We start from the raw sequence: 121,896 nt of genomic DNA, 5'->3' as shown, positions 1-121,896 counted from the left end.
TGGTTTCAGGGATGACAGGACAATCTCCACTCCCCACCCTTACCTCCAACCCCATCTCCAAATACCTTCTCTCTCAAATTCTGCTCAGTAATGCCTAACATTTCTCAATTAGAGGTTCATGCCTTTGACTTAAGAACTCCATCCTGTTAAAAAGCAAGACTCTTTGGAAGTGTTGACTTCATTAAACATTGCGTTATTAATCATTTACAAATAAGGGTCAGTTCATCAGATCCTTTCCTGAGAGGGAGACACAGAAAAAGGAGCATACGGCCAAAAAGCTGGGAAAACGGAGGGGAAACCTGAAGGGGCAGAGACTTGACCTATTTTACAATTTTACCTAGTACAGTTTTACTAGCCAGGGCTGGTGTCTAAGAGAGTCTCCCCTTCCTCAATCCCATCTTTTACTACATGACAGTTTAATCTTTCAATAAGAGGAGAAAAGAATTTCTTATAAAATAATATCTCAGTATAAGGGGGACAATATTTAAAGTAAAAAAAGTAAGAATCTAAAATGATAAAGACACAGATAAGCCAGTAATAGATAATGGAGAATACATTTTAATAGTATGTGGATGAAAATAAAGCCAAAGTGACATTCTATTATACTGAACTTTTATTTCAATGTTATGACAATAATATCTAGAAATTTTTGTTTTGTATATTTTACAAATCCCATAAAAATACAAACCTATCTCTGAGGACAACCTTATATAAAAATAATGGAGCTATCTGGACTAAATAGACTTGTTAATATAATCACTATTAAGTACTTCTTCAGCTCTTCCCAACTGTTGAGGTAGTTCAGTAAAGAATACTTCACTGTCTCTTTACTCTGTCTCTTAATGGATGCTCTCTGTGAATTTTAACCCAATAAATCACAAATAAAATAGAATAATTGTTGTGCTTGCTATTCCCTGTTGGTGGTATCACTCAGAAAATAACTTTCCACCTGGAGGGAAACGGACTCTAGCATACATATGAATAGCAAAGAGAAAGAATTCATTCAAACTCCTACATGTCACTGGATATTTAAACTGTATCCTAAACCTAGCCCCTGAAAGCATAAACCCCTTAAGTTTTTGGATTTGAAAAAAAATAAATTCATTCATTCATTTATTTTTAAATATAAAAATTTAAAGATAAGTGTATTCCAGTCACCAGAGGTCTCTTTTCTGCTGTGAGACAGGGATAGTTCATGAGATCAAACCAAGGACTGAAAAAGTATTCTTCAAGAATAACTATCACTTTTTACTCTAACTCCACTTTCTTTCTCTACAGTATAGGATGTGCATTCTATCCCATTAAGAAATAAAATAAGGTACACTAACTTTTGGGGAAGAAGTGTTCAACCTTTGTATTTGATAAACTATTTGAGGCTCAATATCCGTTTACAACATTTGTTTGATTACATGTGTGTGTTTGGGGCTTGAGTTCAGCAACTAAGATTAATTGTAGAGTAGATCTGCATTTATTCACGTTAGCAGGAAAGAGTAAGATTGGAGAAGAGAAGAGCAGACGAATCAAGGATGTGGGCTTTGGAGCTAGACTCCTTGGCTTTGCTATTTACTAGTTGTGCAACCTTGGGCAAGTCACTTTCATGTTTGGTTCTGCATCTTCCCCACCTATAAAATGGAGATGGTTACAAGGAATAAAAGATGTTAGTTATATAATGTACCTAGATCAGAGTTTGGCTCATTGTAAGCACTCAATAAACATTATTCATTTTTATTGGGTATGCCACAGAATGGATTCAAAAGTGGAGAGCAGAGTTGGCTGCACGTAATGAGACCAAGGAGAATACAGCAAGGGATGCATATAGCTCAAGTGTGCGCTTTGTGTTGAAAGTTACCATCTAATGAATGCTCTCAAGGTGTACTCTTAGCTCTGCTTGAGAGTGAAGATTTAATCCATCAAGCAACTGGGGGCTGCTTTTTAGCTCAAAACTCCTGCTGGCCCCAGATATGAAGAACTCTCTTGGGCAGTGATTACCTTGAAGCCACATTTGGCACGTGGCATATATCAAAACAAATCCAATTCACTATAAATCATGAAGAAATTTATTCCTAAAAATGTCTTGGCAGGGGGATGAGGTGAAAGGTGTGGCATAGGGTGAATAAGGGTTCATATTGCTCACTGTACAACAAAAACTTAATGCAGTTCACCATTGGATATCTCTATTCTTCATCTGCCAGTTGTCCCATTTCCTTTCTCCTTTCCTGTACCACCGCCAAGAGCCTCTCCATTGCCCCAGATAGTTCAGCTCTGATTCTCTGCTTATGTTCCTCAACCAAACAAGAGCCTGAGAATTAAACTGACAGTGACCATTTCTAATTAGTCCAGTGTGCCTTGGGGGCTTCCCCACCCCCCTGCTTCCTTCCACATGCAGTGTATTGAAGTCTTCCCCAACACAAACCGATCTGTCTTCAGGAAAATTTCTGCTTGTAAGAAAATTTTCTCTATCTATCCTTAAAGCAGATAGTGGGTACTCAACAAATAATAATTCCTATCCTGGAGCCATTTGAGGATCTGAAAACAGTTGTAGGAGAGATAATCAGGGAAACAGAAAAAGAAGGGGAGGGGAAGAAAATTGCATATGTTGGGAGAGACTTAGCATTATACCATTTCAGAAATTTTTTCTTGCTTGAAGGTTTATTTTATTTTTTATTATTTATTTATTTTTTGCTCAAAGGTTTAAAAACCTTTAAGGGAAAGAGAAAAGAAGAAAGGCCATAACGGATTTCGTAAAAATACATCATTAAATATAAAAGTATAAGAATGGATTGTTATTTTATTCTTAAGATTATTGACAATTAAAGAGACTGGGAATTGGTAAAAGAGCCACTAATACTAACACTATAACATTAACATTTATTTAGATTCTCTTTTGAAGCTGTCCTAGAATTGTTTATCAAGACTGGAACTTTATGGATCTTCTGGTATGCCTAAAACACTCAGTACATTTTTCACTATATCTGGAAATTTAAACTAAGGGCTGCCCTCCCCCTATTACATTCTAACTACTTAAAGGTTTTGACAACACAAAACATGTTGGAAGTAATGAAATAGGTGGAAGTATCGTCATGCTGGCATTGTTTTAAGTCTGAAAAAAAAATGGATCATTAGTTACTTCTGTGGTTTCTAAAATGGTTAGCTTTTACCTGACTTGCTTACGTTGCATTTCTAGGTAGGGAGACAGCCCATGAGCCTCCTCAACCAGCAAACCGTCTGCTCAGGTTCTGGCTCAGTCCTCACCTTCTGGACTCGGTACAGAGCCTGGAACGCGATGACGCGCAGAGAGGGCTCCGGGTCTTGCAGCAGACCTCTCAGATCTAGTGGCAGGAAAACCAGGTTGGAGGAGAAAGCTCCTGAGGTCTATGGAAATGAACACTGGTCTAGACACCAAAAAGCCCACAAGCCTGTAGCAGCTGAGACAAAGGGCCAACTTTGTCTAAATCTCTGTCTAAAAGTTTGTTTATCAGTGAATTGATTCCAGTTTTGACCTACAAAATTTACTGGTTTCTGAGGTGCCAAATATTTCACTCCTTTGCAATAATCACATTCCAAGAAATCTACTTAAAGTCAAATTATCTGGACCTGCCAAGCCATGTCTAATGTTAATCTCTAAGTTCCTCTGTTGGTCCTAGATATAACTCTTAAATCACCGTTCCCTTTTAATTTTTTAAAAACTTTTAGTTTTTGTGTTTTCTTATTGCCAAAGAAATACATGTTCATGTGTAGAAAATTTAGACAATACACGCAAGCATGAGAAGACAATCAAAGTTACCCATAATCCTACTATCTAGAAATAACTACTGTTATTTTGAGTGTATATCTTTCTGATCTTTTTTCCATGCATTTCTTTACCTATGTAAGCTTTTATTTTTTTTGTCCAAATGGAACCATATGACATAATAATTGCTGGTTTTATTTAATGATATCACATCGTCATTTATATGAGTCATTTAAAAATTCTTCTAAAATATTTTTCATGGCTGTTCAGATTGAGTATCCCTAATCCAAAATGCTTGAGACCAGAAGTGTTTTGGATTTTTTCAGATTCTGTAATATCTGCGTATATATAATGAGATATCTTGAGTAGGGGACCCAAGTCCAAACACAAAATTCACTTCTGTTTCACATACATCTTATGCACATAACATGAAGGTAATTTTACACACTATTTTAAATAATTTTGTGCATGAAATAAAATTTTGACTTTGTTTTGACTTTTGACTGTGACTTGTCACATGAGGTCAGGTACCAAATTTTCTCCTTGTGGTATCATGCCAGTGCTCAAAAAGTTTCTGATTTTAGAGCATTTCATATTTTGGATTTTTGGATTGGGGATGCTCAACCTGTATATGATTCTGCAATATGCTATAATTTAACTAATTCTCTACCCCTTCCAATCAAGAATATTACCCATTTTCGCTATTCTAAATATTAATAACACAAAAATGAACATTGCTGTAACTATTTCTACTTATTTGCATAGGTTAAATTCCTAAAGAGTCAAAGCATATTGTTATATTAAAGGATTTTGAAACATACTGGCACACTTCCCTATTAAAAAGTATCAATTTATGAGCCAGGCACTGTGGCTTACGCCTGTAATTCCAGTGACTTGGAAGGCTGAGCTGGGAGGATTGCTTGAGGCCAGCAGTTTGAAAGTAGTTTGGGCAACATAGTGAAACTCTAAAAAATTTTGTAAAACTTTAAAAATTAGCTGGGAATGGTGGTGTGCAACCGTAGTCCCAGCTACTTGAGAGGCTGAGGCAGGAGGCTGAGGCAGGAGGATGGTTTAAGCCCAGGAGTTGAAGGCTGCAGTGAGCTATGACTGCACCATTGTACTCTAGCCTGGATGACAGAGCAAGACTTTGTCTTTAAACGAAAAAAAAAAAAAAAAAAAAAAAAGACATATCACTTTATGTTCATTCAAGCAGAGTGAATAATGTCAGTTTTCCCTCAACACATCAATATTGAGGTAAATTTGGTAATCTTTGTGACACAAATAAATTGAAAAACATCCCATGCTCATGGGTCAGAAGATTTATATTGTTAAATGACTATACTGCCTAAAGCAATTTACAGGTTCAATGCAATCCTTATCAAAATACCAAAGTCACTTTTCACAGAATTAGAAAAAACAACACTGAAGTTCATATGGAACCAAAAAGGGGCCCAAATAGCCAAAGCAATCTTGAGCAAAAAGAACAACACTGGAGGCATCACATTGCCTGACTTCAAATTAGACTATAAGATAATAGTAACCAAAACGACATGGTACTTGTGTAAAAATGCCAGATGTGGTGGCTCATACCTTAATCCCAGCACTTTGGGAGGCCAAGCCAGAGGATTGCTTGAGGTCAGGAGTTCGAGATCAGCCTGGGCAATATAGCAAGACTGTGTCTCTACCAAAAAATTTTAAAAATTATCAGGGCATGGTGGCATGTGCCTGTAGCAGGATGGTTTGAGTCCAGGAGATCGAGGCTGCAGTGAGCTATGATCAGGCCACTGCACTCCAGCCTGGGTGACAGAGTGAGACCCTGTCTCGAAAAAAAAAAAAAAAAAAAGTCATAAAAGACATATAGATCAATAGAACAGACTAGAGAACCCAGAAATAAAGCCACATACTTATAAGAAACTGATCTTCAACAAAGTTGACAAGAACATACACTGGGCATACCCTTTTCGATAAATTGTGCTGGGAAAACTGGATTGCTATAAACAGAAGAATGAAACTGGATCCCTATCTCTCACTGTATACAAAAATCAACTCAAGATGGACTAAAAACTTGAATGTAAGACTGGAAACTGTAAAAATACTAGAAGAAAACCTAGGAAAAACTCTTCTGGACATTAGTCTAGGCAAGGGATTTATGACTAAGACATCAAAAGCACATATAACAAAAACAAAAATAAACAAATGGGACTTAATTAAACTACAAAGCTTCTGCACAGTAAAAGAATCAACAGAGTGAACAGACAACTTGCAGAATGGGAGAATATATTTGCAAACTATACATCAGACAGGGGACTAATATCCAGAATTTATAAGAAAAACAACTCAACAACAATAGAGAACCCAATTAACCCCATTAAAAAATGGGCTAAGGACATGAATAGACTTTTTTCAAAAGAAGACAAATAGCCAACAAACATATGAAAAAATGTTCAACATCTCTAATCATCAGAGAAATGCAAATTAAAACTATGATGAGATCATCTTACATCAATCAGAAGAGCTATTTTTAGAAAGACAAAAAATAACAGATGTTGAAGATGTAGAGAAAAGGGAACTCTTATGCACACTGTTGGTGGGAATGTAAATTATTGCAACCTCTGTGGAAAACAATACGGAGATTTCTCAAAGAACTAAAAATAGAACTACTATATGATCTAGCAATCTCACTTCTGGGTATCTACCCAAAGGAAAAAAATCAATGTATAAAAAAGATACCTGCACTTGTATGCTTACTGCATCACTATTCACAATAGTAAAGATACGGAATCAACCTAAGTGTCCATCTGTGGAGGACTGAATAAAGAAAATGTATATATACACAATAGAATACTATTTGGCTATAAAAAAGAGTGAAATCATGTCTTTTACAGCAATATGGATGGAACTGGAGGCCATTATCTTGAGTGAAATAACTCAGACACAGAAAGACAAACACCGCATGTGCTCACTTATAAGCGGAAGCTAAATAATGTGTATACATGGAAGCAGAGTGGGGAATGATGGACAATGGAGACTTGTCCATGATGGACAGAGGAGGGTGGATGACAGGAGGTTGCTTGGTGGGTGCAATGTGCATTACTTCAGTGATGTATGCACTGAAGGCCCTGTCTTCACCACAAGGCAATCTACTAATATGGCAAAATTGCACTTGTACCCCATGAATATATACAAATAAAAAATAAATGGGAAAAAATTGGTAATCTTTACCATTTTGACAGAAAAACACATACTGGTATCTCATCATTGTTTTATGTTATTTTAATTATTTAATTATTTTATTTTCATTGTTTTATTTAATATTACTAGTAATATTGAATATTTTTAATTTATTGGCTATTTGTAATTATTCAATGAACTACTTATATTGTTTGCTGCTTTTCTTTTATGAATTTACTAATTTGTTTTAAGGATATTAACACTTTATCATGTTGCAAATATTCCCCCCACATATTATTGTTTGCTTTTCAATTCTGTCTGTTTTTCTTTTTTTCAAAGTTGATTTTTAAAATTTTTATGTAGACAAATCTATCATTCATTTATTTTATGGATCTGTCTTTGGTTCATACTTAGAAAGTCTCTCTTTTTTATTTGTAATTCTCCAAAGTCTCAAAAATGCTCAAGACCTCTTCACAGTTTGGAGCTTTTTGTTTCTTAAGTAGCACTTTGTCTTTAAATTCATCATGTTTATTTCCAAAATGTAATACTTCACTAGTTTCCAGTTTCTTTCACTTGCATTGAGATCTGTCTACATGTTCCATAGAACACATGGAAGAACAGACATCAATTCTGGAATCCAAAGGAATTGAAACTTATTTTGTCATGAAATTGGTTTTAATTGATATTTAAATTTCTGTTATTTTTTTTTTGTTTAAATTTAGCTTAAAAATTACTTGTGGTAAATGACATAAATTTGTTCAAAAAGAGTATTAGAACACTTTATTTGTAAGACAGAGAAGCCACTCCTAGGGAAGGAAGGGGATGGGATTATTCTATTAAGCTAAACCACATGAAATTACTGATATTCGACTGTTTTTGATTTACAAAATGGCAGTTTCATATGGTTTATCCTAATATACATGTACATAATTTTATACGTGTATATTCTAGATCTTCCGTATAGACAACTTTTGAAAGGAAAAGAAACTTTGGTTCCCCAATGTTTTAGATTAGAAAATAATTTCCTTTTAACTGAACAGAATCAGCCACGTAGAATCCTATCCCACAGAATAATCTACGTGGCTTTTTCTTTCTTTTTGCTTCGGATATCTGTGAGGAAGTGGGAAATTGTAGAGAAAAGTGGCGTGATCTTCCTTAAATAAACGTTAGTGCCTAGCTGTTTTACCAGTTATATGTTTGTATTTTAGAAGTAATGAATTGTTTGGGATTTTTTTTTTTAAACAGGGTCTTGTTCTGTTGCCTAGGCTGGAGTGCAGTGGCATGATCACAGCTCACCACAGTCTTGAACTCCTGGGGTCAAGTGATCCTGTTGATTCAGCCTCCCTAGTAGCTAGGATTATAGGTGCATGCCACCATGTCCAGCTGATATATATACATATATTTTTTAATTTTGTAGAGACAGAGTCTCACTATGTTGCCCACGCTGGTCTTAAACTCATGGCCTCAAGCGATCCTCCTTCCTCAGCCTCCCAAAGTGCTGGGATTACAGGCATAAGCCACTGAGTCCAACCTGTACAGGATTTTGATTTGGTTCTCAAAGTAATAATTTTAGATTGTGAGACCTAGCATTTCATGTCATTTTCTAATTGTAGGACTATTTCTTAAGTGAGAATAAATAATTCTTTGAGCACTAAATTGTATAGCAGAGCTATACAATAATAGAAAAATTTCACTCACTGACAATTCAGAAAACCATTTGCATGATGGTAGCCTTATATGACTTAAAACATCTGTTACCAAGTCCTGCCACCTCACAAATAACCACTTATAGAAAATAGTGTTGCAGTTATCTCTGTGGTACTTGTGGGCATCATAATAATTTACTAAGATGTTTAGGTTATTAAGTATGAAATGTCTGATTTCCTTAAGTGCTAAGTTTGACAGTTGATATCTCTGACATACCACTTTGACACTTCTTGTCTTATTTTTATTGTGAAGGTACATCCTCAGTCTTTCAAATGCACATTTTGGCTTGTGATTATCTTTCAAATTTTTTTCTAGAGCAATTTTTGTAAAACCATGGATAAGTCAAAAATTCGTGTTATTTTTGAATATGAGTTCCTTTGTGGAACCAATGCAGTGCAGACAGCTCAAAATATCAACGAAGCATTTGGGAAGGATGTGACTAATGAATGTATAGTATGTCAATGGTGTAAGATGTTCCGTTTTGCTGATTTTAATCTTGAAAATGAGCCAAGTGGGCGACCTGAGACTAAGGTGGATAATGATGAGCTTAAAGCTGTAGTGGAAGAGAATCCATCTCAACCTATGCATGAATTAGCAGCAAGGTGTGACGTTACTATTCCAACAATATTGGACCATTTGAAATAAATCGTCAAGGTAAAGAAGCTGGATATGTGGATTCTGCATGAATTAAACAAGCATCAAAAGAGAAATCATCTCAAAGCTTACCTTTCTTTGCTGTCATGACATAAAGATGAACCATTTCTACACTGTATTGTTATGTGTGATGAAAAATGGATTCTTTTTGATAATTGCAAGTGTTCGGCACAATGGTTGGATAAAGATGAAGTGCTGAAATACAGTCTAAAACCGAATATTCACCAAAAAAAGCTAATGGTATCTGTTTGATGTTCCAGCACTGGTATTATCCACTACAGCTTCATGAAACCTGGTCAACCGATGACAGCAGATGTCTACTGCAACCATCTGGATGAAATGATGAGGATGCTTGCAATTAAGCAGCCAAGATTGGCCAATAGAGACAGGCCAATCCTCTTGCAAGATAAACCTTGATCTCATGTCACACAAACAATGCTGCTCAAACTACAGCAGCTGGACTTGGAAACTCTCTGTCATATATTGTATTCACCAGATCTTGCACCAATGGACTACCACTCCTTCCAGGCTTTGGACCATTTGTTGCAAGGAAAAATAGTCAATTCTCAACAAGCTGTGGAAAACACCTTTTGCGATTTCATCGCCATCACTCTCCAGGCTTCTTTGTTGCTGGCATAAACAAACTACTGTTAAGATGGCAAAACTGTGTCGATAGTTTAGGTGCATATTTTGATTAATTGCACTACTTCTTGTTTGAGATATAATAAAGTACATTTTTGTTTAGAAATTGGACTTTTCATATTTAATAACCTACTATTATTTGTAGGTACTGTCTCATTTCCTGGCAGACAAGGTTCAGGAACTGTCCCTGAGATGCTCATCAAAGCTGGTTTCCAGACAAATAGGGCCATGTCCTTTCCTAGAGGAGGAACTGGACTGAGATGAGACTGTCATTCAGCTGAAGTCTCTAAGGGCTTTATTGTTGCAAAAGTCAGGCACTGTGGATCTCAAGAGTTTCAGCTCTGCTACAGAGCCTGCCCACAGTCACTGCCTCAGATACATTCCAAAATATGGATTTACCCCAAATTCAAGGACTGTTACCACTTACCATCCTCTATCCAGTCAGTACCCTTCATCCTGAGCTCACTGCGATCTGCGTACTTTGATAAGAGCCCTAAATGGAGGATAAAATCAGTGAGTCTGTGATCTGGCTTTTGCTCTTGGAAATTAATACCTAAGAGTTTTTATCACTGAAAAATCTATGCAGCTGGTAGAATTGGCCTTTTGATAATTAGGCAGATTCCAAAACTGGACTTCCAAGTGCCTGGTAGTTACCTATAGGTACCATAGCCCCTTTCTCCTAGAAATATTTTCAAGGTCATCTTCATAAAGAATGGGGATACTCGAGAACGCAATTTAGGAAAGTAGAGGACAAAAGTGACAGTGGAAATGAAAGGATTTTCTTTGTACCTACAAACATGACTGCTGATCTTCGGATGGGAAGTTTTGCATTCTTGGAGTACATCAATGTTTGGGCTAGGATGTTAATTTTCCCCTTGCATTTTTTTCCCTAAGCGGGGAAAAAAGTAAGAGTACAAAGCAGTGAAGTAGCAACACTATTTTCATCAGCCTCACCATAGTTTCTGGGGTGAGAGACTGTGTCAGATAGAGAGTAGAGCTGTACTTGAAATAACTGCAGTTGCTGAATATGATATCACAATGACAAGCCCCTGGGCCAAGTTAAATCCTCTGAATACCCCTTGTTTGCACCCACTCATGCCACATGTTGTGCCTATGATGCTTCTTTTTTTTTTTTTGGGTGAGGTTCTCAGGTCCCGGGGGAGAGGGGCCTGAGAAGTCGCCCCTATAATGCTTCTAAAGCCACCCTGGCTCCTCTATATCTAAGCCTTTGTTCTCTAAGCTCCATCTTGAGCCCTGCTGCCCTATGAGCTCTTCCCTGACCACCTGCCTGCCTGAGCTAACCATGCTCCGAGCATTTTGCAGGTAGTCCTCTCTTGGCACATATTATTTTCCACATTGAGTTTTTATTTAATTTTCCATGGAGGTTTTATCTCCCTTACTAGTTTGCAAGCTCCCCTCAGGAAGTTTTACTCCTTGGGTTCTCCATGGCCTATTGCACACTGGATTTGTTGTGCCTATTGGGTGAACGAATGTACCTCTCAGTGGATCTCACATAAGGACAGGCACCTCAGGAACAGGAGGGGGGGAAACAAGAATTTGTTCTTGTAGAACTTATTTAATTAACATGGACAACTTGTAGTTTTATCCACTGATAGCACTAAATTTCCTGCTGTAAATACAGGCATTTCTGCATCAGCTATAGGTTTGGCTGCAGGTCAGAGAGATAACCCTGGTGAAAAGATAACCCTAGTGGAAAGCCTGACACGAGGGAACTGCAAGTCTGATCAGAGGAACCTACTCTGGGTCCTAAACAGGCGATACGTATGGAAGATTTCCCGGGAACAGTCAGTCCTAGGGTCTTCATAGTAGAAGCCAAGTGGTTTTAGGGTCATTTTCTAGAAAACCATGGATGGGCATCCTGAGGTTATTCTGGCTCATGCTTGCCCCTGAGATCAGCCACAGTAGCCTTTGTCGAGTTTGTGAGGAGAAAGGATGCGATCTGGGTCTTGGTAGAGCCAGTGGCATGCCGCCATCATGCTGCGTGGCCACAGTACATGACAGCCCTTGCTTGGGACTCCCTGAACATGCCCTGATAGAATAAATCAATCCACTATATTCAAGGAAAGGATTAGAGATAGCTGTATAGGCAACACATAACTCCATTTCGATTCAGTCCAATAATTATTTTTTGAGCATGTACTATCAGCCTGACCTTATAGCCTTGGACCCAGGTTAGTAGGGCTCCCAAGAACTCACCAGTCTTTTTTGTGAGTAAGCATGGTAATAGAAAGTAAATTTGTGTAGCTTTTGATTTAAAGTGAGAAGAAAAAAAAAAGAAAGTAAGTTTGTGACTCAAGTGGGAGGCAGCCATAGAAAAATCGGTCCACAATACACAACAGTTCCTAGGTATCAACTGCTGATGTTGATAGGGATGGGACATGTTTCCCGTATGCCACGTTCTTTCATTAAAAACTATGTCAGAAAAAAATAAGTACGTCAGCATGTTAAAGAGTTAACAAAGCCATTATTGCACATACAAAGAATTTGCAGACTGTTCCAGCTTCAGTAGGTTTGATGTACCAGGGCTCTTTGCAGTATACTTCCTGGGGCAGCCTCCACTTCAGGAACTGGGCACATATAGTTAGGACTTGCCTGCTCTCCTGTGAAAAAGATTATCATAGATCAGCATTTTCAAACATTTTCTAGCTGAGGTAATCTTTCTTCAATAAGATTGATACTAAAGTCCAATATGGAAAGCTGATAAACTCAGAATTATCCTGGCTGAAGTGGGTGGAGGGGTGGAAAGGAACCAGAATCCTGCCCTCCTCCTCCCACTTCCCCAGACAGTCCCTAAACGGGATGCATAAAACCCCCAGCGTTCTGGGGAGGATGTAGAAACCACTGGCCCTGTGCAAAAGTGACAGCTGTCAGATGGAATCCCCAGATGAAAGGTCTGCGCAGGGATTCCCACTACCTCATGCTCTGGAGACAAGGCTCTCACCCCTGCTTGCTGCTCCCATGTCATTTTTCTGTCACTGTACACAGGAAAGTACAGCTCCTGACTTCTCACCTTTGTGGCATCTCTGGGTTGGAAGGAACTATAGAGAGTATTGACCCCTTCCTGATCCAGATACTTAAGCAAGATTTAGCCAAGTGGGCTTTTTCTTTAGTTCACTGTTCTCAGAATGCCTCCCACGCCTCCCAGAACGCCTAACACTTTTGACAAGTCTCCAAGCCAGTATTTCATCTCAAGTTCACTAAATATTTGGACCATAAAAATTCCTTTGGGGACTGATGGGAATACAAATTAGTTCAGCTGCTTGGTTTAGTAATTTATAAATATCTAGTAAAGTTAAAATACCCAGATATTCTACTTCTGGGTTTATGCCCTCAAGAAATTCTCATATATATACACAAGGAAATACATACAAAAATGCCCATTGCAGCATTGTAATCATGAAAAATGGAAAACTATCTAAATGTTCAGGAATAGGATAATGGGATAAGTTATAGATTATTCATATGATAGAATTCTACATAGCAGTGAAAATAAATAAACTAGAGCTACACAACATAAATAAATCTCATAAATATAATGTTAAACAAATAAAAAAACAAGATGCTGAACAATTTGTAGAATGATGCAACATATAAAGTTTTAAAACATGAAAAAATATTACCACAGGAATGATGAGAATAAAATTCAGGATGATAGTTCCTGGGGAAATTTAATTGGAGATGGGTATATGATTTATTGCTGTTTTATTTCTTAGAGTAGGTGGTGGATATATGGGTGTGTATTATGTTCTCTGTGCCAGTGACTCCTAACTCATCTTATGTCAGACCCCCTCCTCTCTGCTTAGACTACTTTCTGAGGAGCCTGGAAGGAGGCTAGAGGTTGTTTAAGGCTTGAAGGAAAATAAGCCCAGAGCCTCTCCTGACTGCTGAGGGCTGGCCAGGTAGGGGAGGGGTGTCAATATCTCTGTATATTTGTAACCCCTGCAAGGTATACTTCCCCATCACCTAATTGGGAAGCTATGCCCTTTAGTTTATTGGAGTCTAAAATATTTCATATTTATAGCTATAGAGCCATACAACTTTCCTCATAACAAGGTGCCAGGGCCCACCTTAATTTTAAATCCTGTTTCTACCTGAAACCTTGAGCTTTCATTTATGTATGGTGGGGGACAGGGAGGTGAGAGCTCTGGCATTTACCGAGAATCCTTGAGGTCTAAACCTTCCTGGGTTGCTGCAACTGGTGGTCATAGTTAGCACCTTGGAATGGACATGCTTCTGAGGTGGGGGACATTACTAACGAATGACAACATTCCAACCAACCTCCCACCCACCACTTAGTTAAGATTTGGGTGGCTTAAATGGAAAACCACAGCTCTTATGGCAAAAAACCTGGGCAGATCAAGGAGAGGTAAAGTCCTCTTTAGATTGTCAGAGAGGCTACTGCTCTGACTTAGCCCCAACACAAATCTCATGGTCTCAAGGCCATGAGGCAGTTCTTGAAGTAAAATAGAAATATAATAGAATATTATCATTGTCATCAAGAAAAAAGCTTGTTTAGTTGGGTGCTGTATGTAGGGCTCTGTGACAGGCTGAATATCAGGAAACGGGCTACAAAGAAGGATAATACATCATTCTTATCCACAAAGGACTATAATTTGCTATATAGAAATATGAAGTAAGATTTTCCGCACAATTCAGTTAGGCAAAACAATTGAAAGGTAGCTCTGGGCCAGAGGGAATGGGGAATAAAGATGGTACTACAAAGTCCCTGCCCGCAAAGATATGAATGCTTATGTGCAGAGTTGGCTGGGGATTTGAAGTTATTCAGGACTAAAAGAAGTTAATAGTAAGCGTCACCTCAGCGACTGCATCATTTTCATCCTGGGAGTACAAAAGTAGCGGGACCAAGCTGTCCAGGACTTGCTTTTCTATATTCTTCTTATCTGAGTATTTCACAGACTTTATGGAAGCTCCAAAGAGAACCATGGAGAAACGATGAACACCAGGTCTCACCTATAAAAGGAGTATCCAAAGCAAAGCAACCCACTGAACATCTCCATGCTTAGCTTATAAGAATTCTGGGCAGGTTGAAAAGCCAGTCCTAACATTAGGCTACTTAGCTGTATGTAGCTGACGGCAAGAAATCAAATTTATGTGAAGATAGTAAGACTTGCTACTTTGGCACTACTTGTTCTCTCACTCTATAAATGAGAAACGGGCACAGTCCCACTTGTAGTCCACAAAGCTTGCACCTGATACTGGTATTAACCATTCACACAGGCTGTTTTGCTGAAATTCAAAATCCCAGCCTATCCCAGCCTTGGCATGTTTTACTCTTCCAAGGATGCTGGTCATTGTATTCCATGTATTTCCTTTTGAAAAATATATGAGATTTTGAACAAGAACATAAGTACACTACACCATCTTTTTTTTTTTTTTTTTTGAGACAGAGTCTCACTCTGTCACCCAGGCTGCAGCATCATCACAGCTTACTGCAAACTCAAACTCCTGGGCTCAAGGGATCCTCCTGCCTCAACCTCCCGAGTAGCTGGGACTACAGGCACTCACCACCATGTCCGCCTAATTTTTCTATTTTTAGTAGAATAGGTTCTGGCTATTTTGCTCAGGCTGGTCTCAAACTTCTGGCCTTAAGTGATCCTCCTGCCTTGGTCCCCCAAAGTGTTAGGATTACAGGTGTGAGCCACCACTCCCAATCACTCCACCATCTTGACCCAGTTCTGATCCTTGAAAAGAAATACAATGTTTTCTCCTTCCCCATCCCACAAAGTAGTATAGTACCTTAACAAGTTTCTATGTCTCAGTTTTTTATCTGAAAAGAAAAACACAATAACATCAGCCCTACCAATATAGCAGGTTACCTGGAAGGGTCATAAGAGAGGAGATTTGAAAATGCTCTGAAAGTAAAAGTCCTATATAAAATAGAGTGTACTCGCTACCATACCAACTTCTGCTCCCTCATATGCAAATTACCACCTTCCCCTCAAAAGTCTCTCCTCTCCCATTGTCTTACATCACCAAATAAGGAGAATAGAGTCCTCATCATGGCAGCCAGGGTAGTGAAATCCATTGTCCTGACAAGCTGCAGGAGTGTCTGGATGGTCAACAAAACAATCTCCTCATCGGCTTCACATAAGCTGTCTAAGATGCATGGCAACAGGCTCTTGATGTCTTCCCTCTGTGTATCCAAAGGGAAAGCATCACCTCCTTTCCTGACAGCATGTCACCTGGTACCAATGGGAGGGCTCCCCACCTTTACTCGGTACCTAGTGCTTACTGAATTTTTGGTAGGGCTGGCTAGTCCAGAATGGAGAAAAAGAGGACATAACTGTCCTCTCTCAGTATTGGCAGGCCTGATATGTAGGGGAGGGCAGAGCTGTTGTGAGCTGCCTCACAGGGCAGAAGTAGGATCAGGCAGGGAAGGTCTAGGGATACGGACCTGGGCTCACTGTGAGGAAGAGTTCTCCTAACGATGAAAGTGGAACAGCTATCTCAGGTCACAGTGAGTTCCCAAACATGGAAGGTATCCAAACAGAGCCTCAAAGATCCCTTGGCAGAAATTCAAGCAGACATTGACTGAGGACCCTTAGGGGTCCTTCACATTCTGAATTGGGATTCTGCTCTTCTAAACTCATAAAAGGAGGCAGTCTCAGGGTTGTAAAATTTAAAACATTCTTGTAAAAAAGTAAGTAGAATAAAGCAACAGATATTAATTGGATAATCAACCAGAATTTATATATATTAACATTTGTCATTTTTGCGTCAGATATACCCAAGGCATAAGGGGATAGCTGAATGTTATCCAGGTTGTGATGATGATGAGCATACTTCTCACACAAATTTCAGGTGCCAAATATTATGAATATATGTAACTTGTAATTTTTATTTATTTATTTTAATATCATTAATTTTTTAATAGTCAGTACTTGCATATTTCATAGGTACAAATTCAAATGGTTCAAAAGGATATGCGGCAAAAAAGACCTTCTCCCACCCAGTCCTGTCCCCAGGCTACCCGATTTTCCTCCTCAGCTGTATCAGTTTCTTTGGTATCTTTTGGGGGTGTTTTATTTGTGACTTAAGAATCAGGGGTCTGGGGGCCCCTCCTACCATTTCCTGGTGTCTGGCAAGATTGTACAGTCCCCTCAGGGCAACAATCCTAAAAAGATTATTTCCATGATGTAGCCAGTCTTTCAAGCGGGCAATGGAGTATATGCCAGGCAGTCTTCTAGCCACCGGACTCTGGAGAAGCTGAAAGAACCCAGAAATCCGCCAAGGCAATTACCTTCAAGCCTTTTTTCACGAGGGGAGCTACCTTCCCGCTAACTTAAAAATCCATATTATCCTTTGAAATTTCTACAGTACAGCACATATACTGCAGGGTACACAAAAGAATACCGAATAATGAATGTGTAGAAAGAAGAATTTCAATAGGCTTGAATCTGAAAAATATTTCTATCCCACACCTGAAATGGATCCCAGCCTTCTATTCAGTTGGATGTAGCCTAGGAAGGCAGAGATTGCTGCTTTATAGGCTTCCTGAATCCAGCTTCTAAGGAATGAGTCTTACCTCCACAAAAAAGCCTGCAGATGTGAGCTTATGTTCATCATTCCCTCGGTTAAGAAGTGGGACTAACAAGTACAAGACCTTACATGCAAGGTGGTGACTCCTTTCCCGCAATGCACTGCAAAACAGAACACCAACAGAATGACTCTCAGAAATGCTTCCATACAGAGAGCATTTTCTCAGGGCTGGGGACCCTCTGACGTTTTTGCCCAGCTTTGGTTTACAGGAAGGTATGGCAGGGCCAGGGCCTCTGAAAAATTTGCCAGGCATTATGGATATTTGACCACTCTATTATGAAAAAGTTATTCAACCTTAGTTGCTGTGATAACTAAAATGGAAATAAATACCCCAAAGAATGCCAGTTTAGAGCAGGTGGGTATATGCATGACAAGGAAGCCTTACTTGGCAAGGAGAAATACTCCCTGAAGATGGCAATCTTTTCTTTCTAGAAGAGCCCATCCTTTATTCTTTTCCATGATGTTGAATTCCTGCCAGCAAAATGTTCTGAGGAGGAGAGTCTTTATTGCCTGCATGGCAAAGCTGAATCAAACAAAACAGTATGGGTGAATTTAATAGGTCCCTCCAACTTCCAAGCACACAGTCACCCTGCTCTCACTGAGGAAGGGCATGCATTGACAGCTGGATGGTAATTCTCTCCTTTCTAGATTTCCTAAAAGACTTAATACTCTAATAACTTGGAAGGCTCTTTATACAAGTTCTCAGCATAAAGAAATCTAACTATTAATAGAATCCTATTTCCCCAGGAGTTTGGAAAGAAATCTATAATAAAACAAATGATCTGGGATGCTAAACAGACACCTACTGCTATTTTTGTAAAGCTTTATTAAGATACCATTTGTACACCATAAAATCTATCTCCACTGCTTTTAAATTTTTTTTCATAGAGGATGGATCTTACTGTGTTGCCCAGGCTGGTGTCAAACTCCTGGCCTCAAGCGTTCCTCCCACCTCAGACTCCCAAAGTGTTAGCATTACAGGCATGAGCTACCACACCCGGCCTCTCCACTGCTTTTTTTTTTTTGAGACAGAGTCTCACTCTGTTGCCCATACTAGAGTGCTGTGGTGTCGGCCTAGCTCACAGCAACCGCAGACTCCTGGGCTCAAGCAATCCTCCTGCCTCAGCCTCCCGAGTAGCTGGGACTACAGGCATGTGCCACCATGCCTGGCTAATTTTTTTTTATATATATATTTTTAGCTGTCCAAATCATTTCTTTCTATTTTTAATAGAGACGGGGTCTTGCTATTGCTCAGGCTGGTCTTGAATTCCTGACCTCGAGCGATCCTCCCACCTCGGCCTCCCAGAGTGCTAGGATTACAGGCGTGAGCCACTGTGCCCGGTCCTCTCTACTATTTTTAAAACTACTTATTGAACTGTCATCCTGGACATTGCATCAGAGAAAAGAAAAAGTCCTTAGAGATTACCTTGCCTGACTTCCTCATTTACAGATAAGAAAACTGAGGCACAGAACAATAGATTTGCCCAGGGTACACAGCTTAGTTGAAAGGATGAATGAGAACTAGAACTAAAATCAGGTCTACTGACCCTTGGTCTGGTGTTCTTACATATGCCACATTATCGTACTATAGTACTTCCTCTGAAAGAAATCCATGTACTACAGCAATACTAAGAAACTTCTACTGAGACCCTACTGGGGACTTAAAAATCTCTCTCCATGCAACAAAGCAGGAACGAAGAATCATTCCACAGTGGATAAGTACAGTTTTGGAGGTGAGTGTGGGCTATTTTGCTTGTTTCTGTCTCTTCTTGATTTATTAGGAAAGGGTTGGCATGATATCACACATTATTTTGCAGGGCATCTGGATCCAAATGGACAAATTCACCTTGGTATCAATAAAACCAAAGACAATCAATGAAAAGCCCAGGACGGTTCCTGTTTATATTGATGTAGTACCTCAAAGGGGTGGCCTCTGAAGGCACTTCCTGTTGTGGGTACAGACCAACTGGGACGGCAACGTCAGACATGGTGAGGCCGATGCTGTGGTGAATCTGGATGAGCAGCGTCATGAGAAGCTGAGGGAAGAGTCGGAACGTAGCTGCCAGGAGACGGTTTCCCACAAACACCTCATAGAGGGCGTCTGTTGCCTGGGGCAGAAAAGACAGAGCAGAACTGAGCACTAGCCCGAATCCCACTTTGGCTTCGCTGCTGTTTGTGCCAGAACGTGCTTTCTGGCTCTCCTGCCCCATAGGCAGAACAGCAGCGGTAGTCAGTACAGGGACATGAAGGCCAAGGGGAAAAGTAACAGGAGTGCAGTGGTCATTACAAGTTACCAAAGAGCGAGGGGAGACTTGAAATCCAGAAGACATGAAGGGAACTATTACTATGAACGTATCTGACTACATACAAACATAAAACCAAGGCAAAATTTATCATAAAGTTAGTTGACAAATAACAACCCAGAGAAGTATTTGCATCAATGTGTTATTCTTAATATATACAATGCTCTTAGGTATTAATAAGAAAAAATGTAAAAGGCTTGCTACTCAAAGTGTGGGCCAGACACTAGTAGCACTGGTATCACCTGAGAGCTGGTTAGAAATGAAGTCTCAAGCCTCACCCCAGATCTTCTGTATCAGAATCTACATTTTATTTCATTTATTTATTCATGTGTTCATTTTTTTAGAGACAGGGTCTTGCTCTGCCTCCCAGGCTGGAGTGCAGTGGCATCACCATAGCTCACAGCAACCTCAAACTCCTGGGCTCAAGTGATGCTCCCACCTCAGCCTCCCGAGTAGCTGGGACTACAGGCATGTGCCACCATGCCCGGCTAATTTTTGTATATATATATTTTTTAGTTGTCCAGCTAATTTCTTTCTATTTTTTTTTTTAGTAGAGACGGGGTCTCACTCTTGCTCAGGCTGGTCTCGAATTCCTAAGCTCAAATGATCTGCCCGCCTCGGCCTTCCAGAGAGCTAGGATTACAGGTGTGAGCCACCACACCCGGCCAAGACCTATTTTTAAAAAGGTAATTACAAATAAACTACTATGCAAGTGAGGCATGGTGGCTCATGCCTGTAATCCTGGCACTTTGGGAGGCTGAGGCAGGAGGATCCCTTGAGCTCAGGAGTTTGAAGGTGCAGTGAGCAAAGATGATACCACTGTACTCTAGCTCAGGCAAGGGTCTCAAAAACAAACAAACAAATAAAACCCTGCTATGCAGCCATGAAAAGGATAACAGAGAGCACTTATATTGACATGGAAAGTAATTCATATATTGTTAAATTTTAAAAAGAAAGCCATTAAACAGTATATGCAGTATGAGCCTATGAATATATATGCAATTTTATAGGCTAACATAATTGGATATATACCTTTATCTGCCCCAGCTCCTAAAACTGCACTAAAATGCCATTATAGGGCTTTAAAAAAAAAGGCATAAGCCCACAAAAACAGAGAGAAAAGGAGAGGAGACAATAGCAAATTAGAGAAATTGAAATAATTTTGGAAGCTTAAAAAAAAAAAAAAGGCATGACAATAATTTAGACTGGAGAAAACTAACCATAAAACTGGTAGGGGAGAAAATGAAGTAAAAAGTGTATGTTGACAGTGGGAGAGGTTGTGTGTGTGGAGGCAGGGGGTTTATGAGAACTCTTTTTACATCCTGCCCAATTTTGCTGTGAACATAAAACTGCTCTAAAAAAGTATTTGAAAGGAAAAAAAAAAGGGAAAAAAGAATACCAAATATATACAAAAAGTTTACATATATATAAATACTTCTAGGAAGTTCATTTTTAGGACAATGGTGCAGACATCAGCTATGAATGACTTTTACAGTTTTAAAAGGATTGTTTAAAAAAAAAAATCCAAAGAATATGTGAAAGAGACTGTATGTGGCCTGCAAAGCCTAAAATATTTACCCTCCGGTCTGTGGCAAAAATTTGCCAACCGCTGCTCAAGGGGACCTTTACTTTCTATTTTATATACTTTTTTAAAAATTATTTTTAGAGACAGGGTCTTGCTCCATCACCAGGTTGGAGAATAGTGGCCTGATCATAGTTCATTGTAACCCTGAACTCCTGGGCTCAAGTGATCCTCCCTCCTTAGCCTCTTGAGTAGTTGGGACTACAGGTGTGTGCCACCACGCCCAGCTAATTAAAAAAAAATTTTTTTTTTAGAGACAGGGTCTCACTATGTTGCCCAGGCTGATCTTGAACTACCGGTCTCAAGTAATCCTCCCACCCTGGCCTACCAAAGCATTGGGATGACAGGTGTGAGCCACTGTGCCCAGCCTATTTTATACATTTCTGTATTATATGAAAATTTTTTATCACAAGTTTGTATTACTCTTTATGATGATAATTTTTTTTAAAAGGATGAAAGAATGAATGTTTAAAACATATTAAACCATACTGATTCCTGTACTCTTCCTAGCTCCCTCCGTGTCAGTCTCCTGGTAGAGACCCTGTGGATTTACAAATGGGTGACAGAGCACACTTTGAGAGGACCAAAAGGAAAGCTCTGCCAGCGGAGTGTGTGACCCTAAGGAGGGGCACCGTGGGCAGAGCTCAAGCGCTTACAGCCACGGCCTCGTAGGCCATCTTCTCCTGGGTGGGCACATTATGGTACTTCTGCAGCTTCCTCAGGAGCCTCCACAGAATCCAGGTCGTGCTGGGCAGCTCTACCTCCAGGGATCTCCACAACTCAGCTAGATGCCTAGAAATCCCAAAAAGTGAGAAGGTTCAGGAGATTCTGGCTTCTCCCAGGCCTACCATAACCACAAGCCTCCTAGAGTCTGTTTGGAATCCAATCTATAAAAGGTTTTCCTCTCTGCTCAGTGCCTTCAGGGTATCAAAAGACTCCCTATCTGATTTCATAACTAACTCCCCAGGTTTTGTCGAGTCAAGTTCCCATGGTCTCAGCACGCGCTTCAAGGCCATTCATAAACTGGTCCTAACGGCCCCACCACTTCCCTGTCACGTGCTCTGTGCTTGAGCCACCCAGACCATCCACCTTAACCAAACAAACCATGGACTTTGAAAACCCTATGCTTTTGCTTATGTCTCTTTCTTAAACCGGAAGGCCCGTTCCAAAACTCTTCTCTGCCTGTCAAAATCCTTTAAGGTCTAGCTCCAGTGTCACCTCTTCTGTGAAGCCTCTGCTGCTTCACCGTGTCTCTCACACGAGTTCCCATAACACTTTTAAAATTTCTTCTTCTTACAGGCTGCCTCAACCTTACATGTGCTATTGTCAGTTCTCTGCGTGTGCACCTCTGTTCCCTCTGAAGAAAGGGATGATGATTTCTGGCTCTTCTCTGAATTCCTCAGGGCCTAGCACAATGCCAGGTTCACAGAAGGCATTCAAAGACACACTTATTCAATACAGTCTATGGTCCTCAAATTTCGGCTAAGTCCCGACCCTGAAATAAAACTTTGATCCTGCTTAGAAGAGATCTCTTAAAGAAAAATCATATAACTTCTCTTTCTGTCATTGATTCAAATGTAGGGCCTGAGAGCTATATAGACATTGTGGAAGAGCATTATGGTAAGGGGAAGATGGAGAGTTACTTTTAATCTATTCTCTTATTTTCGGAATCTACCTAGCGTATCTTTGTATGCTACAGCCAGGGTTTTTTTTATCTTTTAAAATTTTTTAAAATTATTATGGGTACATAATAGCTACATGTATTTACAGGGCACATGTGATGTTTTGATATGGGCATACAATGTGAATTGATGGCATCAGGCGAACTAGGGTATCCATCACCTCAGGCATTTATCATTTCTTTGTATTAGGAATATTCCTATTTCACTCTTTTAGTTATTTTAAAGTATATCCTAACTTTTTTTTTTTTTTTGAGACAGAGTCTCTCTCTGTTGCCTGAGCTAGAGTGCCGTGGTGTCACCCTAGCTCACAGCAATCTCAAACTCTTGGGCTCAAGTGATCCTCCTGTCTCAGCCTCCTCAGTAGCTGGGACTACAGGCATGTACCACCATGCCCAGCTAATTTTTTATTTTCTATTTTTAGTTGTCTGGCTAATTTATTTCTATTTTTAGTAGAGATGGGGTCTCACTCTTGCTCAGGCTGGTCTTGAACTCCTGACCTCAAGCAACTCTCCCACCTTGGCCTCCCAGAGTGCTAGGATTACAGGCATGAGCCACCGAGCCCAGCCTGCTGCATGTTTTAAGTATGCTGAATTAAGAAAGCATCTGAATTAAGGAAGCACACAGCCTTTAAACCAATGGTTGACAAATACAAGTGTAAAAAACATCTGGAAGGTTTGTTAAAAATATGGAAAAAATCTTCCCACCTCCAGTGATACTGATTGTTTAGAAGGGATGTGATTTTTGCTTGCCCATCATTCCTTTGGGAAACTGCCATTTCAAGATCCTTAACAATTCTATTAATATTTGGTCCATGTAGTTTGGTGGAAGCTGACTCCACGCCAGGCTAATCAAAGTCCTGCCCAGGATGTTTGTCAGAGCTAAAAAGGAAAAGATACTCCCTTTCCAGTGCAGTTGTGAGCTGATGGTGACCATCTCTGCCACCCTTAGTGCAAGCCCACCTAAGAGACGGAGAGAGGTGGATGGAGCCCTGATACAATAAACTGAGTCCCTGGATTCAATTCCTGAAGACAGACCCTTGGACGTCCTGCAGTATAAGCCTATACAATTTATTAAGCTACCGTGAGCTCAGTTTCTGCTACTTCCAATTAAGAGTCCCGACTAATATAGTAGGTCTGAGGTAGGGTCTTGGAAGATACATTTTTCACAAGCGCCATAGGTGATTCTCACGCAGTGTTCCTCAGACAACACTTCAACAAACACTGCACCAGGAGACTGGAGATTGGAGAAGGCTACATCTTTGAGGACAAATCCTGTGCTGTAGCCTCCGTATAGAATAGAAAGAGAAACAGCCTCTGGGCTGCTCAGGTGGTCTACTGAGACAGAGCACTGCACCAGGGTAGTATGAGGGATGCATGTCACATATGTGCTCCAAGACTGCTTTATCTGGACCTGCATTAGTGAACTGAGTTTCCCAAAGTATTTCATGTCTCACAGAGACATAGTGAGAGGTGAAAATGTAGGGTAATTTCTATTTCAGCAAATGGTATCACAGTCAACTTGGCCTCCAATGCAAAAAAACCTGGGAGTTAGCCTGAATGCCTTCTTCCCTGCCATTCCTTTCTGACTCAATCAAGGCCTGCCCAAGGACGCTCCTATTTCTTTGATCTCTCTCTTCTCCATCTCCAGAGCCACTGCCCTAATTCAGGGTGTCATCATCTTTTGCTGAGCAGATGCAACTGCTTAACTGCCTATCCTGCCTCTGCTCTGGGAGCACAGCCTCTAATCCATCTTCATCAGAGTCACACTAAGAGTGTTCATCTGATCACATTAGTCCCTTAACTAAAGTTCTTCAATGGCTCCCCATCTCCTGTAGTACAAAGTCCACTATTTCAGTTCTGAGTCGGTCTCAGTCTGTCTTTGCTAATTTCCGACCACTTTTTAAACACAGATTCAGTGAGGTATAATTTACCACCATAAACATCACCTGTTTTAAGTGTACTTATTCACTGTCTTTTAGTAAATTTACAAACTTGTGCAACCATCACCACAATCCAATTTTAGAACATTTCCATCGCTGCAAAAAGATCCCTTGTGTCTGACTACTTCTTACTATCCACTTTTCTCTCCAGCTATTCTGATTCACAACAGCATTCATCAAGCTGTTGTATACTTCTTTTCACTTATTTTTACTATTCCTTCTGTCTGCAATGCCTTTTCCACTCCCCTATTCTGTCTTTTACTTAGCTAAGTCACACTACAAATATCAGCTTAGAGGCAGCCCTACTTTCAGAAACCTTTCTCTGATCCTTCATCTAATTAAGTCCCCTAGGGGGTTCCACAGAACTCCCTACTTTGCTTTGGAATCCCTTGTTATTCATCTATGTCTGCCACCAGACTGTGTGTTCTTGAAGGCAGCGTCCATATCCTGTTCCTTATTTCTAGTGCCTAACAGCATCTTGCACACAGTTGATGCTTGAACACACTCCTAAGAACAATCATTCCAATCTATATGTAAACCAACTAAAGGACTTCAGGTAAATGACCAAAAATATTTCTCTTGAGTCAGTCAGTTACATTTCTAAAAGATTCCACAGTTTTCATATGATCTAAAGCAGTAGTTTTCAAAGTCCTTCAAGAGGTAGAACAAATATAAACAATAGAATATTCTGAAAATTATATTTAAAATAACTAAATATAGTTAATATTCTGTACTTAGATTTACTTTATAAGAATCTAATATAGATAAGCAACAGCAAGTATCAAAGATTTAAGAGCAATTTATTAGAGAAATATATAAAAGTAAAACATTTTTTTTCTTTAGAGAAAACCCCCATGGAGGGTCTCGCTATGTTGCCCAGGCTGGAGTGCAGTGGCTATTCATAGGCATGATCATTGTGTACCACAGCCATGAAATCCCAGGCTCAAGCAACCCTTCTGCCTCAGCCTCCTGAGTAGCTGAGACTATAGGTGTGTGCCACCATACCTGGCCTTAAAATAATCTATTTTATTTTTTTCTCCGAATGCGTAAAAGTCCTCCATTTTTTGATTTAGCAGTCATATGTCTAAGTGCAGTTTAGAATACATAAGCACTATACCAAGGTATTATGTGACATTCATTTAAAAGAGTGGTTTTCAAACAGCTTAAAGTGGCGAAATCTTTTTTTCAAATAAAATAGTTGCGCAGAATCACAATATATAAAGCAGATAAAAAGAGGTGCTTCTCTGGTTAAAGTGGGTGGGGAGTGGTAGTAGTGGGGGCTGGAGCTTTCTTCTGAAGCCTTCCTTTCTCCCACATATGGCATTTCCTAGAACTCCCAGGGTGCCTTCAAATGTGAAAAACACTCTTCTGAAAAACAACTTGTTCCTCTCTATTCTTCTTTATGTAGATATATGTACTTTCATTTTTATGTATATATTTTTTTATTTCCTTATTCTTAGGCAAAATCATTCTCAAGTGAGTTGCAGACATTATGACACTTTGCCCCTACATAACTTTAGTATCTTATCTCCTAAGAATAAGAACATCCTTTTGCATAACCATAGTATCCTTTCACACCTAAGAAAATTACATTAACTTAATAAAATCTAGTATAGAATTCATATTTAAATTTCCTCCAAGTTTTTTTTTAATAGCTTTTGTTTTTGACCCAGGATCTAATCAAGGTCACATAGTGCATCTGGGTCTGTCTCTCACGTATCTTTTTATCTAGGACAGTGCACTCACCACTGTTTTTGCTTTCATGACATTAACTTTTTTGAAGAGTCCATTCCAATTATCTTATAGAATCTTCTTTATTCTGGATTAGTTTGATTGTTTCCTTATGATTATGTGTTATATTCTGATTTATATCACAGGCATTTATCTATATTTTAGCTCCTCTACAAGAGAGTCATTAGAGTTTTGAGGGCAACCATGTTCCACCATACTCAGAGCTATGTCATGTACCCAAACTTAATCCAGAGGCTATACAGGGTTCTGTTACCTGTCATACGGTATTGGATGACACAGAAGGTGGCTGAGCACTGTGTCTGTGTACTTGGGCCTGGATATAAGCAAACTCACAGCATTTATGATTTGTTGGTGGACACTAGGCTGGCTGATTATGGATAGCCGGGCACAGATAACTCCTATAATTTCTGGTACCTGAAGAAGAAGAAGAAATTCCTAAGACCACCCTGTAGGACACTGATGGTTACTGAGGATATTTCTGAAAGGTCCAGAGGGGTGACTTTTAAACAAATGTTTATTACTAAAAAAAACATTTATGATCAAAACTACTTAAAATATATCTGTATCTATGTACATGCACATAAAAGAATTTGGAAGGATTTATAATCAAAGATGTTACTAACGTCTTTGAGTGATAGGATATTAGATCTATTTTTTCCTTCCATATTTTTTCTAATTTTTCCTCAATGATTATGTATTGCTTTTATAATAAGGCAAACTAATAAAAGTATCGCAAGGAAGCTGGACTTTTTCCCACTGTGTCTCTGAGAATGGCAGAAGAGTCCTTACCCATCTTCCTTCCAGAGATGTCCATTGGGCTCAGGTAAAGGAAACAGGAGCCACTGGGCTTTCGTCCCTTTCTCTGCTTAGACTACTCTTCCCACCCACAGACTCGTGGCTTCAGGTCTCTGTGGAAATGTCAGCTTCCCAGAGAGATAGTCCTCAACAACTTTATATAAAATGGCCATCATCACCAGCAATTTCTAGAAACTGGTTTAAGGATGGGCAGGTGACAACATTATTCTGCCCAGTGAAACATGAGGGTAAGTTTACTGGGGGCTTTTGGGAAAGATTTTCTTCCTTTAACAAAGACATGAAAGGAAGGCAACATCTCTTTCTTCTTTCTGGATGTAGTCTTACCTGCTCAGAAAATGTGAAACTGTTGCAACTACCTTATGACCATGTGAATAGACAAAGTAAAAAGACAGAAAAACCTCTGGGTCTTTGATAACACTGTGGAATCACTGAACCAATCTTGAAAAAGACTCTACATTCAGACTTCTTATTATGTGAGATAATAAATCCCTTGGTTAAGCTTCTTGCCAACTATGTTTTTGCTGCTGAAAACACCCAACTGATACAAGTGCTTACCTCACCATCCTCTCATCATACCTTTCTTTTTGCATCTTTGCTATTTTAATAGGTTAAAAATGGGTTCTCATCATTTTCAAATTACTTTTTATTTTTAATTAATTAATTTTGAGACAGAGTCTTGCTCTGTTGCCCTGGGTAGAGTGCAGTGGCATCATCATAGCTCACTGCAACCTCAAACTCCTGAGCTCAAGCGGTCCTCCTGCCTCAGCCTCCCGAGTAGCTGGGACTACAGGCGTATGCCATCACACCTAGCTAATTTTTCTATTTTTAGTAGAGATGGGGTCTTGCTCTTGCTCAGGCTGGTCTCGAACTCCTGAGCTCAAGCAATCCTCCCACCTCAGGCTCCCAAAGTGTTAGGATTATAGGCATGAGCCACTGTGCCCGGCCTACATTTTATTTTTATCAAAGTATAATATGCACATATTTTTAAAAGTCTAGTGGTATTTCAAGGCTCTTTCCTCCCTATTCCCGAGGTCTGCTGTCCAGAGACAACTTTCCTCTCTTTTATCTCTTGCTGTATGTCTTTCTCTATTTCTAAATGATATAGATATATTGTTATTTCTTGATGTATCAATTTTAGACACATTTAGATAAATTCTCTTGAATTTAGGCTTTCTAAGTCTGCCTCCTTCTAGGGTCACTTATGGCTTTTTTTATCTTGACACCTTAATCCATCTGGATGAATATCTAAATTGAAGTTACTGTTCTCATATGTGTTACTTGTATCTCCCCAGAAAAACCTCTACTCTTATGGAAAACGTAGACCACATCTTAGATTTAAAAATCTCTCTCTCTGCTGCGTACACAGTGGTTGTGTTGTTCAGTATATGCTTATTAAATGGATGAATGTTTGTGACCAGGTGGACTAAGGCTTTGACCCTGTCCTCATCAGTAGTTGTTCTCAGCTGAATAGCGGGAGCAGAAGAGACCTTAGCAGCTGAGGTCTTGCTGGTATTTTGAACCAAGGAAATGGCCACTGAGCTTTTACCTTCTCAAATCGGGATGCTGCATTTTTCACCAATGTTATCAGCAATTCTCCTGCTGATTCCTGGATGCAGGGATTTTTCAGATTTTTCAGGCCATCCAATGTAGTCATCACGAACTGGCAGAGCTCATTGGGATTGAGAAAAACTTCAAAGACCTGAAATGATGTAGGAAAAATGAACTTCCAAGAAATACGGTAGATACAAAGAGCCCTGAACAAGCACTAGCTTCTAAGTTAACAATCAGAGAAGTGTACAAAGGTGTACAAACCTGTTTACTTCAATCCTATTTACAAAGGTGAAAAATTAGAAGCAACCCAAATGTCCATTGCTAGGGTCAATGAATGGCCTTTTGCTGCACTTTTAGAAAGAAGCTTTATTATGAGATCCTCAGAAAGAGTGATACTTAAAAAAATTTTTTTTTGTTTTTACTTTTTTAGAGATAGGGTCTCACTATGTTGCCCAGGCTGGTCTTGAACTCCTGGCCTCAAGCAATCCTTTTGCCTTGGCCTCCCAAAGTGCTAGGATTACAGGCATGAGCCACTGCGCCCAGCCAAGAGTAACACTTTTATGGGAGTAAGACTAAAGCAAAGTCCCTAATGTTGTATAGCTGACATGGTCCCAGGCATAACAAAGACAGGGGACAACATATTAAAAGAATGTGTCATTCTGCTTCTCATTGCACGTGGCAGTATATAAAATGCTTCAAATGATTGTAATAGGTACAATCTACTGGGTACTTACTACGTAACAGGCATTATGTAAAGCATTGTCCATAAAATATCTCATTTAATCCTTATAACAACTGAGCCCAATTTTTAGAAATTCCCATGTTATCAGATGAGAAAACTGATACACAGGGAGATTAAATTACCTGATACCTTTGACCCTAAATGAGTAAAATCTGTAGGCTTTCTTTTTTAGCCCTGATCCCAAAGATGCCTGGCACCTAGTTGATGTGTAAATATGTATTAAATAACTGCATTAATTAAATAATGTATGTCTCCTTTAATCAAACACACTCTCTTGCAGCTCCTTTTGGTGACAATGGTTTACATTTGCAAGAGGCTGGCAATCAGAGGGAGCAGAGCTGGTCTGCAGAGAAACCCAGGGATAGGGGCCTCATTGACAGGTTGACCTAAACCACTAAACTAAGAAGGCAAGGTGTATAAGAGTCACAAAGATAGTACCTCGTTCCCAAAGTATAATATGTTTACAGAGCTCATTCCCTGGGCAATCTTGTATGTTTAGTTTTAGATGAAACTACCAGAACTCTTTCCAAAGTAATTTTTACCCTTTTGTATTTCCGTGAGCAAATGTATGAGACTTCTGGTTGTTCCCCATCCTCACCAACATTTCAAGCTGCCTTTATAATTTTAGCCGTTCTGATTACCTGGGCAATTTCAAAGGGACAACTGTAGAACTGTTTAATATTGTAGAGCTCTAGGAATTCTCGACATTTTTTCAATGCTCTTCTCAAGCTTTGGTGATTTTCCTTGTCATGAGTGGTATCTGAGAAAAAACAAGAAATGTTAATACTTTCTTTCTTCTTGATTTTATAAGTCTGGTTGATCTCCAGTTTCAAGTGGATCCTAAGATCTCACTCTTCTTGTCTTTTTCACTTGAACAAAAATGCCTGGGGAAGGAGTGTGTGTTAATCTGAAGGCTGATTTGTTTCCTTTTTCTTGTGGAAAAATAGGTAAAAAGAACTGAAAGACCAGCCTGAGTAAGAGCGAGACCCCGTCTCTACTAAAAATAGAAAGAAATTAGCTGGACAACTAAAAATATATATAAAAAATTAGCCGGGCATGGTGGCGCATGCTTGTAGTCCCAGCTACTTGGGAGGCTGAGGCAGGAGGATCGCTTGAGCCCAGGAGTTTGAGGTTGCTGTGAGCTAGGCTGATGCCCAGGCAACAGAGAGAGACTGTCTCAAAAGAAAAAAAAAAAAAAAAAAAACCTGAAAGAAAAAGAAAAGATCTTTTTATAAAAGCAGAGTTTTTGAGCAATTTGTGAGTACAACCAAGACATAAGGTTAATTTATTATTGAAGAAAGGAAAATTTTTTTAATAAACTTAGTCTAGCCTAAGTGTACGGTGTTTATAAAGTCTATGGTAGTGCACAGTAATGTCCTAGGCCTTCACATTCATCCACCACTCACGGACTCACCCAGAGCAACTTCCAGTCCTGCAAGCTCATTTCCCCACTGGTGAAGAATTTTGAAGGGTCTCCCTATAAAGTTTAGATCCCCACAAAAAATTGCCCAGTTTTATACTGTGTCTGATAATGCCATATCAGAACTCTTTATGTGTCTAGTTTTGCTGATTACTGCGTCTGCCAACACTCCTTGTGGTGTCTTATTTTTCTCATGTTTCATTGTGACCTCATATTTGCTGGAAATTTATCTGTGAGAAGTCTTTGAGCCTGTAGTTAAGGATATTGTCTAACTAGAGAATCAGCTCCCTGGGGGAAGGAACTTTGTCTGTCTTGTTTGCTGATGCATCCCTAGGACAATAAATGCTTCATAAATATTTGTTTAATCAATAATCAATCATATTTCCCTGGATGTATATCTTGGTAGACATTGTTCATAATCAGAGCTGCCCAAAGATGGGACAATTGCTTTGGGAAGCACAGAGCTTCCTATCCACATGATGAGGATGCCCAGGCAGAGCAACGACGATCATGCATAGCTTAATGATGAGGACATGTTCTGAGAAAAATGCATCATTAGGCAACTATGTCATTGTGTGAACCTCATAGAGTGTACTTACACAAACCTACTATACACCTAGGCTATATGGTATAGCCTATTGCTCCTAGGCTACAAACCTGTACAGAATTTACTGTACTAAATACTGTAGGCAACTGTAACACAACGGTAAGTATTTGTGTATCTAAACATAGAAAAGGTACAGTTAAGAAAAAAGGTACAGTAAAATATGGTATAAAAGATAAAAAATGGTTTACCTCTATTGGGCACTTGCCACGAATGGAGCTTGCAGGACTGGAAGTTGCTCTGGGTGAGTCCGTGAGTGGTGAGTGAATGTGAAGGCCTAGGACATTACTGTGCACTACCAAAGACTTTATAAACACCGTACACTTAGGCTACATTAAGTTTATAAAAAAAAAATTTTCCTTTCTTCAATAATAAATTAACCTTAGTTTACTATAACTTTCTTACTTTAGAAACTTAATTTTTAAAAATTTTGGTCAGCTGTATAAAAATATTTTCTTTATATCCTTATTCTATAAGCATTTCTCTACTTAAATCTTTTTTTAACTTTTTAAACTTTTTTGTTAAAAACTGAGACACAAACACACACAGTAGCCTAGGCCTACACAGTGTCAGGATCGTCAATATCACTGTCTTCCACTTCCACATCTTGTCCCATTGGAAGGTCTTCAGGGACAATAATAAGCATGGAGCTGTCATCTCCTATGGTAACAATGCCTTCTGGAATACCTCCTGAAGGACCTGCTTGATGCTGTTTTACAGTTAACTTTTTTTTTTTTTTAAGACAGAGTCTCATTCTGTTGCTCGGGCTAGAGTGCCATGGCATCAGCCTAGCTCACAGCAACCTCAAACTCCTGGGCTCAAGCAATCCTTCTGCCTCAGCCTCCTGAGTAGCTGGGACTACAGACATGCGCCACCATGCCTAGCTAATTTTTTCTATATATTTTTAGTTGTCCAGCTAGTTTCTTTCTATTTTTTAGTAGATACAGGGTCTCGCTCTTGCTCAGGCTGATCTCGAACTCCTGAGCTCAAATGATCCGCCCACCTCAGCCTCCCAGAGTGCTAGGATTACAGTCATGAGCCACCGCCCCCAGCCTACGGTTAACTTTTTATTTATACGTAGGAATATGGTCAAAAATAATGATAAATAGTATAGCAAATACATAAACTAGTAACATAGCCATTTATGATCATTATCGAGTATTATGTGCTGTGCATAATTACATGTGCTATGCTTTTATATAACTGGCAGCGCAGGTTTGTTTACACCAGCATCACCACAAACACGTAACACATTGCGCTACATTATGACAGCTACGATGTCACTAGGTGACAGCAGTTTTTCAGCTCCGCTATAATCTTATTGGACCACTGTCACATATGCAGTTTGTTTTTGGCTGAAATGTCATTATACGGTACATGACTATACTTGGTGGGGATGGAGCAGATTGAGATTTGAACACTGGGAGGATGCTGTGTTGGGCTGGGTATTTTCTAAAGTCCCTTCTAACTGGGAAAGTCAGTGGTTCATTCCTTGACCACACTGGCCGTCTCTCTATTTTCCACACTCCTCAAGCTCACACCTGCTGAGGATCTTTCCTTAAGCTGCTCCCTCTGCCTAATATACTCTTCTTACCTCTTCACCTGGCTAATTGCTCTTTATTCTTCAGATTATCTTCAGAGAGGCATTTTCTGAACCTTACAACTAGATCTGATTCTTACTCATGGCCCCTGTAATTTCCCTTCATAGCAGTTATCTTTGTTGATAATAACAGAGTTATTTGCTGATTCTTTGATTGTCTGAATCCCCCAATAGACTGTCTATAATATAAGGACCACTTGTGTTCTGGTTACTGTTGGATCCTGAGTAAGTACTAAACAAACACTTGTGGGGTAAATAAATGAAGGCCCACGTGATGGCAAGAACTTCTCTTGTTTCTCATCAAACTAATCACTCCAGTTTGTCCACAGGGCCACATGTTTAGCCCCTCCATGGCCGTGCAGATGGCTCACAATGATGGGTCTGACCCAGTGTTATGATTCTAATTAAGTCAGTGTTGCTTCACCTCTGCCTGTGAACCATGTACCTTCCTCTCTCCCGTTTTAAAAGTTTAAATAGACTTACGGGGGACAAGTGTCTTTTGTTACATGGCTGAATTGTATACTGCTGACGTCAGGGCTTTCAGTGTACCTGTCACCAGAATAGTGTGCATTGTACCCAACAGGTAGGTTTTCATCCCTCTTTCCCCTCCCACCCTCTCCCCTTCTTAGTTTTCAATGTCTATTACAACACTTTATGACCACATATATCCCTCATATAGCGCTCACTTATAAGTGAGAACATGTGATATTTGTTTTTCCATTCCTAAGATACTTCACTTAGGGACCCTATACCTTTTAAACTCTTTATGCTTTTTATAAACTCTTTGTACTCTTTATAAACGACTGTAAAAAGTCTTTCTAGAACGTGGGGAGTGAGTGTATAAGGAGGGATGGTGCTTATGTTGTGCTAGAGAATTCACTCAGGGCCTCGCAGCCTTCAGCAGGGCCTTACACTTGAGCCTCTGGGTGATATACAGCAGGTAGTGCGTGCCCTCTGCAGCCTCCTCGGCCACCTCTTTCACTGGGTCCCCACACAGCAGCGCCATCAGAGCCACCAGGTGTCCAAGTCTTTGGAACCGCAGCGGAAACTAATTAAGAAGGAAAAAGGAAAATGCCATCAGAACACAGGTGCATTTAGTGCTTTAGATTTGAGTTGTTGGGGAGTAATCCCACTTTCTACCCAAACTCAAGAAGTGCAAAGGTCACATTCCGTCCTTGTATCTCTGTACGGTTCACATTTAACATGGGTAGATATGATACACCCAGCAGATGGTATTAAATAGGGAAATTCTAGCCTAAGTAAACAATCTGAAAAATGAAAAAACTTTGTGCATAAAGATGTTCATTCTAGCACTGTTTTTAAAGATCATATTTTGGAAATAATTGCATAACAGTAAAGAGAATTATGGTACAACCACTCTATGACTATAACCATTAGAAATCAAGTATCTTAGGAATTTATAGTACTGGAAAATGTACTGTTCTGCTAAGTAAAAAGGCTGAATGCAAAGTTGAGATGTAGTATTTAATGCTATTTAAAAATTTTATTTATTGATATGCTGCTTTATTATGCAAAAAAATCTAAGGTGCCAGAGCCATACCAGAAAAAGAAATGTACCTTAAAATAAATAGTGAAGAAAATCAGACACATTAAAAAACTAAGGTAGAAAAATGCATAATCATTATTTGTTCAAAGTAGGCCACAGAGTTAGGCTCTGAACTTTCTCACGGCTAATGTAGAGGTACACACAATGTCCTGTGTAATATAATTCATGTAGTTCATAAGATAAGAAGCAACTAGCTTAGCAGAGGAAGCACAACTTTTCCTAGGATTGAGGCAGAAAGAAATGTCTTTTTTAAAAAAAGGGTTTTTTGTTTTTGTTTTTGTTTTTTTTTGAGATGGGGTCTTGGTATACTGCTCAGGCTGGTCTCAAATGCTTGGCTTCAATAGATTCTCCTGGAGGCAGAAAGATATTTCTTCTGTGGCTCTTCAAAAACAAGACACAGAAATATTGTGAAAAAGAATCTCTACAACCTCTTTTTTTTTTTTTGTTGAGACAGAGTCTCACTTTGTTGCCCAGGCTAGAGTGAGTGCCGTGGCGTCAGCTTAGCTCACAGCAACCTCAAACTCCTGGGCTTAAGCGATCCTACTGCCTCAGCCTCCCGAGTAGCTGGGACTACAGGCATGCGCCACTATGCCCGGCTAATTTTTTCTATATAGATTTTTAGGTGTCCATATAATGTCTTTCTATTTTTAGTAGAGACGGGGTCTCGCTCAGGCTGGTCTCGAACTCCTGACCTTGAGCAATCCACCCGCCTCGGCCTCCCAGAGTGCTAGGATTACAGGCGTGAGCCACCGCGCCCGGCCTCTACAACCTCTTTACAGGAAACATAGCAACACTTACACAAAGCTGTATAACATCTTTAATTCACCATTATAACCTTCATTCAGTCAATCAATAAACACAGCATCAATTATGAGTCAGTCACTATGACTGGAACTGGGGATATAAACAGTAAACAAAAGAGGCACTCCTGCTTGTGGAGGTGATAATCTAGCTGGGGAAACATGAAATAAACAAAATAAATATGTAAAATTAATTATGTATCAAATGGTGATAAATGTCATGATGAAGGAAAACGCAGAGGAAAGGGATATAAATTATTATTTTAGAATGGTCAGGGACGACCTCACCTGATATTAAAATGAGGGACTGAACCACGTGGATATCTGGGAGAAGAGTATTCTGGGCAGAGAGAACAGCAAGTGCAAAGGACTGAGAAGAGAGTATTTGATGCTTCTGAGGAACAATAAGTAGGTTAGGTTGGCTGGAGCAAAGCAAATGAGAGAAAAAGAAATAGGAAGTGGATGAAGGATGGGCCAGATGGTGTAGCAACCTACAGAATATCGTATGGATTTCAGATTTTATTCTGAGTGAGATGGTAAGACATTAGAGGTCTTGAGCAGAGAAGGGATCTGAGCTGACTTATATTAACTCATAAATATTTAACGGAGCATTGGTCGTGTGGCAGAGTCCATGCTAGGCAGGCACTGGGGTGGGGACCTGTGTTGAACAAGCAAACGTAATCACTGGTGGAATTTATGTTATTAGAAGGAAACAGATAATACATCAGTAAAGAATAATCAAACCAGATAACCTCTGATCCTAAGAAACCCTAGGAAAGAAAGAGAGTGATGAGAGACAGCAAGGGCAGACCTATGTGTGTTGAGCAAAGGCTTTGTTGAGGTAGAGACACCTAAAAGAGCAGTAAAGAATGAGGAGGGGCTGGCTGGCTCTGTGCAGAGCTGGCAAGGTCATTCCAAGCAGAAGAAGCCGCAAGTGCAAAGGCCACAAGGCAAGAAGAGCCTATGTGGGAAGGAACATAAAGAAGGCCAGTGTGGTATGTTGGAGGGTGTAGAGAGGCAGGCAGGAGGGAGGCACACGAGACCTTGTATTCTAACAACAGTTGGAAATCACTGCATTAAACCAGTGACATGGGGGAAAAAAAGGAAAAGATGAAAAAATAAAGAAAACATAAAGGGAACAACAAAGAAACAAAACAAAAACAAAAAAGTGACACGGGGCTTAGGAAGATAATTCTGGCTACATGTAGAGAACAAATTGGAAGTGGAAGCCCCTACCAACCACTCATGCACAAAAAAGTACTTGGAAGGAATAAAAACGTTAATGGTGGCTATCTCTGAATACAAGTCAATAATTTTTCTTTCTGCCTTTTAAAAATTTTTTGTAATAAGCATATTTATAATCATAATCGAAAAACACCCAAACTTTATTAAAACAAAAAAGTCCATTGAAGAATTATACTCCTAGTCTGATCACTAATCACTGATCACTGCTTTTTTTTTTTTTTTTTTGAGCCAGAGTCTTGCTCTGTCGCCCTGGCTAGAGTGCCATGGTGTCATCATAGTCACTGCAGTCTCAAACTCCTGGGCTCAAGTGATTCTCCTGCCTCAGCCTCCCAAGTAGCTGGGACTACATGCACGTGCCACCACACCTGGCTAATTTTTCTATTTTTAGTAGAGATGGGGTCTTGCTCTTACTCAGGCTGGTCTTGAACTCTTGAGCTCAGGTGATCCTCCCAGCCTCCCAGAATGCTGGATTACAGGCATGAGCCAACATGCCCAGCCCACTAAGGGCTTCGTTAACAGTTTCTTTTTTATCTTTATTCTTTAGGCTCCTTTGAGAATATGAAAAAAGTCAGGGATGCAGAGAATACACATTTGTCAAAACTCACTGAATTGTATATTTAAATCAGATGGATTTCATTGTATATATATTATACCTTAATAAAGCTGACATAAAAAAAAAAGCTATGGACCTTTGTCAGAAAAATCCAGAAAACTGCAGTACACTAAATTCTACATACAACTTCTGGATGTTAACAGACCCCAGTGGCACCCAGGTTAAGCATTCCTACACTAGCAACTGTCTCTAGGAAAAGCAATGCTAAGGAAGATCTCCAGGACCTAGAGGGAGATCATGAATACAGGAGGGAGTCATTTGAAACTCTTCTTTAATCTGCAGCAAAAAATCAGAGGTTGAAGAACGTAGAAGGAGGAACAATGCATTGTTGGTATCAGAGTAATAGGGTAGTCAGTGGTGGCCAGAAGTTACTTGCTTGCATTCTCTAAAGAGAAAAAAGGAAGTAGCATAGGTTGAGGGGCTGAACTTTCATAAGGAGGTAGAAAGTTTGGATATATTTTCAATGTGAAAAATAAGAAAGCTAGTAGAATGCAGTTCTTTTAAACATGACTGTTAGAACCTTTGTATTAAGAACAAATTCTCTGAGGAAAATACTGACATAAGCACCCAGCGTTCCTACCCTACCAACTTCGTTTCCAATGCCCAGGGCTTATTATGCAGACTGGAGACATGATGGATGGAGAACAGAAGTAGCTCCCATGGCTAGGAAACCTGCTCGGGGAAGGGGAAGGAGAGATTCACAGATGAAAAGAGGAGTAGATCCAGGAAGGAGAGTCTTAGTTTTGAGGAATTCTTCTTATTCATAGCAGTTATGGTAGAGGATTCAGAACAATGAGAAAGTGAGAGAGTAAAAGAGAAATAAGATTTTTAAAACGAGATAACATATGGGAGAGGATTCAGAATTGAGAAGTGAAGAGAGAAATGCAAGGATTTAAAAGGAGATACTAGAGTACCATTCTTTTTGAAATGCCGGGAGCTGTTTAAATTGATTTATATAAATTTGCTTGCTGGATTCTATTTCTTCAAACACAACACTGTACCGAGACCAGGCCACTGTGGGCCCTCAGACATTTTCAGATTATATTTATTTATTCATGCAGTCATTCAAAAATATTAACTAGGCCAGGCGCAGTGGCTCACGCCTGTAATCCTAGCACTCTGGCAGGCCAAGGCAGGAGGATTGCTCAAGGTCAGGAGTTCGAGATCAGCCTGAGCAAGAGCGAGACCCCCGTCTCTACTAAAAATAGAAAGAAATGATCTGGACAGCTAAAAATATATAGAAAAAATTAGCCGGGCATGGTGGCACATGCCTGTAGTCCCAGCTACTCGAGAGGCTGAGGCAGAAGAATCGCTTGAGCCCAGGAGTTTGAGGTTGCTGTGAGCTAGGTTGATGCCATGGCACTCTAGCCCGAGCAACAGAATGAGACTCTGTCTCAAAAAAAAAAAAAAAAAAAAAAGAAAAAGAAAAAGAAAAAGAAAAATATTAACTGTATTATTATGTCCCAGCTGTTATGCTAAGAAATGGGCATGCAAAGATTAATCAACACAATACCTGGCCTCAAGCTGCTCATATTTCAGGAGAGGGTAGATATGTAAATAATGCTGAGTGCTATGATATTACCTGAGCACCAAGGGGACACATAACCCCGTTTGAGGAGTCAAGAACAAGAGGGGAAACAGCAGTGGTAGGAAGGCTTTGGATCCTTTCTCCTCTGCAACCAAAGGGCTGCTCACCTTCAAGCTGAGATGTCTGGACAAGCACTTCAGAACTTTAGCCATGCTGGCCGTGGCCCGTTCCCGCTCGTGGTCTTTGATTGACTGTAACCAGGGGTCCATGTGCTGTGAGAAATAAAGGGAGGCTAAATGGTTTATCAGGAAGATTTGGGACCTTTATTGTGTTTAGAAGAAAATGTGAAGAAAGAAGTTCCACGTTACTACTATGTCTGAAGGTATTTTTCTAAATGATGAATCAGCTTGAGGGAGACACGCAAGTGCCTGGACAACAAGCAAGGCATAAAGACCTGGGTGGTTGTGTGGTCTGGCTGCTACAGGAACTTATTTTCTAGATTCATTTTCCCTTCATCCCAATTTCTTCATTAATTATTCTGTTTTTCTATATGCTTTTAGCCCTCTCAAACCTTCTGCTTTGGAAAGAAATAAAGTTAATAACATACTATCAAAGACCTCTGAGGATAGAGAAATTGCAGCAACTTGAACAGTCAGGGAGGAATGAATGGAGAAGATAATATCCATGAGAAGGTGTTCATGAAGAAGCAGGCATTTCAGGCAGAAGAAATGGCTTGAATTAAGCTGCCAAGGGAGGAAAGTACAAAGTACAACTGGAGAAACCCAGTCTGGCTGGTATGTTAACATACAAATACAAGAGGAGTGAAAAATAATGTTAAGCTCAGTTATGACAAGAATAATGCTGATCTGTACTCAGGTACAAATGATTAATAATAGCTTGAAGGGTTATCCCTTTCTGGGATATCTGCATCTTTAAAAAGGGCAAGACAGCAAGATGCTTGAACTGCAGAGAATGCACTCCAATGAATAAATCCCTAATGATGGAATGGCATATACTGGAACAGGTACAGGTAGGGGCAGGTGGTCATTATAACCCTTGAGTCCCACCTGTAGAAGGCTGCTTATTTATTAACTCATGGGGCTGAGTCTGTTCCCTCATCAACGATTAAAACCCTTCCATGCTAGTAAGGAATAATAATTTAAGGAATAGTTTAGCAACCATTTATTGAAGGCTATTTATCCAATACTCACAGTAGTTATTATCTCCATGTAAAGGTGAAGAACAGACTTTTAGAGAGCAAATTCCTTGCAGAATTTACAGCAGAAGGACTTGTAACCCATGAATGGCAGAGTCAGAATTTGAGCCCAAGTTTCTGACTCAAAGCTGATAGCTGATACTCTTAAATAACATGTTGCCTTCTGCAACTTGAGCCTTCCACATTTTCCTCTTCCACTTTCACCAGTTAACAGGAATAGTTTTCCATTTCTCCCTGATATCCTGTTTACCTTCAAAATGGTGTCAAGATTTTCCAAATGTGGGTCTTTTATCACCAAACTCTGGAGCATCTCAAAGAATGCCTGGAACGTCAGCCTGTAGAGATACTGAGAAGGCACAGGATCAGCGATGCTCCCACCACATGAAGCTCTCCTAGCACTGTATGTTTTGGAAGCTCTTATCATTATCTTGAGACTTTCCTCAAGGTTGCAGAACCAGTGTACAAGTTCTCGTGGACAGTCTGCAGCATCAGGTGAAGCAGAATAAATCTTCATTTCAAATGGACACCTTTGCATTACTGGGATCGCAGTTAATTGACTCTTACTATTAATTCATCTGGGGAATTACTGAACGGTCATCAAGATACTTTTAAAAGTGACTTGTAACTCTTTCTGACATCTTGAAACACAGGGGAATAAGTCCTCTTTGGCAATTGCTTTACCAGCCGAGTTTAGTAGCCACTGAAGAAGAGATCAGGGCCTTTGTACCTAACCCTTCCCTCAGCTTAAAAGCTTCTCCTCCAGACATACCCACACCGTCTCTCTTCCTTCAACTATCACCCCATCAGGAAGGCTTTGCCTGACCACCCATATGCCTCCCAAACACAGTACTCTTTTTTTTTTTTAGAGACAGGGTCTTGCTCTATCGCCCAGGCAGGAGTGCAGTGGCGTGATCACAGCTCACAGCAACCTCAAACTCCTGGGCTCAAGCAATCCTCTCACCTCAGCCTCTTGAGTAGCTGGGACTACAGGAGCACACCACCACATCTGGCTAATCTTTAAATTTTTTGTAGAGACAGGGTCTCACTATGTTGCCCAGGCTGGTCTTGACTCCTGGCCTGAAGAGATCCTCCCCGCCTTGGCCTCCCAAAGTGCTAGGATTACAGGCGTGAGCCACTGTGCTCAGCCCACAGTACTCTTCATCCTCCTCTTTGCCTGCTTTTCTTCTCATAACACTTATTACCAACTGACATATTTTCTTTATCATCAGTTTGTCTCTCTGCACTAGAATGCAAGCTCCATGAGTGAGACTGAACTGCTGTGTTCCTATTGCCTATCAGAATGCTTAGCACATGGGGACCCTTAAATAGATGCCTGTTAAACATATGAATAACTACTCCGAGCTTATTTTACAGCTGAAAGGAAGGAATGAAGTAATGAAGGGAAAATGAAGGGGAAAAAAAGCTATCTTCTAACTTAACCACCTATTTTGTTCACCAGACTTGGCTTAAATGGTTTCTGGGTAGTTTTAAAAAATCAAATGCACTCTCTAAAGGCCAAGATCAGCTGACCCTGTGGATGGGCAGTTCCTAAAGTGAAGCGTGAGTTACCTCTGAGTTGTAGGGCCCACTTGGCATGATTTCCTGCAGCTGGGTAAGATTCCTCACAGAGGGCAGAGTGATCATACTTTTGGTGATGAGGCTGAACAACTCAGCTCGCTCTTCAGAGCCAAACAGCAAATGGACATCCTGGTAACTAAGAAAAGACAGTTTGGTAACAGCAAGCTGGGAAAGGGTTTGACTTGATATTGATGAGCAGGGATCAAAGTTACAAAATAGGGAAGGGTAAACTGGCTGGAGTGTCATTCTGATGGAAGAGATAAATGGCTTGTCAGTCTGTTTAGAGAAATCTCACAAAAGTTTAGAGAAGAGTTCCCCCGTAAGAAGTGAGCAGAGCAATATCCTGCCAGGCTTTCCTTCAGTTCAACTGCAGAGGGAAGCCTGCTACAGTCTAGCATGGTAAGTCACAATTTTCCAAAGCATGCTCTGCTGAATGTTAGTTTGGGCAACAGTGGGTTAAAACTTAACTACAGGACTTCTCAGGACCTGCAATCAGTTTAATCACTGCAGAACAAATCTCCAAGACAGGTAAACAGCAGGCAGCCCTTCCAAATTTCTTAGACCTTGGAACTCGAATGTCATGAAACATATATGGGAGTAACTTGGCACTGAATATACTTTGGGCAAATATGAACTCCAAGGAGGTTCCAATAAAGTCTTTCACATGTTAATGACACATACATGAAATCAAAGTTTGTACTCAAAAACGTGGATTTGGCTTCCTCTTCTCTATCTAGTTTTCAAAAGTTAAAAACACGGAACATGTCAGAGTTGTCTCTGGCACTGGCCCTTAATGAGGAACCAGGATGCACATGTAAGGGGCATGTGGGTGTCACCTGAGATCAGTAATGGTGACAAAGACCTCCTGGCGCACAGGGCTGAATAGAGAATGCAGCGGCTCCTCTTGCACCAGTACCTGCAATGAGAAGGAAAGAACTTGAGAGAGTCGACAATGTACCCATTCATTAGGCCAGAGATGATAGAGATGTGGGTGCCATGTAAGAACAATAGCAGGTCCTTCAGTCGGCCCTGCTCTTCGGCTCCACAGGACTGGCTGCAGGATGGTGGCAGAGTTAGGGGTTTATTCTCTCGAGCCAGAGCCCCAACCCTGGCTCTGCCTCTTACCAGCTGTTTGAGCTGACACAAGTTATTTAACCTCCTGGTTCCTCAGTTTCCTTATCCGTGAAACTAGGTAACAGTACTAGTTACCTTCACGGGTGGCCGTGAATACTAAATGAACTAATTCATGATACCTACTAGCCCTTCTTAATTGTCAGCATCTGTTATTCATTATTTTTATTACCAGTGATTATTTCTACTTTAGGCATTCTAACTCCTCTTTCTACTAGTCATCTCTACTATCATATCTAACATTATTCTGAGCTACCTGTCCTGGAAAAGGAATAACTTTCCAAATTAGAAATTGGCAGAGGGACAGCTGCTTGGAAAGTCTGCAGTGATACAGAGGGAAAAACAGGGCCTTTGGAGTGGAGAGTCTCTGGGGTGAGCACTGGTTCTGCCACTCGATGTGTGACCCTGACCATGTCATTGAACTGCCCGAGTGCCTTATCTGCATGAGGGAATGAGATGTATCTCAGGGAGTTGATGTGAGGCGCAAACGTAAATGGCTTTTGTGGAAGCCTCTTTGGGAACTGCCCCCAGCCCACAGGAATGGGCACCTCAGAGCCGTGTGTCTGCCAAGTCATTCTCTCCCACTGGCCACAGCTCATCTGTCCAGGAGTAGCTACCAAGGTCAACTGGATTCTCTCAGGAATCAGGACAAAGTACCTCAATCTCAGTCTGGCTGGACTTCTAAAAGGACGAAATTTAAAATTTGGGAGCACTGGTTCCTGTGGACAAGGTAACAGAGATGGCCAATTTTGGGGTCAGGCTGGGGCTGGGTGAGGTGGCTTACACCTGTAATCCTAGCACTCTGGGAGGCCGAAGCGGGAGGATTGCTTGAGGTGAGTTCGAGACCAGCCTGAGCAAGAGCAAGACCCTGTCTGTACTAAATAGGAAAAAAAAAATTAACCAGGCAACTAAAAATAGAAAAAATTAGCTGGGCACGGTGGCACGCACCTGTAGTCCCAGCTACTCAGGAGGCTGAGGCAGGAGGATCGCTTGAGCCTAGGAGTTTGAGGTTGCAGTGAGCTATGACGATGCCATGGCACTCTAGCCTGGGCAACAGAGCGAGACTCTTGCCTCAGAACAAAAACAAAACAAACAAAAACAAAGGAGAAAAGTTAAAAGATGAAGAAAAAGTTCTCCCTGAGTTTGTGGAAGCTTTTTATTTTCTAGATAAATTCCCTTTCTGGGGCAGGCTGCTCTTCCTGTCGTAGGGTTCTGGAAAACACTCAGTGATCCTTAGAACAAATCTCCCCTTCGGTGTTTCAGCTGCCTCTAGCGGATGTCTCTTACCGCCACCAAAAAGACCTCACGAAGAACTCAGGAGGCAGTTAAGTGTCGATGTGTACTACCAGGTTCCCCTCCTCGCCCCTTTCTTTTTCTCTTCTCTCTCTCCGACTCTGGTCTGACTCAGACCTTGCTGGTGGCCTGCTGCTCTCCTTCACGTACTTCCTCAAGGAGCTCATTTACTTTTATGGCTTTATAGTCTGGAAGGGACAGAGCATAAGACTGTCTTCAGCCTTGACAGCTCTCCCAGGGCTGGACTGGCCCACATCTAGTTATCTCGAGGACACACCTTTCTAGCCTTTAATAGTTGTCAGTGGTGCCCTTTCCCAGGGCTCATTAAAGAGGTGATTTATGACTTTTTTCTCTTTTGTTCAAGCCCTACATCCTATCCATAGCCACTCCCAGCTCTGCACCGGCTGGTTTCCGGGACTCTCCCTTTCTAGAGCCACACCCCTCACCTGTGGATGAAGGCAGTGTCTCTTAGCTGAACCCTCAGGCCTGCCATCCCCTTTGACTTCAACCTACTTCACCCACTGCTGCCAGAATCTTCTTTTTTCTTTTTTAAATGAGTTGGGTATTAAAGGCTTATTATTTGTTCACAATTATGCTAGCCACTACAGGGAATTCAGAAGTGAGACTATTTTTTGTTTGTGAAGTACTCGTATAGTAGAAAACTCTTTGGGTGACTGCCCGGATCACAACAATCACCCCTTCTCCCTGGGAATGCCTCCAACACACAGGGAGGGACGCCCAGTCAGATCATTGCTAGATGATCCTGCCCCCAGACATATGGGATTGATGCAGGGGTGGAAAACAGACCCAGTCTGGGACAATCAGATTCTCTCTTGCAGTTTGGAATTTTAGAGTGACAGAGACTGGGTTTGAGCTGCTAGAGGTTTGAGTCATGTTGATGCTGGAGCAGCCCCTGCCTGAGACCCCCAGAGCTGTGCTGGAACTTGCTCCTGCCTCCAGGCACCCACTGGTCTGCTATCACTATAGATTAGTTTGTATTTTCTAGAATTTTATATAAATGGAATCACACAGTATATTATCTTTTCCTATCTGGCTTCTTTCACTCAGCATAATTATTTTGAGATTCTTCCAAGTTGTAGCATATATCAATGGTTTGTTCCTTTTTATTCCTAAGCAGTATTCTACTGAATGAATATACAGCATCACAATTTCTTCATCTGCTCATCTTCTGATGAACATTTGGGTTTCTTCTAGTGTTTGGCTCTTACATATAGGGCTGCTATGGACATCTGTGCATACATCTGTGTGCTTCATTTCACCTACGTGTGGAATTGCTGGGTCATATGGAAAGTGTATGTCTAACGGCTTAAGAAGCTGCCCAACTGTTTTCAAACGTGGTTGTGCCATTTCCTATTCCTACCAGCACTGTATGAGAGTTTTATTTGCTCCGTATCCTCACCAACATTTGGCATTGCCTTTCTTTTTTTTTTTTAGCCATTCTAGTAGGTGTGTAGTTGAATCTTATTGTGGTTTTAATTTGCTTTTCCCTAATCACAATGATGGAGCATCTTTTCATGTGCTTATGTACACTCTTTGGTAAAGTGTCATTAACAGATGTTTTTCCCCCTCTTTTCCACTTTCTGTTGTTGGCTTCTTTGGCTCTTTTTATTTGGAGATTTAAAAGCCATGCACTGGTGTGGGTCACAAGAAGATTGACAGATGCCTTGAAGTTTTATTTCTCTGTACTGACCCCGGCTTTTTCCTCCAGTGGGTTCCTCAGCAGCACTGCTTCTCCTCTTGGGTACCTTTCCCCTTGGTTGCTGGAAGCCATGCTTTTTCAGCCCCTGCAAGGACTTTGCAGACTTGTACAATGTTGCAGTGATCCATGCAATTTCTCATGGACACTAGCTACCCTTAACTCTTCTAGGCCGATTCCCTTGCCAGCACATACTTTGGTTAATATCTGATGTTGGCATTTCACTACTGGTTGGACAGATCCAAATGCAAAGCATGGGGCAATTCAGTGTGCTTTCGCTGTCTGAGACTTGCATCTGTGGATTTTCTAAGCTGGCTTGTTGAACCCTGTGGCAACCCATTGCTGCCAATTCTAGGGGAAGTGGAAATTTCGAAACATGTCACTTTGGCTGTGTTTAATGGCTGCCTACAGACCTTTTTCCAAGGAGTATAGCCAAGCAGAAAGCTGCGTTCATTCTTAAATCTGCTTTATATCATGCTGCACTTCCTAATGTACTATTTGGAATGGTTCTCAACCTGTTTACTTTTTGAGGTATGGTCATTTCTGTATGGATTATAAACTCTTGGAGGGCAAGGATTAAAGTTTCTAGGAAATTTGTAACCTTTATCAAAGCACCATGGTGTACTAGATATAGAAGATCCTTGATAACTGTCTACCATTTAACAAAACTGTTGGCTGGTTAGCCTTCGATTTAAAAAGTTAATCATCAATTTAGTCAGCCTTACAGATCTGTAGTATGAGAAAGAACTGCTCATATTACTGGAGTATATAAGAAATCTCACAATCAGTATTTTACAGCTTTAGAGAAACTGTAGGGGGCATTTCACAGATGAAAAAACTAAAGCGCCGAGAAGTTAAGTACTTGCTTAAGTGCACAACCTCCTTTGTAAAGCCCTCCTGGGCCCTTTGACATGGAATTGATCGCTCACTCCCTCCTCTGTGCCCCCAGTACACCCATTTAAACTTCTGTCACAGTCCCTGTGACACTTGATTACACCTTCCTTGGCTGCATGAACAGGGATTATGTCTTCTTTGACTTTGCAGCCCCAATTCCCAGGATAGGGCCTGGAACTGTCAGGCACTGAATAAGGGAATGAATGGATGAGTCGGTGGCAGAGGGTGGCTGGAGGACAAGCAGGACAAAATACAATACTAACACTAATACAATCATGTTTCTCAAATGCATAATGTGTGCTAGTTACCATGTTACATGGCTGACACTGACTTCTTATTTAATGCTTACAATAGCTCTGTGAAGTAGATATAGCTGTTCTTATTTTATAGATGAGGAAACTGAGGCATTGACAAGTGATTTCTCAAAATGACACAGCTAAAAAGAGGCAGAGCTGGCACTTGATTACAGAGACTGTCTCAGATCCCACTGCTTGATTAATGAGAATGCAGCATTGGCCTTGCCGAGAAATTTAAATCCCATTTCTCTCCTTTCTACTCTTCTTTTAATTGGTTTTCAAGGGTGACTGTATTTGTAGGGTAGCCCTGAGTATTTCTCCTCATGCAGAGATACTGAAATGAGTGCAAGGGGATTGATAACACAGGTGAAGCCACTAAAACATGTTTTGGCAAGTCACTGAATTTCTTGTGTAGTCCCAATAATTTGTGATAAGGTCACAATACTTACATTTAGGGCATGCACAATGTTTGCCACGTGGCTGTGAATGAATGATTCTGCAGTTTCATCATAAGATAAAGTTTGGCTGAGAGAAGACAAAGATCTTAGGAATGTCAGCTTTTCAAGTTCATCCTGAATTTGTGGAAAAATGATAAAAACACAGTTATACACTATCATCTGACCATTGTAGAGGGCTTTTGAAAAGTTTCTTGGAATGTTTTAAACATCTGACCTCTCATTCAATCCTATATCAGGCTTTTATTATAAGGAATGAATAAACGACAGAGGATCTCAGTGAAATTCCTTGTCCGCTGGCCGCCCTGCCTTGATTGGAACCTCGTTTTTCCTCACAGCTGGATTACTAAGTGCTCCTTGATGGCTCTCCCCATCTTTAGCCTTTGCTTTCCTGCCTACCTGCCCTGCACAGTGCTGCCTGATTAAGCTTCTTAAAGGTGATCTCTGAGGCTGCTACTTCTAGTTCTTCTGATGTCATTAAAGATTCACTATTTTGTCTTTAAGGTTTGCTATTAAAATGCAAGTTCTCATTTGAAGAATAAAATCTCTTTTTGTATCAACATTCTCATTTTCTGATTATAAAAGCAATCTCTATCATAGAAACTTTGAAAAAATAAAGTATAAATTAAAAAATAATAGACACCAATAATTCCACAACCTTGAGAAAATTTCTTGCAGTCCTTTTCTCCTGCACATAGATGATGTAAACTGGTACAAGTTCTCTGGAGAGCACATAGCAATACACTGCAAGGAGGCCCCATTCTCTCTCACGTAGAGTAGCATAACCACCAGACAAAGGCTTTCTCTGTTCTAGTTTTGCCCTCTCCAATTCATTTCCCCAGTTGTTGCCAGATTCATCTTTCTCAAATGCAAATTTGATCAGGTAACTCCCTATCTAGAATCTTTCAACAGCACCCATGGAGGTTGAGGCCCGTCCCAACAAGACCCCAGCTGACCTCTTCAAATCCAGCTCTTGCCCTGTGGCATTCCGAACTCTAGCCAAATTAACTTTTATGCTGCCCTTTCCTGCTTCTGGGCTTTGCACCTTTTGACTTCTCTACACTTCTTGCTTACTGACTAAAATCAATATATATTTTAAGAATCGGATCATGCAATTTCTCCTGAAGCAGGGTCAGGTGCCCTTCCTAAGTGTATCTATAAACCACATGAGTAAATCGCTATCAAGGCATTTGTGATACTCTGACATCATTACCTTCTTATTCATCTATTTTCCTGACTGACTGTGGAGTCAGGTCAAGACAGGGAATGGGCTTTTTTGTTTCAGTTCACTGCAGCCATTCAAGCCCTTCATTAATTTCAAAGAAATGCAAATGAAGCCTTGCTGACATGAAGTCTGATGAATAGTCCAAGTCAAAAGTGAAGACCAATGTGCTGGCTTTAGGTGTTCTATTTTTTACTTTTTATTGGCATTCTACATAAAGAAAATGCATAGCTTGGTGAATTTTCACAAACCAAAAACACCTGTGTAGCCAGCAACAGATTATTACAAGCATTCCAGAAGTATTCCTCATCCTCTCTTCCAGTAGAGGCTCAGTTTTTTTTTAATGTTATAAATTGACAAATTATATTGTATATATTTATGGGATACAAAGTGATATGATGATTTTTTTAAAGTATCATACAGTAAAATTGATTTTTTAGGGGGAAGTGTATGGATCTATGCCTCGTAATACATGCATGGAAACACCACCACAACCAGGATACAGAACAGCTCCATCGCCTCCAAAATGTCTCAGGTGCTATTGCTTTACAGTCATAGCCTCTCCCCATCCCTAATTCCTGGGAATCACTGATCTGTTCTCCATCACTATAGTTTTGTCTTTTAGAGAATGTCATGTAACTGGAATCCTATATCATAGTATGTAACCTTTTGTGACTGGCTTCCTTCACCCAGCATAATGCAGCTGAGCTTCATCTAAGTTGTTGCGGGTATCAATAGTTCATTTTTTTTATTGCTGAGTAGTATTCTGCTTTATGGATGTCCCCTAGTTTGTTTACCTATTCAATAGACTTTTTTTAATCTTACCACTCCAACTTCTTCTGAGTGTCTAGCACAATTGTCCTATAAATGGTGGGTGCTCATTCCTTACTTGTTGATTGGTTGAATGGGATTTCAAAGCCACAGAGAAGGTGAAATCACTGGGAACACTAACGAGAGAGGAGTCACTGTGATACTTGCATCTCATGAAGCTTCAGGCTAAGTAAGCTACTACCCAGTAGGATGAGAGATGCTAAGATACAGAGGTCAAACAAATGGATTCACTTGTTCTTCTATTAGATTGGTAATGATTAAAAACAAAAAAAGTAATACTGATTTTGGACAGCTGTAAGCAACTAGCATTTAGTATATTTTGCTGGTGAGACTATAAATAGGCTTAACATTCTTGGGGCATGATTTAATAGTATCTATTAAAAGCCTAAAAAGGGTACATGCCCTTTGATTCAGCAACGGCACATCTACGAGTTTACCCTAGAGAAATCATCTGAGGGGTACACAAAAACCCACAAAGAATATTTGTCAAAGGACTATAATAACAAAAAAACTGGAAAGAAACTAAATGGCTAATAATGGGGTATTAGGATATTCATTTCCTTATATATTCCTTATTTGTTTTATTGTTCTTAGACTAAAAATCAAAATTCTTACCCTGGTTTCCAAGGTCTGCCTTCATCTCTTCAGCCTCACCTGGTACCACCCTCCCCTTTCATCACCATGATTTAAACATACTGGTCTTAGTTCCTCAAGCATGCTGTGCTCGTTTCTGCCACAAGGTTGTTAAACATATCCTTTCCTATTTCTGGAACACTAACTAACCCCAATTCTAACTTCTAGTTTTTCCTATTCATTCCTCAGATCTGATCTCAAGGGTTACTTCCTTGGAGATGCCTTCCCTTACCCCAGATAAGTTCTTCTGTTACATGCTCTCATACATGCATGAATGAATGAATGATTCACCTAAATAGTGGAATACTGTGCAGCTATTAGGTAGAATAATATTGGTCTATAGTTACTGACCTAGAAAAAATTTTTTCTTCTAGCATATATGATGTTTTTTTCCTATAATCACATGCATCTGTATGAACAGATATAAAAGCCTAAAAATATATACAGCAAAATGTTAACAGTTAACTCAGGAGAGTGGGATTAGAGAAGATTAACTTTTAATTTTTATTATGGTTTTCTCTGTTTTTATATGAATTTTATAATTATATATAAATATAATTTATAAATATATAAAATATATTCATTATGAATATTAAACAAATAAACATGTTTTATAATCTATAATGTAATCTATAATTTTATAATCTATAATGTAAAATTACTTGCATAATAAAGAAATAATATATGTTTAAAATATTTGTTAAAATGGAGGAATAAGTTACACAACTCGTAAGGATTGTTTGTGCATACCTTTAGCTCACCATTAAAAACCGCCTGGATGGACTGGATCAGCCTCTCAATGATGGCCTCACTGAGGGGCCCCTGGTGGGTCGGGTATCCGAAGCTACATGAGAAGGACTCCCGAGGAAGTCCAGGGATGTCAGAGATATCCAAGTCTAATATCGAAAGAAAGACACTCGGTGACGCCTCCATACTGTGTAAAGTGATACGGTTTAGCAGGGAGAACCACTAAACGGCAGGATAGACAAGTCCTGTTCTCACCTTTACTACTTGATCTGCGACTTGACCAAGTCCCTTCCTTTCTCTGAATCTCAGTTTTCTCAATTACAAATTCAATGTTCTCTAAGTGCCTCCTAAACTACAAGAATTTTCGGGATTGAACTGTAGCAGAATAGTTAAGAGCATGGACTTTCAATCTCAGTTTGAGACTAGTTTGAATCTTAGCTCTACCAATTTATTAGCTGTATGATCTTTATCAAGTTAGTTTCCTCCTGGAACATTAAGTTTCCTCATCTGTAAAACAGGGTTATTGTAAGAATTAAAGGAAGTAATACCTGCAAAGAACTGATACTAGGATCTGGCACATAGTAAGCACTTAATTGGTAGGTATTATTCAAACTCAAAGGTTTACGACTCTGTAGTGACAAGAGCTTAAAATATAGTAGCAGCCCCTTGCTGATCCTCATCTCTTCCCACTGGAGCGGGCCACAGTATGTGCTGGAGGTACCTTCTTCCCCACCTGGGACAGCGTAGGCTCCCCTGCCCATCTGCCTAGGCTCAGAGGCTGGCTCTGCCTCTTTCTAGCATTCTGACCTTGTGTGACCTTAGCTTCTTGGGGCCTATTTCTTCATCTCCGAAATGGGGATGATAATAGAACCTACTTACTTACCTCATTCGGCTGATACAGAGTTAACACCAAGGAAGTGTCAGCAAATATTACTTCTTTGCTTCCTGAGTGACAATGATGACAACGGCATCATTTTTCTCTTCATTTATCTTTACGTCTTATCTCCTCTATTTTCCTATATAAAATTCCTTATTCCTGTTAGGCTAATAGTCTTACTATTTCCTCCTTAACACATCTATCATCTGAAGATTTCTGCCATTCTACTTTTATAATCTTTTCAGTCTCCTTTTGCAAGCTCCTCCTACTCCTTGCCACATTCTTGTCATCCACTAATTGCAATACTTGAAACCATGTTCTTGCTCACCTCTGACCTTTGCACAGGCTGTTTCTTCTGCCTGCATTTTTCTCCATCCTTTCCCCCACCTTTCCGTACCTCTTGTTGCCTTGCTAACTCCTACTCTTTCTTCAAGAACTCAGCTCCAGGATGCCTTTCCTGTATCCCCTCTTTGCCCATTTCAGCTAAGTATCCTTGTAGTCACTAACAAACCTCTCTGTTTCCACTGATCCCCCTCCCCATCTCATAGATTACACCTAGTTCTAATTGTACATTGTACATTGTGTCTGTTCTGTTCACTGCTGCATCTCCAGCAGCTAGATTAAATTTAGAGCACAGCAGGGCTTCAGTATTTGGTGAGTGAATATATGAACGAACGAATGTAGTTCCTCAAGCACCCCAGGTCTTTCTGTCTCGTGCACATGCTGCTTCATCTGTCTGGAATGCCTGTCCCTCTACTCACATGGGTTACTCTTTCATATCCTTGAGGCCTCCTCTAGGTTTAAATAGCACTGCCTCATACAGGTGTTCTCTGACATCCATAGTTTAAAGTAAGTTCTCATCTCCCTTATTTTTGGTTTCAGCCTCTTATTTAATTTTTCCATAGTGCTTACTACAACTTGAAGTTACTTTAGTTACTATTTACTTTTTTGTTGTTGTTTTTTTTTGGAGACAGAGTCTAGCTCTGTTGCCCAGGCTGGAGTGCAGTGGTGTCATCATAGCTCACTGCAACCTCAAACTCCTAGGCTCAAGCAATCCTCCTGCCTCAGCCTCCCAAGTAGCGGGGACTACAGGCACGAGCCACCTCACTCGGCTAATTTTTTCTATTTTTGGTAGGATGGGGTCTCACTGGTGGCTCAGTCTAGTCTCAAATTCTTGGCCTCAAGCAATCCTTCCATCTTGGCCTCCCAGAGTGCTAAGACTACAGGCATGAGCCATCATGCCTGGCCTGTTTACTTTTTTGGTGTTTTTTCTGTATTATAATGTAAGTTCTGTGAGGGCAGGGACCATGTCAGCTATGTTCACTGTTACATGCCCAGCACCTCGTATTCAATAAATGTTTGTAGAATAAACGAAAGACAGTTATTCTACAGCTCAATCCAGACCCCACCTTCTGCATGAAGTCTTCCCCCTCTATGCCAACCCACACCCGCCTTTCCCTTCTCAGAATAATCCCCCAAACACTCAAACTCTGCTGCAGAGTCTGTAAGACTATTTGTCTCATTTTCTGCACATCTAGAATAATGCATCTTATCTTACCAGCTGTATTCCAAAGTCTCAAAGTCAGGTACCAAATTCATTGTCAAAGTCTAGTCGAGGGCGGGTCACCCAGCAAGTACTCAATCAATACCTCCTGGCTTGTCTTGAAGAGAGATTCCCTCCCCACTCTCCCTCTTTTTTAGTCTGTTCCCCTTTTCACCTGTAAATTCAAAGCTACTTGGACCTTTTTTAACATCCTCTAAGTTGTTCAGCTGCAAGTCCACACTTCCTGAATCATTGTCAGAAGCACAGGGGATCACTACTTCTTCCTGACCACAGATCCTAGGAATGAAGAGGGGATTAGAAAAATTAGTTTTTCAGGACTGCTTCTGTCTCATCATTTAATCAAAGCCTAAATATCACCTTCTCAGAGAGGCACTTAATCATCTAGATTAAGTACCTCCCTCTATCTAGCCCCACAGTTAATTTCTCATTTTTTTCTTGTAGTAACCATCACCTACAATTATCTTTTTCATTCATGCGTGTTTGACTGTCTCCTATCAGACTGTAAACTCCACTAGAGGAGAAACCTTGTCTACACGGTCACAGTTTTATCCCCAGCACCTGGCATACTGTCAGCCTCAGGGGGAGTGAATGGAGAGGTGAGAAACACTGTGCTGCTGTTAATTAAAAACAGATGGAGGTAGAACACCTCATCCACCCTCCCTCAATCCCCCTTACCTTTTCCTACTTTTTCTTTTTTCCATAGCACATAGCACGTTTTAATATATCATTCAGTTATTTATGGTGTTCATTGTTTGTCATCTATTTCTTCCTGCTAAAATGTAAGATCTATGAGAACAAGGATCTTTGGCTGCTTTGTTCGTGAATGTATCCCAAGAGCCTAGAATAGCATCTGATGCACTGTAATGCTCAATAAATATTGGCAGAGTGAATGAGTACATTTATATTTACTGAATATTTAGCATAGAATAATGAATGAAAAAACAAGTTGCCAAACAGTGGACATAATATGACCCCATTTTTATTAAAATAATAGTGCTAAGTATGTGTGTACACACAGTAACACACACACACACACACACACACACACAAATGTTGGGATACATGTAGAAAAACTTACAGAATTCAAACCAAACATCTGTGGAGTGAAAATTGTTGGGAGAAAATTTTGATTTTTAAATTTCTAAATTGCCTGAATTTTTTTATATTGGCCTGAATATTAAATTTGACAAAGATGTGGAGCAAACAGAAATCTAATAAATTGCAGTTGGCAGTATACATTGGTACAACCACTTTGGAAATAATTATCTAGTAAACTTGAAGGTGTACATACACTAGGATTCACTCTTCTACTCCTAGGAATATATTCCAGTGAAATTCTTACACATGTGTACCAGGAATATGTATAAGAATCTTCACAGCAGTATTTATCATAGTGAAAAACTGGAGACACCCAATGGCCTGTCAACAGTAGAACAGATAAACTGTGGTATCCAGTGAAGTATTTATAGGAGTGAAAATGAATGAGTTCTAGCTATACACAACAAAACAGATAAATCTCACAATGTTGAGAGAAAAGAAAGTCATGAAAAAAAATGCAGAAAATTCCATTTATATAAAATTAAGAAATATGTACAACTAAATAAATACTTCTTAAAACTATAAACATACAAGGTAAAACTATGAAGAAAAACAAGGAAAGAATACAATCTGCAGGATGGGTATTTCTCAGAGGGGAGGGAAAGGGTGGAATGGATAGGACCAGAAGGAGAACTTCAAAGTTATGGTTATGTTCTTTCTTTTTTTTTTTAAATTAAAAAAAATTTCTTTTTTGGTAGAGACGAGATCTCACTATGTTGCTCAGGCTGGCCTCAAATTCCTGGCATCGAGCAATCCTCCCACCTCCATCTCCCAAAGCACTGGGATTATAGATGTGAGCCACTGCACCCCTCCTATGTTCTCTCTTTAACAGGGTGGTGGGTGCACAGTTTTATTGTATCATTATTCTTTTTTCCTTATGCATACTTTGTAAGTTTTTGCAGTAAGTCAACATTAAATAAAACAATTTTGGAAAAAACCCCTCCAAACCAATAAAGTTTGTACTTTTTCCTGTGTGCATGTATTTCTTTAATAAAAAAAATAAGTTAATTAAAAACAAACAAAGCCTCTAGGAATAGAATGATTGGGTTGTATGGTAGGTTGTATAATTGATTTTTTAAGAAGTTGCCAATCTGTTTCCAAAATGGTTATACCACTTTACATTTCCACCAGCAGTATGAGAGTTCTAGTTGCTCCATATCCTTGCTAACATTTGGTATTGCTGGGTTTTTTACAGTAACCATTCTAAAGGATGTGTAGTGGTATCTCACTGTGGTTTAATTTGCAGTGATGTTGACCATCTTTTCATGTGTTTATTTCCTATTTATCTATCTTCATTGAGGAAGTGTCCTATGCAAATCTTTTGCCCACATTTTTTATTGGGTTGTTTGCAGTAGTATGCTGGTAAATGTTATTTAATAATAGGTTCTCTAAATGTTGTTTGTAAGTGAAAGCTAGTTGACATTTTCATTTACATCAACAAAGAAGATGTAATTGAAACAACAAAGACAAGTTGAAACTTCAAGAGTGACTTTTCTGAATTAGATGATAGTTTTCAAATACTAGAAGACTATTTCCTCAAATTTTTGTGCTATTCACAATGTAAAGACACAGATGTGACACACTTTTAAGTTTAATCTCTATTAACAATTTCTCCATTATTAAATTTAAATAATCAACAGAGCATTAAATCAAGCTCTAGTTCATAGCATTTGCTGATCTATGGTATAAATACTCCCATAGAGGCCCAAATCAAGCTACCAATACTACTTTGGGAGGAGATGTGCAATAGCATACCACCAAATAATATTTCCACCATACCGTTACAATAGATATAAGCAACCACAAAAGCACAGACAATGTAAAATGTGGTAAAAGAATTAGGAAATGATGAATTTTGTTTTCAAGATACTTTATTTCATTGTTGATACAATTTAATTTTCTATATAGTTATATTTAAACAATTTGCAAAATTCCTGAAAATTTAACAATTGACCCTCTCAAGACAGTATGAGATGGCTCCAGCACACCAATGGTTGTTTGTCTTATTGAGTTGGAAGAGTTCTTTATATATTCTAGATCGGCACAGCCCACTAGAACTTTCTGTGATAATGGAAATATTCTATAATTTTGTGATGTTCAATACAATATCCACTAGCGACCTGTGGCTATTGAGTGCTTGAAATGAGGCCAGTATATATGAGGTACTGCTTCTTAAATTTATTTAATTTTAATTTACTTAAATTCAAATTTAAAATATCTGAATAAGACTAGTGGCTGCCATACTGAACAGCACAGTCCAGACACAGAAAGAACCGATTCTCCCCTATGTGGGATAATATTTAAGACAACAATAATGGCAAGAGTTATCATATTGTGCATACTTTATACGTTCATAATACTGTAGTTAGATGCACAGATTCTGGAGTCAGACTGCCTGGTTCAAATGTTTCCTTCCTAAAACGGAATTAACAACAGTACATACGTCACAGAAAGGTGACAGAGAGTAAATGAAATAATGTATGTAGCGCGCTGGGTGCACTGTCGGGCTATATTGTAAAAACGCACTAATCGGAGCTAGTTATTAGTACTGTGTTCTTAGATGAGTCACTTCCATGTTTGAGCCTGTTATGTCTGTAAACGGGCTAATACGCTCCTCACGCGTCACTGAATTGCTCTTAAAATCAGGTAAAACGCCACTCAGAGGTCGGTTATTCACAACCGAAGTAATGATTTTTGGAGGAAATTGCTGTAATTTTCTAAAGAAAAAAAAAATCCTTTTGAATATTGCTCTCCGCTCCCCATCCCACCTTTCCAGTTCCTTTAAAATTGGCCGGGCTGCAGAGACGAGTGAGTGACAGCAGGTTCGGCCAATCAGAGGCCGCCCCGTCTCGGGCCCACCCCCGAAGCCTTGTCCAACCGCTTCCCGGCAGCGCCCGGAATAGGACCGTTGCCAGACGGTCGGTTCCAAGTGGGCTCGGGCGCGGGGGGAGGGAGACGGGTCTATGCGCGAGAACAGCTAGGCTCTCTGCGCGCTAGGAGTAGAATCCCGCCGCGGCTGCTAGGAGCGCCCAGGCCCAGAGGGCCCACGGAGACTGACCTGTGCCTAGAGCTCATCCCGGCACGCAGAGCTTGCCGCGAGGCCCTGGAGTCCCCTCCGGCGCGCTCCTGGAGCCACTTTCCCGAGCGGAAGTCAGCCGGTGGCTCGGGCTCCGGTGGGACCTGCTCCGAGGAATGGCGCCGCCGGGTGAGGCGTTGCGCATGGCTCAACAGCGGGGCCCCGCGGCCGGCACGCCTTGGGGAGCGGGGCGTCGCCCGCGGGAGGCTAGTGGTCACCACTCGGGAGCCGGCCAGGCGGGGTCCCCTTCCCCTGTAGGGCAGGGGCATGGGTTCGGGCTCTCTGGGGGTCGCGGGTCTGACGGAGGGGTGCGAGCTGGTGGGAGTGCCTGCGACCAGCGGTGGTTGGGGGGGTGTGTGTTTATGTGCATTGCGGAGCTACGGGTCCCCCCGAGGCCCAGTCAGGGGAACCGCGGCCGCGCACGGCCCTAGGCCTGGCGCGGCTCATTCATTTGACTCGCGCGGGCTTCTGGTCCAGGGCGGCCTAAGGTCGGATCCCCGCGCCGCCCCTTAACACCGTGTGCACTTTGGGGCAAATCTTCCTTCTTTGGGCTGTAGTTTCCTTTTCAGTGAAAGGGGCAAGAAAATCACCCACTTCTCTCTCGGAGCTTAGAATATAAGTTCTGAAGTTAGACTCTGGGTGCAGCCACGTATTCATTATGTGACCCTGTGCGAGTTACTTAACCCCTCTACACTTAAGTTTCTCATCTGTAAAATAAGTTAATCACGTTGTCTGCCTCATAGAGTTGCTCTGTTAAATGAGAGAATCTCTGGGCATAGTTTAGAACAGTGCATGGCACTGAGTAAGCGCTCGATAAAGTTAACTGCATTGGTGTTACTGAGTGGACACTGCAGGATGGAATCGTCACAGTTTGGGAAGTGTGTACTCTTGTGATTTCCATTTGACAGATGAGAAGTTGGAATCCCAGGGAAGGGAAGTAACTTGATCAAGGTGACGCAGTGGTTTGCCGCTTCACTACTTGAGAAGTCGAGGATAATACCAAGTGGTTAAAAACAGACTTTGGATTTTGGCCACCTGCAGTTTGAGTCTCAGTTATGTGTCATAGGGCAGTTAACTACTTCTGAGTCTCAATTTCTTGATCTGTAAAACGCAGAAAATAGCGACCTCACTTGGATGTTGTGAGGATTTAATCGGTGCATGCACAGTCCTTAGCATGGTATGGGCATACCCAATCTGTGTTAAGTGCTCAAATTTTAGTCAGAAAAGTTATTTCTGTCATTAATGTGAGGTGGGAAGATTAGGGGAATTTGCGGTCTAGCTGGGAAAATGCTAGTCTTAGTCATTCACTAGCACTTAACATATTGAGTACAGAGGCGTTGGGGATTCAGCATCAGTATATTGGTTCCTCTTTCTCTTACATCTTTCTGTCCATTAGGAATTCTGGTAGGCTTTAACTTTGAATTCTTCTTAAGGGCTTCTTAAGGAAGAGATATTTGAGCTGAAATTAAAAGTAAAAATTAAAGTTGATGTAAGGGAAAGCGTGAAAAAATGCTGGGCGGGGAAGAACATGTCACCTTAGAGGGACAGAGGGGGCCAGAGAGCAACAGATGGTGGGAAGAGTGAGGGAGGATATCTGGTTGAGAGGTGGTATGGCAGGGTGAGGATTCAGGACTGGATCCATCCTAAGAGGCATAGAACCTACGAGCGTCCTTTACATGGGAATAGTGTGATGAGTCCCGTGCTTTAGATGCCTGGAGGCTTGCTAGGAGGACTGTCGTTCTGACTGTTTAAGACTAAGCTCACTACTTCCCCAAGGCTTATTTTCAGGTTGAATCTACCAGGCTTCCTTATTCTTTCCCATGTGATTTGGTTCCCAGACTTTGGTGTGCATCATCACTGGGACTATGTATAGAACTTTGGAAATATGTGGAGTGTATTTAATGGTCATTTCCCCCCAAGGTTCAAGCACTGTCTTCCTGTTGGCCCTGACAATCATAGCCAGCACCCGGGCTCTGACACCCACTCACTACCTCACCAAGCATGATGTGGAGAGACTGAAATCCTCGCTGGACCGCCCTTTCACAAATTTGGAATCTGCCTTCTACTCCATCGTGGGACTCAGTAGCCTTGGTGCCCAGGTGCCAGATATACAGGTAAGGCTTCTTTTGTCCTGGTGGCCAAAACGGTTCAGAAGAAGCTTCGTCCCCACACTAGGTTACTTTTGAGTACTTCAAAACTAACTCTTGCTCATTTGAGGATAACCAAGGTTAATCCAGTATGAGAAATAATGTTTTTCAATCTGACACATCTTTTTTTTTTTATTGCTTAATGTATTATGTGTTTAGGACCATGCCAGGTGTTTTTAGTGGAATATAAAGAAAAGCAAGTCTTAGATCATCTAGAAACTTTTACCATATCTCTGTGAGGGAGACTGTTCAATACCACATGTGCCCTAGGTGTGTGGCTAGTAAATAACAGAAGAATTCAAGGTGCGGGGTGCTCACATTTATTAAACGGTGATAGTCACTACATCAGGTAATTTTGGTATATTTTTTGACTTTTGCTGAGGAAAATGCATAATGATTAAAACCTTTTCTGGAGTCTAGAACAGTCTTAAGTGAATTTACATTGTGTTTATTATGATAGTATGGACAGCTAGTCTAAGGGATTTTCTTGTGCCGGGTTTCTCATATGCCCTAGTTTTCTATGACTGTATAACAAATTACCATAAATTTAGGGGCATAAACCACCATCCATTTATTAGCCGATAGTTGTTTTTTCTTCTTTTTTTAGAGATAGGGGTCTCACTATGTTGTCCAGGCTAGAGTATAATGGCTATTAACAGGCACAATCATAGTGCAGTACAGCCTTGAACTCCTGGGTTCAGCGATCCTCCCATCTCAGCCTCCCAAGGCACATGCCACTGCACCTGGCTATTGGCTGATAGTTTTGCAGGTCAGAAGTCTAGGCAGGCTTGCCTGGGCTCTCTGCTTAGTGTCTCTTAAGGTTAAAATGAAGGTGTTGGGCAGGCTGGGCTCTTATGGGAAGCTTTAGGCGAAGAAACTGCTTCCAAGCTCATTAATATTGGTGGCATAATCCAGTTTTTTGTGGTTGTAGGTCTGATGTCCCCATTTCCTTGCTGGCTGTTAGCAAAGGGTTGCCCTCTGCTCTTCAAGGCCATGGCGTTTCTTCTCATGTGGCCTCCTCCACCTTTAAGCCAGTAATGGCATGTTGAGTCCTTAAGCTTCAAATCTCTCTGACCTCCTCTTCTGCCACTGCTATTAAAGAGCTTACCTGTTTAGGTCAGGCTCACCTGGATAGTCTCTGAATTTTAAGGTCAGCTGACTTGGGGGTTTAATTACACCTGCAAAATCCCTTCATAGCAGTTCCTAAATTTGTGTTTAAATGAATAATCAGTGGATGGGAATCTGAGTGGAGAAGGTGTGGACATCTGCCTACCATATTTTGTATTAGCATAGAAACAACCCCAATCTCAGTGGCTTATGATAAAAGTTTACTTTTTGTGCATACTCGGTGGCATGGTGGGTCAGCTGAGGCTTTGCTTTATATTTTTTCAGGCCAGGATTTAGCTGATGGAACAGTCTCTATCTGGAGCATATGCAGAGGGCAAATGAGGGCATGGCTCTTAAAACTGCTCATGAGAGATACAAGTCACTTCTTTTTATCTTTCTCATTTAGTTGGCTAATGCTAGTCATATGGCCATGCCTGGATTCAACAGGTCAGGGAGGCATAAACTTCTTATAGACAGGGACAGTGCATTTTGGGGAATGGTAACTCATCCAGCTAGCCTCCTGAGTCCCTTTTTTTTTTTTTTTTTTTTGAGACAGAATCTCTCTCTCTTGCCTGGGCTAGAGTGCTGTGGCATCAGCCTAGCTCCCGGCAACTCAAACTCCTGGGCTCAAGCGATCCTCCTGCCTCAGCCTCCCGGGTAGCTGGGACTACAGGCATGCACCACCATGCCCAGCTAATTTTTTTTAGTTGTTTGCCTAATTTCTTTCTATTTTCAGTAGAGACAGGGTCTCGCTCTTGCTCAGGCTGGTCTCGAACTCCTGAGCTCAAGCATTCCTCCCGCTTAGGCCTCCCAAAGTGCTAAGATTACAGGCATGAGCCACCTCGCCCGGCCTCCTGAGTCCTTTTGTTGCAGTGCTGCTCTGAGATCCTCCCTGGCTCTGGTCTCGGAGCTGTTTGCTTTCTTCAAGGCTAATAGTTCCTTTTCCGAGGAGAGTAATGAGCACCCTGACCCACCGTTTTGATAGGTTAGCTAACTGTAGTATGACCTTCTCATTCGTTGAGCTGTTGTGTACCGAGCACCCGTACTGGGCCCTGGGCATACGGTGGTGAACCAGTCGTAATCACTGCCTTCAGAGAGCTCACAATCCGGCAGAAGTTAAATGAATAGCAGCTCTTTTGTTTCAGTCTTTCATTATGGAAGTTTTCAAACATTCACAAAAGTGTAGAGAACATATGAGCCTCCTGGTACCATCTGTCAGCTTGAATAATTATTCACATTTTGCCATTTTTATTACATTTACTCTCCCTCTTCTTTTTAATTTTTTTGCTGGAATCTTATCTATCTATCTATCTATTTATTTTATTTGTAGTGATAGGATCTTGATATGTTGCCCAGGCTGGAGCACAGTGGTTATTCATAGGCGCAATCATAGCACACTATAGCTTCGAATTCCTGGGCTCAAGTGATCCTCCTTCCTCCTGAGTAGCTGGGAGTACACGTGTATGCCACTGTGTCTGGCTTGCTGGAGTATTTTAAAGCAAATATCAGCTATATCATTTCATTTGTATTAATATCTCTTAGGGGAACATTTTTAAACAATAATGACCATTGTTTTGTTTCACCTAGCAAGATTAACAATAATTTTTTGTTTGTTTGTTTGAGACAGTTTCGCTCTGTCACCCAGCTAGAGTGCAGTGACATCATCATAGCTTACTGCAACCTCAAACTCCTGGGCTCAAGCGATCCTCCTGCCTCAGCCTCCCGAGTAGCTGGGACTATAGGTGCACACCACCATGGCTGGCTGATTTTTTCTAGTTTTAGTAGAGACGGGGTCTCGCAGGTACTCAGGCTGGTCTCAAACTCCTGACCTCAAGTGATCCTCCCGCGTTGGCCTCCCCAAGTGCTAGGATTACAGGTGTGATCCACCACGCCTGGCTCCATTTCAGTTGTTATTCTTTTTGATGCTCAAAATGTTCTATTTTTGCCTAAATATATGTGTGTGTGTGTGTGTGTGTGTCTATTTTATGTGATTCAGTAGCCTTTGAGAATTTCTTTGCTTTCTGGTATGACATGAGATGACCTAGGCTTATGTTCTGTATTTTCTGCTCCAGACTGGTATCAGTAATCAGTGCTATTTATTGAGTGCCTCATATATGCCAGGTATGCTGGATATGTTATCTTGAGTTAATTTTCATAATTCTATATGGTTAGAAATATTATCCTGTAATAGAGAAGGAAATGAAACCTCAGAGAGGGTGAGTGAACTGCCCAGTGTTTGCCAAACATCCTCTGACTACCATTTGGCAGAGGGGTTGATAATCTATGGCTCCAAGGGCCAAATCTGGGTTGAAGACTATTTTTTTAAATAAAGTTTTATTGGAACACATCCACACCCATTCATTTACATATTGTGTAAGGCTGCTTTTGCGGTTTTTTTTTTTTTTTTTTTTTTTTTTTTTTTTTGAGACAGAGTCTCACTCTGTTGCCCAGGCTAGAGTGAGTGCCGTGGCGTCAGCCTAGCTCACAGCAACCTCAAACTCCTGAGCTCAAGCGATCCTCCTGTCTCAGCCTCCCGAGTAGCTGGGACTACAGGCATGAGCCACCATGCCCGGCTAATTTTTTCTATATATATTTTTAGCTGTCCATATAATTTCTTTCTATTTTTAGTAGAGATGGGGTCTCGCTCTTGCTCAGGCTGGTCTCGAACTCCTGAGCTCAAACAATCCGCCCACCTCGGCCTCCCAGAGTGTTAGGATTACAGGCGTGAGCCACCGCGCCCGGCCTGCTTTTGGATTTTAACTGTAGAGTTGAGTACTTACTAGACTGTCTGGTCTGAAAGCCTAAAACATTTACTAACTGATCCTTTATAGATAAAATTTGCTAATCCTTATTATATTAGATCTCACTTATTCAGATTATTTCCTGACAACCATTTCTTGTTTCTGCCTAATGTTTTCTTCCTATGTGTGACCATATTAAGGAAAGAGACGTTTCCTCATGAACATACTCTTGTAAATCCTCAAAGTGAATGTACCTCCTAATAAAATGAGTTTAGCTTAAAAGTAAGAGCATAGGCATCAGAGCCAGTTAACCCAAGCTTTTAATTCTGGCTCCACCTCTCTGTAAAAAGGGGGTTTTAAAGCCTACCTAAGTGAAATCATATAATGCCCACCAAAGGCTCTTCAAATGGTAGCTATTATTTGTCATTCTTAATATTAAAAAGTTTTCTTTATGATTTATTTAGGGGGCTTCAGGCAGTGCCAGGTGCACATACTATATTTATGGTACCTTTTGTGGCGATGCCTCAACCTTCTGCCCTGGTTTTCTTGATGACTGTAGAGGCCCTGGAGGGGAGAGAAAGAACAAATTAACTAGTAGAGGTTTTGTACTGTGAGGTGTAGTAGATAAAATTGGGATATTAGATTAATGTTAAATTTTGGCAGGATTTGAACACAGGATGAAAGATTTCTGCTGTTGATTTTCAAACTTTTATGGAACCCTAGGATTCACGTTACGGGGCTCATGGAGGCATCAGGCACTCTCACTTCATCCAGAGCGTTGCCTTTTTATCTGTGTCGCGATTTAGAGTTCCACAGGAGATTCAGGTTGAACACTTACCCCTAAAGGTGTTCTCTGCCAGTGTCATGAATTTGAGGGCACGTTGGTGAGGGCGAAAGATGTAGAATGAATGGTCACATAGACGGCTGCCGTGCCATGTGACTTGGGATCATTACATGATTAGGCCAGCTGTAGCTTTAGGTTTATAACTTAAAGTCAGACTGCTTGGCTTCAAGGTGTTAACTTCAAAACTTCGCAACTCAGTCACCTGTGCAGCTTACTTAACCTTTCAGAATTTTTGTTTTCTCATCTCTGAGATGGAGATGATAGTAGTACTCAGCTCACAGGTGATCTGTGCAGGGTAGTTAGCACTTTGGCATGTGGTAATACATAGGAAGTATTAGCCTATATTCGTAGTACTTTTATAAAGTAATAGCAGTTGGTGTACATTGATTGACATTTTATTTTTTTTCAAACTGTCTTCCTCCTGCTTAGCACACATCTGACACACGGAGGATGTTCAACAAATATTTGTTGAATGGATGAATTGTAAACTTTAGCTTAATAGAAATGGGAGCTCTCTAAATGTGCCGCATAATCAGAAAATAAATAAGTTAATCACATACTTCACTCTTCTAATTGCTTATGAAATGTGCTGTGGTGATTAAGTGGTATGTGTGCTATAAGTAATGGAGGGGAGTTGTATGGATGTTTCAGAGTTGTTGAATTTCCTTATTAGATCCGTATAGTAAATAAATCCATTGAGAGAAAGTCTCTGTTACTGTCATGTGTTCTGCTCAACTATTGTTGCTTTCAGCGAACTGTTGGTTCTCAGAAATAGATCCTTGAGGGAGATTTTGGTTATTTTGTCACAAGAGGTTTTAGCAGCAAAACTGGGAGCAATGAGGTTTAATGAGAATACGAGAATAGAAAGCAGCTGTGGAAATAGCAGTATGGAATGAGAGTTGAATTTAGGTGTTATGAAGAGTGAGCATCTTTCATTTTGATAGGCATTATATTTATATAAAACATAAGCATATCAGAATGACAATTTTATAGATATTATTGTTTAGCTTTTTACAGGGTTAAGAACATAAGAACAATGAGAATTGTTTTGTATTATTTTAATAAAATAGTAAGTGAATGGGATACATACTATGGCAAAAATGGTGATGGTAGTATTCAAATGACTGAAACCAGGAAGCAGTGTCCACAGGTTGTCAGTGAATCAGGCCCTTTCTTTATCTGTAAACTAGGCATAATAATACCTACTTTAATAATTGTTGTGAGGTTTAAATGCGATAAGTATAAAGTGCTTAATGTAGTATCTGGCGCATGATGAGGGCATATAGAAGTAAGTATATTGTCTTGTTTGTGGGCCAGGCACTCAGTGAATTGCCAAGGATAGCAGAGACTGAGGCGGTCCTTCACACAGTAGTCATTTCTGGAGCCTCTGCTGTGCGCCGCCAGGCATTGTGCTAAGTATAGAGAAGACAATGGAGCTTGTTTTCTAGTGAGAGACAAGTACCATAACAGAGTGCTGAGTACAGAGGCACATAGGTATAGCTTGTGGAAAGTACCATGGAAGTCCAGCAGAGGGAGCCGGCATACACCCTGTCTGCCAAGAAAACTTCCTACAAGCCACAGTCTTGTACAGGGGGAGTTGCTGTCTGTGCTGGCTGCTACATGATTCATTTAGTTGTTCAGCAAATATTTAATGAGTTTCTGCTATGCACTAGGCATAGTGCTAGGCACTGGGGATTTAGTGTTGAACAAAAAAGAGGGCCCTGTACTCTTAGAATATATTGTCTAATAGTGGAGATAGGCATTAGTCATGTAATCAAATACATGTACAATATTCGTAGCAATGGTAAGTTTTTTGAAGGTGAGATATATGCTGTTATAAATAAGGGACTCCTTTGGGTGTAGAATAGGAGGCTTTGACCTGGTCAGAGAAGGCTTTCCTGAAGAAATCTCTGAACTTACATCTCACTCTGCATCACACTAAATTACAGCTCCTCCAGGGCAGGACTTTATCCATTTTATTTGTTGTGTATCCCCAGTGGCTAGACTAGCACTTGGCATGTGGTAGGCACTGAGTAGCTGTTTATTAAATGAAGGAAGGCATGATTAATCTGAATTCTAAAGGGCAAGTAGGAGTTAACTGGGAGATGGGGGGAGGGAAGGGATTTGAGGCAGAGGGAGTAGCCTGTGTGGGTAGAGAGCAGGTTATATTTGAGAGTCTAAAAGGAGGCCATGTGTGAAACAGAGTGGGAGGCTAGAGAGAAAGGCCAGGCCCAAGCCACAGTGCCTTGGCAGCCACAGGAAGGGTTCTCATCTTTCTCCAAAGAGCAATTGATTTTCAACAGCGAGACTTGTGATCCAGTCTGCATGTGGGGGAGATTTCTCTCCTGCTTTGTAGAGGACACACTATAGCAGGGGGCTCTGGGGCAAGATTGAATGCAGAAGGGGTGTAAAAGATAACACATGGATTTCCAACTACTTTTGCTGCCTAGATCGATGGTCAGGCCATTTCATAAGATGGGAACACAGGAAGAGAATTAAGTTTGTGTAAGGAAGATCATGACTTTGGTCGTCAACATGTTGAGCTTGAAGTGCCTTTGCAACACGTAAGTGGCTGTTGAAAGACGTCTAGGCTAGAGGTACAAATCTGAGAATTATCTGCATGGAGGTTTGGGATGAAGCTGTGGACATGAATGAGATGGCCTAGGGAGAGGAAGGGTTTGGGATGAGAGGTAGGCCTAGGAGTTGAGAAACTCCAGTATTGAATGGCCAGGGAGGAGAGCTTGAAACTGAGAAAGAGCTGCCAGAGAAGTAGGAAGAGAACCGGGAGAGTAGGTGGAATCCCAGAAGCCAGCGGAAGCAGATGTTTCAGAATGAGAAAGTGATTATTCTGTCCAGTGTTGAGGGAATGAACACTGGAAAATGTCCCTTGCTTTAACAGTTTGGAGCTCACCAGTGGCATGCTAGGGGCAGAAGCCAAATTGGAGCGAGTAGAGGTGAGAAAATGAAGACTTGAGCACAGGCAGCTTTTTGGAGGAGTTTGGCTGTGTGGGAAGAGAGGTGGTAGCAGCTGGAGGGGAGAGAAGGACTGAAGGAAGTTGTATTCTAAAACAAGTCTTGAGTTTTGTTAATATGTTTTAGAAGAAGTTGAATTGATGAAATAATGGGCATCCTGGAGGCTTAAAAGTGCTTGTGTTTTGGGGCAGTGAGTTGTGGTTGGGGCGCTGGAGCAGAAATGTGTGGGGGCACGTGGGAAAAGTGGGCCTGGGGACAAAGGATCTGGTGGGGGGCTCCAGCCAGGGTGCGTCTGGGTAGTGCATCACGGCAAGGACATCTGCAGAGACTACAAAGCACAGTTTAAGAGGCAGCAATAGTAGCTGAGAGCTGTTTATAGTGGAAATAGGGGGAGGGGAGGGCAGATGAGAGAGATTTACTCTCTTTTTCTATAAGATTTGGTACCTGATTAGCTTCAGGGGGTTGTAGGGAAAAATGTATGGTAGAGGAAAGCACTGCTGTTCTTTGCTCTGGAGGATGTCTAGATAATTGGAGTATTAACACAGGGCACAGAAAGTTGGAAGGCAGCAGATAGGGGGACATTTAGGGGGTGCTTTCTAGCCTTCAATTGGGAAGATGAGTCTGGAACATGATAGGGCAGCTGAAATCAAAACCCCTGAAAGCGGCTGGCTGAAGCCTCAGCACTGAGTGGGGTTCACTGAGCATGTGCTGTGGGGTCTTCCCCTACTGCTGCTGCTGTTGAAACTATACCATTAACGTCTTGGGCTTTGAAGCCACTGAATGCCGGACCTGTTTACCTTGATTTGTCTTTGCAGAGAATTAGAGTAGTCATGATGCCTGTTTTACTCCAGAACACATCATTTTTAGTTGTCTCTTGAGAGATGGAGGTTGTATAGCTCAGATTCTGGAGCCAGGCTGCCTGGATTTGAATTCTAGTTCTCCCAGTTACGACCTTGGACAAGTTACTTTGCCTCTTTAATGCCTCAGTTTTCTTTTCTGTAAAATTAAGATAATAAGAGCACCTAATGCATGGGATTATTTGAGGATTAAATGAGAAATGCACATACGGCATTTAGGACAATGGTGACACATTTTAAGTGCTCAAAAAGAAGTAGCAATGGAGGTAGAAGTAACCAAGTAATCTTGGTTTTGGGGTCTTGGGTGCTGTCATTCCATTACTAAAACACCAGATGGCGACAAGCACATGTCTTAAACTTGCATTCTACTGACAGGACGGACTCCTTGAGTGGATTAACTTGTTTTATTCAGATCCCTAAATATCAGGCAATGCAGAATAGGTTATTAGTGAAAAGCAACATTCCATTGCATGGTCCATCTTGCCCTACTCCCTGTCATACTCCCCAGAAGCACCTACTTTAAACTGTTATTATTACCATATAATTTTGAATGGTTGAAATTTATATTTTTTCAACCAAAATATTTAGCAATATAACCATTCAATAATATTTCTTGGAGTTTGATAGAGTAGAAGTAGCATGGGTTTTGTTATTTTGCTTACTCTGTACCGGTCACTGTGATGGGCGTTCAGCAAAGTCCCTGCTCTCAGGTAGCAAGTTACTGGGGGAGGTAGTTAATACGATGTGGTAAGTGCTTTGGGGGAGCATTTGAGAGGGAGGACTCCTGGCCTCTCCTGGGATGAATGTCTGGAAGAGGTAATATCTGAGCAGAGATGAAGATAGGACCTACGTTGGCAGATAAGAAGGACAAGGGAAAGGGTGCTCCTGACAGGGGGAGTAGCAGGTTCAAAAATATTAAATGGCAAGGGCATAGTATAGTTGCAGTAGGGTGGAGGGTAAGATTTTGGAGTCGAGGTAGGGGTGTGGTGATGCAGCTGGCACAGAGAGGGAGGGTCAGTCAAGAGGGCATCTCATCCTGTATCAAAAACTTTGGATCTTATCTGAGAATTATGTATAAGGAACCACCAAAGGGTTTTAATAGCAAAGCAACACATTATATTTGCATTTTGTGAAGATCACTCTTGAAGCAGTGTGCAGAATGGATTGCATGGCTTGAGACCAGTTAGGAGATGACTGTGACAATCTAGGTCAGAGATGGCAAGGGCTTGCCCTAAGGCAGTGACAGAAGCCAGAGGGCAGGACTGGGTTTGAGAAATGACAAGGAGGTAGACTTGATAGGCTTGGAGGGGAAGGGAAAAGTCAAGAATGGTTCCCAGGTTTCTGGTTTGGGTAGTTGGATGTGTGGTGATTCCTTGTCCATGAGCTGGGAAGTCCAGGTGAAGAAATAGAAGGTTTAAGCTCATGTTAGATTTGTTGAGCCTGACTTGGCTTTGGAGACTCCTAAGTCGAGATGCCACTATGGTTAGAATCAGAGGAGACTCCCTGCCACTTATTAGCTTTGTCATCTCCATCAGGTTACTTACTAACTCCAAGCTCCAGTTTCTTTTTCAGTTAAATAGGGATGGTGACAATATCTTCCAAAGGGTCCTTATATTCCTTAAAAGGAAGATCATCGTTTATGGATGTCAGAGCAGGAAGGTGATGGCCATAGCAGGTGATTGGTGAAGTGGTTTCTTTCTTTCCTTCCTAAAGTTTAAAAGGACTAGGTGCTTTCAGTCTTATTGCTCCGTGTATGAAGTGAACAATTTTGGGTAATACGGTATCCTAAGGAAAATAACTGCTTAAAAAACTTAATCTCGTGTAGCTCGTTCTTTAAACCATCATAGATGGCTTAGAATTTTATTTATCCAAAAATACCTTTGCTTTTCCATTGCATATGTCTGCACTAACATTGACTTTTCTCCCTTGTTTAGAAAGCATGCACCTTCATTAAATCGAACCTTGACCCCAGCAACGTGGATTCCCTCTTCTATGCCGCCCAGTCCAGCAAGGCTCTCTCAGGGTGTGAGGTGAGTCCAGGTTCCTATGCTGACATTTATTTTAAACTGTAAAATGCATTTTTAAAGGGGAAGGGTCATATCAGATTATTATTTTTTTAACAATAAGAATCCATTGGTGTGAGTGTGAATTCCGTTCCTGTGGTTTTTTTTTTTTTTTTCTTAAGAAAGTATGGTTTGTTTATTTTTTTCTGGGTAGAGTGTGGTAGCGTCCTCATAGGTCACTGCAATCTCAAACTCCTGGGCTCAAGCAATCCTCCTGCCTCAGCCTCCTGAGTAGCTGGGACTACAGGTACACTCTGCAACACCTGGCTAATTTTTCTATTTTTAGTAGAGGTGAAGTCTTGCTCTTGCTCAGGCTGGTCTCAAATTCCTGAGCTCAAGGGATCCTGTCACCTTGGCCTCCCAGAGTGCTAGGATTATAGGCGTGAGCCACCATGCCTGGCCTTAAATAACTTTTTCCTACAGTTTTTGCCTTTCTTCTAGGAGATCTTAATTTTTTTCTTTCTATCTCCCTTTAACATTTAAAAATGTTCAAAGTAGGCCAGTGGCTCATGCCTATAATCCTAGCACTCTGGGAGGCCAAGGTGGAAGGATCCCTTGAGCTCAGGAGTTTGAGACCAGCCTGAGCAAGAGCAAGACCCCGTCTCTACTTAAAAAAAAAAAAATAGAAAAAAGTAGTCCCGTCTACTCAGGAGGCTGAGGCAGGAGGATCCCTTGAGCCCAGGAGTTTGAAGTTGCCGTGAGCTAGGCTGACACCACAGCACTCTAGTGTGGACAACAGAGTGAGACTCTGTCTCAAAAAAAAAAAAAAAAAAAAAGTTCAAAGTATATCTCCACACCAGGTTTCTGGAAATCATTTTGTTGAACGTGGAGAACCATAAAAGTAGACAAGTAACTTGGCAGTATCTTTTCAAAAGTGTTGTGCAGAGGTTTTGCAAACATTGCATTCTGGTGTCTGGGGATTGGGGAAGGAGCATGTGTGAGGCGGTGTGACTTTGGCAGCTGCTCTGTATGCTGTCTTTGGCATGTCTGCCACAAATTGCCAAAACCTGTTCTAAAACTCTGTGTCTGCCAATTCATTCTTAGATCTCTATTTCAAATGAGACCAAAGATCTGCTTTTGGCAGCTGTCAGTGAAGACTCGTCTGTTACCCAGATCTACCATGCAGTTGCAGCCCTAAGTGGCCTTGGCCTTCCCTTGGCATCGCAAGAGGCACTTGGTGCCCTTACTGCTCGTCTCAGCAAGGAAGAGACTGTGCTAGCGTGAGTTGTCATCTCGAGCACTTCTCAGGCTTCATTTGTCTTGGGTACTATCCTGAGAGGGTTCATTCATTGGTTCAGCAGATATTTCCTGGGCACCTATTATGTGCCAGGTGCTCTGCTAGGCACTGCAGACATAATGTTGCATTAAGGCAGGTAAGGTCCCTGTCCTCATGGAGCTTACATAGGCACAGTCTTCTGCAAGCTGCTCAAGCTGAAGGCAAGTACTGAGTCATGGCCTAAACATGCAGCCACCTGGAGACCCAATTGCCCTTTTGAGGTAAGAGGGCTCGAGCGAGGATAGATAGGATAGATAACCGAGGAAGAGCCACATGCATCTCTTGTTGAGGCTTGGCCAGGGACATTTTGGCAGTGGAGGCTCTGTAAAGAAGGGTTTAAGGAATCCTTGGAAGTTGTGAGACACAGCATGTGTTGGGAGAAGTGGGTATTCATGGTAGAATATTCTAGGAATCAGACTCTACTGCTCTGCAAAAGGCTCAGGTGAAGGAGAAGCATTTTATAGAAAGGGGCTTGGAGAAACTTTCCCATGTTTATTATAATATTGTAACTGACTTCAGGATATTTGCTAAACTTTTAAGTGATAAATATAGGTAGTAGTTTTTTCCTTTAACACTAAAACTCTTCCCTTAAAACAATACTTTTGTGTTGTTTGTGTGCCCCACTCAATTGTAACCACTGAAAGAGGGTGTGAAATGCCTGGAGATCCTGTAAATTGTTAAGCAAGAGGTTGGTAACACCAATTCCCCTTTTGAAAATAGTGAGATTATTTCCCAGTTTTTTGATAACAGCCAAATTGTTTCTAAACTTGAAGCTTTGTTAGGGCAGGGCTCACAATCAGTTGACATTCTTTCTTTGTCACTCTCACACCCTACTCATATTCATGTGGTCAGCAGATCAGTGGCTCTGAGGTTAACTTTGCCCAGGACTTGGCCCTTTTGGCCCTTTATTTTAGGCTACATATTTTGATCTCTGCTAGTAATCTCTGTGGAAAATGCTTCCCCGGTCACCACCATCTCATGTCATGATGTCCCTGTCAGTGACTTACTCCTCTGATACCACCTTCTACAAAAAACCCGTCCTCTCCAAGCAAAAAGGAAAATCTCCTTTTTCAAAACCCCAGAACAGAAAGAAGTACAAAAGCAGTACGTCCACTTTGGAGTCGGACAGTCTTGGGTGTTAACACCAGCTGTGTTCCTCCTTTGCTGTGTGATTTTGGGCAAGTTACTTACCGCTCTGTGCCTCATCTGTAAAATGGAACCAATAGTCCTTGTATCCTACAGTGAATGTTAGGATTAAATGAGATTATAGAAGTGAAGAGCCTCATGCAGTGCCCGGTTCTCAGTGGGCATTCAGGAAATGGAGTTCTTTTTCTAGATCATTTCTTTCTTAGGTCTCTTTCTTAGCTGATTACTTCCTTCATTGAATTGTAATTATTTCTGTATTAGATTATAAGCTTCTTTATTTGCAGTGCTGCTAATAGAGCCTGGCGCATAGTATGTGCCCAATAGTTAATGAAAGCTAAAACTATATTTTGTGTTTCTGCTACCTTATAGGAAGCCTCAGATGGAAAGAGCATATGCTATGAGTCATAAAGAACTTTGTTCAAATCCACACTCTTCTACTCAATACCTCTGAGACTGTAAGCAGGCTGTTGAACCCCCCTAAACTTAGAGTTTTCATATGTATAACCCAGAGAACGATATCTTTCTTAGGGTTATTGTGAAGATCAAACTGGTGGGATGCCTAATATGACTACTAATTTGCCCTATTTAAGGAAATCTGATATAAATTAGGACTCTTCTAAATGGGCCTTCTATATTTAAGTGGACTTACTCTAGGAAATATATGTTTGTAAACTTGAATGGAAAAAAGCAAATATTTATAGGTTTGAATGAATCATCTGAAAAGATGTCATTGTGGTCTCTCATAAACCAATTTCTCTGAATCATCTGCTGTATATTAGCAAGATAGGATCTGTTTTCTTGAATATAGGACTCCAGAGAAAAAGAAATTGCTGTCTGGGGAATAATTAAAGCCAGTGACAAAACTTTTCTAAAGCTAAGTGGATTAATTTCATTCTAAAACTTCTGAGATTGTTACCAGTTTGGCACTCACTCATTCCAAAGAAGAAAAAAGCAATATCTTAATTGAAAAGTTCTTTCTAGGCTATTTTAACAGCCTTGTCTGAGCTGAGGATTTATCATGGGCAGATGTGGGATTTTACTCTTGTTGGGAAATTCAGGTTTCATTTTCTCAAGTGCATTATAACAAGCATCCCATCGGAGTCGTAGAATACTCTGGGGCTTCTCTCTCTGTGAATCGTGACCCCTCCGTTTTCCAACTTGTCATCTTAATGGAATTAGTTTTCCATGAGCAGAATCTAAACTGTTACGATCTCCACATAAGCAGACAGATTCTTGCTGTACATTCCCTGACACGCTGACTGGATAAGTGGTGGGTCTACACAAGGGCCCGGTCATCTCTTCGGAATTAGGGAGCCATTCTGGGGTTGAGCAGCAGTCTATTTAACCCCCAGGGGGCCTCAGCTTTCCCCACGGCACCCAGAAAAGCACAATTTATTTATATTTTCTAAATCATCTGCGTTAAGAGAATAGAATCTAATAAATACTATGTATATATACCTATCATAATCGATCTTAAAAAGTTTACCTTATAAAAGTATGCTCATAAATGGGTAAAAATATATGAATAAGCCATAAAAAAGAATGAAGTGCTGATATATGCTGTAACAAGGATGAGCCTTGAAAGTGTTATGCTAGTGAAAGAAGCCAGACAAACGGTCACATATTGTGTGATTCCGTTTTATATGAAATATCTAGAATAGGTAAATCCATTCAGGCAGAACATAGATTGGTGGTTGCCAGGGGCTGGGGGAAGACAGAATGGGGAGAAACCACTTAGGGGGTGGTGGTTGCAAAGCATTGCAAATGTAGTTAGTGCCACTGAACTGTTTACTTTAAAGTGGTTAATTTTGTTGTGTGAATTTCACCTCAGATTTTTAGAAAATGATGTATATGAATAAGGGTTGTCGGTTGTAGCATTGTATGACCTAGTAAAGCAAGTGTTTATCAACTGGAGATTAAGAGAGTAAATTATGGTACATTTAGACAGTGCAACTGTGTCATTGTTAATAAGAATGAAGTACATTTATGTGTACTCATGGAAAGAGTACATTAATAACATATGTTATTAAGTTAAAAATAAATTGGGGGACAGTTATCTTTTAAGGGTGAGTGTTAACAGGAATTTTAACTTCTTTGGTAATGTATTGTTTAAATTTTTGACAAATACTTATTTTTATAATCAAAAATAAATGGTGGGAAAAGCAAAAAGAATAGATTCTGCTTTTGGAACAAGTCCTCTGTTCCTTTCCTTTTATTTAATGCTTAAAGGATGAGTGACTTTCGGGTCCCCCAGCAGGGTAGCCCAAGCATTAGCCATTCAGCATGTTTACTGAATGCTTCCTCTTCATATTGCTTTGCTCTGGTTTTCAGGAAAAGTGGGTCCAAATTCTACCTAACAATCTACAGATGTAGATTCCACAATATGTCTTTGGTCTTGGAGTAAGAAATATAGAAAATTAACAGGTACCAACTTCTGCCTGGCATAGTGCCTTGTACAATGTACAACCAAGTACACCTTGGTTGAATCCTGTTTTCACAAAGAGCATATCTCTTATAAATTTAATTCTTAGTTTCAGTGTTCTACATGTGGTGCCATTAGAAACAAAATCAATTTGGAGGGAGCGGGCAGTGGTGAACCTGTGCTCCCTCTCTCTCCGGTGCCCGTAGTTCATATTGCCAGTATTATTGCCTGGATTATCTTCTCAAGCTGTGATGTTCTTTTCCTGTCCTTATCACATCTGCTCCAACTAGATTATATTAATAAATAAACTCCTTAAAGGCTGAGACCAACTTATACTTCTAAAGAACAAGAGCGGGATATTTGTGAAGGTGTCTGGATATGAGAAGGGGTGAGTAGTTGAAAGGAGACTTGCCATTCATTGGGGATCCACTTTTTACCTTCCAGAACGGTCCAGGCTCTGCAGACAGCATCCTACCTGTCCCAGCAGGCTGACCTGAGGAACATCGTGGAGGAGATTGAGGTGTGAATCTCTTTTGCCAATTAGCTCCTGTCTTTGACACTATGTAAAAGAGTCCTGCAGATAGACGTGCATGATTTGTTATAGCCAGTTACATTGCTTTTTTTTTATGGAGACAGTGTCTCACTCTGTCACCCCAGTTAGAGTGCAGTGGTGTATCATAACTCACTGCAACCTCAAACTTCTGGGCTCAAGTGATCCTCTTGCCTTGGCCTCCCAAGTAGCTGGGACTATAGGTGTGAGCCACTACGCCTGGCTGATTTTTTTTTATTTTTAGTAGAGAGATGAGGTCTTGCCCTTGCTTAGGCTGGTCTTGAACTCCTGAGCTCCAATAATCCTCCTGCCTCGGTCTCCCAGGAGTGTCAGAATTATAGGCGTAAGCCATGGTGTCCAGCTTTTTATATCCATGGCACACTTATGTTCTTTGTGTTAGAGCAAAATGTCCAAGGAAATATTTGTGCCTGGTATAATAAGTGCTCGAGAAGTACTCACTGTGGTTTTTATTATTGCTCTATCCTTTCCTTTGCCCAGGAGATCCTGCTCCTTAGGGGCCACTCTCACGAAATACATAGCCAGTGAAAGTCCTGATATTGTCATCACCGGATGCTTCACAGGCACATTAGCTGCCTGGTCTTGTTGCCCAGGAGAGCAGTATGTCTCTCTTCATCTTTTGTAGCATTGAATAAGAAAGGGAAGTGCTATGCTTTGTAGGTTGTATCCGAATGGATGGCCGTGCACTCCATCTGTGTCGTGATGCTTTGCTGGGTGTACTGCGGCCTGGCCCACAGGCCTTCTGCCCAGAGCAGCTGGTGCCTTCAGCGCCATGAGTTCTGTGCTTGGGCATGAGTACAAGGGGCCAAGGAAGGAGCACTCTCAGAGCTGCAGAAGATACTGTTCTCTTCAAATGTCTGTGTGATATACTTCATTCTCTGCCTAATCACCTTTTTTGAGAACGTACTAAGTGACTGAGATGGTCCTCAGATTTTAGAGTAAGAGATTTCTCAAAATTGTGTCTGCACTGGGGTTGACAGTGGTTTGTGCATCTCATTTCTGCTGTCACTTGACATCCAACATGCTTCTGTTTTGTTGTGACAGGACCTTGTTGCTCGCCTGGATGAACTGGGGGGCATGTATCTCCAATTTGAAGAAGGACTGGAAACAACAGCATTATTTGTGGCTGCCACCTACAAGCTCATGGACCATGTGGGGACTGAGCCATCCATTAAGGAGGTGCCTGTCTAAATTCTCAGGATGAAACCCAAAGGGGCTGGCAGCTTTATCTGCTAAGGATAGCTTTTTTCAAAGAGGGAGGTTCAGATAATACTCTGGGGTATTGTCATTCAGTGTCTTGGGTTAGGCTTTTTGAGGAATAGAAAGATCAAATGCCTGTTTTCAAGAAACTGGTTGTCAGTTGGACAGTCATGTAAACAAATCATCACACTTGCTTTAAATGGGGCGTATACGTGTCATGAGGTAGTGGCAAGAAGGCCAAGTGCATTACACTTGTTTCATCTCCCTTTTCTCCTGATACCCCTTCCTTCTTATCTCATGAATGCTTTCCACTTTGGTGGCCCATGCAGATCCTTTCTCTGAAAAGTGCCCTGTACGTCCAAATCGCCTATTCTCCTTTCCCCTTCATGCTCAGCAATGGCTAAATCTTAGCTAATCTTTGCTGATTGACATAGTTCACTGAGAGGCATGTGTGTTTACCAGACATCCGCCAAGAGTTAATTCTTTTTTTTTCCCCAAGAGGAGCTTATTAACCTGAAAGAACCTTTAGTTGAAATGTGTGTAGGAAGTCTTTTTGAGTAGGACCCTCTTTGTATCCCTTGTCTGTGAGACAGTTACCACCCTTGATTTAAAGTACAAGCTGCTGCTATTTAAATTTTAAGAGGAAAGATTTGGATTCTAAGTTAGAACTTTTATTTCTTTATGCATTATGAATTTTGGGCAAGTTTCTTTAAGTAAATGGTAAACATCTGTCTTGGATCATATGAATTTTGGGCAAGTTTCTTTAAGTAAATGGTAAACATCTGTCTTGGATCATATGAATTAATTTCATATTTTCTCCAGAGGATATGATCAAATAATTGATTCATATATTTGCATTCTTATTGTGTCTTTTCCTTCATCCTAAGTGTAGGAGGTCTAGAAATAAACTCCCTTTTAATTTCTGTTATGGGTGAAAGTGCAGGAATGTGGGAACTTATGGTACAAACTATTTGGGGATTCTCCTATACACAGTAAAATGGATGAATTGGTAATATTATACATATACAACTTAAACTTATTCTTTCTTTATTTCCAAGCTTTTGCAAACCAGGTGTTTGGCTAGGGTAATTTTGCTGTCACTGCTTTCTTTTGACATAACAATTCTGAGGAACATTCATCCATTTTAACATGTCAACAGCCTGGTGATGGAAAAATGTAATTGGTACAATTAAAGAAAATTATTTCATGTCGACTGTGAATAACACCACCAGGAACAAAGGAGCTCTTTTGTTAGATGGTAGATATTAAAAAACAAAACTGACTGAAGTGGAAAATGTTTCCTCCTAAGCAAACAACCTCTAGAATTTTAATTATGCCTTTTAGGTTCTACTTTCGTAAAAAATTGCTTTTTCTTTTCTAAGCAGCCCATTAGTGCTTTTTTGTATTTTTTTAATTTAAAAAAATTTTTTTCCATCCTTGCTGTAGGTAATTAGGTCTTAATGGAGAGTTATTTTAGTTTCTTTCTAATGCACATTTTAGCTATGAAGTTTGGTCTTATAAATACAAATTTTGCTGCAATTTACTACTTAGAAGCAGGGTGGGAGGGAGGATAGTTTAGCTGTGAGGGTGATGGGAATCAAGAAAGAACAAATTTTCTCTGGAAGGACTGTGGGTACAAACAGACATACACGGTCTTGCTGTTTTTGTTGTTATAACTTGTAGAAGTTACATCTTTGGCTTCAGTTTCCTCATTTGGGAAACATTGACAGTACCAGTCTTGTAGAGCTTTTGTCAAGATTCAAGTTAATGCATAGCACCCATCACGATGCCTGGCATTTAACAATGATTACTGTTATATGTATTTTATAATATACTTTCGTATCTCAGTAGTTATCTGGAAGTATCTTGTTTTTTTATAGTAAGCATTCCTTAAATAGTGGACAAATAAATGTATGCATTTCAGTTTGTAGTAGAAGATGGAAAAAAAATCAACCAAATCAAGTTTTAAGCTTAAATGGAGAATATTTGCTTTTTCTCCCTCTACCAGTTTGGGTTATAAAAGACTGTCCATGTGAACACCTGAAGCAGATGGAATGACTTGAGTCTGATGGGGGTGGCCCTGTCACCTCTCTGCCTGAGGAAGGTCTGCAGCTGCGTTCCTTCCCCTTTTCTTCCAGGATCAGGTCATCCAGCTGATGAACGCGATCTTCAGCAAGAAGAACTTTGAATCCCTCCCAGAAGCCTTCAGTGTAGCCGCTGCTGCTGCTGTGCTCTCCCAGAATCGCTACCACGTGCCAGTTGTGGTTGTGCCCGAGAGCTCTGCTTCTGACACTCATGAACAGGCTATCCTGCGGGTATGACTTCCATGCCCAAAACGTGCCACTGTGATTGCGATTTCTAGCGGAAGGCTTTCAGAAATCCAGGCCACAGGACACAGCCAATTGTAGCCCCCACGAGGAAATTACCCATTAAATGTAGGACAAGGTTCACTTTCCTTGGCCTGGAAATGGGGACTTGACCACTGGGTGAACTAGTCACAGAACCCTTCAAATCTATCAAAAAGCCGCCCTGCCCCCCCCACCAGAGGATTTTAAATAGTATGAGTTTTAAATAAATTAAGGGTAAGGAGATTGCATTTGCAGGTCCATAACTGTAGATGTGTAGAGAAGTCTTGCTTCTAAAATGCATTTCCCAGTACCAAATCTTTCTGAATATGTTGTTTTAAGATAGGTGTTTTAATTCGCAAGTAATTCTGGTGCTTACAGGTGTTAAAGTAAGTATCAGGTCTCTTCCTCCCTGGTACTGTTAGGATGTAGTGTATCTTTCTGCCTCTTCATAACATAGTCCTCCCTCTCGCTCAGGAGTAAGCATGGACTTATCTTCTGTGTTAACTCTTTGAACAGAGCAAAGCACAGATTTTGAATATGCTTATAAGTTTCATTTCAAATGAGACATTTTTTTTTTCTCTGCGTAACATTGAGTTTAATAATTCAGCAGAACTTCACTATGACATTTTCAGGGCACTGGCCAGGAACTCGAGAAACGAAACCATTTTGTTACGGGTCCTTGTCTGTTTCAAAAACTGATAATAAAAGTCCATGTAAGGAGTGACACTGATCTCAACACAAAACACCTAGAGAGAATAATTTCCCTCTAAATTCCCAAGTGGCTAAAAAGAGGACTATATAGACAAATTTTGAACAGGTGCTTCTCCGAGCTTCAGTTTTTTCATCTAAAAATAGAGAAAAGAATAGTACCTCCCTCCAAAAGTGGTGGAGATTGGTTGAGAGAGTCTACGTAGAGCCCTTAGAACTGTCAAATAAGGCATTTTGATGCTGTTTGGAAACTAGTGACAAGCTAAGATCTTCGTAAGAGATTAACATTTATATCTAAATGTTGGGGTTCCACATAGGACAGTTCTGTCTGTCCCCTTAGTTCTACTCTGGTGGCCCCTGCAGATATCCTCCTGGAAAACTGCCCTGTACTTCAAGATGGCCTATCCTCTCCCTACATACAACTCATATCCCCTCAACAAAGACTCGAGTGAGAACCTGATTAACATAGTTCACTGTGAGTCAAGAGGGGCTTAGAGAACAAGGTGGAGACAGGTTTGAGTCCTGGCTCAACCACTTAACTGACCATGTGGCCTTTGGCTGTCCCTTAACCCCTTGTGGCCTCAGTTTCTTCATCTGTGAAACGGATTATGCTGTCTATCTCATACGACTGATGGAAGGATATATGTAAAGGGCCCAGCCTAGTATCAGGCATATAGTTGACTTTCAACAAATGATAGTTATTAGCGTTATCTATATTTTTTCAGTTTTCCCATTGCTGATACCTTCCTAAAGTATTTTTCTGGCTGACAAATTTTTTTTAAAGATTCTGTAGTAGAGAATGGAACAGGGAATCAGGGAAAAGGATATATAACTGTTTGTGTAATTTGGGACCAGTCATTTTCGTTCCCTGGGCTCTAGTTTCCTTATCTGAAAACTGAAATAATTGGGCAAGATCATCTTTAGGATCCTCCCCCACTCTAGTATTGTATAATCTATCCCATTCCTAATTGAATTGTGTGTTTTCTGTATTGGATTTCTGATAGGCAGCAGGTCAAAGTCGGGGAAGATTTCCTGAAACAAGGCTTTTTTGCTCTCCTGCAGAGCTTGCACCTTATAAATAAAGCACCCCAGAAACAAAATTCTCTACTCCTGCAGCCTTTGTTGCTACAAATAATTTTTTATTTATTTCTAGTTGCAAGTTACCAATGTGCTGTCCCAGCCTCTGACTCAGGCTGCTGTTAAACTAGAATATGCTAAATCTGTGGCCTCTGGAGACACTGTCCTCCAGGAGACGTCCTTCACCCCTGTAGGGTAAGTCTGATCATATTTTGGCAGGGCATCAACCTGTTTGTTTTGGAAAGTTAGCCTGCAGCCACTATAACAGATTAATATGGATAGTGCCATGATCAGAAAACCAAATTTACCTAAATGCCAGTTAGGTAAATTTGATGTGCTGGTATCAAAATGCTGGAGTTGAATATAAGAAAAGGATTTTTAAAACTAAAAGAATTTGGGTTTTACTGTTTTATTCATTGTCCACTTCTAGTTGGTTCTGTATTGTGATAAAAGTAGCTAACTATTTTAATATTTATTGTTTTTTTCTGGTGTGTGAGTAATATATCTTTATTATAGGAATATAGAAAAGCACAAAAGTGAAAAGATAGCTCATCCATAATTCTACCACCCAGAGATAACTACGGCTAACATTTTACATCCTTTTTTTGTCAGTCTTTTTTTCTATGCATATAAATAGATTTTTAAAATTCATTGAGGATTATGCTTTATAACAATGGATCATGAATCTTTTTCCATAGGATTAAATATTCTACAATCATTTTTAATGGCTACATATTATTGCTATGTAAACTTCTTTTTTTTTTTTTTTTTTTAAAGATGGGGTCTTGCTCTGTCGCCTGGGTCGGAGTGCAGTGGGGTGATCATAGCTCACTACAACCACGAACTCCTGGGCTCAAGCAATTCTTCTGTCTCAGCTTCCTGAGTAGTTGGGACTATAGGTGCATGCCATCATGACTGCTAAGTTTTTTGCATTTTTTTTAGAGACTGGGTCTCGCTACGTTGCCCAGATTGGTCTCGAACTCCTGGCCTCAAGCTATTCTCCCACCTCAGCCTCCTGAATTACTGGGGCATGAGCCACCGTGCCTGGCTCCATGCTATGTAAATTTTTTAAAAATTAAGGGTCAAGCTGGGTAAAATGGCATTTGCCTATAATTTGAGCTACTCAGGAGGTTGAGGTGGGAGGATCAGTTGAGCCAGGAGTTTGAGACCAGCCTAGGCAACATAGTGAGACCCTGTCTATAAAAAAAAAAATTAAAGGTCAATTTTTGTATGGAACTTTTTAAAGCGTTAAATTGGTAAGTTACTGAGATCAGGAGTTTGGATTTTAAAGAGAAAATGTGTTTTTTAGATAGTAATAAAACTACATACCCAATATGTGAAATTTAAAAAGCAAAATCATTTTTAGGAATGATCAGTGGAATGGTAAAAGACATTGGGATTTTGCTGTATAGTTAGAGTTAGGAATTATCTTCTTTACCTTTTAAAATAAAAATTAATTTTTTTAATAAAAAAGATGTGTCCTTTTTTCTTTTTTTTGAGACAGTCTCACTCTGCCACCCCAGCTAGAGTGCAGTGGCATCAGCCTAGCTCACAGCAACCTCAAACTCCTGGGCTCAAGCTATCCTCCTGCCTCAGCCTCCCGAGTAGCTGGGAGTATAGGTGCACACCATAGCGCCTGGCTAATTTTTCTATTTTTAGTAGAGACGGGATCTTGCTCTTCTCAGGCTGGTCTCAAACTCCTGAGCTCAAGCAATCCTCCCACCTCAGCCTCCCAGAGTGCTAGGATTACAGGGATGAGCCACTGTGCCCGGCCAAGATATGTCTTTTTTGAGAAATTCACAAAACATGGAAAAGTAGAAATAATACCAAAAAATTACCCACAATTATACTACTCTACACCAACCTCTTTGAACATGTTGGAGTATTTCCTTCTACTTTTTTTTGTTGTTGTTAAGCATAATCGGGGCATACTGTAGATTTAACCTATTTTACATTAAATTGTGGAAAGCTACCAGGAGGAGGTTGAACTTTAGGAGCTGAGGGGGAAACAAAGGAAAAGAAAACTTTGGAAACTTAGGAGGTCATTTTAGATAGTTTTAAAGGTTTCCCCGCATTGTAATCTGTGATTTAGCACGAGATTCCCTAAGTAGGATGGGAAGTCAAAAGGTGACTGAAGGATTGGGATATAGCCTTGGACTGTCTGAAGGAGACACCTTATTGGCCCTGTTTGTCATATCTATGACTTTCCTACATGAATTCTTGCTAACCCTGCTGTCATTCTTAACAGGGATGTTTTTGAGCTAAACTTCATGAATATCAGATATCCCAGTGGTTATTATGACTTCTCTGTCAAAGTTGAAGGTGACAACCGTTATATTGCAAATACTGTAGAGGTAGGTGCTTTTCTTTCCATTCCCATTGCCATGTTAAAATAGCCAAGGAAATGACCAAATAGACATGCAGCATTAATTGTCTGGAATATTGACTTCTCTTTGCAACCAGGCTAACGTGACTATGTTAAGAGAGGGATAGGTTCAAACTATGCTGTTTGCCAGACTTAGCCAAGGCAGTAAATCAGGAACTTGTTCATCATGAGTTTGCTTTTATTTGTAAATTATTCATTTTCCATTAAAATTTATCATTACTATCTTATGTAAAATTTAGGAAGTAGAAAAGATGAAAATCACCCGTAATTCCGCTGAGGCATAAATCTTTTGTGTGGTAGGCCTTGGTAGATTTAGAAAAGTGCTAATGCCAAATAGGTGACAGAAAGCATCAAGTGACACATATACAAGACTGTAATGAGGCTATCTGGGTAAAGCATAAAAGAAAACTGATAATCCATCATAATGAATTGTGTTTCAGATGTTTAGCTAACTCTAGCTGGGTTGAAGATCCAAGTGGCTTTAAGCCTCATTTATCTGATGCCTATTAGTGTTTTTCCCAGATACTTGAAGTTTTACTTCTTCCAGCACTGTGGCTTTCATTTTAACCTTTTTAGATAGTAGTTTATTTAAGATGAATTACACATTTTCCTACTTTCCTGAACTCGAGTATGGTTGAACCTTTTTTTACTCTGAATTAGGATCATTAGTGTGAACCCTTTGTTGAATGTCTGTTACATGAGAAGCACAGTTCTGTGTTTTGGTTATATTATTTTATTCTTTTTTTTTTTTTTTTTTTTTTTTTTTTGTTGAGACAGAGTCTCACTTTGTTGCCCAGGCTAGAGTGAGTGCCGTGGCGTCAGCTTAGCTCACAGCAACCTCAAACTCCTGGGCTTAAGCGATCCTACTGCCTCAGCCTCCCGAGTAGCTGGGACTACAGGCATGCGTCACTATGCCCGGCTAATTTTTTTTCTATATAGATTTTTAGGTGTCCATATAATGTCTTTCTATTTTTAGTATAGACGGGGTCTCGCTCAGGCTGATCTCGAACTCCTGACCTTGAGCAATCCACCCGCCTCGGCCTCCCAGAGTGCTAGGATTACAGGCGTGAGCCACCGCGCCCGGCCTCTTTTTTTTTTTTTTTTGAGACAGAGTCTCACTCTGGTGCCCGGGCTAGAGTGCTGTAGCGTCAGCCTAGCTCACAGCAACCTCAAACTCCTGGGCTCAAGTGATCCTCCTGCCTTCAGCCTCCCGAGTAGCTGGGACTACAGGCATGCACCACCATGCCCAGCTAATTTTTTCTATATATTTTTAGTTGTCCAGCTAGTTTCTTTCTATTTTTTAGTAGAGACGGGGTCTCGCTCTTGCTCAGGCTGGTCTCCAACTCCTAAGCTCAAACAATCTGCCCGCCTAAGCCTCCCAGAATGCTAGGATTACAGGCGTGAGCCACAGCACCTGGCCTTGTTTTATTCTTATATTATTTTATTCTGCAAGATGAGTGGAGTCATCTTCATTTCATAGGTGAGGCGCAGGGGCGTAGAGTAACTTATACCAGTTTCGTTAGTGTGCCCTGGGCACTGTAGAGCTAGCCTCAGAGACTGCAGAGCTGTGTACGGCTCTAGCAGCTGGCCTTTTCATAAAGTTACTTTCTTCTTTCTCTTCCACCACGTTCAGCTCTCATTTCTCAATGTTTCCGCTACTGTGTCTTTGCTGCATCTACCTGAGTACATCGCCGTGCTTTCTGCTTAATAGAGACCTTGGAGTGGTACTGTGCCTTTCCTGAAATATTCAATGTATGCTGTTTGTGACAGCTAATTTTCTTTACTATTCAGATGTCATTTTCTACTCACTTTTTTAAATTATAAATGTTTTTATCTTTTCATTTGGAAATAATTGTACTCTTAATAAACATTACAAAAATAGTGTGTAGAATTCCCATATACACTACACCCAGCTTCCCCAAATGTAAATATTTTCTGTAACTATAATATAATTGTCAATACCAGGAAGTTAACATCGATACAGTACTATTAACTAATCTATAGAACTTAATTCAAATTTTGCCAGTTGTTCCACTAACATCGCTTTTGTGGTCCAGGATTCAATCCAGGATCACATATTCCTTTTGTTATCACATCCTTAAGCCTCCTCCAATTTAAGATAATTTTTTTGTTTTTCATGACCTTGACATTTTTGAAGAGTACTGGCCAAATACTTCGTAGAATGTCTCTATTTGGGTTTGTCTGATGTTTCTTATGATTAAATTCAGGTCATGCATTTTTTATAATAATGCTCCAAAAGCAGTGCTCCGCCCTTCTCAGTGCAGGAAGTATATGATGTTGGTATATCTCGTTACTGGTCATGTTAACCTTGACCACTTGAATAAGATGTTGTCTGCTAGGTTTCTCCACTGTGAAGCTACTGTTTTTCTGCTTTATAATTAAGTGTTTTGTGAGGTGATACTTTGAGACTCTGCAAATATCCTGATCATCTTGTTCACAACAGTTATTACTATGGTGTTTACCAAAAATGATTTTCTCTTTTACTTTTACATTTATTAATTGGAATTCTGCTGTAAGAAAATAACTGTCCTTTCTCCCTCATTTATTTATTTATCCAATTATCTATAATAATAAATATTCTCATAATAAATATTATAATATATAATGTAATATATTTATAATCTATCATCTCATGGATATTTATTTTACTATATAAGTTATGATCCATTACCTTCATTTATTTTTTTACTGATATTACCCAAGGTTTGGCCTTTGGAGAGCTCCTCAAGTTGACTCCTGTGATACTTTCTTTTGATGAAAGAAGTAGGCAGGTAGACAGTTTGACCTTTTCAAAAAATATTAACAAGGATAGTTTAAACACTTGTATCTGAAGTCTGGCAGAAAGGAAGATGTTTTCTGGAACTCTGATCTCTGTCTCATGTCTGACCTTTTGGGCATGAGACATCTGATGCTAGTGCGTTCACTAAGACAGAGTTTGGATAGAAACTATTATCGTGTGTACTTCAAACCTTTCAAATCTACATTCTGGTAATGTTAGTTTCCTTCCTTAAGAGGCCTTATTTGCAACTTAACACATTAAAAGACAAGCTTTTTTTTTTATTTTTATTTTTTTGAAACCTCTTCTGTCCACCTTTGAATCCAGCAGGCTGTTACTTAACTGCTTCCTTTCTTTTCACTTCTACCTCCTAGTCAGTTACCAAGGCCTGTTGATTCCACCTCTTAATGTCTTTTCCATGAGTCTTTTGTTGTTGTTTTATTAGATATCACCAAATTGCTCTTTTCTTCATATTCTTATCAATATCTGGTATTATCAGTTTTTCATAATGCGATGCATATGAAACAGTATCTTGTTTCAGTGTTTTTCCTTGATTACTAGTAAAGTTGAGCATCTTTTCTTATATTTGTTGGCCATTCAGGTTTCCTTTCCTGTGAATTATCAGAAATCTTTGCCTGTTTTTCTTTTGGTTTGTTAGTCTTTTTTTATTATTGATTTTTACAAGTGATATTTTTTGTATATATGTATATATTTTAACCATAACATTTATTGCATGACTAATTATTGAAATTCTTAAGATGAACTGGATGCTGCAACAGCTGCCTTCTTGGGTTTAGGTGTTATTCTTCATGAGAGTCATGCCTGAATCTGCGGTATACAATTTTTAGGTGCCTCATTCGACCCAGTCCAGGTGGTATTTTTGTCTTTCAGCCTTGGCACTCCAGTTATATTTTTTCTTGCTCTTGGGAGTGTAGCCACATGTACCATAGATCAACTTCTGAAGGTGGTGGGCCTTAGAGCCACAGCAGTGGCACAGTATGTGCATCTTATTGTAATGCTTTTAGAACAATGACGTTCCCTGTGTCATCTTGCTTCTGTGGCTGAGACCAAAGAGGAGGAGACGTATATATTCTGGATACTAATCCTTAGTTATAAGCATCAGTATCTTCCCCTAGTCTTGCTTTATGGCATCTTTTGATGCATGGAATTTAATTTTAATGAAGTCTAATTTAAAAGTCTTTTCTGAGATTGTGTTTTTGTATTGTCTTTACAAAAATCCCATGCTATCCCAGGATAAAAAAGGTATTCTCCTATGATTTCTTCTAACAGTTTTTAAGTTGTTTTTCCCCTTATTTAGGACTTCAGTCCACTTGAACTTTATTTTTATTTCTTGTTGTATTTTATACCCTGTCTATAATTGTACTTACTGAATTATATTACCATTGTTTGCTTATATGCATTGATCTTTCACTGGGCTGAGAAATCCTGTGGGTGGAGATCAAATCTTGTTTTTCGGTGCTTAGTTTTCATCTCAGACACTTAGAAGAAGAAAAGGATGGAGTGGTCTAAAGATGTTTTCTCACATTCCAGAGCCCTTAGAACTTTATGGTGATTCATCTTCCAGGGGTGAGCCTTGGCTTTTATTTATTTATTATTTATTATTTATTTATTAAATAACAGCTTTTATTTTATTTTATTTTATTTTGAGACAGAGTCTCACTCTGTTGCCTGGGCTAGAGTGCCATGTCGTCAGCCTAGCTCACAGCAACCTCGAACTCCTGAGCTCAAGTGATCCTTCTGCCTCAGCCTCCCAAGTAGCTGGGACTACAGGCATGTGCCACCATGCCCGGCTAATTTTTTGTGTATATTTTAGTTGTCCGGCTAATTTCTTTCTATTTTTAGTAGAGACAGGGTCTCACTCTTGCTCAGGCTGGTCTCGAACTCCTGAGCTCAAATGCGCCTGGCCTAAATAACAGCTTTACTGAGGTATAATTCTCGTACCATAAAATTTACTCATTAAAAGTATGCAGTTCAAGCCGGGTGTGGTGGCTCATGCCTGTAATCCTAGCACTTTGGGAGGCTGAGGCAGGAGGATCCCTTGAAGCCAGGAGTTTGAGACCAATTTGGGCAACATATGAGACCCTGTCTCTAAAAAAAAAATTTGTTTTAATTAGCCAGATGTGGTGGCACACACCTGTAGTCCCAGTGATTCAGGAGCCTGAGACAGGAGGATCGTTTGAGCCCAGGAGTTTGAGGCTGCAGCAAGCTATGATGATGCTACTGCACTCCAACGTGGATGACAGGGCAAGACCCTGTCTCGGGAAAAAAAGAAAAAAGTATGCAATTCAGTGTTTTTAGTATAGTTACAGACTTGTGCAACCATTATCACAATCTGATCCAGAACATTTTTTTTTTTTTTTTGAAACAGAGTCTCGCTTTGTTGCCCAGGCTAGAGTGAGTGCCGTGGCGTCAGCCTAGCTCACAGCAACCTCAAACTCCTCGGCTTAAGCGATCCTTCTGCCTCAGCCTCCCGAGTAGCTGGGACTATAGGCATGCGCCACCATGTCTGGCTAATTTTTTCTATATATATTTTTAGTTGGCCAGATAATTTCTTTCTATTTTTAGTAGAGACGGAGTTTTATTCTTGCTCAGGCTGGTCTCGAACTCCTGACCTTGAGCCATCCACCCGCCTCGGCCTCCCAGAGTGCTAGGATTACAGGCGTGAGCCACTGCGCCTGGCCCAGAACATTTTTATCACCCTAAAAAGCAGCCCCACGTCTATTAGGAGTCACTGTCCATTCTCTCTTCCTCCTGGCCCTGGGATCTGCTGATCTACTTTCTGTCTCTGTTGTTTGCCTGTTTGGGACATTTTGTGAAAATAGAATCGTATGTCACCTTTTGTGTCTGGCTTTTTTTTTCACTTAGCATACTATTTTTAAGGTTCATCCATGTTGTAGCATGTATTAATATTAGTACCTTATTCCTTTTTATGGCTGAGTAATTGTATGGATATATCACATTTTGTTTATCCATTCACCAGTTGATGGACATTTGAGGGATTTTAACTCTTTGGCTCTTATGAATAATGCTGCTATGAACATTCATGTGTAAGTTTTTATTTGAACACCTGTTTTCAGTTCTTTGAGATATATGCTTAGGAATAGAATTACTGGGTCATATGGTAACTCCATATTTAACTTTTTGAGGAACTAACAGGTTTTCAAAGCAGCCGCACCATTTTACATTCCTACTAGCAATGTATAAGGATTCCAGTTTCTCCACATCTTCACCAACACTTTTTATTACCTGGCTTTTTGATTATAGCCATCCTAGTGGGTATGAAATGGTATCTCATTGTGGTTTTGATTTGCATTTCTCTGATGGCTAATGATGTTGAGCATCTTTTCCTGTGCTTTTTGGTCACTTGTATATCTTCTTTGGAAAGATGTCTATTCAAATCCTTTGCCTGTTAAAAATAAGGTTTTTTTGGTCTTTTTATTTCTTCCTTTCCAATCTGTATACCTCTTATTTCCTTTTATTTATCCTTTTATATTACTGAATTGTAAGAGTTCTTTATATATTCTGGTTACAAGTTCTTTGTTAGATAAACATATGATTTGCAAATATTTTCTCACAGTCTGTAGGTTGTAGTTTCACTTTCATGATACTGTCTTTTGCAGCACAAAGGTTTTGATTTTGATGAAGTCTAGTTTGTTTTTTGTTGTTATTGCTTGTGATTTAGGTGTCATATTTAAGAAACCTTGCCTAATCCAAGGTTGTGAAGATTTACTACTATGTTTTCTTACAAGAATTTTATGGTTTTTGCTCTTACACTGAGATTTCTCATTCATTTTGAGTTATTTTTTATGTACGGTGTGAGGTAAGGGTCCAACCTCCTTCTTTTGCATATGGATCATCTAGTGGTCCCAGATCCATTTGTTCAAAAGACTGTTCTTTCCCCACTGAATTGTCTTGGCACATCCTTGTCAGAAATCAATTGACCATAAATGTAAGGGTTAATTTCTGGACTCATAATTCTGTTCCATAAATCTGTATTTCTGTCCTTATGCCAATACCACGCTGTCTTTATTACTGTAACAGCTTGGCTTTTTGTAACATCAAATCTGGTGTTTTTCCAAGTGTTTCTGTTCCTTTTGGAAAAATGATCTAAGTACAAAATAGCAGAAAGGGCTAATAGCTGTTGTTCATGCAATGATAATAAGCCCTCATTGAGGCCATTTGCTGTCCTTTTCCTTCCTGGTGATGGAAAAAGCATTAAAAAATCTTTCTCCCTCTTCATTACATTTGAGCTGTGTGTGTGTGTGTATGTGTGAGAGGGAAAGAGAGAGAGAGAGAGTTGGTTCTGACCTCTGCCATATATGCAACTTTACTTTGTAATTTCAGTAACAGTCACGCTAGAGCCTTGGAGCAGGTCAGTGGGTCCTGTGTGCTCTCCCTAGAGATGCTCGACATTGGTCAGAGTGCATTAATGGTGGTTTGGTATGGGAGGCCTGTAATAGCACTCATTGACATTGAACTTGCTGTCAGGGGAAGCATGGGTTTTGGAAGCTTTCATTAGCATTAATTGCCCCTAATGCACCATCATTTTGACAGTAATAAGCTAAACAGGAGGTTATTACTCCCAGCAGAAAGACAGCATTTCCTGGCGTTAAAACATTTTTTGAGATGGATATGGCATGCGGTGCAGGCAAAGAAAGGAATAGCATGATCCCGTGTAAAGCAGGCTTAGCTGCATTTAAAGTGCAGAAACAAGTCCCTTTCCTATTATAAAAACTAATCCTACAGCGTTGGTTTAAAGAAAGAAGCAGCTAATCAACAGGGATCCTATGCTAAACTCTTTAAAAGAGGGCTTTGAAAAAAGTTATGATGATTTTTATTTCTAAATTTGCTTTAAAAGAGTAGCATAAAAATGCTTTTTCCTTTGAGACTCATTTGTTGTAAGATTTTAGGAGCAGAAGGATTTTAAACTGTTGCCTATGTAAGAACAGCCCTGTAGTGTTTCTGTGCAGCAAAGAAAGTTGTAACTTAAGGAGCCTTTTAAAATTAGGGCTGAGAGCAAACCAAAAATGACTCAAGTTGACTGCAGTTTGCCCTTTGCTCATTCCATGTGTCTGTATTGTCTGGGAATGCTCATGCTGTCTTCAGAACACACACACAACTGAATCTTGATTAGCAGGCCCTAGTGGCCATGTTACTTCTGAAAGTTTATAGTCAGGATTCTAGGTGAACACCTGAAAATTGATGGCTCCCTTATCACTATGATTAGGATACATTGAGCAGCCTTACACAATTCTTTAAACCTCTGTTTGTGTATATGTATCTGCTGAAAGGGAGAGTGATTATTTTTGAAATCATATTTATTGGGTGATACCTTTTTTTTAAGCTAGGTCAGAACTCCAAGGATGATACTTTCTTAATTCAAAAAAGTATATAAAGAAGATAGTAAATGACCCACAGTCTCATTGCCAAATGATCCCTATATTTAAAAAATAGTAAAATATCCACGTGTTTTTAAAAAACTTAAAAGTACAGAAAGGATATAATGAAATATAATAGCCTCCTTCCATTCTTTCAATCGGTCTTCCTCAGAGGAATTCCATTATTAACAGTCTCCTGTGTACTCTTTAAGAAAAAAAGAATACTGATTACAGCAAATGTGAGCATATCCTTCTTAATGTACATAAAAGAGATCATTTGATAAATAGTTGTATTCTTTGCTTTTGCCACAAGTATAGAGGCTCCCAGCTTTACCCTTGGGGAGTCTATTAATTTGACAGCCATCTCCTGCTCCTACCATAATTCACCCTGTTGCCTAGATTCAACGACAGACAGTGATTATAAATATAATTTTGCTACTAGATGGCTGGATATTCAAAAGTAGGTAATATCTCCATATTCTTCCATAGACATCTACCTTGTTCTTTTTAATTGCCTCACAGTAATTCATAGGGTGCATTATTCATTTAGCTAATCTCCTGTTTATCGATGTTTAGGTGGGATGATAATTTCAAGATCACATTTACAAATTAAATGAATGAGTTCTTAAGAGAATGAGTTACAGAAATGAAGAGGGAATTATCTGGTTAATGTTGGTGAAGATTGCAGACTAGTTAACTATGAAGACAGATTATTTTTGTAGCATAGAATATTGCTGATCTCCTACCTCTCTCAAAACTGCGAAGCCCACCAAGCCTCTTCCTTAGTCTTCTTGCTATGGAACATTTCCCACTCCCCAATCAGGGGCTACCCCTGGGCAGGCTTGGGTCACAGTTCCTTCTCCTGTGCTTTCATTACACTTTGTACATCCCTCCATTAAGGTTGCAAACTGGTCTGTTATAATTATGGTTTGCATATGGGACAGGAAGTGTATCTTGCCATCTCTGTGTATTCCCTGCACCTAGGTGCTCCACATGGTATAGGGAAAGTGTTCTCAGTGGAATATCTTGCCAGAAGTCAGTAGCCTCGTCAGAGCTCTTTGCTTCTCTGCCTGAGCCTTCCATTCTAGTTTGTCGTCAAATGGAAATGGTGATGGTGCCTATCTGGGTTAAGCTTTATATGGCGAAGCTTGCTCTGGTTCTGAGCCCTGTATGAGTTATGAAGCTGTCTACTCAAGAGAGAACCCACAGAACCAAAGTCGAGGCTCCTTGCTCTCTCCCTGATGGGTCATCAGCCACTTCCTCCACTGCCATAATTCACCCAGTTGCCTACACTCAGTGACAGGCAATAATGCTAAATATACTGCTAATAGGTGGCCATGTATTCAAAAATAGATGTTAATATCTTCACACCTTCTGTTAATAAATCTTAAGCAAAACAGAACTCCCCTATTCAACCTGATAATTGAGGCTGTTGTCACAAAATAGTTGTTATGGAGGCAAGAGAGAAGGCTGTTAAAAGGAATAGCTATCTTTATCTCTTTTTAATTTTTCTTCTTTGCCCTTGATTGGAGGTTGTCACACCTTGATATGGCATTTTATTATAGGAAAATGCCAAAGCTATTTGCCCAGCCCTCTGTCTCTATTCCTTGATCCTGACTCAGACTATAAACCCGTGGATTTGGCAAGGATTTCCTTAAGCATTACATTCAAACCTATCAAATATTTGGAAGGCTCACAGATATGTTTGCACATAAAAGCACCTCAGGTTTGCATAATTTGCACATTCAAACTAGATTTTAACTCAAAAATGTCCCATGAATAGACTGTTAACATATTTTCTATCTCTTTTGGGTGTTTACATTTATTTTAATCTAATTTTTAAATTTCTTGTTTACTGGCATTAGCTAGCTCCTCTTTGTGAAAGTGTTTATAAGGGACATACAGAATTCAAACACTGGAAGAGTCCAGATAGATTGGTTTATGCTTATAACAACAGTTAGGCTTAAAACAACAAAGGCTGATTTTTTGTCCATGCTACATGTCTTTAGGCGGTCAGCTGGAGGCTGTGCTTCATGTTGCCCTTACTCCAAGACCCTGGCTGAAGGAGCCAGCTTCCCCCTACACATTGTCTGTGTCCATGTCAGTGGAAAAGAGAGAATCACACCCTCACTCTCAAAGCTTCCACCTGGAAGTAACACACCTGCTTCTACTCATGTTTCTTTGGCCAAAGCAAGTGACGTGGCCACACCCAACTCCAAGTGGGCGGGGCAGTAGAATTCTACCACATGCTCAGAAGAAGAATGAGAAGTACCTGGTGAACAGTGCAGATAACTGCCATAGCTTGTCAGGTCTATGCAGAGTTCCAGTGCTCCTTGGCACAGAGGGAGCGTTGACGGGAAGCTGTATATAACAAGGTGCTTAAGCACATGGATTCCGAGTTGGAGTGCCTGAGCCTGAATGTTGGCCCTATCACTTACTAGCCATCTAATCTTGAGCAAGCAGCGTAATCTCTCTAATCCTTAATGTCCTCATCTGAAGTAGCACTACTTTATAGAACTGCCGTGAGGATGAAATGAGATAGTTTTTACCAAGCCAGTGCCTTTCACACAGCAAGCACACAGTGAAGCTTAGCTATCGTTAGAGTTGAACACTTATTGATCTGAATTATTTAAAGGTTACTGCCTAAGGATTTTTCCCCTTATTTATTTTAAAGGACACATGATCTACTCTTTTTTTTTTTTTTTTTCTTTTAAAAATATATACCATCTATCCAAAGCTAGAGGGATGAGAATCAAGAGGTTACTTTTTAGGCCTCAGGTTGGGAGCGGGTGGAAAATACTACCTGGCTGGGTCAGGTTTCCTATAATCCTTAAAGACTCCTGTCCTAGGACTTTTTTCATGCCTTTGCTGACCTTAACAAGTGGAAAGCTTTGAATATGCATGTTAATTCCTTGTATGTGCACCGGTTGACTTGGCGACTGTCTTCTGTTTTGCTCTAGCTCAGAGTCAAGATCTCCACTGAAGTTGGCATCAGAAATGTTGATCTTTCCATCGTAGATAAGGATCAGAGCATTGCGCCCAAAACCACTGGGTAGGTGGGATGCCCTGGGGGCACTGGGGGAGCCCAAGATGAAGAGCTGAAGAGGAGCATGCCTAGGTGCATTGAGCCCCTCTGGACATCAGTTCTGTGTCAGCAGGGATCCGGTTTGCATCCCAGATTACAAAGGCTATAGTTGCACTGGTACTGCATCAGAGATTCTGCTTGGCCTGTAAGCGGATTTGGGTGTTGTGTACACCAGTATTCAGTCCGTGAACAAACTGTACATTACCAATCCGCTCGGAGATAAGGAGCTTACCTCAGGATGTAAGTCTGAGTCAGTCAGCTATATCACTAAGCACATTATTTAGTTCAGATGACAATTTTTTAAATAGCAAGACCTTCTCAATGAAGGAAGCAGCGTATTAATTTACATTCTGGTGCAATGGCCTTATCTTCACAGTCCTGAATTTGCTCTTAGTAGCCTCATGGACACTCTCTCTGGCCCTGGTAGGTCTGAAATTAGTTGGAAGCCTTGTTGGTCCTTAGAACTGAGCTGGCAAATACCCAGCATTAGGGCTGCCATTGCCCTTCCCAAGTCCGGGGAAGGCATCACTAGTAAGTCACAGCGTTTGTTCCTACTAAGCTCAGACTCAGCTTCAGAATCTTTTTTTCTTAACACAACCTTCTAGGTAATCATTAACAATGATCAGAGTTGGACCAGAACACTGTATGAAGCCCGTTTGCCAGCCCTTCCTCAAATCCTTATTTTGGGGATCTAGATCTCTGGGTATAGTCTAAACTCCAACTTTATTCATCTGGGGTGGCTTTAGAGGCCAGAACATAGTAGGTGACCCCTCAAGGCCATTTTGAAGACGACGGATGTCAGTCAGAGCCTGGAAGCCTAGCAGTCACGCCTTCTAAATCACGTAGAGGTCGTCTTTCTGTCTCTGGCTTGGTTATTTCCGTAGTGATATTGGAGATGAGCAGCACTGTTTGAGAATCCACTGAAATAATGTCTGTTAGGGTGCTTTGCAGTTTAATTCTCTATATGGATGAAGAGTTGGTGTTATTCGTGAGTAAATATAAAGCATAAATATAAAATAAAGCCAGGTGTGGGCTCTATAACCGTTTGGTTTGTTTACCCTAAAATCCCAAGAGATAGCTGTGAAAAGAACAGTTTCCCTCATCAAGTCTGCCTTTTGAGAAAATGACTTTTTAAAACCCAGTTTCAGGGCCGAAGAATAAATTAAAGCACTATCCAGGAAGAAATACAGCATTAAAGAAGCAAAAGCCAAAATTAGCCTTGTTTGCTTTGCACCTCCTGTCCCTGGTCTCTCGACCTTGCTCACATATGCTGCTAGCGTCAATCCTGTGATTATTTCTCCTGCGGTTCTGCCAGCCTGGCTCCCCCCTCTCCTGTGTGCCTGCAGAGGTACACGTGAGCTCCACTGGCGCCTGACTTGGTTGAGTTGCTAGCCGTAGGTCCTTGAAGTGAAAGCCCAGAGGTATAAGCATCTGCACACAGCATTTTCCCCAGACCCGGCTGAAAGTTGATTCTGAGTTTTCCTTAGTCCTGGCTTTAGCAATCCAATTTAGCCCTAGGCCACAGACAATTCTCCACAACTGTCTGTCCACAACAGAAGTGTTACAGTGGGAGAGTGAGGATTAAGCAATGAAGTGAAGTATGCATTCTTTGCGTGTTCTCAGCGATTTGCAGATCCTCTCCGAAGACTAACGGCATAACGTCTCTTTCAGGGTGAACTACCCAGCCAAAGCCCAGGGCACGTTCATCGCGGACAGCCACCAGAACTTCGCCTTGTTCTTCCAGCTGATAGATATGAACACTGGTGCTGAACTCACCCCTCACCAGGTCAGGAAGAAGCCCAGCTAGTTCTCTTGGGCTGAAACATGAGTGTGCACTGGAGTTAACATTGTGGTGTATAACATGGACTAGAGGAAGTTCTACATTCCTGCTTTCAGACCTTGACTCTGAACCCTGACAGTCCTTCAGATTCTTCCACATGAAGCTTTACCCCTCGCACTGGTTGTAATCCTTCACCTGGAATACACACTTCTTCTTAAAAGATTAGCTGGTACTGAGGAGATGTACTGAAGGCAGATTAGCACTTAATTGAGGCTTTCTATTTCTGATTAAAGAAAGGAAATATATTGAAATAATTTTGAAAAAGAGGAACCTAAACAGAAGACCCAAAGCATTATTTCTTCTGGCCAAAGCAGATTTTCTATTTGTGGGACTCTGAAGGATATCCTGTTTTAACTTGTGCCTACTTTGTATTATAAAAGCAATAGGCTTAATTTTTTTCATATATAAAGTAATGGAAATTATCATTTAAAAGATTTTCAAACCATATACCCTTTCCTCAGAGAACCTACTATGGCTTTTGTCCACTGTTGGCCCTGCCTTGAGTGTTCTCTAAAGGACATTTCAGATAAATACTTGGAATGCTGAAAGACAAGAAAGAATGTGGGACCTAGTAGGCTTGGTTTAAGTGCTCTGTATTGATGCGTTAGCAAGAACCAGCAGACTTGTGTTTGTGCCTCAAGGCAGCTTCAGGGCAGACCACTGAGATGAGCAGATTTACTTGGGAACCTTCTTGCTTTCTCTTTCTCATAGCTGCAGCTGCTGCACTTGTGCCCCAGAGCACCTGCGCCTAGGGCCACAGTCCCAACAGTCTTCTGCTCCTCTCTTCCTTCCACCCCCAAGCTCTAGACCGCTTGGTCAGGGCCCTTAGCCATGGCTAACTGACCTTTAAACATTTCAACCTCTTCAAGTTTCCCAGCTCCTTCCCAGAATGACATTTGCCAAGCAAATAGCACAAGAGAAAGAATACAAAGAAAAGAAATTAACAAGACTAAATTGGTAGGATTAGGGTTAGAGCAGGGAGAGTTAGTGAGGAAATGTAACTTTAACTGAATACTTGTGTCATCCAAGACTCTGTTTTGGAAATCATGGCTTAGAGACCTCCCAGGCAGAGATGGCATGTTGTGGACGAGCTTGGCAGCCGCCTGCACTTGACTATGATAGGAGGGAGATCGGGCACTTGGATTCCTAAATGCCATTCCTGGCCAAGACTGATAGCTGTAGTCAGGATGCTTCACATCTTTGGGCCCCTTTCCCTAAATACTTGATGGTGGTTCTTTGTTGTTCGGGTGTAGAGTAACAAACGAGATTTATATTTTTGCTGTAGATCCAGCACTAGCTGTGTGACCATGGCAACTCATTTAATGCTCATGTCTTACAATCTGTGCCTTGTTGAATTCTTTATTTTGAAACATTTAGAAAAGCTCTGAGTGGATGTTAAATTTTGCTGCAGAAACTCTAGTTTCTTATGCCATTTTGAGGATACAGTGATTAGACTCAGTACCATCATATTGATAATAATATTAGCTACCTTTTGTTGACTACCTAGTATATACCAGGCCCTGCATTAAATGCTTTACATACATTATTGCAAATCTTCACACAGATATACCTCATGTAAAAGTTAATCTTTCTGCCTTAGAGATGAAGAAATCAAGGCACCAGGAGGTTAAGTAACCTGCTCAGCTAATAAGTAGTAGGGCCACATCTGTCTGTTTTCAGAGCTGGGGCTCTCTCTCTGTGACGCTGGGCTGCTCTGCTCAATTAGAACTCTGCCTTGCTATCAATACCCAAGCCTCCTCTACTAAATCTTTAGCTGCAGGCACTAGGAAATTGAAAACGGACCTTTTACAGTTCCACCTCATTTCCCTTCTTTTCACCCTCTGCTGAAGAAGTTAATTGGGCAGCAAAGTGGCCAAAAGGCTGGCAGGAAAAAGAAATTACAGCAATTGCAAAGGGCTTAAATCATCCACAAACTGGGCATTCAGCCTCCAACTGGTCGAGAATTGGCTGGACCCCTAAGTTAAATTTCTGTCCTTGTACCAGCAAAAAGTTATCTTGGAGCTAACAGCGAGGGTGGCATGACCACTCCTTCCACTTTTGGGCAGGTCTGGCAGGTCCCAGAGTGCTCACTGTGAGGAAAGCTCTAACAGTCTGCTGCCTGGCAGAGTCGATGTTGGGCCCATGGGGGGTTTTGAAATTATCAGATGAAAGGTTGTATTATTGTTCCATGTAGACATTCGTCCGACTCCATAACCAGAAGACTGGCCAGGAAGTGGTGTTTGTCGCTGAGCCGGATCACAAGAACGTGTACAAGTTTGAACTGGACACCTCTGAAAGAAAGATCGAGTTTGACTCTGCCTCTGGCACCTACACTCTCTACTTAATCATCGGAGATGCCACTTTGAAGAACCCAATCCTCTGGAATGTGGTATGTGCCCAAATGCACCCTGGCCCGGGTGAGAGTGGCTGTACCATGGACACAGATGGCTCCTTTTCAGGGGCAAGGGCTCTTCGCCCTGGCCTTGCCTGCCCCTGCCACTGGCAATGAATAAGTTTTGTGAGGCGAGGCACTGTGTACTGTTTCCGGAAATAGTCCTCGGGTCATGCACACGGCCTGGCACATTGTAGGTGCTTAATAAGTATTGATTGAATGAAGGAAGGAAGTGTAAATTTGCCTTTGTGAGTGCTAGTGATCTGTGAATTCCTGTAGATGTTACACAGGAAGGAGGCTTTCATATTCCAAGCAAGTCACTGTGGGTATAAAAGATAAGGCCCTGACTTTAGAGATGTGGTATAGCCTCATGGGAGGGACAAGATCTGAATTCTGATAACAACTCAGGATGGTGTAGAATAATGAATCATAGTTAATGCAAATGCATAGTTAATGCAAATGCTAATTAACTAAGGGCTAACATTTGTGTAGTGCCTCTCTTCTGATGGGTGTGATGAGAGAAAACTTCTCGAAAGACATGGCATTTGAGAAGCGGTTGAAGAATGGCGAGGTTTTATCAGGATAGTATCTGGGGGCTGTGGGATGATCATTGGTGAACGGCCTGCAGAAAAGCTTAAGGTGCTTTCAGTGAGATGTGAGTGGTTATGTTTCCCTGGAGCACCTGCTTCCTGTCGGGGGCAATGGGTGATGAGCTTGGAAAGGTAGCAGAGGCCAAATTGCAGGCCTTGAATGGTGGTTGGCTCCCTTCCCAAGACAAAGGGACAGCTGTGTTCTCTCGTGCCGTATTCAAGGCTCCTTTTCTTCTCCTGGACTTTAGGCTACTTTTTGTACAAGAACACATTCTCATTTCTTTCTTTCTTTTTTTTTAAAATGTGACTAAATCACACTTCCCAGGGACACCAAGCAGTTTCTGATTGCAACTGTAACAGCTTGTGTACCAGCTGGGATTTTTGTATTAAGCAGCCCTATGGGGGTTGCCATACCAGTAGAAAATTAGAACTCTTGCTCTGAAAAGCATTTTCAATAAATACTTGTTTTTGTTTTTGAAATTTTTACTGCCGCAGTTTGTCAACTAATGGATCAGAAGTGGTTGGACTGCGTGGAGCTTTTCTCAGTTGTGGTCCTAGATGTGAGTCAGGGAATGTTATCCTGCCGAGCGGTTTCACCCCCTTCCCGGCCCCTGTGATTTTAAAGACTGCCCTTATTTTTTTAGGCTGATGTGGTCATCAAGTTCCCAGAGGAAGAAGCTCCGTCGACTGTCTTGTCCCAGAACCTTTTTACCCCGAAGCAGGAAATTCAGGTATATCCCAAAGGGCTTATCCATTAAACACAAGGGAGAAATGGGTACAAAGAAAAAGGGCAGCAAACCCCTGGACTGTGGCTCTGGTCCTTTAACCTGTTTATATGATGTTCTGTAGTTTGATCTCACTACCCTGTAAATTAGGCAGGGCAAACGCGCCCCATCCTCCAGCTGAGCAAACAGGTTCAAAGAGTCCACTGACGAGCTTCCCAAAAGCAGAGTTGGAGACGAAATCAGAACTTGGGTCTCTTGTTCCTGACATCCAGGAGGTTCAGCCTTCAGACTGCTGCTTGATAGCTATGAGTACAGATGGGTTTAGCATTTATCTCGCTGCTCCTGCATAAATCAGGGCTGATGGGGAAACTCGCCTGGGAGAACAGGGCCTTACTTCTTTAGGCAAATCCTTGGATAAGCAAGGCCTGCCCAGGCCTGCCTAGCCCACAGGACTGTTGTAAGGATCAAAGTAGGTCATAGATGAGGAAAGAAAAGCTTTGAAATGTTCGTAAAGCCCTTTACAAAATAAATGCAATAATAGCTAAATAATTTAGGCACTGGTTAAGGAAACTCAGGTGAATCCACGCAGTGAATTGACTGTTCTGCAATCACGAGAAATGATCATACATGGAAACCTACATATGAATTAATGTAATGTCCAAGTGTTACAAGCAGATTACCTGCTTTCATTTCACTATAAAAAAAAAAAACACACAAGAGCCCAAAGGGTAGAGCAGTAGAATTCTTTTTAAAATTCCTCTTGATGTTGATAGAGCATTAAGAATCTAAGAATGTAAAGTGCAGTTAAATACTAGAAGGTACAATTGCGATGATAAAGGGTGCTGACTGATCCGTATAGTATGGAGTAGGTGGCGGCAACTGCTGCGGTGTTACAAATCCTTTAATGTCAGTGGCAGCAAAGGAGCACAGAGGTGAAAATATAGGAACAAGAGGCTCAAATGAGGCTGCCTCATCATGGCACCGGGCATTAGCAAGCAGGAGAGACAGCCACGAGTTGATAACACTAGAGGAAAAAGCTTTAAAAAAGAAAGCTTGATTTGCATAAGTGTGTTACAGCTTCCAAAGCATAGTCAAATGCCCTATTTTATTTGGTCTTTAGAGTATCTTTACAAGCCTAATAGAGTGGTGATTGCCCTCCCCACCCCCAGTTTTCCAGGTGGAAGCTGAGACAGAGTGGGAAGGTGACTTGCCCTGGTCATACAGCCATGCATAGCAGTTTGGGGCTAAATGGAGGACTCTGGACTCCTGGTCCATTGCTGCTTCTGCTAGCTGAGCTTCCCAAAGAGAATTGGTGTAGAATTGCTCAGGAGAAACAAAGAAATATCAGTGGGATGCTTGCCCAGCCTTCTGCTTTAACTCTGGAAATCAGGCAGGGTGAATGAGGGAAAAAGTTTGTTTCCTTAGAGCCCTGGCTGGGGGAGAGAACAGTGAGTTGTGGTTAAAGTCTGCAGTGAGGCCTCTGTTACATTTTTAAAGGGACTGAAGTTACCACCAGTTGGCTAACTTAAGTGAGGCAGCAACATATGCCAGTGCCACCTGGGAATGCAGATGCATTATGAAGTCCAGAGTCCTGCCTCGGGTGTGTCACACAAGCCATCCCTATACCTGGGCACCGTCTTTGACACTATCGTAATGCCACTTGATGAGTTGCACTCTCCAACTTCTAAATGGTAGCGAGTCTTTGAGGGGGCAAAAGTGTTGGCCAAGCAATGGGCTGGGACTGATATAGTGTTTTTGGAAGGGAGACCTTTGGGATCAGAAGCCAGCATTGAGAAGAGGCAAAAAAAGGCCAAGTGGCCACTTGTTCCAATAGGTGTTTGCCTCTGGATAGCATTTCCCTTTGGGGACCATCATTGATGTTTTGGTCCCTGGTATATATGGCACCCCCTGCTGGGCAGGGCATATTCTTAAGTCTTCTTGGTGTGTCTTCTTTTGGCAGCACCTGTTCCGTGAGCCTGAGAAGAGGCCCCCCACGGTGGTGTCAAATACATTCACCGCCCTGGTCCTCGCGCCATTGCTCCTGCTGTTTGCTCTGGTGAGTGGTTGTAATTAGCATGGGCGGCAGCGTGTGTCCTGTGCCGGAGTCGGCAGATGTAGCCCTTCCAAAGGAGCCTCTGTGCTCCAGCCTCAGCACATCTCCAGAGAGGTCCAGCAGCTGTGACCTGAACCGATGGTCAAGAGATTTTAGAATGACCAAACTTCCCCAGTATGGGGAAGCGGCCAAACAAATTGACCCATTGACAAGGGGGCATGAGAAAGTACCTAGTAGCAACTAAAATGACAAAAGTGGAGGAACTGTGATGCTCCATAGGAGTATTCAGAGGAGACCAACTGTGAGCAAAGCAAGGTCCAATGCTGATAGCTATAAAAAAATGCAGTACAGAGGCTATGCTTGTCAGCCCTGTTTGGAACATAAAACTGGAAACAACCCAGTCTTCATAAAAGCAAGTGTTAAATAAGTTATGGACAGCCATACAGCGGACTAATATGCAGCTTCTTCAAAGAATGGATAGATTTATATGCTGATATGATGATTGCCAAGAAGTATTTATTGCACGAAGAAAGCAAGGTAGTATATTTAGTATGATCCTCTATAAAAAGCTTTAAAAGGCAGTGTGGGTTAGTGTCGGTCACCTCTGAGGAGAGGACATTTTTGGAGACTGTACAGGAAGGAAACTTTTACCTTTTCTACTTTTCTGTACTGTTTGAATTTTTTTTAACCAATTAATTTTTTTTCTTTGTTTTTCTTTTAAAATTGTAGACATATATGTATATCTTCAAAGTTCAGGGAATTTTGAGAAAAAAAGCTTTAGAGCTTTTAGAAAGTTTTCTGTGTTCCTAATTAATTCATTGATTTTAATAAAAGAATTATGGGTTAATCTAAATCGAGAAGACATCCCGCAAGCTTTTGGAAACCATACCTAGGGTACGGGCACCTGTTGTCATGTTTGAGTGATCAGAATTTCAACAGGCATGGGAGCCACAGCAAGAGCATCGTCCTACCAGCTGCCAGCGGGTTTCTCTTACCAATTCCTAGAGAACCTGGTGGGAGTGTCAGTTACTTCATCATAAGTGCAGTTTCTAACCTTTTGGCTTCATGTTTCCACCTATTTTAAAATAGAAAGTTTTGTCATCATTAAAAATGATGTTCAGGTTTGAGTTACCCAATCTTAGGTGCTCAGATGCTTTTCTAAAGAAGAAAAGGGAACAATTTTTCCTGAGGGCTTGTAATAGGGTGGTTGTCACTTGGAAGAATTCCCTGTCCTTCCACTATGCATGACCTTCTAAGCCCTTGGGGCCGTTGATTGGATTAGCATTGGCATGCCATGTGTTGCCTCCCTTTTAAGTTCTAATGTCTTTTTAATTTATTTCTCCCCATCATTCAGTGGATCCGGATTGGTGCCAATGTCTCCAACTTCACTTTTGCTCCTAGCACGATTATATTTCACCTGGGACATGCTGGTAAGTGCCCCAGGCTGCTAATTCCATTTAACCTCCTCTGACATTTCGCCTGCCCACGCAACAGGCCTGTTAAGTAGACCCACAACCTATTAACTATAATGACTTAATAGCATAACATTTCCCTCTTCCTCCTGGCCTTTTAGGACAGTTAATATGATGATAAACCTGTTTGGTCCATCAGCTTAGAACAGCTGTCATTAGACTGGGCTTCGTTGGACTAGGCTGCTGTTGGCAGGCCATTTACCCTCATTTAATAGCCCTGTTCATTTCCAGAGATTACTCACTTATCGTATCTTTACATCGAGCCATCTTCCCGGATGAGGAGCATTAATGCAGTTTCCAAAGGTTATCTTTCCCCACCATATCGATCTTCACGTTTGCCGGCGGCTCTGTGCGGACAATAACAGAAAACACTCCTTTCCACAGTCGGACATGCTGTCCTGCATTGTTCTCTTGAGAACTTAGGACCTAAACAACCTAAACGTGAGGTGGTGCGTTCATACATCAGTTCAGTATTACCAAGACTTTTGACACCATTGGATCGGTGGTGCCTCGCACTTCACAGAGACATCAATATTTTTAAACTTCTTTGCCTCTCTCAGGAGTCACTGTCTATGCACCCACAGTATGCAGATTCTCTAGGAGTGTGTAGATGAATCCCTTGAAATTCTAGGCAATTATGTGTCCATTTTTCTGGGGAACGAGAGAGTTGTAACTTTGATCAGATTGTCAAAGTGGTCCATGACCTGGGAAATGGTCAAGAACCCCTACTGTAGTTCACCTGTCATCCTTCTGGGCAAAAGTGACAGGACGACCTTTTTCTCCAGCTCGGTTAGTGGATGTGAATCATGGCCCTCCCGGGTCAGACTGAGAGCAAAACCTGAATGTAAATCTGCATAGAGCCACGGCTTTTCTTGCCAGTATGCTTTTTGTGATTGTTGCCTCATTTGATTCTCATCACAACCCTGTTGGGGGTGATTGGGGCAGGAATTATGATCCTGTTTCACAGGTGAGAGAATCTGGGCTCAGCGAAATTAAGTGGCTGGTAAGAGCAGAGCCTGGACCAGAACCCAGGGCTCTCAGTGCTCAGCTCTGAGCCCTTTTCACTAAATCTTCCTCAGTCCTCCTTGCTCCCAAATGGCAAATTATCCTTAATTTTTTTTTTTTTTTTTTTGAGATGGTGTCTTGCTCTGTCACCCAGTCTGGAATGCAGTGTTGTGATCATAGCTCACTGCAGCCTTGAACTCCTGGGCTCAAGTGATCCTCCCACCTCAGCCTCCCCAGTAGCTAGGGCTACAGGTGCACGTCTCACCACACCTGGCTAATCTTTTGTTTATTTATTTTTTATTAGAGATGGGGTCTTGCTATGTTGCCCAGGCTGGTCTCAAACTCTTGACTTCAAGCCATCCTCCCTCCTCAGCCTTATAAGTAGCTGGGATTATAGGCAGTAGCCAACATACCCAGCTTATAATTTTTTTTTAATAAAAAAGAAACTTCATGTATTTATATCCTATGTATTTTTATTAAGAATTTGAAAAATAAAATCCCAAATATAACATGAGAGTAAAGTTTTAAACAAAATAAAAACTTCATTAGAGAAGCAGAGAAATAGATATTAGCAGAAAATGGAATGAAATAAAGTAGCTGGAGCCTGATTTTTTTTTTACCTCTGGATTTCTTGGTAGCTATGGCTTAGAGGCAAGTATATTGAATTACCTACTTTTTGGATCAGATAAAAGGAATAAAACAAGCTGGTGTAGAAATACAGGCCTTTTCATGATCTAGCAGTTCCTGCTCCTAAGTCTCCTCGACCTCAGGGCATTGTCACTGTTTCATTTAATTGGATATCATGACACCTCTTCTTACAGCTATGCTGGGGCTCATGTATGTCTACTGGACTCAGCTCAACATGTTCCAGACCCTGAAGTACCTGGCCATCTTGGGCAGTGTGACATTTCTGGCTGGCAATCGGATGCTGGCCCAGCAGGCAGTCAAGAGGTAAGGCTGGGGCTGGGCCATGGATCCGGAGTAGGGTTAGAAATATGTGCATCAGCTCTGTGAAGAAAAGTATGTGGCAAAATGATTCGTAGTCTCCAGAAGAGGGCCTTAGTGATTAGCTTTAAATGTAGTAAAACCACAATAATTTATTTCCCTGCACGTTAGAATGAGAGAGGAAAATAACTGCTCTATGAAGATTAAAATGGATTAGAATGTGTGGCAGAAGAGTGTTAATTTTCTGGCTGTGTAAAAAGTTCTCCTCTCTGCCCTGCCCTCCTCCCATGCCCCGGAGAGTTGCTCCTCTGTAACCCCTGACAGCTCCAGGAGCTTGTCCTCCGACGCGTGTGTCTTGTTCTTTCCTGTAGAAGCTGCTGCAGGTTTTGCAGAGGCTCCCAGCAGGGAGCGTCTGCTCGGCAGCCTGTACCGCTTCCCCGGGAACCAGACAGCCTCGGAGTCATACAAATAAATGGTCAGACCTTGACATGATGGCAGCTTGACTTTTGAAACTGAATTGGAGACAAATTTAAATGTCACATAGGTGTTTCTCATTGATTTGACTTTATTAGAACCTGGGTGATTTCAGCCACACAAAGGCCGGTAAGAAAAGGTCAGAATTGCTTTCACCTTTGAAGGAAATCATTTTCAGACGTGCCCTGTTTTCTCCTGTCCAGGACTTTTGCTGGAAGAATGTAACTCAATAGCGTGCCCTCTAGCATGGCTGTCAATTAGGTTGGTCAGATCAGAGAGAGGCTTTTTCAAGGAAACCATTAATGAGTAGGAGAAGCAAATGCCTCATGTCTGCCGGAATCTCCATTGTGAGCTTTTTGAGCACTTCTCTGTGGAGATGTGACACAGACATGCTCCTTGGCTTCCCTGTAGGAATTCAGATCCCACCGGAGCTCCCCATGGCACCGGCAGTGGCAGCTGGTTGGTTTTCTGCCCTCCAGCAGCCTTTTCTTGCCGGCTGAGAAGGAGCTGGGACTCAGCTGTTTTTGCAAAGCAGAGCTCTGTTCCCTTCCAGCAACTGCCTGGGCCCCCAGGGAGCCAAATGGCTGTGCTCTAAGTTCTCTCTTTTCTGGAAGTTGCCCACTCGGAAAGAACAAAATCAAGGGGGGAGTCAAGTAGAAACCATTTGGTTTAGATCCTGCATGGCTGGAGTTCCTAATCTGGAATCCTAAAGTTGTATGCGTTTTCTGGGAAAAGAGGCCATGGTTTTTGTCAGAATCCCAAAAGGATGGGTGACTCCTCCCTCCCCCTACTCACATATCCCACTTAAGAGCTTAAAGCCCACTCTTCTGTTGTCTTCTTTGTGAGTCCTAGAATGAACTCTGCCCTGGGAAAATCAGTGACCCTAACGGAAGCTCTGGTTGGGTGTTTGTCATTTCCTTCCTCAGCTTATTTCTCCTCTCACTGTCCTTTCTTGATTCTCAAACCCTCTTTCCTTTGGCAGGATCGCTGCAGAGCAGAGCAGTAGATTGGCAAAATATAGGACACTACGGTAAAGATGAAGGGCGGACTCATCCCAGAAGCAGGGTCCCTTTCCCATCCTGCCCACCTCATGCATGTCAGTTATCTTTCCAGTGTTCAGCCCACTCATTCCTCCCCACCTCTCCGTAAGCCAAAGCTGAATTCTGGGGCCATTTTCCAACTTGCTGGGTGAGGTTGTGACTGAACCAGGGCAAAGGCTTCCTGAGTTAGCCCAGCTGACCGGGTAACTTAGCAACGGGGCAGCTTTGGCCTGGCTTTGACTATATAAGATTTCATCCTCCCTCATATCCCGTGGGGTATCCATTTGCAGACTACACCCCTCTCTCTTTGTTTACAGGAGAGCTGAGTTGAGGATAAGACAAGTCCAAAATTCGTTAAGTAGTAGTTCCATGGCAAATCCTGGCACACCTTGTCACTGTTTCTAGGCCTCCTGTAACACAAATGTTTAATTGGGCCAAATGGTGTGGTTTGTTGAGACTCTAAATTATGAAGGATTGGTGGCCACAGATCAAAGCCAGCATCAGAATCCAGCTTCCTAGCACTTAGGGTAGGGTTCAGGGCTGCCCACCTTGTGACTAAAATGTTAAGTGAAATACCACTCATTCTCCTTCTACATGTTAGTCCTAGGATGGGGACAGAAGTGGAGGCAAGATGACAGGAGGGAAGGAGAGAGAGCGTCTGATTGTCTGATGCTTCATTGATCTGTTCCACTAGACCAGGGGCCAGCAAAAGTTTTCTGTAAAGATCCAGGTAGCATTTTAGGCTTTGCTGGCAATGTAGTCTCTGGGCAGAACTACACAGCTCTGGCACTGTCACATGAAAGCAGCCGTACACTATGTATTAACGAAACAAACGGGGATGGCCGTGTTCCAGTAGAACCTTATTTATCCACACAGGTGGTGGGCTGGATTTGGCCTGTGTGGCAGAGTTTGCTGACCCCTGCCTTAGCCCAACAAAGGGAGGGAGGTAGTTGAATTTTCACATCATGTTCCCTCTTAATGGCTTTCCCTGCCAAAGCAACAAAGCCATCTAATTTTTAATCCTCTGAAAATAGGGGAGATCAACAAAAGCATAGAATTTAGAGCCCTTCCACTGCTGTGTGCACATAAGCTGGGTCACCTAGTCCTTGGCTCAGAAAGGAACTGCATTTGGTTTTCGTTTTGTTTTTTCAGGTTTAACTGAAGTTTAATTTATATATGGTAAAATTCACCCATTTTAGTGTAGAATTCTGTGAATCTTGAAAAACTTAAATAGTTGTGTAACCACCATCTCAATCAAGATATAGACTATCGCAACCCTCCAAAAAGTTCCCCTGTCCCCCTTACAGTCGGTCACTTCTCCCTCCCTCATTCCCTGGCCATGCACATTTAGTTTTATCTTAAATTGGGCTGTCTGAGATTTGCTTTCAGAACTAGTCCTTTCTGCTACATGTTGAGTTCTTTAATTCTTTACTCTGGATTGATTTTCTTGATTTTTAAATAGTCCACCCCCACCCTGGTACCCCCAAATCATATTGCTTGAGAGAGGGGAAAGTTACTTGATTATCTGGACATTTGGTACTTTCTGAGGTTGAGACCTAGTATTTTGTAGGGAAACCCCTGGTGGTTAAGTGCTCTTGATCTGAGGACAGACGTTGATTTGAGCAGACATCACGTAGGGCATAACTTTTTAGCCAAGATAGAGGGTTGTGGGCCACCGCCCTTCAGCTGTTCTTATTTCATACTCATGCTGTCCTTTCTGCATGAACATTTATGAATGCACACGCTTTAGCGTACCTAGGAACCTCTGAGTGTTGGCAAGGAATTAGGAGCACACACTCTGGCCCTCAGCATCAGTTCCATGCCTGTGCATGTCCCTTGGAACTGTTTTATTAATTGGTTTGGAGCCTGCCATTCTGTAGGACTGCATCCTCGTCACCTTAGTCCTCACCACTGGGCAGAGCTGCCTGCTACAGGGTGGTGTGTGTGTCAGCACCCCCGCCCCGGCTTGCCGAGCCTGCCTGAGTCAGTTGCTAGCTGCTCTCACTGCCCCCCGCCCCCCTACGGTGTCTGTCTAGATTGTCATTTTTGTTCTTTGTGTTTCCCCATCACTTAGAGTCTAGGGAACGGCAGACGAGGGGAAAGAGGGAATAAAGAGACAGAGAGGTTTCTATCCCCTTTAAAAGTTTTCTGTCAGTTGAGTCCCATTTTTGAGAGTCCTTTTGTGTTAGGTTTAGATGCCGAGTCTGACGTGGCAAGAACAGCCACGTGGCAGGGGTGTGGTGCAGGTTTCGGTAGCGAATGGGCAGGATGTCGTCTTCAAGCTACGTAAGGGCCCCGCGTTGGCTGGCAGATCTGGAGTCTGAGAGACTGAAGACGAGCATTCTTCACATTTTCTTCTGTTCGTCTAGTTTAAGTTTACACTCTCTTTTTGGCCTTGCACTGTGAGAGGTGTGCCCGGAATTACCGCATCTGCCTAGGTGCTCACGTACCACTTTCTTACTTAGCCGCCATCCAGTTTGTTCCACTGTGTATATGTAAGTGGGCATCAACTGTAGTTTTGAACAAGCTGTCTCACATTCTTTTGTAAAATGAGATGGGGCATAAGCAGAATCAATAGTTAAATGATTATTCCCTTATAAATGGGATCTTATAGTGGGAGAGTACCTTGGTCTCACTCTTGTCACCAGTTAGGAACTACAGCAGTGAACTGGAACCTTCAGTAATTTTGTGTTTGTCTCCATTCTCTTTCAGAACAGCACATTAGTTCCAGGAGAAGGATGGAAATTCTGAAAACTGAAACGAATGTTGAGAAAAGGAGTCAAGAATAATTCACAGCGTAAGAAGAGAAACTAAACAAGCTTTATTTAAAAAGAAAAAAGTCGAGATTGTGGTTATCCTTTTGCTTGTTGTTTTTCAATTTCCCCAACACAGAGCAGATACCCGTGAGCCCAGATTGTCCCTTTCTTTGCATGGTGCCCTAGCAAGGTGCTGTGGATATTCCTAACTTACCCAGATGTTGCATTTGAAAAGTTGAAATCTGTAATTAATCTGTTTTGGAATAAAGAGAATGATAATAGGAACAAAGGCCTGTTTGAGAGCTTATTCTAGTACTTTTGGGATCCTTGGGTATGTAACATGAGGACTCAGTTGGGAAATGCTGTTGACAAGGTGGCCTTCATACATTGGTCCTTCTTGCCCCTTTCCTAACAGGATGGAGAACTGCCTAGAAAAGCCAGCTTCCTTTCTTCTTCGGCAGTGAGCACCGGCTGTCTGCACAGGAGCTCTGTTGGTATCTGAAGGCCCCTCTTGGTGTAGCAGCGAGACCTCTGCTAAAGGCTCTTGCCTTGGAAGTTTGGCCACAGCATGTAGTGGGGGAGGGACAGGATTGTCTTAGAGCTAACTGTCTCAGTCTGTTCCTGCTACTATAACAAAACACCACAAACTGGGTGATTTATAAATAATAGAAATTTATTTCTTACAGTTCTAGAGGCTAGAAAGTCCAAGATCAAGGTGTGGGCAAATTGGGTATCTAGCAAGGGCCGGTTCCTCATAGATGGCACTGTCTCTGTGTTCTCACAGGGCAGAAGGGGCAGAAGGGCAAAAAAGGGCTAGCTAGTCCCCTGGAGCCCTTCTATAAGGGCACTAATCCACTCACGTAGCAGGGTGGAAGCACAAAGGGTGCTGGGCATCCTGGTCCCCAGGAACAAGGGCCAGCCAGTGGCTGGAGGGAAGGGAGTCAGGAAACAGCTTTTTGGAGAAGGGGCTGGCAAAGCTAAGGGGCACCGAGGCTGGTTCAGGGCTGGCCTGCAGAGGGGAGCTGGAGAACAGAGCACGGCACACACAGCTGCGTGCCCAGCTCTGTGCTGTGTCCCAAGCTATGGCAGTGAGCAAGACAGATCTGTCCTTGCCCTCTGCCCCTTACAGCCTGGAGGCAGACAGAAGGGAGACTGGAGCAGAGTGACCGCAAATGTGAGGAAGGCTTCCAAGGAAGCAGTTTTTACCTAGAGGGGATGGGAAGGCCAAGCTGAGACCTGGAGAACGAGAAGTGCGTATGCGGAGCCAGGGAGGTGCTCTCCGGGCAGGGAATCAACGCGTGCAATGGCTCTGAGGCCAGAGTTTGGCATATTTGGCATATTTCAACCATTAGCAAGAAGGAAAACATCCTCGGCTGAGGTAGGAGGAGCCAGAACAAATTCAGCTTTTAAGGGCTGTGATGAAGGGGATAGTTTTTTTAGGACCAATACCAAATTTTAAGCAACTTGAGATTTTTTTAGAGATGGGGTCTTGCTTGTTGCCCAGGCTTACCTCAAACTCCTGGGCTCGAGGATCTTCCTGCTTCAGCCTCCCGAGTAGCTGGGACATGTGCCACCCCACCGGCCAACCTGAGTTTTCTGTTGGGATACAGCAGAGGCAGGTGCTGTCCGTGCCGTCCGTCTGGAGCAAGGCTGCAGTGGAAGAATCTGGTTGCTGTAGCTTAGTTGGTCTGGGGAGCCCAGGGGTGGACAACAGGCCTGTCTCCTGTAATTTATGAAACCTGCTGAATCTGTCAGTCAGATTATTCACTGCACTAGTGCCTAGACCTGGCCTTCTCTGAGGAGCACAAAGCACATGACTTTTAGAGTCAAATGGAGCTGCTTTGAATTCCACAATTAGCTGTGTGTCCTTACATAACTTTCTTTCCCTCTCTGGGCCTTAGCTGCCCATCAGTGAAAATGGGGATAATACCTCTGAGGGCTTTATAAGGGTTAGATGAGATCACACTCAGCACAAATACCACAGCGCCTGACACTTAGCGTCCCATCGGTGTTTGCTCCCATTAGTGTAGATTGTGTTGTTATTTCCCGGGTGTTAGGAGGAGCCCGGTACACTGTTTGTACCAGGTCCACATTGCCTGTTAGTTTAGGTCACTTGATTCCTCAGCTCCCTCATTTCCTCCCGGCATTTCTTGAGGGACCTGGAGCCCTAAAGCAACAGGGCAGCCCTGTCCTCCCTCTGCCCCCTCGCAGTCCCCAGCCCTGCTGCCTCCCAGCTGTATGACCCCAGGGCAAGCCATCTGACCTCCCTGGGAGGCCTGGCCAAGGAGCCTGGCCTGGCCTTCCTCCAGAGGGTGGTGGTGGAAAGCAAATGAAGTAATGAATGGAAAGCCTCTTTGTGAACTTCAAGTTAGTGCAAACAGAAAGGATTGTCATTAAAAGCAACAAGTCCCCCACTGATGAGAGCATTTCTTTGGGGGGAAAAAAATAGCACTTGGTCTTAAGTACGACCCTCATGGCAGCGGGAAGCTCCCAGCACCTCTGTGGGGAGGGGTGAAGTCTTTTAAGGCGCCATTAGTGTCGCCGTTAATGGTGACAGAGCACCGGAGCTGTTGCCATGATGGTGTTTCCCTCTGTAATTGCATTCACCTCGAAACCCACAAGTAGCAGCAGGTTCCAGCGGTCATTATTTGATTTGAAAAACTAATTGGAAGTGGAGAGACCCCTCGGATTTTGCTTTTGTTGGGACGAGCAAAGGGACGAGATGAGCAGGTGGGTCCAGGAGGAAGGAGGGGTCTCTCTCGGGCAGGCCAGGCGTCTCTCCCATTCAGCAGCCGCCCCCTTTGTTCTCCTTGGCAGGTCCCCGGCCTGCCTCTCTCCCGCTTGAAGTGGACGCCTGCCCTCAATGGCCAGCCTTCTCTTCTGGACGGGCTTTTGTTCCCCATTGTTCTCGGCAGCTCCTCAGCAGAGCCAGCCGGCCCCTTGCAGAGCGTTTCCCACGCTTCACATTTGTTCTGGGGGCTCCCGGGGAGAGCAGGTGGTGCAAACCCTGCGAGGAACTGGCTGTACCGTTCTGGTGCTGGGAGACTGCAGACCTGGATGCCAGGCCCTCGGGACTTGGATGGGGCACATCCCTTCCCTGGTGGCCGCGTCCTGGGCTGGAAAACAAAGCGGGCGGGGTTGTTCTTCTCCGAGTCCCGTCGACTCTAAGACGCCTTGATTCTTTTTACACTTTCAATCAAAACAGACACGCCATCTTCCAGACTGTTCACAGTTGTCGGTTTTTTAGGTTTCATTTACGGACAGCAAAATGCACAGATCTTAAGCGAACAACTCAATGCATTTTTATATGTAACCACACTGGTATAACCACTACCCAAATCACAATATAAAACCCCAGAAAGTTCAATCACCCCAGCAAGTTCATAGATTCTGATAAGAGGTATGCGGAGGCTCTGTGATGTGGGGATATTTGCCCAGATAAAATGGTTCATGAATAGAAAAAGTTGGGTAATCACTAAGGTAGGGACCTCTGGTGGGTGGCGCCAGTTCTCTGCTTCCCTTTATAACAAAATTTCTCAACAAAAATTGTCTCTATCAGCGCCATCCAATAGAAATATAAGGCAAGCCACATGTTCTAGTAATCATGATGAAAAAGTAAAAAAGAAACAGGTGAAATTAATTTTAATGTATTTTATTTAACCCAATGTATCTACAATATTGTCATTGGAATATGCGATCAACATAAATATTGATATATTTTGTATTCTTTTTCATAGTAGGTCTTTGCAATGCAGTGCTTCTCTTACACTTAAAGTGCATCTCAGTTTGCACCAGCCACCTGTGTGCAGTGGCCCCCACGGAGGACAGCCAGGTCTATACTCGCGGGCTCTGATTGCTCTTCTCCCACTCTCTCTTGAACCCACTCGAACCAGATTTTGGCCCCCACCACTTCCCCACCTTGTTCCTGCCAAGGTCATCCGTGGTCTCCACGGTCACTCCCGTGGTCAGTTCTCAATTGACTTGACCCGTCGTCAGCAACTTTTGGCGGAGCGGATCCCTCCCTGCAGTTGGCTGCTGGGGTCCCGCCCTTGAGTGGTTTTCCTGTCACCTCACTGCCGGCTCCTTCTCGGCCTCCTTTGCTGGTTCCTCATCCTTCCTCCAAACTTTAATAGTAGGAGTGCCCTGGGGATCAGTCCTTGGACTTCTCCACACATTCTGTGTCCTTCCTGGCCCTTGACTTTAATGACTGTCTCAATCAATCTGTGGTGCCCAAACTCCCAGCCGTGGACCGATACCAGTCTGGGGCCTGTTAGGAACTGGGCTGCACGGCAGGAGGGAGCAGCAGGCGGTAAATGAAGCTTCTGTATTTACAGCTGCTCCACCTCCTGGCAGATCAGCAGCGGCATTAGATTCTCATAGGAGCGCGAACCCTACTGTAAACTGCGCATGCGAGCGATCTAGGTTGTGCGCTCCTTATGAGAATCTAATGCCTGACGATCTGAGGTGGAGCTGAGGCGGTGATGCTAGCACCAGGAAGCAGCTGCAAATACAGATTGTCATTAGCAGGGAGGTTTGACTGCACAATAAATGTAATGCTCTTGGATCATCCTGAAACCATCTCCCTACAATCCCCCAGTCCGTGGAAAAATTGTCTTCCATGAAACTGGTCCCTGGTGCCAAAAAAGTTGGGGACCAGTGGTCTAAATGGTGACAGCTACCACACCAAACCAGCTGTCCAGACCTCTCTCCTGAACCCTAGACTTTTACATCCCTATGCCTACTCAACATCCTCGCTTGGACCTTTAACAGGCACCTCACACTCAACAAGTCCAAACCCAAATTCCTAATATTCTCCCCACCCCTGAAGCTGCTAAGCAGCAATTCCATCCTTCCAATTCCTCAAGCCAAAAACTTGTCAGTCATTCTTGACTTCCCTCCAATCCCTGCACCCTATCTGTCAGCAAATGGGTTCTACCCTAAGAATGTATCCAGAAATTGACCTTTTCTCAGCGTGCCTTTTTTTGGAGACAGGGTCACATTCTGTTGCCCGGGCTGGAGTGCAGTGGTGTCATCATAGCTCACAGCATCCTCAAACCCCTGGGCTCCAGCGATCCTCCTGCCTCAGCCTCCCAAGTAGCTGGGACTACAGACACATGCCACCATGCCCAGCTAATTTTTTTATTTTTTGTAGAGATAGGGTCGGTCTCACTGTGTTGCTCAGGCTTGTCTCAAACTCTTGGCCTCAAGTGATCCTCTTGCCTTGGCCTCCCAAAGTGCTAGGATTATACCACACCTGGCCTCTCAAAGTGACTTTAGATAGATGAGCAAGTCACCAGCGGAGGAAGGACAACTGTGACCCAGGGTAGATGAATATGCTGTAGAGCCTGGTTCTGGGCTGGACTGCCTGGGTTTGAATCTCAGCTCTCATACCTGCCGGCTGTGACCGTGGCAATTTGGTTAAGCTTTCTGTGCCTCAGTTCCTTGTCTGTGAAGCGAGGAGGACGCCAGTGCCTGCCATCAGACTGTGCGGGGAGCACGTGAGATTGGCAGTCTGTGGATGCTTGGTAAATGTGAGCTATTTTTTTTTTATTATGCCTTGTAATACCACTTTGGGGAATGTAACTATGTAAAACATAAAAAATTAGGCTGAAGATAAAAGAAAATTTACATGCAGACCAGGATGGGGGAATTTTATTGTATTTGCCAAGGAAAGAGTAGGTCAGAAATAAGAGAGGATTAACTGGGTCCAGTTGTGATTTGGCTACAGGTAGCCTAAGCCACGGGAGGAGTCTTCATCCTTGGGAATTCCGGCTGCAGAAAGAAAGATAGCGCTCAATCCGGGGGGTTGAAGTAAGAGTGAGTTAGGGCAGGGCACCTAGAGCCAGGGTGATGGCTACTCTGGCAGCAGGAGGTGGCTGTTTGGGTTCCAAAGGAGGCAGCGTGGGGTGGAGGGAAGGAGGCTTGTGTGTGTTAGCAAAGTGGATCCCAGTGCCAGCTCCTGCTTTGCCAACTGGCCCCCACCGAGACCCTGGGCCAGTCACTTCCCCTTGAAGAAGCCACCTCCAATCCCCAGACGGGATCAGCTTCCTCCAGCCTCCCACTCACCACACCGCTAGCCTCTTCTCACTGATCACAGATTGAGTAACTGACGGTATGAGAACTTGTTTAGTTCCCGGCTGCCTCAGTGCACTATGAGTTCCACAAGAGCAGGGGCCACTGCTGTCCTGTCACTGTTATACCCCAGCCCAGAGCGGGCATGTCGTGGCCACTGGATGGTGGTGGGAGGATGGTTAAACCTGAACCTCGGTTTCCTTGCAGGGCTATTAGGCGGACACGGGGTGTTGGAGTGCAGAAGTGTGCCCTCTCTCTCAGGCACGCTGCACTCCACAGGCATAAACTCGTCCCTATTTCTGTGCTCTCTCGCCCACCAGTCATGTCCTGGTGTTTGCAGTTGAGCTGGAGGGGGAACAATAGCTGTAGTGGCCTCCAGGCTGCTTCCTGCCAGCTCTGTGATCCGGAGCTCTGGTTTTTAACCTGAGGGAACAAAGCCTGTGTTCTGAGGACCGGCCCATGGGGCCATCCAGCCTACCAAGCCCATAGCAGGTGGATGATTGCCTAATCCCACGTGACAGGCACAGACGAGGCATTCTTCTTAGAGATGTTACTTTAGAATCCTAGCCTTGGGGACCTTAGAGGTGGTCAGAATGGACCCCTCCTTTCATGGAGGAGGAAGCTGGGAAGGCTGCTGGGAGCAGCTAGTGGGTTGCAGACGCAGGCCTGGGGCTCAGGTGTCGAGGCCGCCTCCCCGCCTGGTTCTCACCTCTCCTGTCATCTGCGGCAGGCCTGCTGCTGCTTGTGTCTCCGCAGGGCTGGACAGAGTGAGCTCGCTGGGCTCAGGGTTTCTAATTAAGTTGGAAAGAAGGTGAGACAGCACATGGAGAGCTCTGTTGGGAAGGGGATTTGCTTAATATACCGGTCCAGAAGTGCCAGGCAGAGTCATGCTGGGACACGCTTGTGCTCACAGTTTAAAATTAGGCTGTAAAAACCAACAGAGTTTCTCCAAACAGTTGTGTCATTCTTGGGAAACGTTTGTCCATGGAGTGGAGTTTTGCGGGAAGAAGTTTAGGAGGTAAAACAGGTCTTGGGCCTGCAAGTCCCTGACCTGGGGCCAGCTGCTGCCCCTTCCTTGCCTCGCTTTTCCTCTTCTGTAAAATGGGAAACCTCATCTCTGATCTTCCCTGACCCCCAGTGGGAATGTGAGGGCCAGGGAGATGGGGAACAAAGATTGTCACTGGCTCTCTTCTGATGACAGTGTGTTAGCACACTCCCAGGGTGTGGGAGGCTGGTTTGTCTTAGGTTTTATAGTTCTTTGGAGGGATTCAGGGCTTGCCTCTCAGATCACCTGCATCAGGATCCTCTGGGACACTTGATTCAGCTTTCTGGGTCCTATCCCAGAGCTATAGCGTGAGTAATGTCTTCGGGCGCAGAGGCTGAGCCTGGCCTCTGGCTACACACTGGGGAGACAGCAGTGGATGAGGTGCAGTCTCCATTGCACAGTTTCTCCCCTTCCTCTAGTCCTTCATGTGTGTAAAGAGGGACTGTGTTCTCGGTTTGCTTAGCAGAGCTCCACACCTTTAGAGAGGGGGGGATTCTTTCCCATTCCTGGCAAGGGAAGGAGGCCCTGAGGTCCCTAGATACACACACACACACACACACACACACACCCTACCTGTGCTTCTGCAGCAGGGCCACCACGCCGCTCTCCAATGCCATTTGCTTTTGTTCTGCCCACACACCGTCTACCTGACGACCATGCCGCACCCTTGCTCCTTGCTCCTGGTTTCTCTCTCTGTGTGGTTAGAAAAAGAGAAATAGCTGAGGTCGCTATTTGGGTAGGATGTGGAAGGGCAGGATGTGGAATATGCCCATTCCAATATCTGGTGTGGACTCTTCTACCCACCTGAATTAGATTCAGCAACACTTAGGGAGGCAGTATAGGTAGCAGGGAAGAGTACAGCAGTACCAATGTACACAGTTGCGAAATGTCTCCCCACAGATTATTAAATATGAGGGAGAAAATATTAGCTTGACAGAGGAGAAACCTGGCAGACACCATGTTAACCAAGTGATCAAAGTTACCATCCACCAATATTGGGACAAATTGACATCCTGTGACTCCTGATACCATGCACTGAGAAGGACACAAGACCACTTCTGTGAACGCACAACCTGAATCGAATCATGAGGATGTGTACAACAAATTCAGCATGAGGAGCATTCTGTAAATCATTAGCCTTTACTAATCAAAATGTCAATGTCATGAAAGGCTGAGGAGCTATTCCAGATTAAAAGAGACATGACAACTAAATAGAACCCATGATCCTAGATTGGATCCTGGATTAGAAAAAGAAATAATTGTTATAAAAGACATTTTGGGACAACTGGTGAAATTCACATATAGATTATAAGTGATAATTACACTGGGATTGTGTAAGGGGACGTCCTTTTGTTAGCTGTTGGAAGACACATGCAGAAGGACCTAGGGGTAAAAGGTCATGATGTCTACAATTTCCTCTCAAATGGTTCCACAAAAATGATGATACTAATAAATGTGTCTATGTGTTTGTGTGTGTACAGAGTTATATCTAGCTACAGAGTGTAAGCACATATAGAACAACGTCAGGAATTAGAAGGGTATATGGAAGTCCGTGGTAACATTGTTGCAACGTTTTTGTAAGCTGGACATTTTTTTCAAAATAAAAACTAAAAAATGTGCAGGCTGTAGGGTCAGGCTGTTTGGATCCTAACTCTGCCACTCTTGGGTTCTATGTCCTTTAGAAGCTGCTGTTATGGCTCTATACAATGTGATAGGAGTCCCTACTTTGTAGGGTCGTTACAAAGATCAGAAGAGAAACTGTGCATAATGGCTGACGCTACCAAGGGCTTCCTGTGTGTGCGGCACTGTCTGTAAATGTCCCAGCGCAGAGCCTGTGTTTCTGGCACAGAGTCATGATCAGACTGTACCCACCGTCAGTATCGTCACCATAGGAGCCCAGCCTGGGAAGGAGCACATGGTAGGTGCAGAGGTAAGTTGAGGTTTAACACAGGGGCCCGTCTGCCATGGAAGGTTCAGAAATGATAGTTGCTGTGCCACTGAAGAGACCAAACTCGGTCCCTGGCCTTTTGCAGGGGGGCTTCCAAACTCGGATGCACACGGGTGTGGGAAGAAATCACTAGAACTTCTGCTCACCCGTGCTGCCTGGTCATGATGTCCTGGAGCAGCTTGCGGGCGGACAGCTGGCCCAGCACCTTCCGGTAGCTGTTGGTGAAGATGGCATCTGCGTACCGCCGTGTCCTGTGCCGAAGGAGTCAGGGGTCAAAGGGCGGTGTGGGGGCCGGGCGAGAGGACAGCGGGGGCTGCACTCACCATGTCTCGGCAAGATCCTTCTGTTGCCCTTTGTCCCACTCACCCCCAGAGAGACTCGGACCCTGGCTGAGCTGAAGAAATAGCCGGGCCAGTGGATGGCTTGATCCTGCATCCCCTAACGCCCGCCCCAGGGCAGGGACGCTTGGGGGTGGCGGGAATCCAGGTGCTGCTTACCTGAGGGGCAGGGAGGGGGGCAGGGAGCAGTGGGAGCCGCTGCTGAGGGTGAGGATCACGAAGAGGAACACCCAGAGCGGCATCCTTCACCCCTGGGTGGCACCTGCAAAACAACAGGAGGGGAAGGTCGGGCACAGCCTTGGTTCTTGTCCTTTGGAAGCTGTGGGTTGGGAAAAAGAACCCAGACTCAAGTTCAAGGGTTCAAATTCTGCCTCTATCAGTCACCAGCTCTGCCTTCATTTCTCTGTCTGTGAAACGGGCATGATAAAGTTCCCCTGCAAACCTCATAGGGTTGAACAGAAAACCAATGATGATGTAAGGCACTAGGGGTGGGATTTGGGCCTCAGCAAGGGATGAGGAGGAGAAAGCACCTTCCCGGGGGTGGGGGTCCCTCCGTCACCCCCATCCAGCGTGGCACTCACAGCAAGGAGCAAGGTCAGCTCTAAGTCAGACAAACCCGAATTCAAATCCTGGCTCTGCTGTCACTAGCTGTGTGTCCCAGGACAAGTGGCTTCACCTCTCTGGGCTTCCCCAACCATAAAATGGGATTGGTAACTATACTTCCTGCACTGGGTCCTTGTGAAGATCAGGTGAGATGAGACACCTGAATGGATAACTTGGCATATAGGGAATTCTCCATAAACCTTTGCTGTGGTTACTAACATTGACCCACTCAGTGGGCAGACGCATCCTGTTTTTATTCTGTGTGGAGTTGAAGCGGGGTACAAAGGCTATGTGTGCATCTTGCTGCAGTCGCTGAGCTTTTGCTGAGGAGTTTTGGTCTGGGAAGGGCCCAGAGAGCCCGGGGAGCCAGTGCGGCAGCATCATCTCATAGATCATGTAATTACCCATAATTGGGGCCTGTCAACACTGTGCTCTGCACTAGGGCACGAACAGCCAGCAGGGGACAAAGCGTGCCTCAGCAGTGGAAGGTGCCACTGCTGGCAACCCAGACCCCTCCCGGCATGGAAATGCGGCTGCCCTTGGGGCACTCGGCCACCTAGAAATTGGGTCTTCCTCTCTCCCATGGGCACCCCCTCTGCCAGCAGGAGGACGTAGGCATCACGGGGATGCAGACCCAGCCAGGGGCCCCCCCAGCCCCTGGGAGGGCAGCACTCCCTCCTGTCCCCCATAACTTCACATGCACCCCCCGCCCCAGTCCTGCTGAGGAGCAATTTCTGGCAGGCAGGACCAGCACTGGCAGGGTCCACCTGGCTTTTCTGGGCTCACTTGGCCTTTCAGGGCATCAACCCCGCTCTTGGCAGACACTAGGGTCTCTCCTAACCCAGGAGTGCCTTGGGCCTCCGGGCAGCACCCATGGAGACTGCTCCCTGTGGCCTGAGACCCCCCGCACCTCCAGAGCGGGAGAGAGCAGCAGTCCAGGCCTCAGGGGTCAGGCCCTCCCTCCCCCGTGTGCACCCCACACACTGCAGTTCCCCAGTTCCCACTCAAGCAAACACTTGCTGCCAGGGAATGACAAGGCACTCACTATCCTGAAGCCAGCCTGCCCTAATTCCAGGCAGTTCTTATTGTTAGGAAGTTTTTCTCATCATGTCAAGCCCAAATCCCCTTGTCCTGCAAATATTTGTCCAGCCTGTACTATTCTAACAAGAACCGGGCCAGAGAAAAGATGAGAACATGGTGTCTGCCCCTGAAGGCTGCCTCCTTAATGTCCACCTGCCCTGCCACCCAGCCCTCTGCACCTGCAGCCATGGAGGCCTATAGATACGTTTGGCATCTGAATGAAGGCTTTGCCCTCAGATCTAGGATCTGCAGTCTTCTGTCCTCCTCATCACACCATATCTCATCTGGCTCCCCCTCTCCCAACCTTGGCCAGGCTGCCGCTCCAGAAATTTCCTGAGCAGGGAGATCTTTGGAGGCAAACAGGGCCCCGTGACACAAACCACTGCTTCCTCTGTCTCCAGCTGCAGCCTGGCTTCGTTGCCTTCTTTGCTGCTGATCTTTGACGGATTTGGGCATATCCAGGTCCCTTGCTAATCACCTCACTGCCCTGCTCGGAGGCCTTGGCTCCCCACTCCTT

The 121,896-nt window shown here is 42.0% G+C and overlaps 3 protein-coding genes and 1 pseudogene across 8 annotated transcripts; 1 reads left to right on the top strand and 3 right to left on the bottom strand.

The window, feature by feature from the left end:
* Positions 1–3,180: 3,180 nt before the first annotated feature.
* Positions 3,181–58,183, bottom strand: MROH8 (maestro heat like repeat family member 8). Its single transcript, XM_069496250.1, has 23 exons — positions 57,840–58,183; positions 53,838–53,959; positions 51,246–51,391; positions 47,804–47,926; positions 42,860–42,939; positions 42,015–42,159; positions 40,696–40,791; positions 39,397–39,501; positions 34,389–34,524; positions 30,494–30,612; positions 29,106–29,258; positions 26,997–27,157; positions 22,027–22,162; positions 19,403–19,593; positions 17,871–18,008; positions 17,472–17,586; positions 17,012–17,152; positions 15,915–16,079; positions 14,741–14,896; positions 12,403–12,525; positions 10,694–10,793; positions 10,332–10,397; positions 3,181–3,329 (listed from the first exon to the last, which is right to left on the bottom strand). Exons 1-23 carry the CDS (start codon positions 58,124–58,126, stop codon positions 3,181–3,183), a joined length of 3,153 nt encoding a protein of 1,050 aa, XP_069352351.1. The 5' UTR covers positions 58,127–58,183.
* RPN2 (ribophorin II) lies at positions 57,932–110,431 on the top strand. 6 transcript variants are annotated; one of them, XM_069496258.1, is made up of 18 exons: positions 57,932–57,986; positions 59,778–59,971; positions 70,461–70,556; positions 71,634–71,809; positions 75,878–75,953; positions 77,046–77,180; positions 79,340–79,516; positions 81,411–81,529; positions 83,583–83,688; positions 94,877–94,968; positions 96,673–96,787; positions 99,036–99,230; positions 100,468–100,554; positions 102,509–102,604; positions 103,956–104,031; positions 105,900–106,029; positions 107,480–107,527; positions 110,250–110,431. In XM_069496258.1, the coding sequence occupies exons 1-18, from the start codon at positions 57,974–57,976 to the stop codon at positions 110,260–110,262; spliced, it is 1,944 nt and encodes a 647-aa protein (XP_069352359.1). In that variant the 5' UTR covers positions 57,932–57,973; the 3' UTR covers positions 110,263–110,431. The 6 variants fall into 6 exon arrangements, with proteins under 6 accessions (XP_069352359.1, XP_069352355.1, XP_069352356.1 ...); XM_069496254.1 differs by lacking the exon at positions 70,461–70,556; XM_069496255.1 differs by lacking the exon at positions 102,509–102,604.
* On the bottom strand, positions 87,271–87,565 carry LOC138401139 (large ribosomal subunit protein eL37 pseudogene; annotated as a pseudogene).
* A 5,486-nt stretch (positions 110,432–115,917) lies between the features above and the next one.
* On the bottom strand, positions 115,918–119,961 carry GHRH (growth hormone releasing hormone). Its single transcript, XM_069496297.1, has 4 exons — positions 119,856–119,961; positions 119,505–119,609; positions 117,984–118,103; positions 115,918–116,065 (listed from the first exon to the last, which is right to left on the bottom strand). Exons 1-4 carry the CDS (start codon positions 119,936–119,938, stop codon positions 116,047–116,049), a joined length of 327 nt encoding a protein of 108 aa, XP_069352398.1. The 5' UTR covers positions 119,939–119,961; the 3' UTR covers positions 115,918–116,046.
* Between the last annotated feature and the right edge of the window lie 1,935 nt (positions 119,962–121,896).

This window comes from Eulemur rufifrons, chromosome 20, assembly GCF_041146395.1.
Source record: "Eulemur rufifrons isolate Redbay chromosome 20, OSU_ERuf_1, whole genome shotgun sequence".
Lineage (NCBI taxonomy): Eukaryota > Metazoa > Chordata > Mammalia > Primates > Lemuridae > Eulemur > Eulemur rufifrons.
The sequence above is the reverse complement of the archived record's forward strand: the minus strand, read 5'-3'. Positions and strand labels throughout refer to the sequence as shown.

Coding starts and splice junctions, on each gene's coding strand:
- RPN2 (XM_069496258.1), top strand. Junction 71,810..75,877: donor AAGGAAGAGACTGTGCTAGC/GTGAGTTGTCAT, acceptor TTTACCTTCCAG/AACGGTCCAGGCTCTGCAGA. Junction 100,555..102,508: donor CCCCGAAGCAGGAAATTCAG/GTATATCCCAAA, acceptor TTCTTTTGGCAG/CACCTGTTCCGTGAGCCTGA.
- MROH8 (XM_069496250.1), bottom strand. CDS start 58,126: ATGCCCCTGCCCTACAGGGGAAGGGGACCCCGCCTGGCCGGCTCCCGA. Junction 42,940..47,803: donor ACATTGTGCATGCCCTAAAT/GTAAGTATTGTG, acceptor TTCTCATTGCAG/GTACTGGTGCAAGAGGAGCC. Junction 10,794..12,402: donor GAACAGTCTGCAAATTCTTT/GTATGTGCAATA, acceptor TTCCCCGCTTAG/GGAAAAAAATGCAAGGGGAA.
- GHRH (XM_069496297.1), bottom strand. CDS start 119,938: ATGCCGCTCTGGGTGTTCCTCTTCGTGATCCTCACCCTCAGCAGCGGC. Junction 119,610..119,855: donor CCCCCCTCCCTGCCCCTCAG/GTAAGCAGCACC, acceptor CCTTCGGCACAG/GACACGGCGGTACGCAGATG. Junction 118,104..119,504: donor ATCATGACCAGGCAGCACGG/GTGAGCAGAAGT, acceptor CTAACCACACAG/AGAGAGAAACCAGGAGCAAG.